The sequence below is a fragment of the Drosophila tropicalis genome, unplaced genomic scaffold (assembly GCF_018151085.1).
Source record: "Drosophila tropicalis isolate 14030-0801.00 unplaced genomic scaffold, ASM1815108v1 contig_186, whole genome shotgun sequence".
In the NCBI taxonomy this organism is placed as follows: Eukaryota; Metazoa; Arthropoda; class Insecta; order Diptera; family Drosophilidae; genus Drosophila; species Drosophila tropicalis.
The window spans coordinates 1-119,521 of NW_027172632.1; the positions used below are offsets into that span (position 1 = coordinate 1).

The 119,521-nt window shown below is 36.0% G+C and overlaps 6 protein-coding genes and 2 non-coding genes across 14 annotated transcripts; 4 read left to right on the top strand and 4 right to left on the bottom strand.

Annotated features, from left to right (window-relative positions):
* The first annotated feature begins 14,962 nt into the window (after window positions 1-14,962).
* LOC137572075 (vesicular glutamate transporter 1-like) lies at window positions 14,963-26,423 on the top strand. 5 transcript variants are annotated; one of them, XM_068283854.1, is made up of 9 exons: window positions 14,963-14,985; window positions 15,749-15,935; window positions 18,138-18,625; window positions 21,366-21,696; window positions 22,465-22,701; window positions 23,088-23,738; window positions 23,820-24,005; window positions 24,138-24,353; window positions 24,423-25,871. In XM_068283854.1, exons 3-9 carry the CDS (start codon window positions 18,576-18,578, stop codon window positions 24,639-24,641), a joined length of 1,890 nt encoding a protein of 629 aa, XP_068139955.1. In that variant the 5' UTR covers window positions 14,963-14,985; window positions 15,749-15,935; window positions 18,138-18,575; the 3' UTR covers window positions 24,642-25,871. The 5 variants fall into 5 exon arrangements, with proteins under 5 accessions (XP_068139955.1, XP_068139956.1, XP_068139957.1 ...); XM_068283855.1 differs by lacking the exon at window positions 14,963-14,985 and adding an exon at window positions 14,989-15,004; XM_068283856.1 differs by lacking the exon at window positions 14,963-14,985 and adding an exon at window positions 15,226-15,255.
* Window positions 26,424-28,562: 2,139 nt separating this feature from the next.
* Window positions 28,563-31,762, bottom strand: LOC137572073 (inactive pancreatic lipase-related protein 1-like). The gene is given in 5 exon segments (XM_068283851.1): window positions 28,563-28,668; window positions 28,733-28,901; window positions 30,062-30,755; window positions 30,757-30,803; window positions 31,744-31,762. Coding segments are annotated over 5 exon segments (1,035 nt in total).
* Window positions 31,763-36,915: 5,153 nt separating this feature from the next.
* Window positions 36,916-38,558, bottom strand: LOC137572078 (inactive pancreatic lipase-related protein 1-like). The gene is made up of 3 exons (XM_068283861.1): window positions 38,392-38,558; window positions 37,575-38,333; window positions 36,916-37,003 (listed from the first exon to the last, which is right to left on the bottom strand). Exons 1-3 carry the CDS (start codon window positions 38,556-38,558, stop codon window positions 36,916-36,918), a joined length of 1,014 nt encoding a protein of 337 aa, XP_068139962.1.
* Window positions 38,559-39,309: 751 nt separating this feature from the next.
* Window positions 39,310-42,030, bottom strand: LOC137572079 (pancreatic triacylglycerol lipase-like). Its single transcript, XM_068283863.1, has 4 exons — window positions 41,933-42,030; window positions 41,563-41,837; window positions 40,349-40,445; window positions 39,310-40,294 (listed from the first exon to the last, which is right to left on the bottom strand). The coding sequence occupies exons 1-4, from the start codon at window positions 42,028-42,030 to the stop codon at window positions 39,310-39,312; spliced, it is 1,455 nt and encodes a 484-aa protein (XP_068139964.1).
* Window positions 42,031-42,366: 336 nt separating this feature from the next.
* On the top strand, window positions 42,367-45,161 carry LOC137572074 (glycerate kinase-like). Its single transcript, XM_068283852.1, has 3 exons — window positions 42,367-42,512; window positions 42,618-43,631; window positions 43,694-45,161. The coding sequence occupies exons 1-3, from the start codon at window positions 42,393-42,395 to the stop codon at window positions 44,024-44,026; spliced, it is 1,467 nt and encodes a 488-aa protein (XP_068139953.1). The 5' UTR covers window positions 42,367-42,392; the 3' UTR covers window positions 44,027-45,161.
* Window positions 45,162-51,384: 6,223 nt separating this feature from the next.
* LOC137572076 (protein decapentaplegic-like) lies at window positions 51,385-94,473 on the top strand. Of its 3 annotated transcripts, none has more exons than XM_068283859.1 (3): window positions 51,385-51,464; window positions 88,818-89,753; window positions 91,027-94,473. In XM_068283859.1, exons 2-3 carry the CDS (start codon window positions 88,832-88,834, stop codon window positions 91,929-91,931), a joined length of 1,827 nt encoding a protein of 608 aa, XP_068139960.1. In that variant the 5' UTR covers window positions 51,385-51,464; window positions 88,818-88,831; the 3' UTR covers window positions 91,932-94,473. The 3 variants fall into 3 exon arrangements, with proteins under 3 accessions (XP_068139960.1, XP_068139959.1, XP_068139961.1); XM_068283858.1 differs by lacking the exon at window positions 51,385-51,464 and adding an exon at window positions 84,748-85,717; XM_068283860.1 differs by lacking the exon at window positions 51,385-51,464 and adding an exon at window positions 88,579-88,638.
* A 695-nt stretch (window positions 94,474-95,168) lies between these two features.
* On the bottom strand, window positions 95,169-95,268 carry TRNAY-GUA (transfer RNA tyrosine (anticodon GUA)). The gene is made up of 2 exons: window positions 95,232-95,268; window positions 95,169-95,204 (listed from the first exon to the last, which is right to left on the bottom strand). It is a non-coding gene; the product is annotated as a tRNA-Tyr (tRNA).
* Window positions 95,269-98,076: 2,808 nt separating this feature from the next.
* Window positions 98,077-98,174, top strand: TRNAY-GUA (transfer RNA tyrosine (anticodon GUA)). The gene is made up of 2 exons: window positions 98,077-98,113; window positions 98,139-98,174. It is a non-coding gene; the product is annotated as a tRNA-Tyr (tRNA).
* The last annotated feature ends 21,347 nt before the right edge of the window (window positions 98,175-119,521 follow it).

A 119,521-nucleotide genomic window follows, 5' to 3' on the forward strand; every position in this document is an offset into this window, starting at 1 on the left:
GGTCTCGACGCACACAAAAATTTGTGTGTCTCGAGTTTTATGACGGGTCATAAACGACCTTTTTGGGTCGAGCGAGCGATCGTCGTCGAACTTTTAGGCAGAGGGACGGCCAAGTCCCGAATTTTGCGGGGAGGGGAAAAAGGGACGCGATCTCGAGCTCGCAACTTTTAGGCAGAGGACGGGCCAAAAACCGAATTTTGCGGGGAGGGGAAAAAGGGACGTGCGGGTTGTCCTTTGTCGAGTCGAGATGTAATGCTTGTGTACACTGACAAAAAATTTTATTTCAAATCATTTAATTTTTTTCTAGCTTCCCCCAATACAGGTTATTAAAATTATTGGAAAGTCAGGGATAAAGTAGACATTCTGAAAATTTGGCATTTCCTGGGGTTTTTAATTTTTTACCCCTTTGCTGCGGGTACATATATACCTGCTTTTGGGTAAAAAGAAAAACCCACCGGATATGCTTGCAGGTGTCCTGTGGTCAGGTATTTTCCGCTAAGCGGTTGGGGAATTTTGGCGTCCTAAATACCTGTTAGGGAAGTCCGGTACCTAGGCAAATTAATTTTTATCAATGGGTATATTTTACCATAACAAAAATTGCGCGATTCAGTTTAAACTAATCCTCCTTAACGTCGTGTTGTCCTCAAGTTGTTTTAATCAGTGTTTTTTTTTTCTTTTGAGTGTTTTTAAGCCAAGTAAATAATATTAAAAGGTCCCGCAAGTGTAGTGTTTAAAAAAGTATTGAGTGAAGTGTGTGCAACTAAAGATATAGTGTGTGAATTAGGAACCAGTCTTTTTAAAGACTTTTTGTATCTGTTTTATTAGAATGGACCTAAATAATATAAGTGAACTGGAGAAGGCGTATTTTTTACGGTAAATAAAAAAATTCAGGCATTACAATGTCTTTTATGTAAGTTAGTTATGCCGCAAAAAAAATTGTTCAACATAAAACGGCATTATTTAAAAAGACACATGGACAGCTATAGGTTACTGGATACCACAGAAAGAATAGATTTAATATCGAGATTGAAGATATCACTTTCCCCTGATGCAGATAATGGACAATCCGGTAATATGAGTGAAAGTCTTTTGCGCGCATCTTATATTGCAAGCTATAATATTGCGAAAGCGCAAAAGCCTTTGCAGGATGGTGAGTTTTTTGAAAACCACCTGTATTGAAATGTTAAAGTGTTTTGATGCTAAGGGTGCCGAAATGAGTCAAATAATATCAAAAGTTCCACTTTCTCGTCGAACAGTCACTAGACGAATACATTGTATTAGCAATCAATTGCAGGAAAGGTTAACAGACAAAATAAAAAACTGTGCATTCTTTTCATTGGCCATCGACGAAAGTTGTGATGTTAACGACATAGCACAGTTGGTAATTTTTGTAAAATATGTTGACGACTCCTTTAAAGTTACCGAGGATATTTTGAATTTGGTACCTTTATATTCAACAACCACTGGCGCGGATATATTCCGAGCAATAGATATTTCAATAAGCGGAATTGTCGGATTTGAAAAATTGGCCTCAATATGCACAGATGGAGCTCGGAGTATGCGGGGTGATATAAAGGGACTTAAAGGGCAGTTCAAAAAAGGAGTCTAAATGTTCCATTTTATCATTGTTTGATTCACCAGGAGGCTTTATGCGCAAAAACATTGGAACTGAATGAAGCCATGTCTACAGTTATACAGATTATAAACAAAATTAGAGGAGGACATAACGCATTGACTCATCGAAAATTTCGAAGCCTCATGCTTGAGCTCAAAGCACAATATAAAGACCTCACCATGTTTACGGAGGTTCGTTGGCTCAGCAAGGGAAAATGCCTTGATAGATTTTTTTTTCCCTGCGAAAAGAAATACACATATTTCTGAAAGAAAGTGTGCGAAACTCGGAGTCTTTGCAGGCAAAGCTGGAGGATCTAGTATTTCTATCTGACGTAGCGTTCCTAACTGATTTTACGAGGTTATTAAATGTTTTAAATGTACAACTGCAAACACCAAAGCAGTCGCTGGTTTCCATGATATCGTTGATTGATGGATTTAAGAGGAAAATGGTTGTATTGGAAAACGACTTAAGTAAAAATTGCTTAAATCATTTTCCAAGCTGCTTGGAGCTCTCAGTCCAATGTCCTTTCTTAAACTTTCAGAAGTATTGTGCAAATATACAGCGGATGCAAGTAGAATTTGATGCACGATTTACGGACTTTCACGAAATCAGAAAATTAATTAATATATTTTTAAATGCTAAAAGTGTTAATATCGAAGAAGAAAGTCCCTTGTTTCAGTTAGAGTTGTGTGACTTACAAAGTGATAACGAATTACTTGCGATCAAGGACTCAGGTGTAGAATTTTGGAAAAAAAGTTTCAAGTGATAAATACCCCACGTTAAAAAGGTCAATGCTTCAACTAGAATCTAGTTTTGCAAGTACGTATATATGTGAAGCTGCATTTTCCCATATCAAACATATAAAAAAATTCGTATAGGTCCAAACTTACGAGTAGAACTCTGTTGGACTTATTGCGAACAGCGTTAAGTAATGAAGAAATAAATTATGACAAATTGATAGATGATGCACAGGAGTGAAATTTCGTTGAAATTGAAAATAATAAAATAAAAATAAATTTTTTTGTCAGTGTACACAAGCATTACATCTCGACTCGACAAAGGACAACCCGCACGTCCGTTTTTCTCCCTCCCCGCAAAATTCGGTTTTTGGCCGTCCCTCTGCCTAAAAGTTGCGAGCTCGAGATCGCGTCCCTTTTTCCCCCTCCCCGTAAAATTCGGTACTTGGCCGTCCCTCTGCCTAAAAGTTGCGAGCTCGAGATCGCGTCCCTTTTTCCCCCTCCCCGCAAAATTCGGTTTTTGGCCGTCCCTCTGCCTAAAAGTTGCGAGCTCGAGATCGCGACCTTTTTCCCCCTCCCCGCAAAATTCGCGACTTGGCCGTCCCTCTGTCTAAAAGTTGCGAGCTCGAGATCGCGTCCCTTTTTCCCCCTCCCCGCAAAATTCGGGACTTGGCCGTCCCTCTGCCTAAAAGTTCGACGACGATCGCTCGCTCGACCCAAAAAAGGTCGTTTATGACCCGTCATAAAACTCGAGACACACAAATTTTTGTGTGCGTCGAGACCAAAAAATGACCTTTTTCTCTGCCCAGCCTCTGCCGGTAAAGAGCCACGGGAGCCAAAAGAGCCACTACGTGCCCACCCTTGTTTTAAAGGATAAGCATTTAATTATATTAAACTTTATAAAACTAATGAAACTTGGACATTGTTTCATTAGACATTAGAAATATAAATAATTAAAAGTAAAATAGGTCCACTTGGCAAATTTATACATTGTTTAAACTCTTGTACGAATTTTATAATTTATTTATTATTTTTTTTTAGGAAAAATAGCAAGTTTTATTACCCTTGATTAGTTAGATTAGTAATTTCAATCATCTTTAGTCTGCCTTACTCTAGATAAATCATTTTCCACTAAGCAGAAAATGCGTTTATTATAATTATGACAAAGTTTAAAAAGTAATTGCAACTACAATCACTAGATTAAGTACAAAAATTGTTGTATAAAATTACTTCAAAACAATTACAATACTTGATCTTGGTTCAACTTTTTTTTCACCAAATTTAAACTCTTAAATATAAGTAAGTGCTGAATGTATTTAAAAAAATATATCCTTGAAAGAATCTAAGGAAACAAACAGCATTATTTCAATAACTTTCAGATTTTTTATCAATAATAATTAATAATAATAAGTAACAAAATCACAAGTGACGAAAATGAGACGATTTCTACCCCTTAATAAGCCAAAGCTTGATGGATATGTAACAAAATTTAGGACTAATAAAATGACTATTATAAAGTTTAACATAATTTTAGCAGTTTTGAATTTGCTAGGTTAGCTAAGAGCATGAAATTAGTGGCATACTGATTCTAAATGCGATTGCCGTTCAGCCAGTTACGTCAAGATTTTTCGAAAAATTTTAAAACCATTTTGAAATTATAGTGGGAAATTAGGCAAAACAAAAATTCATTTTATTTTTGGAATATTCTCTGCCTAACAAATTTTCATCGTTTCGCAATATGAAGTACATTTTGTACTAAAAATATAGTTTTAGTAAATAAAAACTGGGTTTTAGCCGGCTTGAGCTCAACAAATCTTACTAATTTATAAGATTTTAATCATAGGCAGCACAAAAGGTGAGCAGGTTGTCAGACGTGTAGCTATTTCCGGAACCACTAAGTTCTACCATCAACAGACTTCGCAAAAGAATCCACATTTATAATGCCCATACCATATCTTCAATGCCAAAAGTAATTGGGAATTCAAACCACATGAAGCGACAAAAAGAACGACAAAGCTTGCAACTGCAGACTTCACATTTTTGAAGTGCATATACTTTGGGGGCCATCAGAATTAGTGTATGATGATATATGATAATATATATAGACGTACAGTCTTGATTATTGCTTTGAAATCTGATAGGATTATAAAATCATTTTGGTAATTTATGGCAAATATATAGTTTAGTATAGAAATGTATGAATTGTACTAGACTAGACTACTTTACTTTAGTTTTAGACTTTATAGACAAGTTAATAAACTTACTAACAATCCGTCTCGATATTATGCTTACACTTTAGCCAAATTCAACAATAAACTCGACGGAAACCTAAATAATAGAACTTTTAAGTGCATTATAACTAATTTTGTAAGAAAAACATTAAAATATTTTGATATCGTTTCGTTAAAAAATTCAAACTTAGTTTCTTCAAATTTTGTTGGTGTATTTCACATTTTGCATAAATGGCATCACATTAAAAGGATTTGTGTTGGCACGTGCCTGACTGCCTATTTGAAAGTGGTTGGAAACTGGAGACGAAGGAGCAAGAAAATCGAAGTGTCAATTGAAACAAGAGAGCGGCATAAAAATGGAATAGCAAAACAAAAAGAAATGGGGAAAAAAAGTGAAATTAGCATTTATTTTCAAAGAACGTGTTTATTTAGCTATTTATTCAATTTTAATTTAAACTTTTCGTTTTTTTTTTTTTTATCTTTTGCGTCTCGTGTTTTCTTTTTTTGTTTTGGTCTTTGCGCCTCCCTCTCAATCAGTCGCGGCAATAGATGCGATTACATTTAATTGAATATCTCAGACGAATGTATTATATTACGCGTAGTAATAAAAAATAGGGAAAAGGAAAAGAAAACTGAACGAAAATACGTGACAAAAGTATTCAAATTTCAGTTTAGAGATATATTTGGCTTGTTAGGACAATATGCCCATAAATTGCTTGTGTGTGTGTGTGTGTATCATGAATTATTCAGTTTTTTTTTTCTAAGGCTAACAAGCCACAAGAAAGTTATCATAAAAATCTAGACAGAAATTACCTGTTGATGTCGAAGCAAATGTTAGTTGAACCCTCAATTACAGAGTCTCAGGGGTGAAATTGAACACACATAGATATAAGCACACACACAGATACACACAGAGGTGAAGGATTCCCCAAGGAAGTATCAAAATTTGATTAAGTTACAAGTTGGTTGGGAAAACTCTCACCCAGCACTTTAAATCAATTTGCCATTTTATAAATCTTCATTTCGCACCTGAGACGTGATCCTGGCGTGCGCCACAGGTGGCCAGAAACCCAAAAGCGTGATAGACCAGGAGCCCAAGTAGAAGGCAGAAGCTTATTGTTAAGCTCTTGGCTGAAAACGTGACTGCCTGTTGCGGTGCTGGATTTGCACATTTATTTTTATAACATTTTTGCTTAGTTTTTATTTGCATGTTGATTCTCCCATTTCAATTAGCTAAAATGTTCATGTTAATGTTCACACCATTTGTCTGATTGTTTTTCTCACCAGGACAAACTGACCAACGAATATGTTTGTAAAGGGGACCCTTTCTATTTCTTTTTTTTTAATTTCTGTAATGCTTTTTGGGTGATCTTTCAATGGCCCCCAAAGTGCACTCGAGACATCATCTCCTGTTGAGTCTAAACCAAGGCAACTGGAGCAACTGAGAGCTTTTAAGAAAATTATACAATTGCATTATGTCGCCGCATTGACCACACCAATGTGTTTCCTCTCTTTGCCCTCTAAAGTGCTTGACAATAAAAACTGATGTGCACACACTCCGCATTCAATTTCTATTTGTGCTTCTTGTAGAGAGGAAAAAAAGTTTAAATTTCTGCTCATATATCAAATGCACATCAAAAAGCAAAATAGAAAGGGAAACGCGGGCGGCGTTGCCAAAATGCGCAATCCAGAGTTTGAGACTTGTGTATTACAAATCGCCCAACGGGCGGGCGGGCATTCGAATGAAGGACGATTGTCAATGCTTTGCCTATTTTTTAGACGGTGGGTGGCATAATTTATGGTCGCTCGTCCCCCTACACCCCCAACTCACACACTACCAACCGATCCCCTTTTCAACTCATCTTCGTAAACTGAGTTTTTCAGTTCTTTACTGCGGTTATTAAAATGCTCAATGCTCTTACCCATACTCCGTAGTTCTCTCCAGTCAGTCCTTTCATACCGTGTGTTCAACTCGCATTGTCAGACAAGAGGGAAAAAGTGTAGCATACTCGCCGGCGCCGCCTAATGGCAACTGAAGTAGCAGTAGCATTAAGTGTACAGTGGTACTCACTGGACTGCTTCTTATACTATTTGTATTATGGATATTGACAAACATTTTGGATAACTAGTTATACCTGGCCAATTATTAAGGTAGGATAAGATAGATCCATGAAAATTTGACACTAACATTATACAGAATGTTCGAATTCTCCTTTTGAATAGAGTTTTGAAACTGTTTTAAACTAACCTTATGCGTAAGAAAACCAAAGTGCCTATTTAATTATACAAACTAAACAGCGTTATATTTTTCCTAAAAGTTATGTATATTTATACGAATTGAATGCTTCCGACAATGCCTTCTAGAGCGGTATAAAAATCAGTAAAAAATTATTTTTTAAAACACATTTTATGCGTTGTTATATGCCTTTTTTGCTCCACTGTCGGTTGTGGATTCTCAGCTTCCATTTCTGCCTGATAATCAATAAAATGTTTTGGCATTTACTTTCATTGTTTGCTGTTGCAACGCCCATTCAGCCACGCCCCCTTATGCACAGAAGCTCTATTTGCATATTTCGAGAATCGTTTTTGAATGGCACAAACCGCCAGGAAGAAGGCAGAGCAAAGCAAGACAACGCATATTGCGGACTTTATGTCATTGTTGTTGCCTCTGCTGCTGCTGCTGTTGTTGTTGTTGTCGTCGTCGTCTTCATCCTGGCTTGGCATACTCAAGTCCTTTTTACCGGGCGTGCCTGGTGAATTGTTTTACTGTCGACGTTCATTTGGGTTGATAGCCCCACGCAACTGACGACAGCGACATGAAAGTCGCTTAATCTACTTAAATGTCTTTGAATTTGAAATTTCTTGCCGGTCTCAGCAAAAACACAACCCCTCAAAAGTGGGAGATAGAGAGAGAGAGAGAGAAAGAGAGAGCGTTATTAACATGGATTTATGGTATATCGTTGGGCGACTTAAAGCCGCTATTAGCGCACAATGATGCAAACAAGTTGCCAGCTCAACTAACACACATATCCCAAACAAATCAAAATGCAAGGCAACAAAGCAGAAAAATGTTAAATGAAAACTGCACCACCAAAACCAGCATCACCAGGGACCGAACAACCACCAAGCCCATCCTCCGCAAAAGTAAGTAAGTTAAGGTAGCAGATCTAGCAGATAATTTCAATTAAAAATGCCTTTGAAAAGGCATTTTGTAGTCGTTGTGGCAACCATGCCAAACAAAGGCTACCTTTCGCATCTCATTGATGTCCTTGTTGTTGTCCTCGATGCCGTATCAGCAGTTTAAAATCAGTTGAGGAGCTCTCCGCAGCCTGGGAGGATGGAAAGGCGGTGAGTGTGAGTGCAGCTTAATTGAGTTTCGCTTTGACGGCAACCGCATAAAAGGCAGCAACTTTTAAGTCTTCGTCATTTACTGCAATTAAAGGCCATGGCCAAAGCCAAAGAAATTTAATATTCCCCTAATGATCACAAAGTCTACGCACACGCTCACAGGTACCAAAAAAAAAAAAAAAAAAAGAACAAAAGAGCAGAAAATTTATATATATATATTTTTGTGGTTTCTTGACACAGTTGACCAACAAAGTTGACAAGTTTTGTCAAAAGTTTTTATTAAATTAGTGAAAATTTCATCCATATATTGTTTTATATTGATGGAAAACTTGTCAGACTTTTTTTCGAGGCTGTTTTTTTCCTGTGCTGGGAAAATGTGGACAAATATAGTTCAACAGGTCCACCAGAAGGACTTGAAAAACTTTTAGCCTGTTTTTGCTGTGAAGCCATTCATTTTATTATATAACTACGACATTTTTTATATTGACAGAGATGACTTGGATTATAATGAAAAACTCTACTACTCTAAGGAAGAAAAATACAATTAGCCTGACAATTTTTTCTGACATAGTCTTTGACTTGACATCAAAAATTTCTGAGAGTAAATATCTCAAACGAATTTTGATAACTTCTCCTTTGGTACTCTAAGCAGTGGGAAAGAGCTTCATAACTTCAAATATGTCAAACAATCTCAAAGGTAAGCCAAAATCCAAATTTTAAATCATGTACTTGGTATGGAAATATGAATATGTACAACTGTTATCTAACTATAACACTAATAGATGTAAAAAAAAAAAAAAAAAACAGGGATAAGTTTGTAGTACCTGGAGAATTCAATCTCATACAAAGGATGTGACGATTTTTAAGGTTACTAAGGATTTCAGTTCATCTGAAATGTCTAAACTAATAACAAGTTGTCTTTTAAATTCTTGTAAGCAATGAATTATCTTCATAATACCCATATCTACCGACTTCTTTGTCATTAATACACTGTGTCTTTTGTCTAATATTTCATTCTCAAGTTCCTCTTAATTAATATATACCTGCAAAAACTATAAAATTTAATAATCTCGTTTATTGGGTAGCCTGAAAAATGGTCTTTGGCTATGTCATTTTTATATTTCTTTTGATTTTTCATCATTGACCAATGTTGCGTATAGGCAACATCTAACTAAGAAACTTTGAAATTTTACTCAATCTATAATTGAACCAAGACTAAATCATATGTACTTTCCTCTTCTTTACATTTAGTATCACCAAATTTTATTATACTATGAAAAGGCTAATTATTTATGTATAAATAGTTGCATGTGTCAATATATATTTATAAACAATTGTCGTTTAAGTTTCTTCACGTTTGCAAATTATTTTATAATAAAAATGTTTGACCAACCTTGATTAAGATTGTTCCATCTGCTTAAATCTGCCTTTTTTAGACTTTAAATCCGCTCTTCGCCACAAACCCCCTCCCATCACAATGGACACAGATTTGAAATTTTTTATGTCCTGTTTTGGGGTGGACTACATAAGTATTATATGCCTGTATGTATATCCTCGTATCTTTGTCATCATCATAAAGTTATCAACTTGATGATGTTGTTGTTGTCGTCGTTCCGATGACGTAGCAAACAAATTTTCCCAGTTAACAATGGGCACATTGCTTCTCTGCACGCTTGTCGGGGAGTCATTTTGTCAGGGCGTCGCTTCTGTCTGTCTCTCAGTCACTCTTGGTGATGCTTGATGGCAGCATAATTGATGCACTCGAGCGTAAGTGATTAGATTCATTATGATGCCGCCTGGCAGTCAGTCAGAAGGAGACTGAAGAGAGAGAGAGAGATTGCCACTGGCACTTGCCTGTCCTGGTCTGAGGGTAGTCAGTCGAATATATCAGGTGTCCATTTAGAAATTTCCAAAATACTCATAAATTTAAAGTTTCGATTAACAAAAAAAATAAAGTATCTTTGCGCTTTTGTTAAATGAGGTGTGACAATATTTTTATTGCCCTTCATCTAAGCGAAATCTACAATGTATATGGAAGGTATATTGTTTTTTTCCCCCAGACTTTGTGGTGGGGTGGGGGGTTGGTAGAGGTAAAAGCCAACGTATGCCACCATTAATCAAGACATTCTATGAATTTTCAGTATATTAAAAGACATATAGGAATCCCCTCCCGCCACCATCCACGAAATAAAAGGCCTCTAAGCGAGGCACACGCCGGGCGCAAAAGCATTCATTTCCGGTGTGTCGCCGCTGGCTACGATTTGTTGATAGGCTAAGGGGGTGTTGGCTGGGAGATGGGGAATGGACAAGAACAAAACGTGTGTGCATTCTAGCTTAAAATAAAGTTGCAGCTACATCGTCGAGTCGTCGCTTTTAGCTTTTGTTGTTGGCACTTTGGCTTTTGTGTCGTTTTTCATTGTGCGGAAAGGAAGTGCACACATAAATATATACATATACATCACTTTTTATATGAATATTGTCCTTAATGGAACACACATTTTCCCTGATGATGACGATGATGATGATGATGATGCAAGTGCTGCTTTAAAAGTATATATTCTAATTAAAACTAAAGAAAGATAAAGAAATCTCAACTAGTACAAACTTTTTCAATCTAGTTAAAGTTTCTACATTTATGCAGAAAGACATTTTCAAATGTTCACCCTCGTTTCGAATGGAGGCTAACCCGGAAGAGCGTTTTCTTCATATTTATCTGAGACGCTTCCAGCTATTTGCACACAAACAAAAATAAATATTAAATCTCCGCCAAACTGAGAAAAACGAAATCGAAATCATTTCGCATTCCCCTTCTGCTCAGTTGGTTTCATTTTACATGACACGCTTATCGACAAGCGCAGCATTTAGTTCTATGATTGAGTGGGTGGACGTGTGGATTGACAGGCATGAGTCTGCTAAATCAACAGATACTGGAACCCACAGACCTTTCTTCCCCCAACACAAGGCAAACCGTGATTCTTACACACACACATACACCCTCGTGCTTGTGGGCAAGTTTCTAGAATAATTCGTATTGAAAGATTTCTTAAATTTTCGACATAAAAAGTAGCAAAACAAAATATTTTGGTTTAAAGTCTTTTGGTAATTAGAAACTCTAACCGGGAAACCCTTTTCGCTGTCACTAATCTCGTTCTCTCTCCAGTTTCTATTTTTTTTTTGTCCAGGACATAAATCATACAACGAAAAGCCATACATCACCACGGGGAATCCCCCAGAAGCAAAAGATGACAAAAGTTATTTTGTAATTAGTGCAGAGACAGAGCCAGAGACAACAAGAGCAACAACAACATGGCAGCAACATTTTGATGACGCTGAAATTGAAGTCGACTTTTAGGCGAAGCTGCACTAATTACCGCTGACGTACGCTCAATCCGCATCCAGTCGTGGGGGGGTCTGTCAACTCAAGTTTGACACTTTTTTTTAACGCAATTTATGAAGGGGCGGGTACTGAACGCCTACGCTATGCACAGTGATTCAAAATAGGCAAGTTTTTGAATAGGATATTTGAGAAAAGGTTTATGGAACACTATATAAAAACTGCAAACTTTTAAACTTAAAATTAGTATCAGATAATACTATTCCATAAAGAATTTGCAATTCAGTTTCTTTGAAGGTTTTATAAATTTAGAATCTTATCATCTGAATAGCGATTAGTTATTTGTTAGAAGAAATATTATTCATTATTAAGCAGGCAAGAAAAACTGGATATGTGGTTATAAATATTCACATATCAAATACTGGCACCATTTTTTTAGATTTTAAAATTTAAGAATCTTTAAAATCTATTTTCAACTAGATTTTTAGGCACTCTGTTTCACTGTGCCATGCGAAACTTTAACGTTGCGACACTCGAGCCGCTGCTAAAAGTCGATTTTTCCCCACTTAGTTTTTGAGTTTTATGAGCGCAATTCGATTATTCTTCATTTGTGTCAATCAAAGTGCCTGGCCAAGCCAACTCTCCTAATCGTTTTGTTTAACTAGTAAGAAATTTCTTGGCATCTTGCTTATTCCTTATATTTTTGTGGAAATTTAATACTATTTTGTTGCTGTGTTGCTTATGCTCTGTCGCCGTCTCGTCTACGGCGTTGTCTGCCTCTGCAAAAGTATCTTTTCTTTTTTTTTTTTTTGGATTTTGTTGCTAGAGTTTATCGTGTATCTTTGTCTATGGCATACGGCAAATCCTTTGCGTCTAAGGATATGATGGCTACTGCTTTGTTGATTTTCATTTCAATTCACAGTTCCCTTTCTCGTTTTTTCTTCTCTTTTTTGCCTTTCTCTGCTGTTTCTTTCTCTCTATGGTTCTGCTGTTTACTTCCGGAACTTTATTATAGCTTTTGGCTGGGCTGCAACTGTTTGTATATTTACTTTATGCTTATAAGGGTCGTGTATTAGCCAAACGTTGTCAGGACAGAGGGAGAATAGAACGGAACAGGAAAAACCGAATATTTCTATGAGCCATGAGTTTTTATGGATTATGAGTTGAATAGATTTTGCCAGTATTGAGAGATTGTGAGAAACGAAGCAGTTGAATATACATTAATGATTGGAACTTTCGACTGGGACTTACAGATAAATTTAATAACAATGAAATGTAATTTTTAATAATAGTCAAATTATTATATAATTTCAGTTTATGCAGTTTATAACGTTCTACTGCCTTCATCTCAATCTGGTGCAAGGATACAAAATTGCCGAAGCAACTTTTAAAAGCATCTAAGAAAAAGGTGTGGTCATTCGGCACTTGTGGATCTAAAGATCTCATTTTGGTAGGCTTTATTTGAATATTAAATTTAGGATTAACCGGGTCTAAATTAGTCGATTTTGCCATACTAAGCCGTACTAAAATCAAAAAGCCAAAAATATAAGCTTTTTGGGTCATAATGTAAACTAGAATATGACTTTCCAATGTGTTAGATCAACACCGTTCAATAACGACTCGCAACATTATTTTTTGTTCAATTTAACTGACTTTTACTTCTGAACCATTAAAAAAGCTATCAGTTACAACGAAACTTGTGATAATTTTAAGTGATTTGAAACACTGTGATTTGTAAAGTAAATATTTTTAGGGTTTGTTAAGTGACTTTTTGAGATTTTCAAACAGGCTCGAGGTCAATTTTTAAAGTTAATCCAATAGGAAAACTCCAAATATTGTTGGGTTTTTATATTTCCGATATGCACCGCACCGTATAACATGGAGTTTGATACTAAATAATATTAATCGCTTAAAATTTGGGACAATAACAAAAGTAAAGAGTTCTTTAGAATTTTCATGCATTTTTGGAATCAATCTTCAATTTAACATTTTCAATCTTGTCAATTTAACATTTTTCTCAGACATTTTGATAAACGAATAAAAAGTCATGTTGTATCTCAAAAAACCAACAAGTTATTTTTTAAGGTTTTTAAGCAGGTCCAAATTCTATTTTAAAAAAATCTCTACTTTCGTTATCGGATGCAGGAAAGTTTATTCTGGCAAAAACTATTGATGATCTGCTGATTAGGAATATACTTTGTAGGATGTCGTTAAGTCTTATCCCTTAAGTAAATACTTTTGGCGGAAGCCGAAATCAAAAAGATTGATGGATTGTTTTAAAGAAAAGTTTAATGTAATTATTAACTAAAGGATTAATAAAAAAATTATTTGTTGGAAATTTTCCCGCGACACCATGGAAAACAAATAAATTATCAAAAATAATTCCACCGATTAATATAAAGAAGAAATCGCTATCTAATGATTTGAAAACGTTATGTTAAACAATACCTTAAACTTAACTTAAACTAATATGTAGTTCTTTAACTTGACATATTCCGATTTTTACACAGATTTTTTTTCAGACAATACGTTCTTGGTAAAATTTGAGAATTTTTTGAACATGAAAAAGACAGTAATTAAAATCAGGTTGAAATCTTCTAGTTAACTTTTATAACAATTATTTTATTGGGTTATGTAGGTATATATTACTTTACACTCTGTTGAACTCAATAAGGCAATTAATCAATCATAATGGCCAAAAGCGGCTACAACGTTTTGCATTACTTTAGAGTTTCTTTGAAATGGATTGTTGCATCATTAACAATAGTCAGAAATAGTATAAGATTCATTTTGCCAATAAGTCACGTAAACTGCGAATATATCAAAAAGTCTGACAAGAGTCTCGTTTACTATATTGTATATTGGCTGGACTTCATCAATAAGATTGCTTGACTTTTTTCGTTGGTTTGAATTTGTTGGCCACAAATCGCAGTTTGGCTATTGTCTCACACCCACAACCAAACACACAGACAGGCCGCGTCACACATACAAAGCAAATATTCAAAATGGCTGACATTTTAGGCTGCCAGGCTTAGATAGATATATACAGATATATGTACATAGATATGTATGGGCAACTTGGGTTAACTGTAAGCGAGAGCAAAACAATGGAAAATGGCCTGGCAACATGTTAATAGCATTTCACGCACGACTGAGATTCACATTCCCACTGTGCTGGCTGGATGCCAACGAACATTCCCATGCTACCAGATCCACCTCCAGATTCTGCTACAATTTCCATGCCCATAGCCAAGCATTCCCATTCTCCACTTGTTTGTTATTATATACTGCGAGGAAAGTGGACGCTGATTGGTTGTTTGGTTTGGCCAGGTGGTTTTGGCCTTCTCCCCCGACCACGACAACGGGGTCTGAAGCAAAGGCATACAGCTGGATACTGTTGCCGAACAAACAACCCTCGACCAATGCCTGGAGAATAGGTTTTGGAAATTCCTGCACTCGCCCAATCCATTACCGACCCTGAGTCTGCGCAGCAGATGCCAAAGCTTTTCACCACACTTTCTGCTCCATGCGAGCGAGTGTAAGAGAGATGGCATATGGAATTATGTTGGACCCCCAGCATAATCTTGGACCACAGCCGAGGACCAGCAGCAGCACCAGCACATGGTGGGCAGACAAGAAAGGCAAATGCCATTGATGTTAGTTTCACTTCGTGCGTTGTCCTGCTGAGGCCAAAGCGAGCCTGTGAGCTGTGCGAGCTGCGTTAGTGCTAGATTATAGTGTATATATATATATATTTATATACATATATGTGAAATTACATATATTTATATATAAATATTATTTATAAAAATCATTTAATAATATTTGCGAAATTATTAACAATTTGTTAATTGTTAAAGTGTTAAACTTTCGTAATAGTTGTGATTCAAAAAATTGAGATATAATTTACCCTTGAAATGGAAAAACTGCTCAGACACATTTTCCCTTCCAATTTTCCAATGGTCGAAAATTTCCAGTGTATATAACAAAGTATTTCATATCCCTCTCTACCCCCTAACCCCACACTCCCATTTACCCCCACCCCCTCTCTGGCAATGGGTGGCGGCAAGTGAGATAGCTGCTTATATACTCGTCCTCCCAATTCATCCATCTCCATCGCACCTGACCGAGGCCAAGACAGGCGGCTTCATCATTGATCCTCATCGGAGTTTACTTCGTTGCTGATTGCAACCTGACTTGCCACACAGTCTTCAGACAGAGTTGGGTTCGGATCGCATATTCGTCGTTGTCGGAGGAGTCCATCGCCACCGCCGCCGCCGCCGGTCACGTGGGCAACTCTGTCTGAATGTTGTCGTCGTCAACGTATTTTGTTTCAATTAACTTTCATTTCAATTCATTTTCCCTTTCCTTTTCCATTTGTATTGCGGGTCGTGTGTTGCCTAAATGAAATGAGTATCTATTCCAAAAAATATATCTTAATCCACATAAAATCGGTGTCTAATCTGTGAAACTTTTTGTCTAGTCTATTGTGTTAATCGTTGATCAGTGTACCTTATTTGTGATATCATAATGCAAAACAAAAATATTTATTAAATAAACGAAAAGAAATGCTTATATAAATCAATATAATTTAAACCGAACGAGTAAACAAAGCGATTGCATAATCAAGTAACAGCCGCCAAATGGATTACGTAACACATCTGTGGCATGTAAGTTGGCACCACTGAAGGTCAATTAGATGACATCTAGGGCAATATTGGAAGAGTATGAAATGGATTAAAGCCAATAACAGAGACTACATATATCGACTATATCAATAAAAAATAACAACTTTATGTGGTGTGAAATGCTCGGCTTAAGTTTATCTGAAGATCAGACAATTCAAAGTTTTAAGTTTTCAATATTGTTCGAATACTTCTGAACATTGTTAACTTCATCGATTTGTTTTTATTAAGTCACGAATATACCAAAAATGAAAGAGCAAGGACACCAATGTAGCCTTTTCTTTTGTTACTTTTTATCCATTTTTAACATGTTATTTTTTTTTTGAATTGGATCAGGTTTGTACTCAAATATTCCAAGAAAAGTTAATTTATTTGACAGACTTAATCGGAATTTCAAAGAAACATAGTCTGTGTTATATTACCTTAACTAGGGGGTGGTCTTTAAAGTGGTCATGCGGATGGACAAACGAACGGATGGACGGACATCGACTCGGCTGCTGAGGCCGATAGAGATCGGAAATATACATATGTACTATACAGTTGGGACTTATCGGTTATTTTGGCGACTTTATCTTCTGGAAGGTAAAAATCAGGATCATGTCTCCATCTCCAATTCCACAGATATTGAAACACCATGGTCTTATTCGATTTGATATGATAAAAAGCCAATATTCAAAACATATTTGAGTTTTTAGACTTTAGTATTTTAGTATTTTAGAATTACATTAGAAGTATCTATATGCACAATTGCATACTGTTTGAAAGTTAGACTTTTCAATCCATAGGGTTTTTATGGCAAATAATATTGAATAGATTGATCTTCAATTAATTCTAATAAAACACAGGTGTCTACGAAGGGTAAAGTGGTAGGTTGAGGTCCCAGTTTTGTTTCGACCTTATAAAAAAAAGATGGCAAGGCCAAGTGTAAGGTGGAAGAACTTTTATATAGAAAATTTTTATTCTATTTAATTTTTATTAAGCAAGTAGATATGTTTTTTTAAAAAACTATTCTTATGGTAAAGGATTATACATATTATTTTACATATACTTAGTAAATATTAAATATTAAATATGTTTCAAAATGTATTCTTTTGCAATGACATCGATCGATCGCGACAATTTAAACTAAACTTGCTTAAACTAGTACTACCTCAGTCCATACTAAATATTGAGGTAAGCATGGCTAGTTTGACTAGGCTGTTTATGCTGATCAGGAATATATATACACCTAATGGAAACGCTTTCTTTTGCCTCTTGAATGTATTTTGTGACCTTTAATTCATAATTTCACCCTCTGGATGAGAGATATCAAAGAGAGTACTGTTTGTTCAAAAATGCTTACTATATTATTTGTTCTAAATATGTGAAATTTTTTAAGAATATTTATTATTTTTGGATTTCACACATCAGATTTTATAAATCTTTCAGAAATTACATAGATATCCTAGATATTCCTAAGGCTTGAACATTGTTAACTGTTTTATTTTTAAAAGATATACTTACATAAGTACCTAAACATAAAATACATTAACCTTATTTATTTTTGTTAATTTTTAAATGTTTGCAAAAATGTTCTGGAAATGTTATTATTAATCTTTCATTATTTAAGACTATCTAAAGGATTTACTTTTTGCATTTAGTAGTTCTGGTTCAACCTATTTTCATTTGAAGTATCTTTATAACATATTAAATTAGCTGATATAAATATTTAAGGAACGAATTTGGGTAAACAAATCATGTCTTGTTGGCTTTAAACTCAATATTTTTGCACTTATTTAGAAAGAATATAAAATATGTCGTCTCTTTTCAAGTCTTTACTTTCCCAGTTCGGGAATCAGAGCACACAAATTTCCCACCGACCCCATCAATTTAGTCTTCTCAAAGAAAAAAGGATTCAAATCGAATTTTCTCATATATCCCGAACACACAAGAAATGAAGCATAAAAGGCAATCAACATAACTGACAAACCAAATGAAATTTGAACAAAATATTTTTGCTGGCTCCCACTCCCTCCGTTTTGTTGTTCCCCTTCCGTCATCACGGTTAGGCAAAACAAATTTATGACTATAAGCAGCTTAAGAAACGGAAAAATTTTGTGCAATTTGTGTAACATTTTTCTTATCTGCAAACGAACACAAACACTGGGAACATATTAATAATTGACTAAATCTTTTCTACTTTTGCAGGCACTGTAAATGGGATGAGGAAGCGAAGAGAGGGGCTACCAGTGGCAACAGAAACAACAAGAACAACGAAAGTAAAACAACAATCAGAATTAAATGGCAACCAAGTGAAAATCCTCGACCATCACCCGCTGTGAATCAAAGCGAACCACACAGAATAAAGTCATAAAAATTTGCTGACTGCTTCTCTTGAAAATTAACCGACTGGCGATTCGACACGCTTACTATATTATATACATATAGAACCAAGTTAAGCCGCCGTGAAGTTGGCAACAAAATATTTATGCGCCCAAGTGATAACAAGAACAACAACAACAGCAGCGGCAACAGGAAAACCAGCAACAGCAACGTAGCCAACCTGAGAGTTTGGTCTTTTCGGGGGGTAGATCCAGGTTTGGGAGGTAGAGAACCAACAGCCGGAGCCAGATTCACAGCAACAACATGAGGAATTTGAGTGCGTTAAAAGAGAAGGCGACGGGCGTTTTTGGCGGGTGAGTGAAGTCAATGAGAGAACCAGAATGAATCCCTATTTCTTTATAAGATATGATATGGTAGTTTTCAATATATTGAAAGTTTATTAGTTTCATTTGTCTATTAAACAATTGGTTAAATATTTAAGGGTGACTATTTTCCTACCATGTTAGCCCTCTAATTTGAATCAGATATGGTTTGAATCGAATCTTCGAGTTTTAAAACTATCACAATCTGGGACACTAATAAACATTATAAATATATTACAAGATTATCTCAATGATTTTGAAGGTTTACTAAATCTCAAAACTAAAAACTGTGTACTCCGAATTCTCTAGTCTTCTTGAGAGATTTATGTATATACTCAGTCCTAGAATAGGATTTTCAGCCCATTTTTTATAAATTATTTTGGCTTTAAGTAGGGAAAGAATAACATATTCAAGAAAGCGTCACTGATTGTGTTCCATCTGTACCTCCCAGTAAATGAAACATTATACAGTTATATTGACAAACCCCACTCTCCTTTTTCAAATATCTTCATTTAAAAATTTGTTGGCGAGATAATACAAAGGGGCTATTTTTGCTGTCAGAAATGAAATATGTTTCCAATCATAAAGTACTTTATTTGGATATATTTGAAAATTTTAATTTAACGCAAGGCTGAACGACAGTTTTGGCCACTCTTCGCAGTTGGCTGAACTGGACGAAACTGGCCAGAAGAGGATAATGCTTATATCAAGTTGAGAGCGTCGCGAAACTTTGGCACGTGTCGCCGCGGTGCTTTTGCCGGGAAGTTGTAAAATTATTGGCATGCTTAACAAGTCATTAAAAGGGAGAGACTTTCCAGTGTCACTGCCACAGCCAGTGAATGCCCAAGCAGGAGTTTTTCTCTCTCTCTCTCTCTTTGTCTCTCACTCCCTTCTGCGTAGCGTTGCCTTAGGAATTCCGTGCACGTTACCAGCACGTGCCCACACGGAAGCCGTCAGAGTCGACGACACAATAAAGTCATAAGAGCATATTGAACGATGGGTATGAGATGTTGAATCTTTGGTATGCAATTTTATGGGTTTTACCGTCGGCACAGGACATTGTACGGCAGGATAACTGATTTCTCAAGGACCTTGGGCGCAAATTAGAAATTGGAACAATAGGTGTTCTGTTCAGCTCCGGCAGCAGTTTAGCTCGTTCGTTTTCATTAAGGAATGTTGCATACCAACACTACATAGCTCAGGCCAAAACGAAATTGATTTCCAACGTTGCCAGGACACCGCACACTGAGATCCCTGTAGTTGATGCTCTCCATCCAGAGGAGAGCACTTCAAGTGCGCGCGACGCGAAGAAATGATGAAATGCTTTAGCGGCAAAGCAAAAGAAAGGAGTTTGAGTTTTCTTTTATTTGCCGCTACTTTAGCTGCTCGAGTGAAAATGAAATTAGAATTGTCATTGAGAAGAGTGTGTCACTGACAAGCCACCACCAACGCCAACTTCAACGACAACGTCAACACCATAAAGTGGCAAAGCCAATGTATTCCCCCAGTTGCCAAGGCAAAACATGTGACCCATTCAAATCTAATGACAGTCTAATGGGAACGTTTTGTGGTGAAAGTTAAAGTCGAAGGAGCTGGTAAAACAGGAGTAAGAGACGCCTTGCCATGATATCTTTTTCAGTGGCGCCAGTTAGTTGTAATCTATGCGACGCCAAAAAGTCTACAAAATTTTTACACACACAAATCCAAATGCGCGAAAGTTTTCTTTCTTCATTTTTATTTTGACGTCAGACCAAGGGCAGCAAAAATCTAAAAATTTTCCCTTAAAGGTCAATGCGATCTAAACATACTCTATTTTTTTGAAGTAGTACGAGTTCAGATGACATCTTAGTTAGGTTTTGTAGAATGTCCGAACTTCTTTTGGATAAAATTGGCGTCAGACATGCCGGCATTAAAGTCGGTCAAGGCAGAGGGCGAACTTCAACAACTACATAACTAGACTTCATCTCCTTTATCCAGAAGATCCTGCGTGACCAGACGAGGGGTAGCTTTGGCGTCAGACAGTTTGAGTTATGTGACAAGCGGCGACGACTCTGGCATTTCTTGTAGGTAGTGGCTTGTTTTTTTCGCCCCTTTTTTTTTGTTTTTTTTTTTTTTTTTTTGCTGGTGGCTGCTTATTAGTTTCTATAGCATACATTTTGGGGGTAAGGTTTAGGGGGCAATTGTCTGAGATATTTATGAAGAAAAATGCCAATGTGAGGACAAAGTTATCCCATCGTTGATGTGATACTGGGTTCGGGGGATAAATATCTTGACTGTGAAGCATTCTTAACTTACGCACAGTCATCAATCAGTTGGTGACAAGCTTCTTTTTTTTTAATGGTTGGCCTGTATTTAAACCAACCAAAAAGGTCTCAATTGAGTGGTTTAGATTGTGTTACCTGTTTGGATAAACTTTGAATGTATTTTGCTATCAGCACTTAATAATATTGAATTTGATTTCGTTTACAATTGCTATTCCACCCTACCTCTCTCCCTTGTTGTCTCTAAAGAGAAAGAGAAAAGAAACAACCAAAATAACATTCAACTACCGCAATACCTTGGGGAAAAGAAACCAAAATCAGGAGGGTTGTTCTCTAACAAGCTGAAAATATTTGTGTTTTCACGCCCTCGTCGTTGACCTGTTGATATCCCTCTCCACACTATTGCATACTTTTGGTCTAATTGGCATGAATTATGTCCTTTTCTCCCCCACTCATTCTCTATTGCTTAGCCTGAAGCCAAATATGGAGAAATTCGAAATATCCCAGAGCTATCATGGAGGTCACGGTGGCTACGAGGAAATGGAAGGAGGCGACCGTGAGGGTCGCGGTCCAGGCGGTGGCCACGCATACGATGACGACGACGATCGACCCGATTCGCCAGCCTCCTTCGAAGAGATCGAACGTCCACCACTGCGAAAGATCGACAAGTACTGCAAGGCTGAGTGTCCATGTATGCCGGCACGTTACACCATTGCCACCATGGCCTGTGTGGGATTCATGATTGCCTTTGGCATGAGATGCAATATGTCGGCGGCAAAACTCAAAGGCGAACATAATGGGGTGAGTAAAATGCTCTCATTTGCACTTTCGAAGAAATTTGTACCATTTATCCTTATTGAATAGTTGTTGACACTATTCTATGTTAGGTTTTAGTGTTGAATGTTTATTCCTCGTTAGCATTCTTTTTCAAAGTCTGGTGGTTATAGAATTTGGTAGTTAATAAAATATGTAGCTATATTGACAGATTCCTTAACTTTGGTATCACTTATGACTTTGCTACTTTATTCATCAATCTATCAGTCTAGCTGTGATTATCTTGTTAAAGCAAATATACAGAACTAGCATCCTCTTCTAGAGGCTGACTAAATAGCTCCTAAGCTTTTGTGTCAAAAAAAGGGAAAACCTTAAATTAAAAGTGAGCAACTTTAAATAATTTTGAGCTAAACAATTTAAATTTGAAACCGTTTTGCAAAGCTTTAGTAACGCATTTAAGTAATCAATTGTTGAAATTTGCCTCATTTGATTACTGAAAAAGCTGCTGTCAATTAGTGGATATAATGCCATCACTCAGAAGTCACATTCAAAAGGCCACGCCTATTCCCACACACATGCACAAACACTCAAATATGTGGGTGTATACACATATAAATGAAAATTTTGCGTTTTGTACATAGCTCGTTATGAAAACCCCGCGGCAGTTTTTAATGATTGTTGCCAGCTCACTTACTCTACCATACTTGCTCATATGTTCTCCCTCTCTTTCTCTCTCTCTCTCTCTCTTATGTAAAAATCCCATTTTAATGCTGATACTTTCTCATTCATATTTAGACTGTGTTTATGAACTGGACGGTTGCCGTGGAAAGCCATGTGGACTCATCCTTCTTCTGGGGATATTTAATAACACAAATACCCGGCGGTTTCATTGCATCCAAGTTTCCAGCGAACAAAATCTTTGGCCTATCCATCGTATGTTCGGCCACTTTGCATCTGTTTGTGCCCTTCGCTATGACTTTGATGCATGGCCATGTGGTGATTTGTGTGCGCGTGCTGCAAGGACTCTTTGAGGTAAGTAACTACATACGAGTGAAAGCGAAAGATTTTTGCAAATTCGCCAAACTGAGTAAATTCAGTAAATTCGATTCATGGCCACAGATCAAAGCCAAGGATTAGGATTGCGTGATATGACACAAAGGGGATGGCTGTATGATAGAGCAAATATGTGAAATGAAAACATGTCCTAAGCCCCCCGCCGCCTTTGACTGAGAAAAGATGAGCTAGATGGGAATGGGTTTTCGGGTGGTTGGTTTAACAGAAAAAATAACAAAAGCATTTATTTTAATGCGATTTCTTTGTGTGTGAGTCTGAGTCCTTATTTTGCTACTGTTGAAGATGATTATCATGATAACAATGTTGATTTTGATGATGATGATGCTGATGGTGTCTCTTTTTAGGGTGTAACCTATCCAGCTTGTCATGGCATTTGGCGTTTCTGGGCACCACCCATGGAGCGATCTCGACTGGCGACTCTAGCCTTCTCGGGCTCATATGCCGGTGTGGTTGTTGGCTTACCTCTTTCTGGACTTTTAGCCGATGCCGTCGGATATCAAGCTCCGTTCTATGCTTACGGTGTATTTGGCATCATTTGGTATATGTTTTGGATCTGGCTATGCTTTGAGAATCCTCGAAAACATCCTGCCATCAGTATACCCGAACTGAAATACATTGAGAAATCATTGGGAGAGTCGGCTCATCCCTCAATGCCATCGCTGAAGACCACACCGTGGCGTGAGATGATGCGCTCGATGCCGGTTTATGCCATTATAGTGGCGAATTTCTGTCGTTCCTGGAATTTCTATCTACTCGTTTTGTTTCAATCGTCGTTCCTCAAACACAAGTTCGGCTTCAAGGTGGAGGAGGCTGGTTTTGTCGGCTCACTGCCCCATTTGATTATGACCACTATTGTGCCCTTTGGTGGCATGCTGGCGGATCATCTGCGTAAGAATGGCATCTTATCGACGACGAATGTGAGGAAGTTGTTCAATTGCGGTGGCTTTGGCATGGAGGGACTCTTCTTCCTGTTTGTGGCACATTCATCCACGTCGGTAAGTCTTCCATCATCATTTAATATTTACCTATTTTATTGATTTTTTCCTTACTATTGTTTGCCTTAAATGCCATTTCAGACAGGAGCCATGTTCGCTTTGACTTGTGGCGTGGCGTTTAGTGGTTTTGCCATTTCCGGCTATAATGTAAACCATTTGGATATAGCTCCACGCTATGCGAGTATATTGATGGGTTTATCCAATGGCATTGGCACACTTGCTGGCATAATAGTGCCCTATGCTTTAGATGGACTTATTCAGGCAGATGTAAGTGAATTATTATAACAAATTATCTTTGATTTTTAGTGGTAGAGTAGAGTACCAAAACAAACTTTCAAGAAAAAATGTACACATTTTCTATTCACTTTCTTTAAACTGAAATGTCCTTGCCATTTTTAGCCCCACGGATGTTGGACAACAGTATTCACTTTGGCCGCATGTGTTCATCTAATTGGTTGTACTTTCTATGGTATTTTTGCATCGGGTGAACTGCAACCTTGGGCCGAACCACCAGCCGAAGAGCAACAGGTCTGGGCACCACCAGCAGGGGCTATAACCAACACAGATCCCAGTCAGGCTGGCATGATGGGCAACTACATGAAGGAAACGTCATTTGTAAGTGTCCTTTTTTTACGATTTGAATGCATGATAAGTATATGTATATATGTGATGAAAACTTTTTAGGGTGCACCCGAGTACAATGAACAAAGCCAAATGCAGCAATCAAATGCCATTAGTTACGGCGCCACCGGACACGTGGCGAACAATCCATTTGCCGCTGGTGGTGCTATTGCCGAGGAGCCCGCTCAGCCGCCAGCCTATCAGGATAATTCCTATAACTATGACTACACGCAAGGACAACAGCAGTCCACAGAGCAAATGCCGCCCTATCAGCAACAGTAAAATCGGTAATGGAATCACTTAAGTCACTGATATATATCATAGCTTTTAGTTGACTAGTTGGAAATTGTTTTAATCGTTTAACGTTCGTTTACCCTTACATTTATTGTTTGTTCTATTGATGTGTTGTTAAAGTTTATATAAATCTAATGATATGTGTACATAATATGGGCAACTAACTAAACTAAACTAAACAAAGTAGCTAAGGATTGAAACGAATTTCGATGAAAACATAAAAAATCTAAATCATATTATTGCCACACGAACACAATGAAACTATGTACCTAACAGAGAAACTACATATACATGCAACACAGGCTAACACACACCAAACCACACCCTAACACACACACACACACAGCGAATCATATAAATCTATAGCATAATTCTAGGCATGGCTTCTGCAAATTTCTATTTACAAGCTCCCGTTCCTACAGCCTCCAATAGAATGACAAATATCTACAAATATCATTGAAGCAAACATAATCCAGACTCAAAATCATAAAAATAATAAACATATAATAATAAATGAAAACTAGATAAAATATAAATTGTTGTTAACTATGCAAAAGAACATAGCAAAAAAAAAAAAAAAAAAACAGAAACAAAAGAAAAAAATGAAAATGTAAAACTGCAAGTTTTATTACCGTTGATGATATTCTTCTGTGTAAAAACCAAAGCTCTAAATGGCTTTTATGTCTAAGAATTAGTACAATTTTAATCAACAAGCAAACAAAAACTAACTTCTATAACCTTTAAGCAATTGTTGATTATAAAAAAACATAACAACAAACAAACAGAAAACCCCAAAAGTCTTTTTGAAGATTAATACAATATGTATACATTAAAAGTTTCATCATTTAGTTAAATTATGTTCATGACAATTGAGCAAGGCATGATATAGGTACTAAAACACACATACATATATCCTAATACATAAACTCTTAATACTACAAAATACTTACATAGATATCTAACAATAAGTAGATAGCAGTAGGCGCATATATCCTCAGAATTGGTCTTCATATATGCTCTTCACTACTGACTAACTAATCAGCTAATATTCAAATACAAGCATATAACTTGAATTATATTTATTTTAATGCACAGTTTTAATACAATTTCGTTATTTATCATTTTAATGCAGAGTTTCAAGCACTTTGAAAGCACTTTTTAGTTTAAATTTTAAGAAGACATTTTATTTTCACGGCACAGTTAAGTTTAATAGTTTTTTTAGTCAAATTACTCAGGAAGTATTTATGATTTTCTTTAAAGAATGAATAAACTTCTATGAAAATGTTTATGATAGCTAAAATGGAAACTATTTCTTCGTATTTCTGCTGATTTAATAACAAAAAACATTTTAGATTTTAAAATTTAAACAGTTTAAAGCAGCAATGCTTCAATCCGTTAGTTTTCTATGTAAAATTTCAAAACTTATCGGAAAGATTGTGACTTTATCACTAAGGTCACATTTTCCAGCCTTTACTTTCTTTTATTGAGAATCAAACCAATTCGAATGGAGAGAAAGTTCATTAGTTCATTAGAAACGAATTTCTAGAATGCTTTTGAGTAAAATTATTTTCATTACTAAATACATTAGTCTTAATGTCTTAATTTATTGACATAAATATATCTAAATAGTTATTCAATTATAGAAATATATCAATGTACATACAACTATTTAAGTTTTCGTTTTTAAGTACTTTTTACTGAGTTGAATATGTTCTTAGAAAGTGATTTTTATGCACCTTAAACTTTCTGTATTATTTTGAGCACAATTTCGAATTTAAATGCACAACTTTTAATGTTTATTTATATATATTTATATTTAAATGAATTAATACTTATTTGGTTGATTTTGTTTCAACTTTTGTTAAGACGCACTTACTTTGTATGACTTCACAAATTAATGCACTTATGTAGTTACTTAATCAAGTATAATCTAAATGTATAATATATGTATTACAAAAATTTACCTAGTAAAAAGTATTCAAATATACATCTATATATAATTAATCGCATATACTACTATTATACCAAAATAAATATTAACAAATTATTCACAATTCAAATCACTATGTATGAATAAACAAATGTGAAAATTTTCTAACTAAAAGAGTCAATTCTTATACCGTAATTTGTACAGAGCAGCAAAACAAAAACAAAACAAAATTAATTATATAATCATTATATTATACTAACTATATAAATATTATTATATATACGTATTTAAATTTTAAATGTTCTATTCGAATGCGAAGAGAAGGAAAACTGCTTGTGAAAGCGACAATACCTAAATCTATAAGTTTAGTTAATATTTCCAAATGACAAAAAAAAAAAAAAAACGATTATAATTTTCTTATAATTTTGATTTTAGGCAAAAAAGAAAAATTGTTAAATTTCTTTGGCCATGGGGGCGTATGTGTAATATTAGTATAAATCTATGCGTAATGTGTAAAATATATATTTATAAATATATAAAAAAGAGAAGAGAAATCCTGATTAGAAATGATGTTTATGGAGAGATGAACATTAAAAGAGGCTCTTCGTATAAATTTATGTTTAAGTTATGGAATTTTGTTTTTAATTTTATGTTGAGAGAGATGCTCAAGCTCTCGAGGCTGTGTGGACAATAATTAACATATATTAATAAACAATATTGTTAAACCCGAAGCCACAAAATGATATTTATGAGATACATATAGAAAATCGCAACATTCATCAGTTTGTATATATACAATACAAGACATATTCTATATTACCTACCTACTATATATTAATTTAGCAAAAACAAAACAAACAAAAAAATGCCATCATTAAATGCTTTTGTGAGTAAATTTAAGTGTATATAAAACCCAAGCAACAGAAGAAGTATAATGAATAACTTTAATTAAAATAACAAAAATGAAATGTTTTATTAACAAAACCCAAGCCAAGCCCAATTCATGTTGTGTGTGCGTGTGTGACAATTAATCGAGTATATACATATGTATGTATATATATGCACATACCACAACCGATTTTCAGGCGCACAAAATATATAGCTTCGGCCATTCTATATATACATACATATATTACTATTAAAAATTATCAACATTTTGGCAAACATATAAATTTAAATGATAAAAAAAAAAACACACCCACTCAATATATATAAAATTTCAACTGTGTATATATATATATAAACATATATATATAAATGTATGTATCTATGAATCTGTACTTAAAATAAATCTTTATGTTGATTGAGAGTTATGTTGAAATATTTAGTAAAAATTAAAAAAAAAAAGAGGAAAAATTCAATCAAACATAGAAAATGAAAGAAAAACAAATTCAAATTCAATTCGTAAATTGTCTCCCCCCCTTTCTGGCAACACCCGCCCATGTTACATATACATATATGATTTTTAAATAATTCCAAACTACATACATACCTACCTACACCCATACATACATATATTTCAATGCAAAATGTAATAACTAAAACAACATAACAACAACATATATTGAATAAAATTGTATTAATTTAAGCCCCTAGAACCCACACAAATTACCGAAAAACAATAAAACAAACAATGTATTTGGAATTCAATAAAAGAACATGTTAAAATATATATACAAATATATGTATATTCGTTTCGATTCATATGTATATATGTATTTTGGACCACAAAACTTTCAGCTTACAACTTAATGATTAGATTAAGTGCGAACAAATTGACAATGGCGGCAGTTTCTAATCTAAATATTGTAGAATGTGTTAAATGTTAAAAATAAATACAAAAATTACAATAGTCAGGAAGAAGCAAAAAACTAAAATCACATTGGTGCTAAAATGTATCCTATAATTACATAGAGATAGAGAGAAAGAGAGAGCATAGTAGACACTTCCCAGAGTGAGAGATAATATGAATCTTAGAGTTATCTGCGGACTCCCTGGTACTCGCCATTGGAGCGCCCTTTGCCAGGAAAACCACGAGCAAAGGGCGGTTTGGCATTGGTGGTCACATAATAGTTGCCTCGGGCTCTAAAAAGCAAAAAAATATTAATGTTTTATATGCCAGTTGTACTTGATTAGAACATTTACTTACTTGTTTGAACAATGTTCACCCATTAGCACATACTCAGAATCCTTTGGCTCACACCAACCTATCAGGTATGTGAAGAGATTGGGACAGGGTCCAGCGTAAAAACCACGCGTTGAGGTTATCGATTCAATGAAATATGGCGTTACTTTTGTGTGATCACAGGCCAAGGTTTCTGCAAAAGAAAGGCAAAGGCAACTATATATAATGCTTTTTCAAAAACAAACTTGTATATATGATAATTATTTCAATTATGAGCTAGTAACCTCAAGAATTAAGCTCGCCAAACCAATAATATACTCAAACTTTTTACTCTGACTTTGTATTGGCCAATGTCGTTTCCCATGTTCATTGAAATAAGTTTTTCAATAATTGTTTTTAATATGTATATAGGTACACACATTGCTTCAAAGGTTAAAGCAAAAGGTAACTTTTGAAAACAAAAACTAGTCAGGGTTGGCATGGGAGTCATTGCTCGATACTTTTGAAGATTATTAACAAACATACATAGTTGGTTGTATGACCCGATTTGGCGCAGTTTTTGTGGTTTGAATTTTTCTCTTTTATTATGTTAAAACATTCCAAGACTCGTGAGTTTCAACTTGGGTCAAATGAAGCGTCTTTAAGAGCTTTTTCGGGTCTGAACATTTGGCACTGTTTTGTCTTTGAAATATCCCACTCAAAGGCAAATACTAAGTGTATCTAAATCTAGTTTCAAATCTCAGACATCTGATTGCATAATTCTGTTACAAGGCTCTTCAGTTACCATAAGTTTCACTTCCCGTTTTCGGCTTGAATAGATAATCAGGTAAAACTATACTTTTTCTACTTTAAGCCAATTTTTCACAGACACGATGATCTTGGTCTACGATGAAATATAGCAAGTACATATATAAATACTAAATATTAAATTGAATCGCTTTACTTCCTGGACATTCCGTTGAACCTATGTTACTTTTGATTTAATTTCTATAAATTTTAGTTACCAGTTAGTTGTATTCAGCTATCGTATTCTTTTTAATTTATACTTTATACTCATATAATCTCATATTATCTCATTGTTAAAAACTACTTGTCAACAAAAATTGTGGCAATCGTAACCTATCGTTCGCATTAAAAAAAGGAACTATTATTTCACAATTAATTTATAACAAATATGTCAGTTTAAATCACAAATGTTGTTAGGCAATCTACAAACCGGATAACTTTATAATTACAGCTGAACAAAATGTCTCCTGCTTATTAATTTTCAAGAAATAGGATTTGAAATCAAATGAAAATCCGCTTAGAAAAGTGTGAATTAATCTGCTTTAGGATCTCTGTTCTTCTACTTACGAAATAGTGTGGCTGATCCCACACAAGCTGGCTGCCTTGTGCCACCGTTCACATAGAAGTCCGCATGGCCACTGGAATGCCATTGACCCAATATTCCGGCACCCGTGTGCATGACATCGACAAAATGCGCATCGCTGGAATCCAAGTCTCTGGAGTTGTTGGTGCCTGCATAGAAGAATATAGTTGGATCCAGAGCTGTGATTCTGCCCAGTCTACCCTCCTCTGGCTTTAGGTAGTTGGCCACCAATCCGGCTATGTGAGCACCCACACTGTAGCCAATGAAATGCAGATCATCTGGTTGAACACCACGCGGATGTCTGGCCAAATACTTGACCAGTTGTGATATGCAAAGACTGCCAAATCTGGGTGCCCATTCCATTTGACTTAGACAGGGTTCTTTCACAGCATCACTGTAATCCACAATTATGATATTATATTCGCCCACGCTGAAGTAAGCTTCTCGCAAATCGGGACTAGGACTCAACATGCGACCACCGCCAAAGCCATGGATAATGATTTTCGTTGGATGTCGTGGATTGAAATGTGTGTAGTATAATGCATTCGGATCCAAGACATTGAGGAATTCACCTTCCTCCTGTGTGCGACGCGTGTAGAGATAGAATTGTATCTTTGGATGGGGACATCGATAGGGCTTTTGTAGGCAAGATTCTGTTACATAGACCTGGGTTTGATTTTTGTCCGGCTGCCACAGCAGCAGCCACAACTCCAGCATTTTGACCAGCTAAAGGAAAGAAAAGAAAAGAAATTTTTTAGTTTTTGTCTTTTTGTTTTTAAATATATTTTAAAGTTGAGAAACAAGTTTGGTTTGTGGCTAGTATTAAGCTTAATTGCATAAGCCACTACTGGCGCCGACGACGACGACGACGACGACGACATTGAATACTTGCAATTTGGCACGCTGCAAATGTCATGCGATTGCATTTCTTGTTGCAGCAACTGCACATGCCGAAAACAACAACAAAACCAACAATTGCAACACAATTTGTGGGGCGAAAAAGTAAAAGTCCACAAGACCAAAAACCAAAAACGGAAGTGTGTTTCTACCGTCTCCGTCATCCGTTCCCCCATCTTCACCCCCCACAATGACTGCGGTGTCTACTTCTATTGTAGTAGTTGTTGTTGTTGTTGTTATGATATAACAAGAGCCACGACTTTATATAGCCTCTTGTCAGTTTAATATATTCGTATGATTCACGAGGGTCATAAGGAAAACCCATATGTGATGGGACTCTTAAACAGTTTTATAGTTTTGTGGTTTGCTAACTCGGAGAAGGAACTAGTTAGTGGTGGTGAGGGTTAACGAGGTTTTCTAGTTAATTAGGTTTAAATTAGATGCCTACAGTTTGAACCACAACTCAGAAATTGAAGGGATGCAATTCACACAGTCATTCATTCATAGTCGATATCCACGATTGACCACAAATGGAACATTAGAGCGATATTTTTGGCAGTTCTAGAAACAAATACTAAGTATATAGTACCCATTTTATAGAAGAAACGACAAAATCTGTTTATTCTAAACTTTTTTTTAAGTTAATTATGTAGATTATGAAGTGTTGTCCGAGATAAATATTAATAAATTTATTCGAAAGAAAAAAAATGTTTGTTTTCAAATCAATCGGAGTTTAGGTCCCAGGATAGTTTTGGGATTTAGTTTTCACCTAAGTCATAGGTGGTCATAGGATCATAGTTGTTAGTGCTTATAAAAGATAGTTAGGTTTGTATCCTAAGCTGATAATAAAAAAATAATAATATTTTCAATCAATATTTAAATTGAACTTGTAGCAATTTTAAAAAATTTGTGTTTTTTATGTGTTTCTATATGCAATTTCACTTCTTTAAAGGCAGACAAAACATTTATTTGATTTTAAATTGCATTCTTTTCGGAAAGTATAAAAATATAAAAAATAAGGAGGTACTTAAAAATTTAAAAAAAATAAAATATTTTAAATATGTACAATATTAAATATTTAAGCACACAATCATTACGGCTCAGATGACCCACTCGTTTTTCATTTTACTCAATATAATCGTTAATAGTTAAATAAATATATGCCAAAACTAATTATTGTCTACAAATATTTGGCCAATAACTTGGCCAAGAGTTCAAACAGAGTTGTTAAGTCGGAATCTTAATGTACAGAGTAAAACTTTTGATGTTGGGAACAGAAACATGAGAATTTTGCCATCGATTAACAGAGTTTAAATTTAATACAAGTTTTTGTGTCCACAGCTGTAGTAATTAATAACTTTTTTGACCAGAATATATTTCAGCCAGAACTAGTTCCATTCGGGCCAGTTTCAATGGGCATACCTCAAATAATTGTGTGTGAGTCGCTGGCAATGCACTTTGAATATTTATGGCCAAATTATATTGGACAAGTCAAAGTTTTTGAGAATCGGCCTTCAGTCTAACAAAGTGGCAATTGGGACACTTGTCTGTGCGGTTAACCGAAAGTAGATACTACCTGGTTAAGCAATCGCTCCGATAGTTGATCACATTTACCTTATATAGTTTGGCAACAACAACAACAACAGCAGCCAGATATAGATACAGATGCAGAGATATAAAATGCAATAAATAATTTTATACCATTGGCACAGTGAACAAACGAACGATATATCTATATAAAGTGGACATTTTTCTTGGCTTTGTAACAATTTCTCTTGGGCCGTCATAAATGGTTAGACAGATGAACAAATTGTTCAAATCATGCAACATGCAACAAGCCATTGTTTTACCCAACCACTGCGATCCCTCCCCGCTTCTCTTTTTGTTACCCGTTTTCCTATTTTTACTCCCACCTCCCCCAACTCTTTCAATTAGCAATGGGCTGTGGCCGTGTTCATGCTTCAATTGCTACCAAGTTGGATACTTTTTTTTTGCTTTTTGTTTTTGTGGCTTTTTGTTTGGTTTGCACAATCGCTTATCTCCTCTTCAACGTTTCGGCTTGTTGTAAAAAGTTATGTAAACCCAACATCAACTACTTACGCATGCCAATTGAATGTCGTTGCTCTGCTATAGTTTTGTTTTTGGGAAAATTTTCGGTTCATTTCGAAATGGTAGAAATCTACATAAAATCGAATCGAAATTGCAATTCAAGTTAGGCCGGAAAAGTCATCGAAATGGTAACAAAACAAAAAAAAAAAAAACGAAAAAAATGAAGGTGAAAAACTTAAAAAGGAAACAGTCAAAATGCGGAAGAGTTTCCAGCTCATGCTCATCATTTTGGCCACTAAGTGAAAGAGTCTCGAATTGGGTTTTTTGGCTTGCTCTTTTTGTGTGTTTTTTTTTTTTTTTTGTTGAGGGGCTTTAAGGTTTTCATTTTTACTTTCATGCAAACTCTCTCAGTCAACTGACCATGATACTTGTGTGTTTGTTTTTACACACAAATTCGTGTTGAATGTGTTTGTTTGTTTATTATTTGCTTTTTCTAAGGTTTTTGTTTTGTTTTGTTTTGTTTTGTGGAAAACTGTTAGCACTGAGTCATGTCTATTTGGCTGATTATTAAGCGGCTATTGGCCAATTGGCTTAAAATCGAGATATTCAGTTTTGTGTGTCATGAGAAACTGTTATATAACTGGGTAATAACTAAATTAATGGCCAAATATTTGATGTGCTATAAATGTCAGCAGCTAACACTTTGTTATGCCAATAAATTAAGACTCTTATTAGAGGTTTAAAAGCAGATTGAAGGAGTCATTTAGTGCAAGTTGTAAAGTCAATCGAAATAATGTTTAAAAACTATTCATTAAATTTTGTTTTTGGGAAAGTGAGTCTATCTTTTTATAGTTTAAAAATGTCTTTTTCTGTCCTTTTGTCTTTATTTTTATCAATTCGAATAATTTGTTTTTAAGAAATGAAATATAAGTGATTGGATCCGATTGTTTTGATTTCTATTTCTAGGTACCAACTCTATTTGTAACTTACATTGGAAATTGTGACATTGTAAAAATCTTTTCATTTAAGCTAAATTAAATTCTTCAGTTTAAAAGGTAAAGCAAGTTCTTTTTGATGGGTAAACAATTTAAAACTAATCTCAAAGACCTTTAAACTTTACAGAAAATGTTTAAAATCTTTCAATCTACATGAGGTTACTACAATTCTTAGGAATTATATTTCAAATAACAATTTGTGTCTCTTTTGAATGTTAAAAACTTTACATTCAATTTAATTTATAACATAAAGTTTTGCCTTCATAATTTAACCCTCAAAATCCATATAAATACTTGACTTTGCCCTTTACAATGCCATTGCCTATGACTGTCTGAACGCCCTCGTCCCCGGCCCTGTCCCTATTTCTAAAGATTAAAGCTCTTTCGGCAATGACACGCACTTTTGCCCAACTGCATACGCCCCATTAGCCAGTTGCCAGCCCCCACCAAATGAAACTATAATTTTTCTACATTGCTGATGACACCTTTTGGCTAATCAAGTTAACAATGTTGAGACGGTAATTATTGCAAAATCAAATAGAGTCAAGAAATCTGAGGGGAAAAGAAAACAAGCAACCAGGCAAGAGTGTCAAGGGTGGGCAAGGGCAATGAGCATTATGAGGCCCCCCATAAAAATTGAAATATCTGTATAAAATATGAGTAATTAAGCACTTAATGCAGTTCAACGGTAGCTTAGCCAATTAATTAACTGGGTTAGCAATGGCAACGGCCACAAGCACAACTGTAATAATTACAAAATGTCAATGACAAAGCGAAACTTTGCAAAAGATACAAGCAACAATATGCATATGTATGGGTTTGCTTGTAAATTATTGTTATTGGATGAGCCAAAAAATATGCATAAAAAAAACACACACACACAAAAAGAAAAGAAATCTAATAGCTTGAATTTATATCGTTTTTATACGAACTTGTATGCCCTTAAAGAAACATTTATTTTCTTTATTTAATAATATGTTTAAAATATTTATTTATTTATGGATTCCACTTTTGTACTAAGTGTAGAATATTTTATGAAATATTACTATAATTTTGTTAGTTTTCCATTTTGGAAAATAATTTTATATGCACATAAAGCAAAGACGAAATTACACTCCAAATCTTGGACAAATAAGTTTCTAAAGGCGCCTAAGAACTCTTTAGGATTGCTTGTTATCTTCCTTTAACATCTTTAAAGAAACTATTAAATTTTCTGTTATATTCATTTAAAGACTTGAAAAAGCAATCAAGTTTATCTCCCTGTCAATTTATTTGCTTAAATTATTTAAAAAAAAGCTTCTAAAGTTGAATTGAATCAATGAAAATTCTGATGGATCTTTGATAGACTTTTTTTAGCAATCAAGATAAAAAATAAACTATAGAGGTTTCGGATGAGAGTCCAGAAATTACTGAACAAAGATCAGACCTTAGTCTGATCTTATGTTAAACATAAGAATGGAATTGCCTCTTCCCAAAACCCATATACCCTTCATTTGCAGTGTATAAAAGGCGAATCACAAAGAGAAAAAAAGACAAAACAATACAAATATGGCCCATAAGTGGCTGATTTTTGATTTGTTCAAGTGACTATTGAAAACATTTGTCCACTGGCAAATCGTCAAAAGTCTCATCTGCTTCTCTCACTTAGGCAAGGTCGAATTTGGTTGGAGAAAACATTGTGCAACATCGTAAAAATTGGGGAAAAATTTATGTAGACGCAAATTTAAAATGTCATCAGTAAGAGCCGCGCCTCAGTTACAACAAAAGTGACAACCACAACAACAACAACAACAAAAGTAAAACAGCAGAAGCAGCCGCAGCAATAACAATAACTGAAATTCCCAAAAGAAAGGCAAAAAAATATGAGTGAAAAAAGATAATATAAGTCATTCAAGCATAGCCAAAAAAAAATAAAACGAAAAAACTAAAAAGGTGCCAACCGGCCAGGGCGAAAGTAAAAGTTTAACTACAACAATTTTGGTTTCTTGTATTGGGGTATTTTTTTAGCACAACTTCAACCAGAAATACAAACCGGCAAAATCGCAGTAAAACCAGAGTAAAATGCTTAATCCGAGTACGTGCAGCTGGGTTAACATTGTTTCACTTTAATTTGTTGGTAATGCCTACAATTTTTTCTTTATTATTATTTTTTTTTTTTTGTTATTTAATTTCGATTGTATAACTTAGAAATTTGAAAATATTTCAGTTCACTTTGGGTCAAGGTCTGAGTTGTTGTTTCTCTTGCAAGTATTCAATATATTCAATGGTTAGATACCAGCTTAAGAGCTGGTCATTGGACTCGATTTCGGTGTTTAATGCACAACAACAACAAGTTGATAATGTACAAGTAGTCGCGGCATAATTCCGGCTTTACACTGTAGCAACACGACAAGCAGAGAAAAACGGAAAAAAAAAATACAACTGATACAATTTCAATAGATATATATGTAGATAAATTTTATTTTTTTTATTGTATTGGGAAGCACGCGCCGCGTTGTGGAAGTGATAAGTGCGTGGAGTGTAAGCGTTGTGATGGCTTAAAACGCTGGCAAGCAACTGAATTCGTTCGAGTTTGTGTCTTAAGTCTTTCGTTTTCTTTCTCAAAAATTTTATAAAAAAGCTCACTCTCCCTCTTTTTGGCAATTTCGCTCTCGCTCTCACTCGTTCTCTGTCTCTCACTCTTTGGGTAAAAAAGCTTTTGTTTAAGGTTTCTATTATTATTCGACTACAGTGAAACCTCGATATAACGAATCTGAGGGGGATCGCAAAATTATTCGTTATATCTATTGATTCGCTATAGGTACTGAAATGTAAAACCTTAGTCCTTTCAAGGGACTTAACAAAAAAATTCGTTATATTGGGTTTTTCGTTATAACGAAGTTCGTTATATCGAGGTTTCACTGTATATCCATTTCTATATCCACAAGTGGACCCTTGGCAAAGGGTGATTTTTCATGAGTTATAAGAAAATAGGAACCAGAGGCCCTGGAAAAACAATAAAAAGAGGAATATAAATATGAGTTAGTATAATTTAGGAGTATTTAAAGACCTTTTTGTTATTTTCACAGACGTCTCACTAAAATTTTATGAATTTGTATTCCTACTTCTTCTGTAATCAGTAATTTATATTTTGAACTTAAATTAAGGCAAGTTAAGTATCTCCATTAAAAGTTAATCTTCTATCGTAAAAAATTTTTGAAAATATTTAATACTTCATTGGGTTTGTTAGTCTGAATAGGTCTATATTCATTGTGACTTTAAAACTGTTAACCAAAATATAAAACTGTTCTTGTTAAATATTCTAAATCGCTATGAACTTGAAGAATTAGAAAATTAGGCAAAATTTGGTTATTTCTTTATATTCGAGTTTGAAATAAATGTCAAATTGGTTGTTACTTGAGTAATTGAGTAACAAGTTTTTTACTCTTACAAAGGCAACTAATCTTTTTCTTCAGTCTTTCAGTTTTACTTTCAATCAATTCTTCTAGTAATAGCTTTAAACTAATCTGATTCCTGTCTTAATAATATATTCTGTCTCTTATTTATAGTGTCATACTTCTCTGAGACAAAGTAGCCCATTTGCATGTTGGGCATATTGGTGTAGTGATTGCAACGCTGTGTAAAGAAGTCAAACCATCCGCCGCATTGTTGGGCCCAGAAACCGCGTTCGGTCATTATGGATTCGCCATAGTATATGGCCGAACGATAATGATTGCAATTGTAGAAGCGCCACTGAGTTACGTAAGAGCAGCCGCGTTGATTGAATTGATCCAAATTGGGATAAAAATCGGCATGACCCATTGGCGGCAGCAGGGAGAAGAAAAAAGGATCAGTATGAATGATATCCACAAAGTCGGCATCACTGCGATCGAGCTTATGTTCGTCTGAGCTGAACATGAAACCAGGACCAGCTGGATCTAGGCCGGTGATTCGCGGCAATGGTTCATTCACATAGTTGGCAGTCATGCCGGCTACCTGGGCTCCCAGGCTAAAGCCAATCAAGTGAATGTCGCTACGTTTATATATGCCCTTTGTCCATAGATTATTAATCAGTTGACCCAGACACTTGGACACAATGGGAGCATTTTGCACAGCCCAAGGATAATAGCAGGGAAAACGCACCAGCTGACCGTAGTCTACGGAAATGACATGAACCGGTTGACTCTGCAGCAGAATATCACGCACTTCCAGATTAGGTGTAAGACTCCGATTACCAATGAATCCATGTATGAGGATCTTGAGCGGTAAGCGGGGCTCGAAGATCTCCGGCAAGGGATTAACTGGATCCACTTGGATGGGCTGATCGCGAGATTGACTAAACAGAGAGGTTAAGCCTAAGCCTACATGTGGCCACATCACTTGATCTTACTTACTTGGTGTAAAGCCAAAAGGTAATATGCGGATTGGGACACCTTTGCTCGGCAAAAATGCATAAATCAGGCAACAAGCCACGCAATTCCGGTTCGGCTCTAACAAATCCCCGTATTACTACCGAGATCAGGAGTAAAATTATTAAATTTATCATCCGATATTCGCACATTGCAAAAGTCTAAATGGTTTTGCTCTATGAATCTAACGCAAATTCTATTAAATTCGTTTGGCATGACAATGAAAATCGCATGGAAAAAGGGGGGACCCATATGAAACGAAGTGATAAGCAGAAGTCAAGGTTCATCGGGGATGGTTTTACAGTGGGTCAAGGTCAGACAATATAACTTCCAGCATTGCATACGGGCTTAGAGCTTTGATATTAGAAGTTGACATTGAAATGTTGACGATGAACTTGTACAGCAAAATGGACGCAAAAAATATATAAACTAGAATTTTTTAATTAGAGTTTAGTTTTCAACAAAAAAAAATTTAGCAAAAATTTCTATCTTCTATTTTAGACGTAAGCCTGAAGAGAAGCTCAGATGGGCATTATTGAGAATATAATTTAGTGCTTAAGAAGTAAAAATTATAAGAGGATTATAAATTAAAATTATTAACAATTCTTTCGTTTTTGCCACTTTGTCATCTGTGCAATAAAATGTTTTATTTTCGTATGAAAAAACAATATTTTTTTTAAAGTTAAAGGACGAATTAAGTCGAAAGTATTTTTCATTTTAATCGATTATAAAAAGTAATTTAATAAATATATAATGATTGTAATTAGGAATATTACTTTTATTATTTATATTTTTGGCAAGAATATGCAAATGATAAATTATATTTAAATATTTACTAACTTTTTAATAAAAATTAACTTAATTTCTAAAGTCAATGACAAATGTAAAGTAAGTATTTAGCTATTAAAGTAATTCATCTTCGTAAGTTTCATCCAAAAACAGTTTTTTCTCCAGCTCAATGTCATTTTCACTTAAATCAACTATTTTATCCTCCACCTCCGGCTCGAAATCATGATCGATTTCATTGTGGACCGCGCTTAACTTAAACTTGGCCAAAAATTTACTATTATCGACATCTTCAGTTTTACCCAAGGCGTAGGGACTTTTAGAATCGGTTTTTAGGAAATATGAGCCTTGTATTCCTTTTTCAACATGATAGCCCATCTGAGCTTGAGAACCTTGCGTGGGGCACAAGCCAATGAGATAAATCAACCAGCTGGAACAGCGACGTCCCCAGAAACCTTTGGTGGAATTGATTGATTCCGCATAGTAGATGGGAGCACGTTCATGATTGCAACTTGATGGATCACTGGGATTGTCCTCCATACAACCGGGTTGAGTTAGTCCCAAGTTAGGATAGAAGTCGACATGGCCCATGGAACGCAACATGCCGCGAGCAAAAACATCGGTATGAATGACATCCACAAATTCAGCATCTTCAGCATCCAAGCGTCTCGAATTGCTGCCAGTTATGAATAATGGTTTAGCTGGATCTAAGCCAGTAATGTGTTTTAGTTTCCTTCTCACATAATTTGCCGTCTGGCCAGCCACTTGGGATCCAAGACTGAAGCCTATGATGTGGATCTGACTATTCTCGACTATACCCTGATCAACCAAATTGTTAATAAGCTGAGCCAAACATTGGCTAACCAATGGAGCATTTCTCACAGCCTGTACATAGCATGGATACCGAACCAGAGGACCATAATCAATGGAAATTACATAAACATCTTCATTATCCAGTAAAACTGGACGTATATATGAGCTGGGAGCAAAGTCTCTGTATCCAGTATACCCATGTACAAGAATTTTCAGTGGACGTGTTGGCTTAAAGTGCCATGGATTCAATTCTAGCGGATTAAGCAGAATAGGTTTGTCCGCTGTTTCTCTACAAGTTAAAGCAAATAAGTTAATGCCACGATCAATGAAATTATCAACTTACTTCGAGTAGAGCCAAAAGGTTATATTCTCATTGGGACAATTTGTATTATTAACCACAAAGCATGCAGGATCAAATAAACCGACAATAGGATTGGCATCTGTAAAGTAATAAAACACTACTCCAAAGATTTTAATTTTTCTGTAGTTTATAATTAGAACTTCGTTTTTAGCTTACCCGTCAATGATAGAAATAAAATTAGCTTCATCGCAACTCGAACTTCTTGTCGAAACTGTGAGCTACACAGTAAAGTGACTTCTATTTAAGGTAACTCCTTATCACATGCTCTAATCTAATTAAGGCTTAGAGCTTCGCATGCCACGACATATATACATACATATGTAAGCACCCACACACACACCCCTACGTTGCTAATTTCATTTCGCTATGGTGTCAAAAAAAGAGAACGAAAGTTGTCGATATCGAAGTGGATTATATTGAAAGTGAAAACACAAAGATTGAATTAAGATGTTTTACAGCCATCATCGTGTTGGAAGTAAAATACATTTTTAAAGCTAATCTCAGTTTTAAATATCGTGTCTCTCGATTCAATCCATTTTGCACTACTTTAAAAATTTAATTATGCCAAGTTTAAATATCCGTTAGAAGCAGATGGCGCTTGAGAGCCATGTTAACAGCGCCAGAGTTCAAATTTTAACTGTTGACAGTGAAAAAAAAAGTATTCGTACAATCTTCAAAATCAAAACCAAAGATTTTCTTCAGGGGCTATAAGTTGAGTGCATATAATTCAGCATCTCAAGAGTAAATGCATATTTTACTTATGTACATAATTATGTGTGATCTGGCAATCTTAAATACTTTTCAATTCATGTTCTTGTTCTATTTGTAAAAGTGTTATTATTATTTATTTATTTACTTTAGCACTCCGCTTACAAACATATTTAGAAAAAAAGAGGTATATTTGGGAAGATTGTTATTTAAAAACTAATAGGGAGCCTCCATCCAAAGAACAATTTAGACAAAAGTCCATAATAAATATTATGATAAACCACAGCACTTATCTTAACTTAGACATTGATATTAATTTCACAAGTAATTAAATTAATCGACATTACAGTCGCAAGTAGTAAAATAAATATCAGAACTTACAAATTTCCTTAGGCTTTAACATATATCAAAGTTAGGCATTGGTACCATCTGATTCAATTGATTATCGTTTACATTATAGTACGATCTATTTTTATTATCCCAAAGACCTGGAACTTGGGCAAAATCGTCATCGAAAATATAGATTTTGGGAATATTGAATACATCATCCACAGATTTATAGGAAGTCTCCACATCCTTAAATAGGTGGTGAAATAGGTCGTCACTTTGAAGCTGATTGTTGGCCCATTGCTCGGCAATGCGTTTAGTACACTTTGATAAGCACTTGGGATGGTCCTGGTAGTCAAACCAAAAGTCCTTATTGCTATCCTTTGAAGTTGTGGCAACTGCTGGAGTCTTGAACACCTTCCTATCTGTGAAACCACTGCAATTGGTTTGGGTGACTTTTAGTGGAGTTGCTGTCAGGTGCTTTTGGTGAATCACATTGTCAATTTTGCTTAGGACACTCTTTTTGCAGACTGTTTCGGATTTCCATTTTGCATGGTAATCCGTTTCTTTGCTGACATGGCCGGCAGTCCAACCCCAATGTTTTCATTGTCCACCCAAATGTTGGCCATTGTAATTTATTATTATTATTCAAAGTTGCAAAACATATGCGACCAAAGCAACGATGCAATCTGAGTTTCTTCACGATTTAATGCAAGTGCGGAAATTAAACAGTACCACTTTTATTATATTTAAATACAATGATTATTTTGGTGGCAAAGGCCTACTTGACTCCTGTATAGTTTAGTGTTGGATAACGTCGATTCGAAGAAAATGCTAGGTTTGAAAGTAGGTGTTGGAAACTATTGGCGCTAATCATCGATATACACCGATAACACTATCGATATATATTCAAAAAATCTAGTATTTTTTCTTAGAATCACTAACGAATTGTAAACAGTAAACAGAACACCATCAATTGCATACTTACATAATGTCAAAAAATTGCATTTTTCAGCAATTGCAGCAAATTTTTAAGCAAGCGGTGGAAGCTGTTCATCCGGAAAAGATTTTTGCAAACTTCAACAACTTTGATTTACGGCCGAACAATGGAGTAAGTTGAGTACAGCCTTTTGTAATCAAAAACGTTTAATTGCGTCTTTGCCGGTCACAGTGTTCAAAAAATATATGATTTGTGACCGTTATTTTGAAATTTTAGGCAATCAAACTGAACGGCGAGCTAGTTGATATAACTGACAAGCGATGCCACATAGTTGGCTTTGGAAAAGCTGTGCTAGGCATGGCCAACAAAGTGCATCAAGACTTGGGTAACTCCTCCTCTGGTGGAGTATTGAGTGTGCCGGTAAATACACTGAAACAGTTCCAACACCCTCTGGACGATGATAAGCTAACGATCTATGAAGGAGCACCAAATAATCTACCCGATGGGGTAGCCTTAAAGGCAGCCAAATTGATTAAAGATTTGTCCCTGAGTATGACGGCGAATGATGTGCTCTTCGTGTTCATTTCTGGAGGCGGTTCTGCCCTATTACCACTACCTAGGTCACCTTTGTCTCTGGAGGACAAAAGGGTAATAGCTGATAAGCTGATGAAACGTGGAGCAAGTATACAAGAACTAAATACCGTACGCATAGCCTGCTCCGATATCAAGGGAGGGCGCCTGGCCAAAGCAGCTGGCAATGCGGGACTTTTGGTTACCTTTGTGCTCAGTGACATTATCGGAGATCCTCTAGAGCTAATTGCTTGTGGTCCAACCATACAACCGCAGCTCAAGTCAGGCGAAGCCAACGCCGCTGATATTTTGAAGCGTTATCAAGTGTGGGAAGAACTTTCCGTGGAAAAGCAGAGGGTTTTTCAATTGGATGATAAACCAACGGAAGATGTCTTGCCTCTGCAACAAAATAAAGTTTTTGTTGTAGGCAATAATGTCATAGCAACCTCTGCAGCCAGACAAATGGCCCAGGAGCTGGGTTATGTGTCCTTTGTCCTCTCATCCACCATAGATGGTGATGTGAATGAGGTGGCTCAGGATTATCAGCTCCTGTTGCAGAGCATACAACAATACAAACAGAAAGTAATTACAGAAATCCAGCTAAGACAACGATTTTCCTTTAACCAGGCCTTCTTTGAGGGATTTAAAAATTCTTTGGAACAACACATCGCCACCAAAAAGCCACTGTTCCTTATAGCTGGTGGCGAACCTGTGATAAAGGTAAAAAAAAACATTCTACTGGATAAATTAGTGTTTGTATTAACTTCTATTGAACTTTTAAGGTTTGTGGCAATGGCTTAGGTGGTCGTAACCAGCATTTAGCCTTGCTTATGTCTCGTATCCTTCACTCTGATCAACTGTTAAAGGAATGCACCTTTCTAAGTGCCGGCACAGACGGCATTGATGGCCCCACAGACGCAGCTGGAGCTGTGGCCCATAGTTCAGTGATTGACACATATCTAAACCAATCCCAGACCACAGATGATATAGACAAAATCATTGCCAATTGTGATAGCTACAATTTCTTTAAGAATCTTTCGAATGGCGATTTTCATGTTATTACAGGTCATACGGGAACCAATGTAATGGACTTGCATTTCCTAGTCATACCCTAAAACCAAAAAGACAATAGCTGCAAATTAACTAGAGTAATTTGTTAATGGTTCTGAGAATAGCTTGAGCTATGATCTTGAACCTCTCGCAATCAACCGCAACTATGTCATAATTTCAATTGAATTTTTACGATTTTCCTGTTTGCTATGAACATATTTTGTTTTACGACTTTTTTCATTAGCATTTGTTGGTTTTTTCTTTTTTTTTGTTTTTGTTTTAAATACTTTTTTAACATTTCCTAACGATTCCAATAATTTAGTAAACTTAATGTGACAGCATAAAATGGCAATTAGTTTTGCCCATGCCATGTCTACGGCAAAGCATTCCAATTCATTCTCTTGTTATGAAATCAGCAATAATTATATTGTCTGTGTGCCTTGACTCATGTGATAAATCAATTTTTTCCTACATATGAATATACTTTTAATATGTACATATATGCGATCTATTCATAAATATGTTTAAGTAATTTTCATCTCTTTTGTTTCTGCGTCTCATAAAAAATGAAAGACAAAACAAAAACAGTAGCAAGCACCAGCAGTAGCAACAACAACAACAACAACAATAGCCAGCAATAATTGCAATTAAAAATGTAAATTTATTTTATTTAGTTTTATTTTTAGCAACTCGCGCCCAGTTGCAATTTTTACACTTTGCCTGCATAGTTTTTCTAATTGCAGCTTGTTTTGCATTGCCCTCAGATCCCCTTATCCCTTTCATCTTATTGTTTTGTTGATGTTGTTGTTGTTGCTGATACTTTAATTATTTGTTGCCGCGCATTTGGCACAATTATTAAATAATCTGATTCGTCTGTGCTATTTTCGCTTGATTAGGTTTTCCTACAAGCTTATAGCCTATATATATGTACTCATACATATTATAGAATCTATAATAACAAAAGTTGACTAAGTCAGCTTTCTGGGGAAAACGATGCATCAGAAAATTAAGTTGATAAATGGTTTAGTTATTCTAAAGAATTTAATCTCCGTTTTTCGTTTCTTTTTTTGTGTAAACTTTGCCTTAATATCCATATCAGCTTTAGGCGAAAACTAATGATCCTTTAGAAGATTCATAACATGGGGTTATTTTAAGATTAATTGAAATATTCAATGATAGACATTAAGCTTAATAAATTTTTATATACTGTGTTAGAGTAGTTCAATTTAAGTGTTAAACTTTTTATAGGTTTTTTAAACTAAAAATTAAAAGATTTTAATAAAATAATTTGTAATTTCTTAAGTCAAAACACATTGAATTGTTTATACACTCCTTTATTATTTAGAGGAGGAGTTTATTTAATTTTTTGATTATTTTATCAAGTCAATTCACCAATTTTGCGTATTTTTTGGATTGTGTGAGGAAATCCATATATATTACACATATTACATTATTCTAATTAAAGTGACTAACCATTAATTAAAGTCGTTTTCTGCCCACCACTTTGCCAGGGGGCTGGAGCCTACGCCAAGATCTCTGAGTGGCGATTGGAAGCATTTCCGCTTCCGTTTTCTTGTGGATTGCTGCTGCTATTGCTGTTTCTTCTGTTCTGTGTGCCATCAGCTTCTATATTTAACACTTATTAACCATAACCACCTCCCCTCTGCATAAAGAAAGCTATGGAATGTCGCGTCAATTTGTCTGCCTGTGCGTTTTGGCTTGGCAACCAACACAAGAACAACAATCTCAGTGACTACAACACTGGAAGCTGGTGGCAGCTGAAGCAGATGCGGCCATTGAGTGCAAGTGTCGCGTTGATTTATTAATTAAGCATTGGAGCGAGACAACCGCGACAGAGACAGAGACAGAGAGACGGGACGAGATGGCATGGGACGAATGATGGAGATGGAGACGGCCTCCAGAATTACGCGTGGCAACGGCAACAGATCTTGCTGACGATGCTAATGAAGTACTCGCTATGGAACATTTTTAATTAACAATCTCCGATTCGATCGTGATCTCGATTTTTGTGTATAGAAAATGTTGCCTAGATCTGCATGTGTGCGTGTGTGTGTGTGCGCATGTGTTGACTTATGACATCACACCCAATAAAGAGTAGGAGCAGCAGCAGCAGCAGACAAACTGACGACTTCTCATCAAACAGGCGAACCGACATTACGTATACGCAATATTGACAATTAAGCATTGCTTTTTCTTTCTTGATGTTTTTTTTTTACTCTATACATAGCAAATGTACATATGTGCACTATACTATATATAGTTTTTTGTGCTTAATTTGTCTAGACAATGCCAAAGTTCATCTACATACATAAATATCATATAGACAAAGTTCAATTAACGCTTCAGTCATTTGTTTTAGTTGAGAGCAAGCAAACAATAAGATAAAGAAATGAGAGAAAACGATAATAATTTGCATATTACTTGGAAACCAAATGTGAATCACCATCAATCACCAAATTGGAATGTCTTAATTTGAAGCATATGTCTTAAGTACTTCAGACTTTGAGGGGGTGGAAAGTGGTTTGATTTTCGGTAGTACATATCCCCATTTTAATTTTCTTGTCTTTTCTGATGGGGGGACTAAAAAAGTTCAGTGAACTTTCTTTCAAGAAATACAACGACCTTAACATTTAATACAGGGTGTTGTCCTTAATGGTTAAATATTAAAAGCAGTAAAATTATAAACAGTAGAAAGCTTAATTCGCCTTAACTTTCCTTGACTCAGTGCCGGATTAAGCCAGCGCTTCTACATATAAGTTTTCGGGGAGTTTGAGTTTAATGATCACTTTCCAATGTGACTGTTAGAGCATGATTGAGAAGGGGTCATATACGATTGGCAAAGAAAATGTTTTCTTTTTTTTCAAAATTTAAAAAAAAGATTGTTATAAATCGCAATTAAACACATTTAGTTTAAAATGACTTAATAATTTGATATATATGTACATATGTGATGTATATTTTGCTGTTGGTTCTTCTGCTGGAGCCTGTTGCTGATGTGCTTTTTGTTTTGCAACTATACATCATCATTTCTAGCGAAAATGTCAAAAAATTTAGTACTCTTTATTTTTATCCAGATTGAAAGACTTTATTTTAACTTCGAAATGAAGACTTCAATTTTTCAAATATTGCAAAAGGAAAGGAAAGAAAGGTTAAATAGAATCCTTTTATGATTATTGATGTTTTTTGTCTAGCTTGAACACATAAGTTGATAAGTACCGTGATTTAAAATTGAATTAAAATTTAAAACTTGGCAAGCTTACAAATATGCAAAGTTAATCGTTGTGTACGAATCTTTTCAGTGATAAAAAATCAGGCCTTTAACATTTTTGGTTTCAACTTAATTAGTGATTGTGGTCATACTTTATAACTAAAAACTAAGACACTACTTTAATGCCCTAATTTATTAAAATTCCTTGTTCAATATATAACTAGGCCTTATCCATGTAAAAGATATCAAAATGGCAAGTATTTTTGAATAATTTGGTTACTACGAATTTCTTTGAAAAATATTTGAAACAATATTGAAAGATAAGATAAACATCTACCGCAATTAAAAAGCTATAGATTTTTGGGGACTAACTTTAGCAAAAAGGATTCATTTAGTTCAAGGTGTAAATCTTTCAATATAAAGACAAAAATTCTAAATGGAACTATTGCTCAGAAATGGGTAAGAGATCTTTATAAACATTTTTAATAATTGCAAAGGTGTAAATTCAAGGTATGCACTTTGGAAGCATTTATATTTCGACACACACACAGACACTATTTATAAATGAAAATAAACTTAATGAAAATCCATAAAACAAAATGTGATCATTCATCATCTGCTCTTGTGATTAACCCCAAAAAGTCAGCTTAATGTCAATCTATTTTGTACTAAGTTGAGCTTGAGGCTATTAATGCATTACAAATGGGTGCGGCAGACCACAACAGCAATACCAAGAGCAATTGCAGCAGAAACATGCTGGGGACATGACCACAGACGCTGCGGTGCCATTGACCAAATGTGAGACTGAGATTGAAGGAGGGCCCCCGGGCCCCAAAAGCAAGCAAGCAAGTAACCAAGTGACGACGATCGACCTCAAGTGTAAGGCAACAATCGAGTTGCTGCTACGCTTGGCCGCAAAACAAAAAGCACATCAGCAACAGGCTCCAGCAGAAGCACCAACAGCAACAGCAACAGCAGCAAAAGCAGAAGCAGTTCAAGTTTACTCCAGAGGCTGAGGAATTCCTTGCCGCTGAAATAATTAAGCATTGCAACATTGTTTATTGTGGCTTGTTGCTTGGTTGCTGCTGATGTTGTTGTCGTTCTTGGGCTGGGGTGTTGCAGGCTCGTTTAACAAGGCAACACACAAGGTGCCTCCGCCTGTTCTGCAACTTTTTTCAGTTCTCCTATACTCAAGGAATGTGACGAATTAGAGAGGGGCATCGACAAGGGGGAAACTGGCTATTAGAAAAAATATTAGCATATTACGAAAAGAAATAGCTGATGACAGACATTAAATGCGAAAAAAATGAAAAAAAAAAAAAACTCAACTTAATTGTTACTTCCTTTTTTGGTTTATTTACGGAAACTCAAGTCAAGCTAAATGCAATTTCCTTTATATTCATGTGAAAGTGTTGCAAAAAGTTGTTGTTGTGCTTATTATAGTTGTTGTTGTTGTTGTACTTGCTGTTGCCATAGTCAATAATCTTGATTAAAAAACTATATAAATTTTCCATAACCTCAAAATGCGCGCGGGTCTATTTTTAAAGTGCGCAATCTGTGCGATGCGTACGTCTGTCCATTTGTCCATCCTGTCCAACTATCTGTCTGTCTGTCTGTTTGTCCGTCTATCTGCTGTCTGTCCATCTCACTGTCTATCGATGCCGCCGCCAGCTGTGTGCCACCAACTTCCCGCCGCTCACCTAGCCCATCATGTTACAATGTGTTGTCTGCGTTTATTGATTTATTAGAAAATTCCAATGAACAAGTTTCATAGTAATACACGACAACGAAAACAACAACAACAGCAGCAGCGGCAACAACGAACGATGAACGAACGAACGATGTTGCAGCAGCAGCAGCAACACAAACAATATACAACAAGAAAAAAAATGAACGAGAGCAAAGCCTTTGTACTTAATAATACTTACTATAAATGGCTAGAGAAGCAGCAACAATTGCTAATATGACTTAAGACCATCTTTTGGCAAAAACGTTTAATGAGACACATTGCGTATACGTAATGTGGGAAGTGAAAAGAAGAGTTATTCATATTTAGCATTGAAATTATATCTTCTTATGCAGTATGAGGTAGGAAAATACGAGATTGGATACTCTAAGACGATCTATCCATCTTAGTTCCATCTAAAAATTCACAGGATCGCTTATCAAGTTTTGATAGGGTTTTTCAAATTTATCCTTACCGTTGTCCCCAAAGGGTTAAGAACTGCAGGGACTAATGGGGAATAGTTATCTCTCAGAGATTGAAGAATATTATCAGTATAACTGGCATACAAATCTCTGACTCCTGGGAAAGACTGTTGTTCTACCTGCTGCAGGGTATCCTACAGTCGTGTTTTACAAAATTATATGCCCAAATTAGTTGTAAACCTTTTTCTGTAAAAAATTATCTCTCTTAATTTTGTTGTTGTTGAAGAAAAACCATCTGGTAACTTCATAAAAAGTGATTTGGCTTTAATTTGGATTTGTCTTAAACACTTTGAAGAGTTTTAAGAGAAGCAAAGTTAAAAGAAAATAAACAACAACAAGTGTAACAAATTTCAAAGAGATAGGGAGAGAAAGAGAGAGGGTGCGAAAAGGGAGTAGGCGGGTGATAGAGAGAGAGAGAGAGAGGTCGACCCAAAGAAAGTCCAACTCTAATCGATTGACTCTTATGTGACTCTGACTCTGAATCTGAGAGAGTTGAAATATTTATTGTAATTGTCTTCAGCTGTGCTGACTTACTTGGACTTGTTTGTTTGTTGTTGTTGTTTTTTTCTTTTTGGCTTGATTAATAATTAATCGCACACACACACACACACACACACTTATACTAGCATACAAAGAAAGAGAGATATATCAACATATACATATGCATATTTCGCCGCTTGCTTTAATTACTCAACTTAAATGGCGCTTTGAGTGGACTTAAGCAACTTGATATAGTGAGATTTTGTAATTGTATGTGTGTGTGTGTACTTGGCTATGTATGTGTGTGTGTGTGTAACGATCGACTCTCACTACTACTACGTGTTAAAAAAAAAACAAAAAAAAATAACTAACTAACTAGCTCGCCACGGTTGCTGCTATTGCTGCTGCTGCTGCTGATGTTGATGTTGCTGCTGCTGCGGCGACTTCTCAGCGACGGCTTCGTCTCCGCTCTGCTCTGTGGGACTCTTTGGGGGGCTTTTTGCTTGGCTTGGGTTTTGCTTGATTTTTTCGTTCGCTTTTGCCTTTGCCAGTTTGCCTTGCCTCGGCCGCTTTGGATGCTCATTCAGTTTTTTGCGCTCAACGCTTGTTGTACGGAACCGTTTTGTTTGTCGCCAAAAAACAAAAAAAAATAAATAAAAATTTAAAAAAATACATATACATATATCCATCTATATACATTTATTCATATTTATGTATATATAGTTTCTATATATGTATGTTTGTGTCGATGTTGTTGCTGTCGATAGTTCTTTAAACAGTTTTTTTTTTCTGTTTTTGATTTTGGACCCCTTTGCTCTCTGTTCTCTGTTGTAACATTTCGCGGTTTCTGCGGCTGTAAAACAAAAAATAATATAAACTGGGAACACAAAAAAAAAAAATAATGTAATCAAAAAAATTAACGACAAACCAACAAAAACAACAACATCAGTAACTAAGCGAGATAGCAGCAGCCTCAAGAACACACACCAAGTAAACAACAACACAGCCTCTCGAAGTCTCGGTTAGTCTCATCTCAACTTGCCTCGAGTTCCGCGATTAAAAAAAAAAAATTGATATATATACATACATACCTACATATATAAATATATGTAAAAAAAAAAATACATATATAAATATAAAAATTATCCATTTGCATGTGTCTGCGTATGCGTATATGTATATTTGTGTATCTCTCCCTCGCTCACTCTCTCTGTCTCTATCACCGTGTCTCTGTGTGTGTGTGTTTGTGTGTGTGTATGTGTGTTAGTGTGAGTGAGTAAATCGAAAAAGCCAAGAGCTAACCACAAGCCAAGCCTAAAGCTTTGTCTATCCACAATGTGAAGTTTTTTATATTCAAAGAAGTGTGTGATTTCAATCTATATAGAGAAAAGCAACAAAGTTAATATAATAATAATAAATCGAAATATATAAATGATTCCTGTGTTTCATCTAAATCATTATACATCCTGAATAAATATAATGTATGCAACGATTGCGAATTGCCAGAATTGGTTGTTGTTGCAGTTGCAGCCAAAGGATTTGTGGATTTTAGAAAGCTGCTGAAATCGGTCGTCGTAAGGCACAAGGTAAGCCACAAAATCAGCTAGTGAGTGCGTGAGTGATTGATATACATACACACATACATATGTGTGTGTGTGTGTGTGTTAGTCTGCGTTTGTGTGTGTGTGAGCGACAGTAAGAATGAAATCGATGGGTGGTGGCAACCCTAGATTTAATAATAACGCGCATACGCCATGCTGGTTTGCCATATCCAATGGAAAAACGCATTCAGCAATTTAACGCCAAAATAATCCATATTAAATGCAAGACTAATATTATTTAATGGCAAATATTAAACTAAAAGTGACTTTTTTTTCTCAAACAAGAAGAACACCATCTATTCAAAGCCTTGTTGCTAATTCTACTTAAATTTCAGTCATGGCAATTTACTTAAGTTGCTTTTGTAGTCGTGTGACAAAGGTTTTCTTCATAACTTATATTTTCTTAAACAAAAAACGAAAAGCCGACAAATTCTGTTTAAACTTTAACATTTTCCGTTACAAATCAAATATTTGCCTGACTTTTGAATAGTGAAATTTGTGATTGAACCTATCTAGTTATATGACAAATCGGTTCAATATTTATTCTTGCAACATATCTGATTAGATTGTGGTTGAAAGTTCTTACAAACTTGAAGTAAAGTTTTTTTATATGTGGTCTAGTTTATTCAAGTTTTGCTAGAAATCTAAATCACAATCTGTGAATTCGTAAACCAAGCTCTTCACTGGTACAAAAATATTGACAATTAGTAAAATAGTTAGTAGATAATAGTTACCTGCCAGTACAAATCAATGGAAAGAAATATGTGATTTAACTAATTTAATCAAATCGAAATAGTTTTCCCCCACTAGTTCTAAGGAAATGCTGACTATTCCTTTGCAAAAGTCATTAAATACTTAATATGTACTGTAATCAAATTAATTTTTTCTCAAATATAAATCTTTCATATTAATTGCATATTCATTAAGACAAATGATGAACTAAATCAACGACATTCCACACAATTCACAATTAGCGCGACAACAAGAAATCGAGAGAGAAGGGGTGAAAAAAAAACCCTTCGATCGGGAAATGTATCTGGGTACGAGTATGCATGGACAAGGTTGATAATTTATGGCGCCATTTGGTTAATTGAATAATTGCATGTGACTCGATGGGCGTGGTGGTGGTGGAGTGGAGCACAAGTCAGTCAGTTGACATCGATTACTATTGCATAAGTGTTTGGCTTAAACTGAAATCTATGGCCCTATCGGATTACATATACTTTAAACTGATTTGCATTTAAACTGAATGGCATAAACAAAGAATTTAGATACTAAATCAAATTGAAAGCGCATTTAGTTCGATTAACAATGCCCAATTGTGTTTATTAACTGCGATGCAATTTCGAAAAGGTCAAACAAAGTGTACAAAGTATATAAAAATACAGTTCTTCTATAAAAAATGCAAATGTCGACTTGTTAATACTCTTTAAATGAAGACAAATCTACTGACCTACATTTTATATACACTTTTTTTCAATAAAGTTTCAAATAGACAGTTTACAATAATTATTAAATTTCTGAAATGACAACAACCTGGCACCTCTATATAAGGCGAGGATAAACCTCTAACCCTCTTAGTCCTTAAGATCTAACGAATGAAGATATAACTTTGTGAACAATAATATATCCTTTATGCCTACAGTTAAGAGGGTATGAAAATTGTTTGCTGTGAGTTTTTTGTACAATTTTTTTCTTTCAACGAAATATTTGGCTATAGAAACTTGTTGGCTAGGTGTGAAATTGATAGCTACGAACAAAAACCTGATAAAAAAAAACAAAAAGCGAAAAAAAAAAACAAAAATACAATAATGAAATAACCGACATCGACTACGATGAGACGACTATGAAGGTCTACCACTTTCAGAAATTCGACAAAAAAAAAAAAAAGAAAACGAAACAGAAAAAAAAAACGTGAGCACGCAATCAAGCAACAAGTTGGAAGTGGCTCCATCTCCCATCTCCGTGTGTGCTGGCCTGGCAAATCACATTGCTGATAACAACAACTAAGCAATGCGGCAATAATTTGACTCCCCTTCCTTGCTTCACCTAAGTGGCTACTGGTCATCAGCATGGTGAAGGCAACTTTGCTGGCTTAGGCCAACATTTTATCAAAAGTGGTGGCATTAGCTAGCCGCTGGCTGCTGGCTGCTGGCCGCTAGTCTCCTAACCACCATCCTGCCACCCTTTCTCTGTCCCACTTCAGTGTTCCAAGATTGCATGCAAAACGAAACTGGTCACACTGGACCATAAGCGGGAGGCAGAGGAGGCAGCCTCCCAATAGTTTCACTTATTTTACACGCATTTCTTAACGATAAATAAATTCCACAAGCAGATGCGACCGAAGACGACGACGACGACGACGAAAACGACGACAAAACCAAAGCAACCTGCCTGCTCTGGTCTGGGTCTGAGCCTCAGCCTGAGCCTGGTCAGTAACAACTTTTGCTATCACGTTTCCATGCAAAAATTTCATTGGTATTTCGCTTGTACTTGAATTGCATATATGCAGGTGAAGCCGGCGTAGAGTAGGAGTAGGAGTTGCTATTGCAATTGCTGTTGCTGTTGCTTGTGTGGCAGGTGGCAACTGCAACTAATGCTCTAGCTTTGGCACTGGCTTTGGCTCTCGTGGTTGAAAGTCAGTTTTGGTCAGTTCTGCCTGGTGGCTTGGACTTTGGCTCGAGCTCGAATATTGTAGTTGGCAAATTGAAATATTTCCGCCTTTAGATGTGGCGCCTAAAAGGCAAAATGGTAACAGCCAATAGAGGCAAGGGGTGGGCTACATGCAATCAATTTAAATTAGTATTCGTTTTATAAAATCACCAAATATTAGATAAGTGGAGCAAACAAATTTGTGAAAAACGAATCATGATTGGGTAATATAATTTTATTACAATAAAATCTTTAATTTAAGTTTAATTTAAATTGATGAAGAATTGAATGTTTGAAAATATTCTATTCTACTTTCGATTTGACTCGACTAAATTTATTTTTTATTCGTAGTATGTTGAAGAAGACTAATCGAATGTATTCTTTTAATGTTGAATGTTTAATATAAATGTAATATTTTACAATTCAGACTTAGGTAACATCATAATATTTATGCGAAACTCATTTGTCATTTATTTTGTCAATCATAATTTGTCAAAATTGAAAGATGAATGAACTCGTGTCTCAAGGTGGCAGAGACAAACTATTTTATCTTTTCTTCTTTTTTTTTTTGTCATCTGCTAAGCAAACGAAAAGAAGAATAAAGAAAATCTGAAATATTGTTTAAGGTCATCTGCTTAAAACAACCTAGTTATACTGGTTTCTCGAATACAATTCTAAGTCAATGTGGCGTATACTTGATATGTGCTAATATGCAAACACATTTCTTCTGGCCTTTCACTGATAATAGCAATAATATTCATAAATTGAATACTTTGTAGATTGAATCGATATACATATATACATATGTGTAATATATATGTATAGTATAATGATTTATCACGTCTGACACTTGGGCCAAACCACTTGTCAAATGGTTAAGAATCGAACAACACCCAACGACAATCGACAAACGACAACGGCAACATGCTGTGATTTTAGATAAATTCATAACTCAAAGCCTAACTTGTCTTGCCTTCAAAGTTCAAATCACTTGGCACTCGGGTATGTCTATATGTGTGTGTGTGTGTTTGTATTTCATTTTAATTATTTATTTATGCCGTATTTTTGCGCGCCTTCATAACATACTCGTACATCGATAAGCCTCAAATGGAGAGACATCATTTAAATTTACAGTTATGCGGGCCGATTTGCTTGGGTTTGAATTGCTTTCGGTTTGTTTACATTTACTCAGAGCAGCCTGCAGCAGCAGCAGCAAACACCAACACCAACATCAACAGCAGCAACATCAACCAATATCAGCTGTGGCCCAGGGCAAAATTTTTGATTTAACGAACTTGAAATTGCTGTAAAAACAACAAGCAAAAAACAAAACAAAAAAAAAAAAAAAACGATTAAATGTTCATACATAGCTCATATCTTTTCCTCTTTCCCACAATACTTACAGTTGTTGTTGCTGTTGTAGTTGCTGCTGTTTATGTTGTTGTTGTTGGTGGTGTCGTTGTTATATTGTTCGTATTGTTGTTGTCGTTCTGGGATATCCCTAGTTTTCCATTGCCCTAATTCTGGGAATTTAGTTCACTTGATAATTGGTTTAAGAATGGGGAAAAAGAACTACTGATTAGGACTCAAGCTTAAGCAAATGAACTAAAAACAATATTTAGTAGTTATGTCAATAATAAATTATTATATTTAAACTTCATTTAAATCTATACTGAGTACTCATTTTTTATAAAACAATTCAATGGCCAAAAAGTTCGGTAAAAACTTTTGTACCTACATTTCATTCGAAAGATGTTTTCCTTGGGCTAATCGTAAGGTTTTTATTTGAACTTAAGAGTATCAGCTAAAGATCGGGTCAAAATAAAGCCCTTGATGAATATGAGAAAAATCGGACATTTCATACCGTTTTATTAATAGTAGGTATCATTAGCAAGTTTCAACTTGTTTGTGGTATGTGTCGTGGACTAACGAAATGGGAAGATATGGGGAAATCAGCAACAGAATCGCATGCTTATTCTAAAAGATATCTGAATACTTTATAATTCTTTACGGATATAAATGGTTTTAAGTGTATTGTAAACTTTTACGGGTATAATAACTGCACTCTCAACCCAAATTGACAATCTCTAACTACAAGAATATGAGTATGATATGATATTAGTTCAAAGTTTCAACATTGATTGCGTGTTCTAAGGAAGACTATGCAATGGGTCAACGATATAAATATAATATATTCGATTCAAAAAGCTATAACCAAACTATGAAAACTATATAAAAATGTATTTAAATAAGTTTCGTTTCTGTTGTAAACAAAAGGGGTGTTATGGATATCACTTATTCAGAACAAATATTTCGTTTTTTCTTTGGGGCTCTCGTGTAATGTACATTAATGACAGATTCTTCAATGACTTCTTCATTTATTATTTTCCACTAAGTTTCAACCTTCCGGCAATAATAGATAAATCCTTATTGTTCTCTGCGCAATTGATGTACAATACATTTGGCAACATCATTAAATTTCTAATTTGCTAACCAATAAATGTTTTAATGAAAACTAATTTAATTTATAATAGTTTTTTTTATGATTTTAAATGATTGATCAATAAAATATCACCCTCGATCGGTAAAGAAATTGTGTTCTTAGACATCATGAGCCACTTCTAAACTTTAAGTTCAAAATTTCTTGTCTGTGCAAATGGGTAAATAATATTTTTCAAATAGGAGATCTTAGAGGTTCGAAAAGGTATAAAGAACAAAAACTTATGGAACAATAAATAGAATATATGTATAAGTACAGGACCGTAATCTAAACTATCACAAGCTGAAACCATTTGTAATCGTATGAGAGGATATAATGAGTTATATAAAGGGCATGGCTATGCTAGTCGAAATAAAGTAGTTGCGGCTCCTATGGTTGATCTTAATCAATTAGTTGGGACAGGTGATCTTAACATTTAAATTTACACCAAGCAAAGTTTTAAAGAGCACACAGTCTAAATTGTGTTTGTAACAGCTTTAATTATTAATATTCGTGAAAAATGTTGGCTGGAATCGCCTTATATTGGCCCACAATACAGAGCCAGGATACAGGTTTACCCAGTATGGACTTTATTTCAATCCAATTGATACAAGTCGAAATATAGCTCTAATGGTTTACTGGATAGCTCAGTCAATTACAGATTTTTTAACTCTAATGCTTATAAAATCGAAAAACTTTAAAAACTTTTCCGACAGCTTAAGTGTTTCTTCGCAATAACTTTTACTTTCCTTCTAGATTACTGTGTTTATTTTGACACATTTTCTTTTGTTTTTTGTATCATATCTTCTATAATTAGCACAAATCTTGATTCTAATCACATCTATCACACACACACACACACACACATATTGGATTACAAGACTTTGAAGAAGAAAACAACAGAGAATAACACGTTTTCAGTGTAACCCTCACAGTTAGCTGGATACGCCAGTTTGAACCACTTTCGGTTGGTTGTGAAGAGTTCTAACCAGGCTCAAGATTAACTAACTTATAGTGCTAGCAAACATCATAATAACATTTAAATGAATGTAAATATGTTTGTATGTATGTATTTAGATTGATCGTAACCACAGAATTTCAAGGAAGCAGCCATAAAAAACAATGCAAACAAAGCATTAAAATTAACATTAACATTTACGACAAATGTTAAGAAAATTTCTATAATCATACTGAAGGCAATTTACATTTTTATGTAACAACTACTTGCTATAAAAATAAAATGCATTAACTATGTTACAGCACTTGACTCTTTTATTATTGTTGTAATTATCATAATTGCAATGCAAAAGAGACAGAGAGAGAGAGAGAGAGAGAGAGAGGGGGTTTACAAGACAGAGATAAATAGATAGTCTCACTTAGTTAGTCACAGTCAGAGTCAACATCCTGTGGTTTATTCACACTCCAGATAGAAGCTTTTGTCTCGCTGGCTCTTAAATGTTCCATTTTCATTGATGCAAATCGGTTATCAAGTGACAAGAAAGTACTCAGGCAGGCACGCAGACACATTTATAGATATACAGGGTGCTTACAAGGTATTTTGTATGAATTTCATTAGCGAATTGGAATAGAGATATCAATTAAACTATAAAACTTTTCAAGCAACTTATTATGACACCAAAAATATGTAATACATCCTCTTCTTCTAGGTGCACTTTGTGTTTAAAGGGAGTGATAGAAAGGCAAAAGAAGCAAATTCTGAATAGAGAACTACGTCTTGAGAAATTTTGACTGTTTTTTTTAGCAAATTTCACAAAAATAATTAGCTTTTAAGGCCCATATATGTAGATGTAGTAATAGTTTCTGTTTCAATATTAAAGACTTTTTCGGGTTAAGACATCTACAATGATAGACAAATATCTAAACCTGTTCAAGAAAGGTGAAAAGATTGAAAAAGTCATTTTTAAATTGTTAAACTGTTACTTAATAAAAAAGGTTTGCAAAGCTAGCCAATTTTAGGATTGTGAATTGAAATAAAAACGGTTTTTTTAAGATCCCAAAAAACAAAAAGGGCCCCTCAAAATATTGATATTTCTAATCTTTTAATACTTTTTTCGGTTGTGGATCGGGCAATTTCTGTCCATCTTCAAACTGATAAAACGACCTTCGGGAAAATTACTAAATTTTTAACCCTAAACTCTCATTTTATTATGGGACATCCAATGATCCGAAACTCACAAATTAGAAAAGATTAAGGAAACCTTGCATGAAAAATTTTAACAAGAAATTTTGTAGGACTCTTAGAAACTGTTGTCTTAAATACTTTTCTGACTCACCCTGTATAAATTGGTGTGTGTGACTAAGTGACACGCGTTTCGAGCATCCATTGCAGCTGCTGCTGCTGCTGCTGAAGCGGCTATCACTTCACTTGACTTCACTTTAGCAGCGGAATCAGCAGCAGCCTCGCAGTCTCTTCTCTCAGTCAAAGAAACTTTGCTTCTGATAAGCTTATGTTTCAAAAACAAAGTAAAAAAAAGGTCTTCTTTGTAATTGTTGTTGTTGCTTATGCTGATGCTGCTGCTGTGTCCAGTTGTGACACAAAGTGGGATAGAGAGCAAATGAGAGGGAGAGAAAAAACAGCACGAGGTTTGCTAAGGCGGCAACGCAACGGCGCTTGGGCTATAGCAATTTACAATAACAGCAACTACACCACACTATGCATATAATAAAAGCAACAACAACAACAGCAACATCTACTACCAGCGTCATCGACGACAACAACGACAACGACGACGACAACAACGACGACTACTCCACCAACTGGCAGCGACGTTGATTGCCACGGAATGCCGTCAAACAGGTTAAAAATGTAGGTAGAAATTCAATTAAAAATTGGTTATTTATTTATTTTAGCATGCACAGAGATCAACAAGTATCACCAAGTCTCTCCATCTCTATATCTTTCTCTTTCTCAAATCTACAAAAATTGTTAAATAAATAACCAACATAATCTAAATAATTTAATTAAGTTTTACTTAACTGTGACACGCAACATTTTTTAGTTGTCCCCTGTCAAAGAGAACTCAAATCTCGCAAAACTGTCAATCAAATTGGCGTCAAGCATGAGCCGTGCCACCATCACCAGCCACCGGCCATCAGCCATCGGCCACTAGCCAGCATCCAACAAGGCAGTTTTGAAAGTGAAAACCCCGAAAAGCTCAGCATGTGGCCCCCAGCAACAGCAGCAACAGCAGCAGTGACAGTAGTTTACTGACCAGTTAAGGAACAGGCAAAATGTTCAATCAGTTGCAGCATTTGCTTAGTTTTCTGGAAAGAAATTTGCAATAAGAAACTAATATGGCTAAAAATTTGCAAGAAAATCAATCAAATTCATATTTAATGAGTCACTTGTTGTTAGTCGACATGCTAATACCCTGTGTCACTGCAATTTTTTATGAATAGTAAAACCAAGAAAGACTGTTTAGTCAGGATATCATTAAGGGCAAATATCCAATATTTAGGGACTATGTCCTTTTTACAAGGGCATGATACACAAAAAGCTTTTACTTTAGTTTTGTTATTTTTTTAGAGATTGCAATTCTGGAGCTCTTGAAAAAGCTATACAGGCAACCTACTGACCTTTTTGTTCTGCCTTTGAAATATTCTTCTATGGAAGATTGACCTAAGGCTGTCTTTTTCAAATATAAAGTTGACATTTTTGATTTTGGGTTAATCTATTTTACTTTTAAGCCCTCAAATGATAGTAAATTATATTGGCTACCTTTGAAATAAGACAGTTCAATTCCTTCCAAGTCGGCTTACGTATGTATTTTTTGTAAATATTGAATAACAATTGGCTACAGAAAATATTTTTTAAAACACAATTCATGTGTAAACTCTAGAACTTAAATATTTAAAGCATATAGGATAGCCAATATCGGTTGGAGAACCCTTAAAGTCCACGTTTATTAATCATTAAACTTTCGAGATATTCTACGTTCCTGAAGAATTTTGATACAAACTGAAATCACAAAATCTATTACTCGCCATTTGCTCGCCCTCAAACACCATTTAAGATTATTTTATAGTTATTTTTTATATATGGTTGCGGATGTTACTTATTTTGAGATCCCTAAAAAACAAAAAAATTCTTATGAGAGTAAAGTCGAAAGTCTTAAACTATGTATTCAGAAGCATTCCCTTGTTTTCCAAACGTCACGTTTGTTTCTTTTGTCACGGTTATTTCTAACAGTTTAATGAATTATATCATTATGAATTTGAAATCTCTTATAAATAACACAATGTTAACTACAGAAATTCATATACCAAAGCAGTGCAAAGAATTTGTAAACCTTTTCTTCAAGAAGATTTTGATTATGTTATGCATCTCAAATATTTTAAAATCAATAATAAACATCTGGTTATACATATGTCAGAGAAAGTCTTATTCCATAATTTGATATCTCAGAACTTTAAAATGTTGAAATTCTGAAAAAACAAACAAATTTTTCCTACCTTTCTTCCTAAAAACATAATTTAAATAAATTTAAAATCGTTAACCAAATGCTTTTTGGTCTAACAATAAGTCGGAAGTGGAATCAATCTTCCTTTTATTTAACACATGAACTTCATTACTTTAATTAAATTAGTTAAATTTTATGGATGAAAATATTTTGTGCCAAAATTACATAGAAAAAATGTAAGGATGTCGTCCTTTACAATTAGTAAAATATGTATAAAAAGAGTTCTTGTGCAATTATTACGTTTTTATTTGAAATTAGCTACTTTGATAATCTATTACCATATTCCAGTTCAAAGCGATATCATTTTTGTGTTATTACAATTACTTATGCACATATTTGTTGGCAAAAACCGCAAACAAAAGTTAATTTTAGCCGATCTATTTATAAATATCTAGATTTTTGCGGCCCACTAACCAAACAAAACTAAACTATAATAGCAATAGCAAAACTGATCCAAGCCAAGTGTGAGAGGTGGCCATATAAATAAATACGTATACGTATGTATGTGTATGTGTGTACAGATATATATATATAAGTATTTGTATATACGTAAGCCCAGATATAGTTACGACCCCAAGCCATAAGTATGTAATTGGTAACTGGTTGCAACACAGCAAAGCAACGTCAACAGCGATTCGAGTCGAATTGAGTCGAGTCGCAACGCAGCAAAGTCGAGTTTGCTGCAGAGACAGAGTGAGAGAGTGAGAAGAGGGAAGATCTGTCTGATGGATCGTTTCAATTTGTGACCGTGACATGCATGATTAAGATACTGATGCCTTCGATTTGAAGATGAGAGCTTGATCAGATCAGGTTGCTCAGCTGGAAGTGCGCGGGGTCTGATGGGGACCTTTGCTTAATCTTAAGTTTTTTCGTTTGTTTTTTTTTAATTCGCAACTGCAAAAAGAAATTTACACTTAAATTCATTTGAACTATTTAAGTTTGAGAGAACTGCTTGCTTTCCAGGAAGTGTTCAATGTGGGGGCTAAGTAGAAAAGGTAGGTAGCCAGTCAAACAGAAAGACAGGCAGACAAATGATCTTGGGCGAGAAGCGTTCCGTTCGCCCGTTTTGCCCTGTTTGATGATATATGATGGAAAACTTTCGTTTCTGGCCTTCGCTATGAATTCATAATGGCTGTGTGTGTGTGTGTTTTGGTGTGCTATGCGTATTGTGGAAAAATCTGTGGCATGCCGCCATGGAAAATGTGTGTGAGTGTGTTATTTTTTCCACCCAACTCTCTGTGGTATGTGAATTTACGAGCATTTAGGTATGGGGATTTTTCTTTTATTTTATGCTTTTCATGCCCCCATCCCTTTCTCACTCTCTCTCTCTGTGTCTCTGTCTCTCACAATCGACCCAATAAAATGTTGGTCTAAATATGCGAAATGGTCAATTTAAAAGTACTACAATGACATGCATCTTTTGTGTTGGAAAAATTGTGAAATTCCCTCAAATTGAAGTGGGCTGAAGATGGATGGCGCCAGTTTTATCTAAATGAAGACTCATCATTATTACCTATAAGCACATTTCCACGCTGAGAGATTTAAGTAGAATCAAAACAACTCAATAAATATGTCGAAATTTTGGAAAATCGTAAAGGAAGCATGGGAAAAGTTATAGTCTTTGGTTGCCATAAAGTTTACTTTGAATTTTGCTCACGAAAATCGCATCAAGGCAGGTATTAGAAAGCAGAAAGGATTGATATCCTTAACGATTAAAGTCCTTGCCATAAAATGAAAATTCTCAATAGAACAAACTATTTGATCCAATGGGAATCGGGATTGATGCAATTGATAACAATTAAACAATTTGTTAATTATGTATTATGTTACACACCAGCAAGTTTTGGGCTTAATGTTAATCGGCTGTTTACTACACATATATTTTATTGGTCAACGTGAGAAGTTAAGTCGATTTAGCCATTTATATCTGTGCTTACTAACATCACGTCCTTAGTTAAGAGAGGGAACCTTGGTATTTAAGATTTTTTATGCCTAATTGATATAAAGTTTGCCAGTTCATCAAATTGAACCATTGGAATACATAGCTAACATAAAAACAATCTTTTGAAAAGGCTATCTTATTATAAAGAAATCTTATGGAAGAGTTTCCCATAACATGAAAAAACCTAATAAAATATTTATAAATCGAAACATATCTAAGTAATTCATTTAAGGACTTAACGATTTTAAAAAAGCCCACTTTACGAGGGTACGATTCACTACAATGAATGTGATTATCGTCAGTGTCGGATTAGCCATGCATATATCAGGATTGGAAAAAGCTATTCAAAACGAGCAAAATTTTGAAGACCTGCATTAGAAAAATATGTTATGAAAAATTCTGAAAATTCATAAAAACTCTAATCTTTGCGTATCTGTAAGTTTTCTAAATTTTATTATCAATGTCAATGAACATCAATTTATTCCAATAAAACTTGATTTTATGAAGCTCTAATTTAGTCAATTTTTGATATATTTTAAAAATTCTTCCCTTTATTTTCAAGTTAAAACAATATCTTCCAATCTGAATTAAAATCTTGGGAACAAAAGTGTGTGCCAATTTTCACAACAAGTCGTGACTTTTATCATGATTTTTTTCAAGTGTTTAAAGCCATTTAAAAAAATCTAAATTATAACTTTTTGAAATTGATTGGAAATGAACGAAAAAGTCAGTTTTTTTAGATACACAACAAATTTCTGTTTAAAAAATCGAAAAAATAAAATACATTATTATTGCCAATAATTTTTGACCAATTTTCATCCCTGTTCTAACCTTCATATTGATAAGTGATCTTCTAATTTGCATTATTAGGCAAAAACATACAAAAAATTTAGGTTTTTGACTTGCTGTAGGCACTACATTTAGTTTAGCAAAATAAAATGCTAAAAAACAAATTGAGATTCATGCAACATCTATTGAACATCAGCAAGGTAGAAACATTAATCTAAATACAGATTTTGCTTAAGTTTTCCAATCGATTCATTATTTCAAACCATTAGCATAACTTTTAAGCCCGAAAAAACAAAACTCTTTCGAAATTTTCCACTCAAGACGAATAATTTCCTTCATTAGTTTTGAAAATTTATAACAACGATTTGATTTAAGGTCATATAATTTTGGGAAAAACTCTTTCAACATTCTCCGGTTCATCAGAATAATTCACTGATAAGTTGTGCGATGCTCTATAGTTTGGGGCTCTTTCATTTCCTCGGCGAATATTTACATCAACAATTGTGCGCAATTCACGACCGTTTAATGGGCATAGAGGGGGAAACTTTTCATCCAAGGTTTAACCTTACCCAGGTAAATGAACTATTACCCATGACCACAAACTACATATGTATGGGGCGAAGGAGAAAAGTTCAAATCCAGTGATTTACCTTGGAAACTTTTATGTAACAAATTTTAATAATCAAACCATAAAAATTAAATTCGTATACATTGCTGGAGGAAAACATTTCCCAAAAAAAGAGAGACAGAGCGAAAGAGAGTGAGGTACAGAGAGAGATAGGGAACACGATGCCATAAAAACTTTCGTATAGCCAAATTCATGGATAAATTAAAATAATTGAAATACTTTGAAAAGTTAATTGCACCAGTCGAGGCGCGCTCGTTGATGCTAATGAGCAGACATAAATTTTTCTTTTTGTTTTTTGGTGAGCAGTGGAAAAACAGCAGCGCCAAAAGAAAGATGCCTTCTCTCAGATACAGATACAGATACATACATACATACTCCCAGATACATATGTACATATGATTTTCATTTTGCCGGCCGGCACAACGCGCATATGTATGCAATATGTTTTAACGTGTTTTTTTCTTCTTCTGGCTTTTGGCCTCGGAAACACGTTCATTCTCTACGTTTGGGGCCCAAATCGCCAAGAACACAGCACACAGCATCGGACCACAAATCAATTGGCAAATATTTAGACAGATTTCTGTTGGCAAAGACGTTTACAGGTGGCTGACTGGCCGAATACTGTGTAGCAAAAGTTTGCCTCATCATCATTATCATCATCATGAGTATCAGCCCAGCTGGGCGGCTTGGTCAAGGTTAGGCCAATTGTGAAGATACTCTATCTGTATCTGCATCTTTAGCTTGAATCTGTATCTGTGCTCGGCACTGCAGGACATCATCATCATCGACAGGCGTGTGCTTCTTTTAACGATTTCAACAAAAAAGAAAAAGAGGAAAAAATATTTCGATTTCTGCGCTGCTCATTAATTCGTTTCGATTAAAAATGTTTTTTCTTAATTCTTTTTTCTGCAGCCGCTTGTTGTGCATAAAAATCACAGCAAGGGATCATCTCTCTGAGAAAAGCAGCCGACTTCAATATCTCTCTCTCGCCTTTTTTTTCCCAGACTTTGTACATAAATATCAATTCAGTATACCCTGTACTTAAATAAATCTATGGTATATTCGGTAGATCGAATTCGAGCAATATACAAAACTCAATTATCTCAATTACTTTTGAAATCTTTAGCCTCAGTTTTTGTTGAACATAAATTGTATGTTGGAATTGGCCCTTATTCACAGAGAAAAAGTATCGTTAATTAGACTCAATTACTAAAAAAAATATTTGATATGAACTTTTCCTGGATAAGGTTACTTCATAGTATTTATACTTCTATTAACATAATATAACTTTGAAAAAGTAAGATATAACTTATCAAAATCATGTTTGTATGCAATGAGTTAAAAAAAGGATTCGAGGGTAAAAGAGATCGACGTTGGACATTCTTATTGAATTTTCTAAGACTATTCATGATTCTTGGGCTAAGATGGTGATTCGGAGGAGAAAATTGATGATCCTCCGTGAAAGTTATAAGGAGCTTCGCTAATGCGACTTCGATTTTATAAATATTCCTTATATCACTTCTTAAGTCTATAGCACTCATCCATAAGGATGCATCAGCTAATCCTAAGAGCCCTTTGTCGCTTCGATCTGACTCGGAGATTTCAGTACTATTCTTACGTTATTCTTATTCTAAGAACTAATTGATAACATTCGTTAAAAATTTACAGGATATCTTTTGGTTCGGTTCCCATGACTACATTTGTTTCTGCTCTGTTTCTTTTCCCCTTCTTTTTCTTTTTGGCATTTTGTCTATTGGTGGAAAAACAAGTTGCCGTTTATTCCAAGTGCCTCTGAAATTTTTATGGCCTATGTTTTCTCTGATTTTTTTTGGTTTTTGGTTTGGCTCCTTTTGTTTATGTTTTAAGTACGCTATGTGCAATTCTTTTGCCAGTTTTCAATTTGTTTATTATATGAACCGCCGCAGACTTCTTTCCTCATTTATGCCACTTGTTTCTCGCCGTTTTTTCCGCTTTTTGTTTAAATCGGCTACTTAATATAGATATATATTTACTTATTGTTGCATTGAGTTTATTTATTTCAATTTTTTCTAGTTTTTTTTTTTTGCAAACTGTGTTTGCTTTGTTTTAGTTATTTTTTAGTTAAACATATTACCTGTTTTTTTTTTTTCGTTTGTATTTGTTGTAGTCTTATTTTTGGGCTTTTTTGCTATATGTTCTCTCTCACGTAATCATTGCAAAAATTTCGCAGTGATTTCAATTGTTTTGGGAAATACTTTTTTTTTCTTGAATTTTGGTGGGTGTGTAGGTGTGTGTGTGTGTGTTTAGAGGTGAAAATTAATTGAAAGTGTATTTCTGGGAATAGAATTTGAACAATTTGTAAGTATTATATTTTGGGCAGCTAGCAAAGAAAAAAATTCTTCTGCATATTTCGATAGATGTTTTTTTTTTTTGGTGCTTTTTTCATAAAAATTAATTGTTTGTTTTCGAATTTGAGTTGCATTGATGAATTTGGCAGAGTAAACGCTTCATGAGAAATCGAAATCACTCAGCAATATAGATCTCGAGTGAAAAATAATGATTTTACATCTCGTATACATCTTAAATACAATTTCAAATCTTTGCTATCAGATGTAGAACATATGATGAATTTCAAATAAAAGAAAACTTTAAAGCAGAAACAACAGATTTGAAATGTATTCCAGAAATTGAAATAGTTGAATTAGAGAGATTTATATCTTCCATCTTCAAATAATGGTTAATGGACTTGGGAGTCCTGGTTAGTTGACTGTTTAGTAATTTCTTAGGCTATTAGAATGTTATTGTCAAGAATGAAACTCATAAATGCCTTAAGTGTTTTGAACTAGTCTTCAGTTTAAGGTATTCAATTTTAAGCTTTAATTTGTTCATTAAGCAAAACTAAAAAGAAAGTAAAGCCAAGATGTCCATCAATCTAAATATGTGTATTAGTTACCCAATCAATGGCTCAACAAATATCACGGATACGTAGCATCTGGACAAAAGTGGGAAAGCCATTGAATGCTTTCCACAAACACACAAAATGCATTTAAAAGCTCATTACCAATGTTAATAGAGAGATAGAGAGAGAGAAAGAGAGAGAGAGAGAGAGATGGGCACAACCAAATCGAAGTTCAAAATCATAATTTTTCCTTGCTAATCGTACAACTAGAAGATAGATTGAACAAGATGAAGCAGAGGCAAATACAGGAGGCAGATACTGAGGTTGAGGCTGAGGCAGGGGCAACCTAAGCAGAAGCCAAATGTTTGTTATTTTCCAAGTGCCCACACGCTCTTACATAAATTATTAACAGCTAAAAGCAAATAAATAAACAAACATTGGGGCGGCATGCTACCTCTGCCTGTGCCACAGCCGCTGCCTTGGTTTGCCCCAATCGTTGATCATCGTCGGCAGCGCTAAAGCTGTCATCATTCATACCTGACGATTGTCCGATGGGCAAAGTTCACCCTGGCCCTGGCATTGAAGATCAGCAATAACCACAATCATCATCATCATCATCTCTGCTGTGCATTACCCACTACTTAACAGCAAATCACTAAACATGTTTAAATATTTTATCTTGTCCCCAAGTTGAGTCCAGCAGCAGTCAGAAGCAACAAGCGGTAGCTGTTTGCCTGCGACATTTACCAAGCGGCAAAATGTAAAAGGCCAACTACTGTCCGGCTGACAATGAGCCAACAGTCCGAAGCCTTGACAAAAGAAATGAACTGTTTTAAAGTGAGTTGGAGTTGCTTTGCATGGCCTATCTCTCGCTTCTCCGCCACCGCAGCGGAAAACTACAAAACCCAAATTGAAAAATCATCAACCTCGCCAGAGCTCTGAATGTTCTTGTACTTGCTTACTTACTGGACTCGAGGCTCGAGTTCTGGTCAATATTTGATTTAAACATTTTTCACATTACCAGCGAGCGGTCTTGTTTTGGCATATGCTAGCAAGGGTGCTAACACCCTGTAAATAGATAACTCAAGAATTGAGTAAAGATGGATAGATCAATGGATTCCAGAATGAGGATGAATCTATATTGAAAAGCATTTTGATTCATTGCAAAACTTTGATAATGATAAGGTCGAAGTAGATCAAGGGTAACTGTTGGGTCGATACTTTTTAAAGTAAAATTAATTTCTTGTTAAGCTATGCCTTGGACCACAATCCAGCATGTTGAGTGAAATGTTAGTAACACACACTCACACACACACACACACTTGTAAAGATGCCATGTTGTTGCAGTTGTTGCCTAGGAATTGTTTGCATAGCAGTGAGTAAAGACCAGCTTTAAGATTTTAGCCGGCCTCAGTTGGTCTCTCTCTCTCGCTCTCTCTCTGTTTCTGGTCTGTGGTCCAACGTTTTGTTTGATGTCGGCCTCGTTAAGAGCCAACGAAGCCAACGAGTTAAGCCATGTTGTTGCCTCTGTTGTTTGCTCATGAACAGTTGAACGTTGTCGTTGCCTCTTTGCATTAAGTTATTTTCATTTTCAATAGGCCGTGGCTAGGCATCATCATCATCTTCACCATCATCACAACAACTGAGCTGGGAGATTCCCCAACTCCCGGTTATGAGTTCGATTCCCGAGCTCTGACTACAACGACTGTGATTCCTCCTTGGAGTGTTTTCTTTCGACGGCGGATTCGAGTGCTCTCCAAACTGTTGAACTTCACTTGTTTTCTCCAGCTATTAAGCCACTTGAGCAGGCATATTTCTCTATCCCCCTCCTCCTCCTCCTCTCTTTCACCCTTTCATTCTGTTTCTCTTGCTCAGTTTTATATGGTAGATTTCGGCACGACAACTACAACGATCGATGACGATGTCGGTCGGGGCCTTCCAGGAATTATGCAAATTTTTCATCTTTACATTTATGCCTATAAATCGCTCTAGCCGCTACTTCTGATTGCATAATTAATGAACTCTCTGCGGGTCTCTCAAGTGTCTCTGTTTTTCTCTACCAAGTTATGACATGTAACAATTTTTTGGTTTTTTGGTGGGAAAAATCCCTGATTCGTATGTGTGTGTGTGTGTGTGTATCTTTAAGATACTTGCATACTATAATTTTTGAATTTTCTCATTTTCTGTTTATTTATGTTTCGCTGTACCCCTTCGGTTCCTCTCCCCCGCTATCTCACACTCTGTTGTGCTCTGCATGCATCGCACAAAGTTGCAAAAATTGATTTGGCAAAAACACATTCAAAAACCAAACAAAACCAACAAATCAGAGCAATTATCAAAAAAGAAGAGAGAGCGAAAAAAAAGAATGTTTTGAAGGGGCCTTGCTACCTGACTAAATGAGAAATGCCCATCTAAGCTCCCCCCCCTTGGCACATCCCCTTCCAGCGTTTCAGTCGCCCGTTTTCTAATACAACACCATAAATTAGCAATTAAATGAGCCTGTGCGAACAAAATACACAAGATTTTCACAAAACAAAATATTGAAACGCAATAAGGTAGAATCCCACCCATCCCATAGAGGCAATTTTGTCGATAGTCAATTCAATGAAAGTTCTTCTTCTTCCTTTTCGGGGCAGACCACAGTTGGACAAATTGGCCCAAGGAGTTAAATTTAAAAAAATTGGCATGCGAATGATATTTCAATTAATTTCTGTACAATCATCGTGAGCCATTCAACGTGGGCATGAAATAAACACAAAAGAGACGAACCCAATCCAAACATAATAATTGGCCCATTAATATTAGATGATTGACAACTTCAAGAAAGAATAGATTTTCATCTGAGGAGGACTTTAGAAAAAGATTTTATCGGAGAGTAAGAGTTGCAAAATTTGGAAGCTAAATACATCATTTTCGTATTTACTTTGTCAACTTTTGACCCACTGTGTTAGGGCAGTTTCTGTCTAAATATCAAACCCAACGAATTAGAAGAAAAACCCATGGAAATTTTAAACTGTTTTCCTCCCACGCTTCTTTCACGATCTCTCTCTCTCTCTCTCTATTTCTATGTAATTCTTTTGGTGTCCGTCTTTCAGTGTCTCTAGAATCAATATTAAGGTAAACTTTTCGCACACAATGCTCTCTGATCCAGGGGGCACACTCTGGACTCTAAAGAGGTGACGATGCGATGGCGATGCCGATGGCTAGGGGCCTTCTTTTGGGCAATTGCGCGTTTGCGCTTTGCGATTAAACGCGCTTGTGTAAATAAACAATAAATATTAAGTGCGCTACATGCCGAGCACACAAAAGAGCAGAGGAGCAGTGCGATGTGGGGTTGGGGCTGGTTGGGGGGTGCGTTTTGGTTTGGCGCGCAATTAAATGTAGCACTTTATGCTGGGCACGATCACTTTAGGTTGCCACAATGGTGGGTGGCATGCGTGTATTATCAGCAAAAAGTCTCCTTTTGCTCTGATCTTGCCACTTCTCCTGCCCCAAGACCATCCACCCGTCTGCTTAGATGGATGCGCACGAGCGCCACTCTTCGAGCATTTTGTTGGCCATGCTCAGTTGGCCATTGCAGAGGCAGGCAACGGACAGAGGCAACATGCCGTCTTGTCTGTCTAGAGTGATCGTTCCTGGCGTCTCTCCCTCGTTCTCTCTATCTCTCTCTCTCCTATGATCCCCTCTCTGGCCTGTCGTTTGCCAGCCAGGCGTAAAGCGCAAATTGTATTGATTATGCCCAAGAGTCCGCCGTGTGGCTGCCATGCACTTTTCCTTCTGTATCTTTTCCATGCGCCGTAAATTTTCATTTGATTTGCGAAGCAATCTGTTTGTTGTGTAATAAATTAATGCACTTGGTTTAATTTCAACGCTTGGCCTGTAACTTGTCGATGTGAATGCGAGCGAGATAGAATCCGATCGAGAGTGAGACGGAGAGGGAATATCGTAAGGTGTGTAGGAGGGACAATCCAAAGTTTGGCCATAAGTGGAACAATGCAACAGACTATGAGATGTTTGGTGATCCAAAAAAAGAAACAGATGCTTGAACTGCGACAATTCAGGCACAACCGATACACTACGATGTATGTAACATTGAAAGGTCAAGTCCAGTCAAGTGAATAGACATCAAAATGTAATAGTTCAATTAAATAAACCGAAATGAACAATAATCAAACATTTCTGTTTGAATATGGATTACATACATATATAGATACAATTCTTTCCCATATGAAAAACAAATGCACAATGCAAAATGTTTCAATATGTCTGTTCAAAACTTTTGGACTCTGTTCCATGAAATCTATAACTTTTGTATGGCCAAGAGAAACAAAAACTTATTTTGGGATAATCCTATTTAAATCTTTGTCGAAATGAATTTAAAAACAACACAACAATTTCTTTATCATAAAATTTAAATAATAATTGGAAAGTCAATAAGTCGACCGACTTGAATGTACCCAGCACAAAATTATTTACACATACCTTGAAATTATTGCAAGAATCTAAGGTCTAGAATAAACCTAAAATTAAAGGTATTAGTTGTAATATTTATGAAACTTAAAAAATAAGATTTATTATTCGCCCAATTTCGATTGAGTTGAAGTGCTAATAAAATTATTATCCTCCCAGCAAATCCTTTTAATTTAAATTATTATCCTCCCAGCAAATCCTTTTTATCTAAAGTTCTTTGAACTAGAATTTACTTTCTTTGTAGAAACTTTGTTAAAACCATTCACATTTTTATAGACTTTATAAAGAAAATATATTAAAGATACTTCAATAGTGTCTAAATTTCAATCATTAAGGTGATTGGTCTAATTCCCATTAATAAAACCTTAAAATATAAATTGACAGGATATAATGAACATGAAAAATTTTCCAAAATACAAAATCTGTTTTGTAATAAAACCCTCCAGACCGATCAAATGATATAAAATTATAGAATGGAAAACATTATTCTGTGTGAAATCTCATGCCAAATGCTATTAAAATTTTGCATATTCATTGCTTATATGCATCACATCAATTGAAAACGCAGCTAAAGAGATAATTCATGGAAGTACTTATAATATATATACATATGTATGTATTAAATCAGATTAAAGCAATTCACAAATCAATAATTTCTAGAAAAGTGTTTCCAAATGTGTTTACCTTAAGTGCAAATAAATTTTTGCATCTTCCCTTCCTAGGTACTCCCAAATTTCATATGAATCTAGCGTAATAAGCTAATATTTGTAAAGCTCTCATCTGAGAATGATGAGGGGAAACAAATGTATCCCGCTGCTGTTGTGGGGGGCAAAATACCTGGAATGGCAAAAAATCGGAAAAGGTCAAGTTCTACTACAAAACTACTACAATATATGTATGTATATCTAAGTATATGTACACTTGTATACTAGTAAATATATACAAATGCCAAGAACAAATTCATTTTTTCACTGGAAAATTGCCGAAAAACGCAAAACGCGTGGCAGCAACTTGTTCTTATAAATACTTAATTGTTGATGTTGTTATTCTTCTATACACAGGTAAAATCTTGAAATCTATATATACATACATATAGATGTAAAGTGTATCTGTATCTATTATGGCTACTAAGTATATTGACTAGAGAAAGAGAACAGGTGCGATTTTGTTTTAGATTTTTTTCTTCTTTTTCTTCGTCTTTTTGGCGCTTTTTGCCTTTTGGCTTTTGATGTTGATTAATTGCAAATGCTGTTGATTGATTTTTATTGCAAATATTGATAAAAAGTTTTGTATTAATTAAGGTGAAAAACACGCGTTTTGTGTTAATTGGAAAATGGTTACTGAAACTAAACAGAACCCAGTGGCAAGTGAGCGTACTACACCGGCTATACAAACAAACACTAGAAGCACCAAGCAACCAACAACAACAACAACAACAACAACAAACAAACAGACCGTGAGATACAAAGATATAAGTTGCATTTTGTAGAATGTACAAATTAACGAAAAAAACATAGCGAGAGAGAGAGAAAAAAGTTTCGAAACAGCAACAAGAACACGATCAGGCCAACTTATAGTACAAGTATCTATATCGATACGATATATATATATATATGTATATGTACAAGCTACATTTGATTTATGCTCAACTTTGATATTTACCGCTTAATAAACAAAAAAATTAACGCAGACCCCATTTGAGATGTATCTTTGTATCGATCTCAATCGAATCGAGTCTATCTGTATCTGTATCTATTTCGATTTTCGCTTTGATTTGTACTTGACATGCGTACGTCTTTCAGCTAAGGCAATTAAACAACATCAACACCAAGTGCCAACGAGTCCATCCCGAAAGATACATACATACATACATACGTTCTTCAATTCCGGAGACCATGCATACATAGATCCCAGAGATTGCCGACTTAGCGCCATACAGTATATAAGCGTTGAAAGGGTAAGCGCTAATATTTGGTATTTGTTTGGGCGTCCACCAAAAAAATGTTTCTCTCTAAAGAGTTGAAGATGTATTTCTTCTTTTTGGATTGTTTTTTTGGTCATGTTGCCGAAGCCCACCAACGATGAGCCACTTTTTAACCGTGGTTGCATGTGAAGAAATGTATGTATATAGTATAAAGGCTTCTGTTTGCTGTATTTGATATTAGAAAGGAATATATGTATATTATAAAGAAAGATTTTAGAATCATTTGAACCTTTTATAAAATCTCAATGACGTTTATTTGAATTGTGATTATATTTTACCTATAAGAAAGTCAGAAAAGAAAGTATTTTCAGTATCATTCACTTTCATTAATGTTAAATAACCTTTAAAAAATGTATTCCCCATTTAAATTGATTAAATTTATATGCAGAATTTTGGAAAATTGTTCCATTGTTCGTTTGTTCGTTCATTCGTTCGTTTGGGTAATTAGTCAACGCAACTGAAGTAGCCAAAGGGCACATCACTCATCATTGGTATGCGGTGCGCCTTGAAGTTCAAACATTTGCGGTTGTTATATGTCAGCGCCAGGACAAGAGGAGTATAACATGGAAACAAAAAATAATACACACACACACATACATCCATGTGTACATATGTACACAGCATATAGTAAGTCGACGCCTGATAGTCTCTCTCTGACTTGAGCCAGTGATCTGTGCGAGTCTCCAGGCTAGGGCCATAAATCAATGGAGAGGCCAGAAGAAGAAACCAACATGGCAACATTCGTGGCATTGTTGTAGATGGTTTGTTGACTGGTTGGCTGGTTGGTTGGTTGGTTTGTTGGTCAGTCAATTGGCATGGCTAATGCGAATGGCAACTCATAAATTTATTAATTTTTAATTAAACTTACAACGATTTGTAATTCCAACATGGTCTAGCCATTTATGGTCACATGTTGCAACTGGTCCTCCATAGTCTGAGGAGTCAGAGTTTTCAATGAGAAGAGGCCCGGAAACAACTCATTATCCTAATTAAAACGTGCGCCATGCGCGCCCCAATGCCATATATGACCAATGCACGCGATCTGACAATCGAGAGGAGTCTCTTCAGTCCAGTCCAGTCCACTCGAGTCCTGAGTCCAAGTCAGCGGCTGCATGCGAAATTAGAAGAGATTGTGTCAGATGCGAGATGCGTGCGTGATGCGTGAGTTTTCAATGATTTCCACACACCATGCCCCATTGCCCCATCCAATCGATGGACTTGGCAATACAATCACGCTGGTATCTTCTCCAAATCCATTCTCGATTCTCATTCATACGCACTGTGGGCCGGGCCATTCACTCCCAACTCTTGTCCAGCACCAAAACGGGACATAAGACGGGGACTGGGGACCGAAGATGGTCGGGGGGAGGAGCAGTTGTTCGTTGTTCATTGTCATGCGTTGCATTTACAAGATGCCAGCTGGCAACATTTTATAGCAATTGCCCCTGCAATTGTTGTTGCCACAACATTGCGGCTGCTTCGATTTCTGACTTTGGCTGTGGCTCCAACTCTGGCTGCTGCCTCATGCAACATGTTGCATACTGATCAATTGCGGCTTCTTTGGCTTGGGTTCTGACATGAATGACTTTAACCATTTTTGGTCCTACAGTTAAATTGCTCGAGAGCACAAACATCTGTGCAAGCTCAAGGCAATTGCATTCATAATAAGGCTGGAGGAAAATAGAGAAGAATCGGGAATGAATTCCCTATGAATGAAAATCGCGTAAATACTTATGTGTAGGCCCGATCCAGTTTATAAATTGTGCAGACAAAGTTTATAAATTATTTTCAATGTCAAACAAAATGCTAATAAATAAACAAGTTACAACGTACTTTTAACCAAAAGACCTAAAAATAGACTAAAATACGTGAAAGGCTAATTCTTCTTCTAGTTCTCTACTTTGGGCCACGTTGTATCTCAATTTTGTGTGCAACCACAACAACAACAACAACTGGTAAAACAAACAAACAAAATTGCATTTTGCACAAAATTGAATTTCATTTTTGCGGTTGCACTTAATTTGGCAATCGTTGCAATAATTTTGTTTACAATTTACGAGACTTCAATGCCTTCCTTCCACACCCAGAGAAGTGTGTGCGTTTGTGTGTGTGTGTGTGTGTGTTTCTTTCCCACTTGGGTCTTTGCGTTGCGGTTTTTGGATCTGTGTTTCGAATTTATAGCGACAAGGTGACAGATTCTCTCAAACAATTTTATCATCTTGGCAACAATGTTTCCACCTCGATCTATGCATTTGCATTGAAAAATTTGTTTGGATTGTTGGAAGGTGCGTACTCGCAGATGCTTAGATGGAATATTTTACGATCATTTTGATATGATGTAGTAAAGTATCTGAAGCTATCGCATTCTACATATGCATGTATGGAAAATGTAACATAACTTTATGGTCTGGCGCATAAATAACCATATCAAATTGGCAAAGAGTTTTTGCTACTTCGATTGTTCTTCACAAGAATTAGGAGCGGTTTGAATCCAACGAATCGCATAATATGCGAGGTTTATCCATTTGCCAATCGGCCAATTTGACTTTTTAAACATTTTGTTTACGTTTTAGAAAAGTGCGCATACACACAAAACATGTAAATCTCTCCCAATTGCAATAAAATACAAGACAAACAACACTTTGTCAATCTGTTATAGAATAGAATTAAAGACAGTTTTCCAACACTGGCACATTTTTATGCTATTTAACTTTTCAACACTCTGTCAATCTATTTCATAAGATATGATATAAAAGTTTAGCAAAACTCGATGCTATAATTGACTTTGATCCTTATGTTTTATTACCAATTTGTGTTAAGTTTTACAATTGTCTTAAATAAATCAATTACTGGCTTAAGGTAAACTCAAAACACTACAGCTAACTTTGTAAAATTAACTCACAGACAGTTCTCAACACTTATTACAGCTAAATGGGCAATTCTTATACGATTTCCCAACACTCTTTGATCACTGTTTATTGATGATGGCAATACCAATTTATTCTCATAAAATTATTACACATCGAGTGAGAGCAATTAAATTAATAAACTACTTAAAAATGAAATACCAAATACATAAAAATCAACAATAAATATTAAGCAACATTTTATGTAAGTGGCGATTATTGCGCCATTACAATTAGTTTATGTGTTAACAACTAAAACATCACACTAGCAACATAGCCGCATAGCTCGACGAACCACCAACACAACCAACAACAACTGAAAATACTGAAAAGTGTGTTTACAACAACAAGAACACATCATCGAAGTCAAAGTAAATTAATGTGTTCGTTTCGATATTTGGGAAAGTTTGTATAAACAACAATTTTTACAGATTGTACCAAAAAAAAAAAAACCTTCCATTTTTGGAAGTTTAAACTTCAAAATCTAGAGTTAAATATTTATGAAATCATAAAATTTGATGTTTCCTTGCCACTTGACACTTTGCTTTAGTTTTTTGTCGAGCTCCATTTAACGGTGTTAATGATGATTTTGATGTGCAGCTAACGGATTGGAAAAATAAAACCATTTGCTGGGCGATTACATGAAGTGCCATGGCAAACGATGTATGTACCCCTGCCCTAGGTACCTAGGACCCATACCTGGCCATGCCGAAAATTCTCAATTTGTTTGTTTTATGCACGATTTGTGTTGTGTTTTACAATTGCTGTAAATAAATAGACATGCAGAGGACGGAGAGATATAGTCAGATCAAAGGCCTCCATTCAATTAGCACCCATTTCGATTATGTTGCATGCTGCAGCACTTGTTGCCACCTTTTTGTTGCAATACAATTCACACCTAATTAGTAATAAATTTGAATGCCGCTGCCGCTGCTGATGGTGCTGCAATTTTCCATCTTCAAGAATTTGTTTTTTTTTTTTTTTGGGCTCTTGGCGTGGCACCTGCAACAGCCATTCAACTTAACAGTTATGGGCAGCCATTAAGTTTTATCGATGGCGCTTGGACTTTGCTTCGGTTCTCGATTTGATTTGTGATTTGTGGCCCACTTGAAGGCCTCGAGCTTCTACCTTTGATATTTTCACACATATCCAGAGCAACCAAAAAAAAAAAAGGAACTTAGAGAAAACAAGAAAATATACATAGATAAGGGAAGGGGAAAGCCACGACTTAATTGCAATTGACTTTTAATGCCTATACCCAAGGAAGGGGCCAAGGGGGGAGGACTGCCTGCTGTGTTAATTTGAATTCAAACTGTTTCCATAAAGTGGAGTGCAAGTGGAAGCCATGTGGCTAGGGATCGATCAATAATGACGATAATAGCAAAGATTATGATGAAAATTCTCTTACTTTGACCTAACTTACATAAACTTGCAACACAATAAATACAACATCTATACACAGAGCGCCAAAAATAGTTAAGTTTGCAAGAGACTAATTCTAAAAATAAGGAGACTGAAGAGTCTTAAAACTCTCTAAAGGCTGACTTTCTTAACAATTCAATTCCCTAATAATATTAACAGTACAAGTTTCATCCATGGACATACTCAAAGTCTACTTAGCCTTTTCGAATTAAGTAGTTGAAATTGTTTTAACAATTTGTAAATTATGACAAAATGTACAAATTTCGTTCAGTGTAAAAAGCCTCCCGCAGCCTGGGTCTTACAAATTACAGAATGGCGCTAATAAAAAAAAAAAAAACCTAAAAAAATGGATAAACAGTATTATTACTTGGTCGTTATATTGTTTCTTTTGTTATTACCGATATTGGGTTTCCATCAAAAGTGCATAAATCAAGCGTTTACAAGCTGGCATATTGTCCTGGCTCAGGGCTCGGAGGACAGGCTAATGGTCAGTGAAGCAGTCACTTAGAGAGTCAGTCAGTTAGTGGTGGCATTGTTATCCACTCTATAAACAAACAAAACGCTGCCGTTGACAACAAAAGAACAAGAGACAACAAGAAGAAACATCAGGCGGCAGCATCAAATTACCACAAGATCAAGACGGCGACCCGTTTCCCTTGATTCCAGCTTCCCGCTTCTCAGATCTCTCACTGTCTCTCTCTCTCTCTCTCTATATATATATATATATCTCTTACAAAACGTTTGTCGTTTGTTGTTTGCCCAAGGATCAGCTTTCACAAAATGCAACTTAGACTTGGAGTCCCCAGTTGTAGTTGCAGTTGCAGTTGCAGCAGCAACAACAACAACAACTGTAACTGCAACAACAACTACATACAATAATAACATTTTAATTGAACAAAAGACAAGACGAAAACCAAACCAAAACAAGCATCTTGAGCCAGTCAAGCAACAATTCGAACTCATTCGATACATTGACTGGACAATTGTCCACTCTGAAGTCTGTAGTGTATTCTTCTTCCACTACTTTGTCTTCCTGTTGTCTTTCTACTGGTTCTTTTGTCAGCCTGATGGCTGAAAGACTGACTGAATGACTGACTGTCACCTTTCCATCAAATTGAAAACACGCCAACAGTGTGGCCGAGTGAAAGGCTCTCAATTTGATGTCCACGTGCCAATGCCAAGCCGCATTGTTACCAGGTTAACGCGAAGGTAATTGATTAGCTGAAACCCATGAAAGTCAATGAACAAAGGATCTCTGAAGGCTTATTATGGATGAGGAAATGCTTAGATACATGGTTAACCATGTTAGCAATACAAGGGCAAAAAAATCAAACGACTTAGCATTTGTAAACCCTAACTCCTAATTATTGCTGTATCTAAGATAATCATTTATATATAAGTAAGATATTATTATCAGAGCTAAAGAATTAGAAGTCAACTGAATATGTCAATCGAAATGAAAGCATTTCCCTTACGCTAAACTGAATGAAACTCATTTAATCAGATTCCCTTTTAATTGAGCATCTCGCTCTTGAGTTTGATTCTTGCCTAGAAATTAACTCAATTTCCTCGCCCTGTAGTTGCTTAGTTGCATATCCTTAACGTCATTCTCGTCCAGCCTCCTTTATAGGATGACAATTAACTCATGCCCCCGTTGCGACCCAGGGACAACAACGGAGGATGCAAAACCAGCTTCAAGAAACAAGAAAAAAGGATCATGATCCTGCTGAGAGGCTGCAAATGGCAAAAGGCCTGGCATGTGGTCATCATCTAGACAGCCGCCAGGCTAGAGAACTCAAGGAGTTTCGTGTGAGTGTGTGTGTGTGTGTGTTTGGTTTTTTTGGCAAAGGTTGTTATAAATGAGCCGAGAGTTGATAAATGAAGTGCAGCTGATAATGGATTTGTGTGTTGGAGTGAAAGTAGAGCCGGGCAACTGGCGCGACGACGTTGGTGAACGGGCCAAGTGAACGTCCTAGGATCAGGTCAGCATTCCAGGGCTGCAAAAAATCAAAGGAAGAACGACAGAAACGATAGCACTACAAAATTTCTGGTGGTCCGATAAGCAGAAAGGTAATTAAATGCCATTAAAAGTTGAGAGCTGTCCAAGAATCTGTATCTTCTGTTCGCTTTCCCAATGTGGCGTGGGAGAGGGAGCAGGAAGGGAGCTGAAGCAAAAGAATGAACAAAACGAAGGAGGAGCACACACAGAATGAGACAAACACATATACATACATACATGCAAACTCAACACTCGCATACACTCTCAGACACAGACAAAGATGGAACTGGGGGAGACACACACAGACGGACAGACAGACAGACAGACATACAGAGAGACAAACCAACCAACAGACAAACAGAAGGCGGCGGCTTTTGTTGGGCTCCGGCGATTAACATACAAAAGGATCTTTGGAGAGTTTACTCATCGTTGGCATTTTGGAGCCGCCTTCTTCTGCTCTCTCTATGTATGTGTATGTTGTGGTGTGTGTGTGTGTTTGTGTTTGTGTGGTTCTTTTTTTCTTCATTTTCTTCCGCCAATGGGCATGAATCACTTGGTAGTTGGAGCGCAAAGAAGGCTGGGCATTGAAGTAGCCAAAGCGACGACAGAGATTTGCTATAAAGAAGTGACGGACCATGGCTCACATTAAACGCGGACAACAAATACCCAAAATAACAAGTTGTTATCCCTTCCGGTTGGCAGGATAGAATTCTATCTGACAAATTACTGCGAAATATGATGCCCAGACAGGCGTCAAGTGAAAGAAAAAGAGAAACCGAATAGAACAGGAACAAAGGCATCGGCCATAGCCAACGACAACAGCTACTTAAGCAGCCTTGGCGCCAGCAAACCAAACCCATGCCATGACCATAAAGAAGAGCTCAAACCTATGAGCTAGACGAAAGCCACAATGTCTGGCAACGCTTAAGTTGACCAGTCTCCAGCCACCGACTCACCATCCCAGACTCAGACAACGGTCGCGACTATTCAAGACGCCAGTCAGCGAGGTAGAGAAACGCAGGAGAATGTGCCAAGTTGAGGCCAAAGAACAAGAATACAAATACATAATAACTTAAACCATGCAACTAAAACATACTTGCAATTCAAACTGATCTAGACTGGAAAAATACCCTCGAGATTATAACTGACTTATCCAAGCACTTTGAAGGCATTGAACGGTTTTTACTTAATAAACCATTTTAGAATCAAGGACACGAATGCCAATAACCGAGTATGAGGCAATCAGGCAGTGACCTCTTGAATAAAATAAATGTTTGTCAACCTAATTGCATTTATTTTACATCATTACAACAAATCACAGAAAGTCCTCCTTTGATCTCAAAGCTACAGTGAAAACTTACCCAACAGACATCTCTTTTGGGGTGGGCATTACTTTTCGCAGTCTACTTTCTACTAGGAATTGCCGTTCCCAATTTGGCATAGAAAAATTAGCTTATGGAAAAAAGTGATTCGGAATTGAGAAGTTGTGGAAAAATCAACTATCGCATCCACCAGCTGGGCAAATGGTAGATCCTTTGATTCAAAACTTAAAGAAACGTGGTGCAGCCCCAATTGGCAATTCCAAAAGATATTAAGTCCCCATACAAGTTCGATGCCAAGAAACTTGCACCATTTATTAAGAGGTACATAAAGTCAGCAGTAGTTGTATTATTTTCAAAGAATATATACTAAGTAATTAACAGATAAATAGCTAGTGTAAAGGCAAGTAAATGTCCATATTGACCAATATACCCACGAGTAACTAAAGAAATTGGCGCGCTCAAAACGTGCATCATTTTGGGCTTTGCGTGTTTGGCTATTTTAGCCAAAGCAGCTCCACCTATTGGCCACAATGAGGCAGCGTCGTCTTGGCTGGTCTGCAGCACCTGCTTCGATGGTAATAAAAATAAAAAAACAACAACCACAACAAAAGCAACAACAACGACTGCGGCATCATCATGATCGAGAGACCTTTGAGGCAGTCATGTTGGCTGCGCCTGCGCGGGTGTGCCATAGCCAAGTGAAGTCAGAGCCAAGTCATCTCCACAAACAGAAGAGAAAAAAAGGGCCAACAACAACACCAACAAGAAGGCAGTTTAAAGTGCATTTAGATGTATTTGCATTTGTATTAGTGCTACTCGCTTTGGGTCTCTGTGTGTGTGTGTGTGGGAAAGAGCCAGAGAGTGTCATTCTTATGGCCGCCTCTGACTGTTTTACCTCTTGCCAACCAATAAAATTATACTAATTCCCGACTTTTTGATTTCATTTTGTTGTTGTTAAGGATTTCGTTACCTAAACACACACACATACACACACAGAGACCCTCTAAAAAACGACGACGAAACACAACAACAATCAAACAAAGAGAAAAAAACACTGTTTCGACTCGTTTGCTCTCACTCACTCTAGTCTTGGGCTTATCCGGATCCGGCGCTGACTGGGCTGGCAGTGAGTTCCCAGAGCTCCAGGAATGCAAGATCTCTGTAAGACGAGACAGTTTGGTTTTATACCTCTTGGCTCGTGCAACTTCTCCTCAAGACAGAGTAAATTGAGTTGAGGTTGTTATTTCGAACTTGGGATCACAAAAGCAAAACGGACTAGTCCCCCTATTGGACATATTCTCCGTTTAATAGTTCTAGAAGATAGCACAAAAAATATATGTAAGTAATAGTTTAAAGCTTATCACAAAAAGGTTCAATAATTGAATTAAAGATTCTTATTGAATGGTTTTTAAAAACTATTTTTTATTTATGTGGGTTAACAGTGTAGACATGTAGTTGAAATTGTTTGTGTCATTTCCATACGATTTTCTTATACGCCATTTCCATATGTGAAAATCCTTGCGACATTTCCTAAGCTGTTCCCTAAGATCTTTTATGCCCAAGTTCATAACTTTGCACTCAAAAATTGCGTTGACGTCGACGCAGCAGCAGCAGCCGCTGTAGCGCCATCGACCAATTAACTGCGCCTTCTGTGTGCGTCTGTGTGAGCAGCGGCGTTAACGCCGCAGCAGCGTCGACGCAATGGGACTCGCACTCAATTTCAGTTTGATTGAGTGAAAGAGTAAAGGAGACTTTTTGACGTCGTGCTGGCTGGGAAACTGGCGCTAGACGAGATCATGATAATAATGATGAACAACGGAAGAATAAGATGATCATGATGATGCTGCCGATGATGATGATGAAAACTTTGAGAGAGTATCAAATGAAGGGAGAGACATTTGCTCTCAAGTCGAAGTCGAAGTCAAAGTCTCAGCCAACGCACTATGGTCCGAAATCCACATTTTGTGGCATTAATCCAAAAATTTGTTGAAACAAAATCGTATTTAAACAATTTCTAGTTGGACAGAATACTTTGAATATATCCAATATAAAAATATTTTTGTTTTTACTGCACGCATGAAATTTTAGCACACTTTTAAAGTCAGGTGTTTAGCTGTTCACTCTGTTTACTCTAATTATTGTAAATTACAGCTCAAAGTATGTATTGAATTATGTTATGATTACTTTTTCCGAGTTTTTCCGAGGTAAATTTATATTATCATCTATTTTAGAAGCAATTGTCGAAAATATCTTATTTAAAATAAAACCAAATTTGTTTATTTATAGCTTGCATTGCTTAATCAAGAAACAAAATTTTTTTTTTATTAATAACAGTTCAAAATATAATATTAAAATTTAAGTTGCTGACTTTTAATTGCTATAGTTATTTTAATCCCAAATTGATTTAAAACACATTACGTATACGCTGCGTGGGCTAGTATGGGAGGTCAATCACTCCAATTTTTTTTTTTATATTTTGTATCCTAACATGGTTATTTGTGCAAAGTTTCGACTCTGTAACTGCAGTCCTTCTAGTTAATGCCACAAAATCTGGATTTTGGACCATAGTGCAACGGCAACGACAACGACAACGACGACGATGACGACAACAACGATCCGAACTACAACTCGACGAAGACGAGTCGTCGCTCGTCGTCGTCGTCGTCGTGTGTTACTGTATCTGAGTATCTGTATCTGAATCAGGTAGACATGAAGGCGTTAGTCGTTCAACAGCGCTGATCGAGTTTATACTTACAATTTCTGCTGGCCCGGTGTTGAGAGAGAAATAAGCGGCTACGTCGAACTGGAAACCAAAGTGAAAAACTTGGCGTAACAATAACAAATGCAATAAACACAACAAAAAAGGAGAAAAAACACACACAAAACAACAAACAAAAAGAAAAATATACAAAATTACAACACAAAAAAAAAAGCTTTCAATTTAAAATCTTCTTCAATCACAAAGCGCGTGTTCCAACAACAACAACTACAAAATTTTTAAATAACAACCGAAGAAATATTGGAAATTTTTGTATCAAAAGCCATAAGTGCTGTCGTGTGTGTATTAGGTGTGCGTGTGTGTGTGTGCGACTTTTGGAATGGAATGTCAACTGACAAGTTGTAAAGGGAAACCCTGAAATTCGAACAGCCAAAAAAATATATATAAAAAAAAAATAATAATAATAAGTTGCATATCAAAATATCTAAAGCAAAGATTTAGATACATCTACATCGTCTTTATCCATGTCCAAGTGTTGTGTTTGAAATCTGCATAAACAAATCATCAAAAAGACAAGACAATTAAATTTTTGTATTCAATATTGACGACGACTTGTTTCCATTGTTGTTGGCTTGTTCGTTTACATTTCGGTTTTTTGTTTTGTTTTTGGAGAAAAACACTTTTGGAAAATATGTGGATTACTTTTGTGGTGTCAGCAGAAAGGAAAGAAGGAAATCAACGAGCCTGCTCCATAGGCTTAAAGCCCAAAGTAACCAAATTGCAAATGAAAAGAAAGTGAAATCACAACAAGGAAATAAATGTCGAGTATATCGGTTAGATACTCGTTTTTCATAGTGTGTCATGTGCCGCGGCATTCTGACAGCAGAAACCACACGAGCTAGCAAAAACCCTCGGCGCCTTGAATGCTGCAATAAAATTTTTAACAAGAACTTGATCTACTTTATCTACAATTATCGCAAGCGAAAAGCCAAACGATTCAAATATATATAAAAAAAAACTATACAAGGAAAAACCAATTCCATACACTCTGTTATCATATATACAATTCACATATACACATATATATATTTACACAAACGTGATTTAAAACGGAAGCCTCATCAAATGCCATAAACAGCTGTAAATTGTGCAAATATTCCAACTGTGTGTGTGTTGTGTGTGTGTGTGTACGCGCGCGGTTGTGCCTGTGTGCGTGTGTATGCCTCTGTGGGTATGTGTAACCCAAAGCCGCTCGATAACAAACGTCATAAATTTCAGTGGAACAGAAAGTGTCAGACCAGACAAACCAGAGCCAGAGCCACAGACATAGACCCAGAGACAGACAGACGGCGGCGGCAATCCATCAATATTATATGTAACGGCCTAAAGTCTATAATCATAAGGCTTAACAAATTAATAACTAAATCAATATATATACACACACACACACAGTGTCAGACAAATCAGTCAGTCGTTGAAAACAGACAGGCATCTGAAAAGTCTGATATAACCCATACGTATATATCACAACTTATCATTCAACCATAGGAAACTTTATAAGACTGAGGTGAGTGCGAGTTTTCGTCTTCTTCTGTTGAGTTCTTCAAATTGAACTGAACTCAACTTAAGTAATCAACATTATCCATTATCATTATCATTGTCAGGGTCTCACATTTGCATTAAGCTTATGTAAATGTGCCCCAGGCAAAAAAAAAAAAAAAAAAAAAAACAACCAGAACATATGTATAAAGAAACAACAACAAAACGAATATGAACTTGTTGTATCTGTGAGAACTGCACACAAAAGACCCCAACATAAAATGCATATTCAGGGCCACAATTTGATACCAAAGTATTTCGAGTCTGGGGAATGTGACAAATATCTTTAATGAAAATTGATCCTTTTCATATAACCCGATCGACAATCAAATAGTTGTACATATGAACAGAAAGTGGCAAAAAGTTTTAGTTTGTGTTTATTTTGTTAATGGAAAATTATTTTATCGAAAAAGGATTTTAGTTTTCCTACTAGAACTTGTTCTAATTAGAAAGGAATCACATAATATAAATATGTTAATATATCATCCCTTATTATTTTCTGTATGTTTTATATCGAAAATTCCAATTGGGGCGTGATTTTCTTCTCACACTTGAAACGAATCGTTCCATATTCCAGCTCAATCAAAATATTTCCCCACATATGTATATCATAATTTTGTATTGTCCTTGATTGAGTACGGTGTTTCTCGTTCCAAGAATCCAATGGAGAGCATTGTTGGCCTCTAAGGTTAACAATAAAAAATTTTAAAGTACCGTTCTGATAGAAGAATAAACTAAATGTTATAAAGATGGGAGTCCTTTAACAATAAAATAACAACACAAAACTGCCGGCATTACAAAGATGCCAAGGCACAACAAAAAGAAATGTCAATATCCAAGAGACATAAATTACAAAATTATGTCGAGATCTATTGTATCTAAAAGATACATCACCATTACTAAGTATGAGTGTGCTTTGTGTGTGTGTGTGCGTGTGTGTTTGGTGTGCGTTTGTGTGTGGGTGAGTGTGGTTTGTGGTGCACTTGCTGAGATTATATTTGGCATAGTTTATTATATTATAAAATCGCCAAATGGCATTAAAGATATCAATCAAATTTGTCGACTTGCAATGCATTCTTCCTTCTTTTGCTCACATATACGTTGTGGGAATTTCAGAACCTGCATTACATTCATTTTAGTTCTATGGTTAATATTGAATGGACAGAGTGCCGGGAAAAACCAATGCATTTACCATGGTCAATAGAATCGAAAGAGGAAACCCCCTGGTTACAAGCCACATAGCGCAAAGCCCGAGCCAGAGCCAGAGGCAGGGGCAGGTAGTTAGTTATATATTGTTACCAAAATAGTATGCCACACGCAACTTCGACCACAAAATTCGTGGAACATATTAAAAACAAACAAGAAAATTATGAACAAATCATAAAAGCATTCATGGCATAAATATATATTGAAATTTATAAATATTTATGAAAATTTTCCAAAAAAAAAAAAAAATTATGAAAAATTTCATTCACCCTTTCTTTTTCCCTCCCATCATCATCATCATCATCATCATCATCATCATCATCATCATTCCTTACTATGTATTTTGTTAGCCTTATCAGAGCTGTTAGATCTTTGTTCTTAGCTGACTGCCCCCATATGGCTGATGATGAGAATTTCAGGGAGAGAGAAAGACAGAGACCTCTTGGCACCCCCCAGCGTGTGCCATCTTTAACCATTTCCAAAATTCCTTTTGCACCCAAGCGCCCTGTCATATAACAAAACTATATTTTCCCTTCTTGGTTTTTGTTTTTTAGTACAAGATAAGATTTTAATCTTTATGTGAAAAACAACATGTAATTTGTTGTGTGTGCGTCTGTGTGTACGTGTGCTGCTCTCTCTCTTTCTCTCTTAGTTTCACCTTTTTTGTTCCTTTGCTGGGCTCATCTTGAGATAAAATCTATGAAATTTATTGCCTATAACCAAAATATATAGAATACTTCTAATAATTTTCATAAATTTTCTAGATAAGTTTCCTCTTACTTACGTTATGGTATTCTCTTTCTTCTCTCGTTTGTAATAAGCCGCCCTGTTTATAAATCAAAAATCAGGAAAAAGAAAAGAAAAACCCAAAACCGATAAGTCTGTACAAATTATGACGACCGAAAAGTTCTCTAATAACCAAACTGCATTGAACCCACTTTTCTCGAATTCGGGTGGGGTCGAACGGGGGGGCTGTGACGACGACGATTGTGAATGTAGAGAGGGACAGAGCGATCAACTCTGGTATATTAAATTTCTAAGCGTAGACATAAAATGAGGCATGCCGATTATGGCCCAAAAGATCGTGTGTCAAGCCAACACCAAAAAGGTGCAATGTCCGCGATTGAAATTGCAACACGGAATGGCAATTGCAATGGGAACGGTCGAGGGAGTGCAAAATGGATGTGGGAACAGAGCAGAGCGGAGTAGAGAACAGCAGAGCAGCGCACGCGCGCCAATACCCTCTTGGGTAAAAGAGTGGACAGCCATTTTTTTTATATTATTATGACGATGATGCACCTTTCACCCTCACCCTCATCCTCATCCGCAGCCTCACCCTTAACCTATGTGTGGGCCATAAAAATGGGCCAGAGTGTCTAAAAGGAAGCTGCAGCTTAGCAGAGGCCGAGGCAGAGGCAGCAGCGTAGTTTTTTGTAGTTAGTTGTTTTGTACCTGCCCTGCAGAGAAGAAGAACCCTGCTCGGGCGCCGCATTGTCAGTTGAGCGCCGCACGTCGTCAAGCGCGCAAACACACGCGCGCAGGCACACAGATCACAGCAATTGAGTGAATGACAGAGTGAGAGAGAGTGAGCGAGAGAGAAAGGGAGTGAGTGAGTGAGAGAGTGATTAATTCTACTGCTAGTTGTGTCGCTCTAACTTGAGCAATGGTCTTATAATTTTGAGTGTGAGTGGAATCTTTTCATATTATATCGAATGCACTCATCTCTCTCTCTTTGAGTGCGAATGTGTGAGACAGAGAGAGCGGAGAGAGAGTGAGAGAGGGCACGTACATGTATTGGTGGTGTTGGTGTTAACCCTTTCGACGAATGCTTAACAATTTCCTATGCTTTTGTATCGTTTCAGAGTTACAAGCGACCATGCGCGCATGGCTTCTACTCCTGGCAGTGCTGGCGACTTTTCAAACGATCGTTCAAGTTGCTAGCACCGAGGATATATCAGTTAGATTTCTAGCAGCAATAACGCCGCCATCAACAGCAACAAAAGCGATTAAATCATCTGCAACAAGAACAACAACAACAACAGCAGCAGCAACAACGACAGCATTAGCAAAAGCATTTAATCCATTTAACGAGTTACTCTACAAAAGCAGTGATAGTGATAAATATCATAATAAAATTAGTAAAAGTGACGAACAACAACAACAACAACGGCAAAAGCAAAAACAACTGCAATTTAACGAAGTGCATAAAACCAGAACAGACCAATTAGAAAATTCCAAAAATCTAAATCATAATAAACCTAATCAATTAGTTAATAAAATCAATAAAAATAAAAATCAACAAAAACAACAAAGCATAAAAATGGCTATCAAGGAGCAGCAACATCACAAATCAGCGACAGCAACACCTGCAACATCAACAACATCGCCAACAACAACAACAACAGCAACTGCTGCATCTATATTTGTGGATACGCCATATTCAATGAATATGGATGGCACTACTCTTATATTGGATAAGGAAGTGGCCGCCATCAATGTGCCAGCCAATGCTGAGGCCATCATTAGGGAGGACGAACCCTCCACATATAGCAATAAAGAAATAATTAAGGACAAAGTGAAACCAGATCCATCAACTCTAGTCGAAATCGAGAACAGTCTACTATCGCTGTTCAATATGAAGAGGCCGCCAAAAATCGATAGATCCAAAATCATCATACCGGAGGCAATGAAAAAGCTCTATGCTCAAATAATGGGACATGAAATTGATTCGGTTAATATACCAAAACCGGGTCTATTAACCAAATCAGCGAACACAGTTCGAAGTTTTACACATAAAGGTGAGTTTTTCAAAAAGAAACTGAAAAATATTAATAAAATTAGGAAAGTATAAGTCCTTTAGTCCACTTTAGTCCTTATTCATCTAAAATCCTTGATACTTTTGTTAAATTTCGATAAGAACTTAGCCACAATTTAGTTTTTTCCATACTCTCCCGAAATTTTCATAACTATTCTCTATGTAGTAGACGATTATACCTACAATATAAAGTTCCACCTGCTCATTGCCAGAAGGTTCACACAAGCGTGTAAATATGTTTCAAACACTAAAACTGAATTACACTCGACGCGTACTTTCCCCTACAAGGCGGAATGCGAATGAAGAGCAATGCGGGATTTTCCCTGAAATTCTAGTTCATCCATTTGAGGTGATTTGCATACCTGCTATCCATCATTCACGCAAGCGCTATGAAATCACGCGGAAATTCCGCAGCTTGAAATGAAAGGACAAAAGAGGTTGCAACGATGAGGGGCTGAGTCTTCAGATTGAAATTGAGCCGCCGGCTACAAAAGGACACATAACGGCCCAAAAGTGGCCGTTTTTACCTGTTAACCCAAAATGTGACCTTGAAATTTTTCATACGAATTACACCAGGAGTAGTTAGCGCATGCGCTAAATGGCTTTTATATTGTATTTGTAAAAATAACAATTATTATTAAAGCGTATTTCGCATTATTTTCCACAGGATTAGAGAGATGAACAATAAACCAAATAGCCGATGGGAAAGAGAGTGTGCGAAAGAGAGAGAGAAATGCAATAGGGGATAGAAGATGTAGATATAGATTTGGCAGGTAGCTAACCCGATAGTGTGTGCCGCAAAGTGTCTAAAGCCAAGTGTCTAAGCCGAACCAACGGTTGGCTGTCTGTTGTCTTAGTATGAGGCATAGATTTCATTTGGTCTCGGTCCATAGAAATTTACGACTCTGTTCCCTTTGTTGTTGTTATTGTCAGGATTTTCAGTGGTGGTAGTGATGACGGTGAGGTGATGGCGATGGTGATGGTGTCGGCGGCAATTCAAATTAAGATTTTTCGCCCAACCGTGCAGAAGTTGCACCTTGTGCAGGGGTGGGCCCGGGTCTTTAGCATAGGCGCCAGTCGTAAAAAGTCGGCTGGGACAAAAACAACTGGATCGGGATTGTTAACGTGTGATTTTCTACCTTTCCTTTTATATTTTGTATTTATTTTTCTTTTAAACTGCTCACCAAAAATGTTGTTTCTAACTGTGTCCTGTCTGTTTCTTTTTCTCTTTCGTTTTTGTCTTTTTTGTGTTGCAGATAGTAAAATCGACGATCGATTTCCACATCATCATCGGTTTCGGCTGCACTTCGATGTCAAGAGCATACCCGCGGAGGAGAAACTGAAGGCGGCCGAGTTGCAGCTGACGCGCGATGCCCTAAGTCCGGCATTAGCGAAATCATCAGCCAACAGGACACGCTACCAGGTGTTGGTCTATGACATCACCAGGCTGGGCATTAGGGGACAACGTGAGCCAAGCTATTTTTTGCTCGACTCGAAGACAGTGCGTCTGAATAGCACCGAAACGGTGAGTCTAGACGTACAACCGGCTGTGGATCGGTGGCTGGATACACCGCAAAAGAACCACGGCCTGCTGGTGGAGGTACGAACCATGCGATCTCTCAAGCCGGCGCCGCATCATCATGTACGCTTGCGCCGCAGTGCGGACGAAGCGCACGATCAGTGGCAACACAAGCAACCGCTGCTATTCACCTACACCGACGATGGACGCCATAAGGCGCGCTCCATACGGGATGTGAGTGGTGGCGGAGGTGGTGGTGGCGGTGGCAATGGTGGTGGTAGAAATCGTCGGCATCAGCGCAAACCGTCGAGGCGTAAGAATCACGAGGACTCATGCCGTCGGCATTCACTCTACGTGGACTTTGCCGATGTCGGCTGGAGCGATTGGATTGTGGCACCACCGGGTTATGATGCCTTCTATTGTCACGGCAAGTGCCCATTCCCGCTAGCCGATCATCTCAATTCAACAAATCATGCGGTTGTGCAAACCTTAGTCAATAATATCGATCCAGGGAAGGTACCAAAGGCGTGCTGTGTGCCCACACAGCTGGAGGGCATCTCCATGCTCTATCTCAATGACCAAAGTACAGTTGTGCTCAAGAACTATCAGGATATGACAGTGGTGGGCTGTGGTTGTCGATAAAGGCAATTGCATTCCATATCGCTTCCAAAAATTGTAAAAAACCAATAATCGCAAGAGAATCGGAGACAGAGAAAGTGTGTGAAAGAGAGAGAGAGAAAGCGAGAGAGAAAGAGCATCAAATGCTGTTTGGTTCCAAGCCGTCAATGCTTTAAACACAACGCAAACAAAATGGACTGAATATTTGAATTTTAAGTGTAAATCGTTAGACTTTAATTGTATAGATGATGCAGCCATGCCCACAGGAGCAGCCAGCCAAGGTACATCCAACCACCCACCAACCCACCCACCCAAAAACACCACAACATCCATCCGCCCACCAACAAACCGAGATACTGCGAGAGCCAGAGAGAGAAAGAGCGAGAGAGAGAGAGAGTTTCCACAGCCAGGCTTTGGTAAACCTTGAGCAGAGCCAACTGTATATAGATCCACAAACCCTAATCCAATTCCTCCGAAAGAAGCCATAGCCATCAGCAAACTAACATGAACAAATTGTATAAAAGCCTAAATATAATTACAAATCTAATGTTATTCTATATATACATATATTTATACATATATATATATATACTAAATAATTCTTAATGTGTGTTTGAAGGAAAGGAAAAACTCTTTCCTTTTTGTTTGTGTAATAAATTTTTTGTTAATACTTTTATAGGCCAAGAAAAACCCTTGTAAATGAATTAGTAAACGAAAATATAGTAACTTGAAATTATTCTGTGGGGAAAAGGGGTTTTCTCTTCCCCACCCACCACCTCCACCCTAAACACATGTAACTATCTAACACACACACACACACACACATATCGACGCAACGGTATTGAAACTTCGTTCCGAAAGTAAAACTCTTAATTATAACTGTAAAAAAATAAACAAAAACAAAGCAAAACAAAATGAAAACAGATGAAAAAAAAATAATCAAACAAAAAATGTAATTCTAAACCCATGCGTTTTTTCTTAGTCTAAGCTCGAATAAATCCGTACACGTTAATTAATCTAGGTCATAAGAGTTAACAGTTAAGCTCAGCATGTTAAAATTAAAATATATATATATATATACATATATATACACATACAGTGGTGGTCAGCGTGTAAGCCCTTTTTTTTTTTTGATTTTAAATTTGATTTTCTCGGCTCCTAAGAAACTTAATGAAGAAATTTTTTCAGTTATTTGTTGGTTATTGTATTTAGAATCTGACACGTAATTATTGTCATTCCAGCTTTCGACGTTTTTTTACAGGTGCGTTTGAAAAAAAGCTCCCCCAAAATGTTTGACAATAGTTTAGCCCGGTCATTTCAAAATCTTTAATATTATAGTTAGACATGTGTATTCTTTGAAAAAGTTGTAGATCTAGATAATCTAAGATAAACTGCATACCAAAAATTTTCATTTTAGCCCCAGTATTTATTTTGGGGCCTATCGAAATTTCGGGATTTTGTATGTAATTCTTGAGGTCTCTTTGTTTGGCGACGTTTTACGATACCAATTTAAACTTAAGTATTATTTTCTTATTCTAAGTATGAAAGTGAATTGAATTTCCCGTCAAATGATACATGTTTCATAAAAATCCGACAAAAATTAGATTGATTTCACCGCCCATACTTAAAAAAAACCAGGTAAGCAAAATTTCCCATACATGCGTGCAAAGAAAGAGACGGAGGATGTGTGGGAAATTTTGCTAGTTCTAGTCTTTTTTTTAAGTATGGGCGATGAAATCAATCTAATTTTTGTCGGATTTTTATGAAACATGTATCATTTGACGGGAAATTCAATTCACTTTCATACTTAGAATAAGAAAATAATACTTAAGTTTAAATTGGTATCGTAAAACGTCGCCAAACAAAGAGACCTCAAGAATTACATACAAAATCCCGAAATTTCGATAGGCCCCAAAATAAATACTGGGGCTAAAATGAAAATTTTTGGTATGCAGTTTATCTTAGATTACCTAGATCTACAACTTTTTCAAAGAATACACATGTCTAACTATAATATTAAAGATTTTGAAATGACCGGGCTAAACTATTGTCAAACATTTTGGGGGAGCTTTTTTTTCAAACGCACCTGTAAAAAAAACGTCGAAAGCTGGAATGACAATAATTACGTGTCAGATTCTAAATACAATAACCAACAAATAACTGAAAAAATTTCTTCATTAAGTTTCTTAGGAGCCGAGAAAATCAAATTTAAAATCAAAAAAAAAAAAAAAAGGGGCTTACACGCTGACCACCACTGTACATAGATGAAATGAAAATGAGAAACGAAAAACAAAACAAAAAAAAAACGAAAAAAAACACACACAAAAAAACAAAAACTGAAAAGCAAACAAAAAAAAGAAAAACCACGACTCGATATCGCTTCGTGCCTGATGTTGCAGAGCATGAATTGTATATGTAATTTTTTCTATAAAACATTTTTATTATTTTATTTATTTAAACAAACAAAAATACAATATTTTTGATGATGATGAATAGCTGGATTGTAGCTGCAGGATGCAAAAACAAAGATGCAAAAAAATATAAAATGAAAAAATCTATTTAAAAAAAAAAATTGATGTTTTTTAGTTTCTAATTTTTAGAAAGGGAGGCAAAAGAATGGAAATCCGAGTGTTGGACTTTCTTTGGAAGTGCTTAATTTTTATATTATTATTTAGATATTAAAGTAAAAGATATTTTATCTATCATGTCGACTCGAGACGACTCTCAATCTCAACTTTGGATATTGCAAGTCAAACGTGCTATATCTATTGTCAATCCGCCATATGATATAGTTAAACGATCGCATAAAAGTCAGTCTAAAGAGATAGAGATTCTATTTTTATAGGTAATAATCACTTAAGATAAAAAGTTTCTTTCACCGAATTACAATAATGAAAAATAACATACTAGGCCGATCGTCGAATAAGGATCATGCAATCGTATTAGGTCCCGGATCGAGAAGGTTATAGCAGCCAATGGAAATATTATTGAATAAATTTATAGATATACAACCAATAAATATTATGTAAAAATTTCGTGAAGATTTATTAAATTTTGTTCGAAATATAAGCTTTTTATTTTTTTTACTACCACTTTGTCCTCAAATACCGTACGCACCCTGTATGTGATTCATTAGTCTCCAAATATTTTTCTTCTCTTATAAAACTGCCCCACGCTGTCTACTGCAGCAATTAATACGCCAATCTTTCTCCTCAATTATGTCACTTATTTCGGAATAGTTGGAAAACAAAAAAATTTAAATCCTTCGAGCCGGATTTGAACCAGCGACCTATGGATGTCTACATAATTCAATTCATTACCAATCTACAGTCCACCGCTCTACCAACTGAGCTATCGAAGGTCTTGTCGTCACCAAGTGCCAACTTGTCAATTTAAAGCGCTTATCAAAGTAAAACAAAGAAAAAGTAAAAAAACAAAAGTTGAAACAAATTAAAACAAAAGCCAAAAGTTGCTTATCGCAGCATAAAATCCCAGTGCAATTTATTAAAACGTGTTGGGCAGATAAGAGACATATATACAGATATATATACATGTTTGTTGGTACTACCCACTAACAATAAGTAGTAACTAATTGATAAAAGACTTAAAACGAAATCAAGTACAGAGTGTCATTTCAATCAATGTGGAGGCAAGGCCAAGCGTGACCAGAAAGCTTCATATCGGGCGAAAGTAAGTACATATGTATATACATATGTATATATGTATACGTAAGTATAGCAGTTGATGTATGGGACAACAAGCAATTTGTTGCCATTAAAATGCCAATTAAACAGGCAACTCAAATCGAAATCAAACTGATAATGATCTGCATAGATCTGCCAGTATGTCTAATTTCCATTTGCCCGTTTATACTTGGACAAATTGTTGTTCCACATGGGCGTAACAAGGAGGGGTGAAATCCCATTTACAATCCAAGGAATGTACATAAAATGTAAAAGATAGACCCAAATGGATTAACGCTAAAAAGTTTAAAATAGTTTTAAGCCCCTTTTCTCCCCCCTTTACTAGGCCCATGATTTTCAAATGAAGTATGCGAAAAAATCTATTTATTCACTTACAGTTGACAAACAGCTGAGTGAACTTAGCTGATGCTGATAAGTCTGGTAAATAAATGTCAAATAGTATAGATTATTTCTATAAACTCTGTACTACAAATTTTAAGTCTTAAATTGACAAATCTTTTTACACAATAACTAACTCAAATGGGTTAAAATTTCGTGCTTGTAATTTTGTTGTAGAGTGCATTTGGTTGATAATGCTAAACAGGGAAATTCCTTAGAACTTTCAAGACTTTTGACCAGCGACCTCTTATTTCTATTAATATATATAATCAATCGGAAATATTACAGCATCAAATGCAATTCCAATATATGTGCAAAGGTAATATATAAATTTATAGTAAGCATCAATAAAAGTCTGAACAAACAGAGAGAAGTGAGAAAGAGAGAACCCAATACCACACAAGAAATTCCTTAAGATGAGTCATGTGAGAGTTTGGTTTTTTGGCTGGTTATCATGAGGTCAGTAAATTAATTTACCCATCCCTCGATTGGCAGATGCACTACAAAGTTAATTTTTCGGCTCAATTAAATGACTCATCGGGCGGTCGGATGCGCTACATAGTTATAGTAGATAGGAGTAGGAGTCAGAAGGGAAAACACTTTGCCACACACAAAGTGACTGACAAGACACACACACACACACAGTGCAGGATTTTTGCAGAAAAAAAAAACCTAACTTATTTGAAACTTGTGAAAATTTCCAAGAAATTTGGCAATTTTTTTAGTTTTTAGTTTTAGATTTTGTGCAAGTGATAACGAACGCCCACATATTGTTAATATATATTAGAGTGAAATTTTCATTCAATCCTCAGCAGGAAATTGATACCAAACATCAAGAGTCTCTACCGACAACTAAGGTCAAGATCTAGTAGATAAAAATAAAAACCAAAAATGAGGAAAAGAACTAAAAAAAAAAAACCAAGTGTTTCGAGTCATTCTTAAAAATTATGAACATTTGTTGGTCAACATACATATTTACCTGGGCAAATTACAAATAACTCGAACCAGGGAACAGGGGAACAGGGCAACAGGGCAACCTGAACCTCAACCTGGGCCCTCACCGCGGGATGCTGCTGGGCAATCATTTTCTTATCTAACAAGATCCAAGTTGGTCTTCGACTTTGAAACCTTACTCAATGGATCACACACAAATTGCCGACCCTTCACTTCACTCTTCGTTCTTCCCGTCTTTCACCCCCTCTCTCTCTCTGTATCACCATCGTCCTGATGTTGGCCCTTGCTTACTTCGGTAATTATCTGTAAGTTGTCAGTTTTTTTCGCTCCGCTGACTTCGAGCACTTCAACTCTAACCTTTTTAAATACCCTTTTGAAGGGTTATATTAACGTGTATATCCATTTTGTTTATCAAAAGAACATGACCAAAGTGGCCACATGAATTAAGAATAAGTCAGAGAATCATAAAGTTTAAGTGCAATCCAAAAAGAGTATACAAACTTCGGTTAGCCGGCTGATTTTGATGTTTTCTTTTTTTGGTCATATATATAATTTATATATATGTATATATAGATTAACTGATATTTTTCCGTCGTTTTTTACAATTTCTTGTGGCATCCTAATTGGTTTGTTAAGTATTTTCTCCCCCCTCTTCCATTGTTTTCATTCCTTACCTTTTTGGCCGTCAAAAATTGCCCCTTTAGCTTATCGGAGAACACACTTTGCCGTCCCGAACCGTCTACCGAAGCAGCAACAGTTTGTGCCTAGGCCAAGGGCCACCAGCACTTGACTGATAAGAACTACTGACTCTGGCTTAGAGACATTAACGCATGGCATGGCCGTGGCATGAGTCATTTTGGCCACAGGCATCGGGATACGGCAATGGATATACATATGTAGATGACTTCTGAGTCATCCGATGCAATCACAACCCCAAACCTCAGAGATGATCACCGTTTAGTAGTACATATTAGGTGGCCCCCTTCTTCACACTATACTTCGGTCTTTTCATCTCACCGAAATACAAAAAAAAAACAACCGAAAATCGAATTATGCATTCCACTGGTCCGATAAGTTGTCGCCCATTCACTTTTTGGCTTTTCAATCTGGTTTGGCAGCACGCTCTATATATACCTTCGATAGCTCAGTTGGTAGAGCGGTGGACTGTAGAGCGGTAAATTTACATTCAGTAGACATCCATAGGTCGCTGGTTCAAATCCGGCTCGAAGGATTTTTTATACCCTTGCAGAGGGTATTATAAAATTGGTCAGATGTTTGTAACGCACAGAAGGAGACGTTTCCGACCCCATAAAGTATATATATTCTTGATCAGCATGAGAAGCTAAGTCGATATAGCCATGTCCGTCTGTCCGTCTGTCCGTCGGTGCGTACGCGTTTTACTCAGCCATCTTAAGAGCTATCGGGATGAAATTTTTTTTGGGAGCTTTTTTTTTACCCGGGTGAGATAAAGTATGAAAATCTTTGGGATCGGACTACTATATCATATAGCTCTGGAACAAAAATTTTTGCAAAAATTGGAGTATCCCCATGAAATTTACCAATATAATAGAATTTGATATAAAATCTCAGATCCCAAAATTTGACCCTGATCGGATAAATAGAACACAAGTTACAGTCTATATAAATCGGTTCAATCGCTGCCGGCAGCTCTGCTTGCTGCCTACTACGTCACCATCTGTTAACAGAGCCCATGCATACACACACAGACGCAACGCTACATAAACTGTATGTGTATGCGTGCGTTGCTTTGCTTAGGGAATGAGGGAAGAAGAACAAATTGTACATAGTATGAAGAGTAAAATTGTTTTGTTTGTATATTAATGAATTGAGTTGCAGAAAAGAAATTTTGAACATGTGAAATTATTATTGTCAAGGACTGCAAGGGTATATAAACTTCGGCATAGCCGAATTTAACTTCTTTGATATTTTGTTTTAAATATTATACAATTATTTGACTAGACAATTAATCAAAGTCGCCTAATCAGAGCTAATATGTCAAAACATCCACACATTTGTTTAAACAGATCAAAAGCCATTATCTTTGCATTTGTAAGTTTTCTTTATAAATGTCGATATACTTTTTATACCCTTGCAGAGGGTATTATAAAATTGGTCAGATGTTTGTAACGCACAGAAGGAGACGTTTCCGACCCCATAAAGTATATATTCTTGATCAGCATGAGAAGCTAAGTCGATATAGCCATGTCCGTCTGTCCGTCTGTCCGTCTGTCCGTCGGTGCGTACGCGTTTTACTCAGCCATCTTAAGAGCTATCGGGATGAAATTTTTTTGGGAGCTTTTTTTTACCCGGGTGAGATAAAGTATGAAAATCTTTGGGATCGGACTACTATATCATATAGCTCTGGAACAAAAATTTTTGCAAAAATTGGAGTATCCCCATGAAATTTACCAATATAATAGAATTTGATATAAAATCTCAGATCCCAAAATTTGACCCTGATCGGATAAATAGAACACAAGTTACAGTCTATATAAATCGGTTCAATCGCTGCCGGCAGCTCTGCTTGCTGCCTACTACGTCATCATCAAATCAACAGAGCACATGCATACACACACAGACGCAACGCTACATAAACTGTATGTGTATGCGTGCGTTGCTTTGCTTAGGGAATGAGGGAAGAAGAAGAACAAATTGTACATAGTATGAAGAGTAAAATTGTTTTGTTTGTATATTAATGAATTGAGTTGCAGAAAACAAATTTTGAACATGTGAAATTATTATTGTCAAGGACTGCAAGGGTATATAAACTTCGGCATAGCCGAATTTAACTTCTTTGATATTTTCTCATCATCTAAACTAAATATTACCCTATCAAATAGACCTAAGTCAAAATCCAATAAACTGAGTACTAAATATGCATAACTACATTGGGATAACTTTAATCCATTTCAAATTGTTTTAGAAAGTAGATAACTATTAGCTTGAGTTTTCCTTTTCTGTAAATTTCAAACTTGAACAGCGTTTTCTCTAAAAAAATTTAAATTTATAGAAATTAGTTACTTTAACTATACTGAATTAATTACTTACATACATCTTGTTTGTTTCAATGTTTAATAAGTAAATACACTTATTTTAAATCCAGATTTTTTGAACTATAAACCTTAGAAAATAAAGACAATATATTGAATCCTTCAAATCCTTTGACTTTTCAAAAAATATGGTTTCAATCAATATGATCTTGAATATAAATTGTATTATTCTCTCACCTTTAAATCACTATCGAATATGTGTCAAAGGCCTTCGGGAATAAAAAGTGAGCTATATGTATCGAAATTGCAGTCATCAATTTGCATTCAAGTCTCCTTTTATTGCTCCATCTTTAAGGTACAATGCAAAGCAATCTCTCTGACATCTCTTTGACTCACATTCAGGTTGAGGAATTGTGGTAGCAGACGTCCTGCCGCTATATATGCTCCACAGCTACCAAACAGATGCTATCAATACATCATTTGCCTTTGTCTTGGCTGTCACAAATTCATTCACCTGTTCTCGGGCCACGACTTCATCATCATCGCCATCCATCTATCCATCCATCCATCCAAGCAAGCATCCGTCCGTTCATCCAGATACCCAAGCCAAAGCCTCAACAGCAGCAGCATCAGCCCTCGGTTCAGACAATTATACTGCGTTGATCTCCAATTAGGCTGTCGAAACTCCATTTACACGGCAACGGGCGTCCCATAAAATACATATATGAGATCGACTTGGCCTTTCATAAGCGTGTATGAATAAAGAACAGACAAAAAAAAAAAAAAACAATAACAACAACGCCACAAAAAACTTACTGAATCGTCGACTCTCGCTGAGCTGTTGTTGTCCAAGTTGTTGCAAGTCATTCTCGCATCTCCTCCTCCTCATCATCATCATCAAACAGCAACATCAAGATCGGCAAGTTAAGTAAATACAAATATGAATGAATTGCTTGCGCTTGGGTCTTTTTTTTGGTCTTTATGTTGAATCTGGATCGGGATCTTTGAGTGGTTGGTTGGTTGTTATACAGTGTATAAAACTCAAGTGTGTTTAACCTTTCAGCAAATGCAAGTTTCTGTTGTTGATTTTGAGTTTCTGTCGAAATTTCGTGTAATTTCCTCGTAATGGATGGAAGCCTTAGTTGGGGGCCTTAATTAACTAGTTCAGCGATCTTATGGTTAGACATATACACCAAAAGCCACAGGCATTTGGCATTTGCATGCCAATGCCAAACACAATGATAATGATGAAGACGATGATGATCACGATGGCATGCAGAACTTAATACCCATCGTTGTTGAACAACTTTTTCCTCATTATTGAAATTCCAATAGTTGAGAAATGAAAGGTTGCACACATACAGACATATGAGCGAATGTGACTGCTAAAATACTCTATTATCTAAGAATATTTGAAATAGTTAGAAGAAGACACAATGAAATGTTTGAAGAAGGAACTTTAAATTGAAATGAAACCTTATAATAAGTAAATAATAAAAGATTTGTCTTTGACTCCAACAAAAACATGACTAGAGATTCAACAACCAAGCAGTCTGCATCAAATTTTATGCAATACCTGTCATGCTTCTTAGTAGAGGGTATCAAGAAGAAATCTCGGCATTTTAATAACCACACACAGACATAGTCTTGGGTGTTAAAATGGGGCGCCACACCAGCTTCAGCTGCAGCCGCCACATTCAAGTGGGAAAGCGTTGTCCGCGTCGCTTTGTCTGCAGAGAGCTTCGTGGGTTGCCGTTTGCTTGCTTCTCTGGCATGCTGTATGCATGCAAAAGCCAGAAGACTTGGTGGCTACCTTAGCAGCCAAACAAGCATCAGTGGCGGCAGCAGAAGGAAAGAAAAAAAATCTTATTAAAGCGTAACTAAATGCCATGGATTAATGTCTCTAACAGGCAGCAGGTGCTGCCTATAAATGCCAGGTTTAGTGGCAGGCCTGACAGCAACAATAGCAGCAGCCGCACCACCATCAGCAGGACCCCACAATGTGAAACCGATGCCACCCTGTAACATACATACATATATGAATGTATCTGTGTTCATGTATTAGCATATAAGCTAGTCCAGCTTTCCTTAATGAGGGCAACAAGTTCGTTGCCTAAGTCTTTCGTTAGTGCACAAAAAGAGGAAAGCAAATAAAAAGGAGACAAAAAAAAAAAAAAAACGGAAGTGCCTGCTACTGCATGATATCGACAGCAAGTTACTGACAATTGTCATATTAAATGGAAAAAAACAAAACAATTAATCAGCATAAATTACAAATGCCAATGACTTTAACTATTCGAGATTAGCATATTTTATTAAATAGATATTATACATTTATTACATATGTATTTCTATATACATACGCCCTGCCCCATAACTAATTAAAAGAATTAATGATCTTTTGATACCCTTTAAACGTTGAAGAGAATGAATCCACTTTTGCGTTCAAATCGTTCAACTTTTCAAAAGAATTTGCTTTTAGCCTTAATCGAGTTGTTTCAAATCCCTGGCTTGGGGCCAAAGGATAAGATAATTGCCGGTTTTAAGATGATTTCTCACTTTCCGCTTAGGAAATTAGGGCTACTATTTCGATACTTTGAAATCAAATTTCTTATAAAACAAATTTCTAATAAAGTTCTAGCGAAAGTTTAAAGCAAAACTTTTTATTATCCTGTAGAGCATTTAAGTGTTTAATCTATATTTTTTTATTGGATTGTTTGCTCATTTCATTTGCACATTTCACTCAGATCAAGTTCCATGCACTTAATTGCATTAAATAAACAAAATAGTTTCTCATCTGCGTAATTATGAATCGAATCGAGCACCGAGGCATTGGGCCATTAATAAAGACTTAAATATTACATTTGAAATTTCAATTTCAATTTTGCAATTTTATAATTTTCTGTCCCCGCTGGTGTTAGTTTGATTTATCATTTGTTAATTGAAAAATTATACTGTTTGGTATTTGTCAGGCAGTTAGTTAAAATGTTGTCAGAGTGGATGAGAAGGGGGATTAGATGGCGGTGGTTGTGGGGAAGAAGTCTGACAGTGCCAATTTATTGAATGACCAAACCAGCAGCAAGTGTAAATTGTAAATGATACGAGTCGGGAATTTTTTTCCTAGGAATTTTGATTGAGTTGAATAAGCAATTCGCAAATGTAAGCGAATTGTGTAAGTGGTTGGACGGTCAATCGACTGGACTTCTCATCTAAAAATAGACTGACTGACTTGGCAAATAAAGCAATGCAAATATCAGCAGCAGCAGCAGCAACAGCAGCAGCAACAAACAACAATGAAACGAAAGACTTAGGCAACGAACTTGGCACTCAGTAAAATGTTTCAACTTTTCGCTTTCAGTTTCGGTTCATTGTTTGTTTTCTGTTTTTGTTTTGTTTGTATTTTGTATATTTAACGAAAATTTATAAGCTACCAAGCGAATTAATGCACATAAATAAACAAAATGTGACATTGAGCGAAAGACAAGCACTTGAAGTATTTTAATTGTCTAAATGCCAAAGTTGCTGCTGCTACTACTACGGATGATGATCATGATGATGATGATGATCAACGTAACAGCAGCAACATCTGAAAAAAGCTACTGGAACCAGTAACAATTGCAGTGTTTTATTTTTTGGGGTAAGGAGTTGACTTGCGCCTACGACAATTTATGTGTTGGTTTGAAATTTCTCACAGAAAACAAAGGAAATTCCATTTGAACTAAAGGAATGTTAAGGCGAGTGAGTGGACGACCAGTCTTGACCATTCGATTGGGCCGCCGTTGCTGACATTTTGCATTTCGTGCAACGCATTCCTTAAGGCGCATGCGTACCACACACCAAGGAAGCGGAGACGAACGCCAACAGAGACGACCGTTGGGCCAGAGCATTTGACACTGATGAGGCAAGGAACAGAACCGAACAGAGAACAGAACAGAACAGAACAGAACAGAATACAACCAAACAGAACAGAAAAGACTGGAGCTGAGTAGAGCAGATCAGAGAACAGAGAATATTGCCAGAGCCTTCAGGCTAAAGCTGTGTAGTTGAGGCAGCATCTGGCAGTCAAGGTGGTCACCCCAAATGCAACACGCAACAACAACAACAACAACAGCGGCAGTAACAGCAACAACATTTGCGGCGTGATTGTTATGGCTGTGTTGCTGTTGCCTTGTTGTTGCTTCTCCCAGTTGCATTGTAAATTCGTAAAACAATAAAGAAATAAATTACTTTCGGCCCCAACTTCAAGCTCAAGAACTCTTGTACTTAGTAGAAAGACTGGGAAAGGCAAGCAGGCCCGACACACAGGGTGGTGGTGGTGATGGTGGTGGTGCTGGAGAAGTAGGCGGTAGTGAGAAGTGTGGTGAGGTGCAGAGCAAAGAAATCGCACTGCGAACACGACAAAGCGTTGAAATCGTCGTGGCTTTTGCCTGAAACAGAAGATGGGACCAAACCAAACAACAGCAACCACACAAAAAATAAAATAAAATGGCCGTTCCCTCAAAACTGCAACCAGCCAGCCAGTGTGGCCCCGCCGAATCCCTATACATACCCACACACATATAGTTATGTACACCTACTACACACAGTCACAGCTGAAGCTAAGCAAACATAATGTCTGACATGAACTTTGCGCGCTGCTGAAATTGCAATTTTAATGCAATTCGTGAGCAGCAGCGGCATCGGCAACTGCTCTGGCACACACAGCTTCAGCCAATCGTTCAAGTCCAAGTACAATTGGACCACCCCGATGACAATGATGTTGGTGATGATGATCACGCTGATGCTGATGATGAAGATGATGATGGCAAACCGAAGAAATACATGGAGCACGAAGTATGGAGGGCTGGCCCACCATAAGAACACACCAATAACACCCGCACATGAACTGAGCGAAACGATGATCAGTCGATCTATTATCGAGGGCTGATTAAAGCAAAACTCTCATATAAATATTTCAAATCATTTGAAACACCTGTTTCGAATAAGTTTTTAACCATAACCCAACCAGTCTTTTATTAAAGAAACCAGGATATAAAATTTTTCACATTTCTTTAGCCAGTTTGAAACCAGTTTTGACTCAATTTTCAAAGTGTTTAAAAACCAATGTAAGATCAGTTTGAACCAGTTCAAAACAGTTTGAAGTCATTTTGGAACTTGTTAGGGCACGGTCTTTTGACAATTTGGAACCAGTTTTTTATTAATGATAACTTCAAGTCAATAATTTCAAAAAAAGAAGAGATCAAAATATTATTTAACATTATTAATACCTACTAATTAATATTACTGAAAGCAATTTAGGAATATTCTAAAGGAAACTTTAATGGAACTAGTTTTCATTTTACTCGAAATCCACTTAAAATTCCAAATGGTGAGAGGCATTAATGACCTATATATATTCTTAAGCTACCCTCGACCATTTATGAGCGTCCCCCTGAAGCCAAAGACCTCCAACAAAAGATACAAACAAAAAAGGGGAAAAATACACAAAAGCATTTGGCGTTGCCATCATGTCTGCCATGACAAAAGCTCAAGACTCCAGTCCCAGATCAGACCCAGAGCCGAACGACTCTGAAGAAGACCAAGTTTCAAAGGCTGAGACTGAGTTCCACTGTCATGAAATGCCAAAATGTCTAGCTGCGAGTGCTACACACGATCAAAGAAAAAAAAAAATTACAAAAAAAAGACTTTAACATCAACACAATGATTTCAATAATGAACAGTTTTTTTTTTTTTGTATACATGTATATTGCCGCAAGGGATTAATCTAGATAACAACCATCGACAATCAACCGAAAAGTGCTTCAGCACACACATACACACACACACACTCGAAAAAAGCCCCAACCAAATGAAACAAAGGCATATTGAGGCTTAAACTCGTTGGATTGCTTCATGCCACGCCTCCGCCGCCCTCCCTCATCACTAACTTGATCAATACATTTTGCGTCTTTAATGGAATTCTTATCGTGCAGCAAATTATTGTTATTAATTATTTTCCAAAAAGGGGTGCCATCGCATTGGAGGAGGGAAGGGGCAAATCCAACCAATTGCTCAAGGGTTGGGAGCGACACGCTGTCTGTGATTGTTACTGCTTTGGCATAAATAACAATAAGAAATAAAGAAAGAGCAAAAAATATACTTTATTAGTTGTCGAGTGTCGAGGGGCGCACCTTTTGTCAAATTAGAAATCGCCACATTTGCCTCAATCGTTGATGCTGCGGATTAACCTGGCTCGCAATTCTAGTTAAAACCGATAGTTTACTAATGAACAATTGAGACTATATTCATTAATAGAGATATTTCATCAGATTAAACAATTTAATTACACAATTAATTTAATCAACGGGGGAAACAAAGTTAAAGAAAAACTTTAGTTCTTCTAAAAGTTCAAATGCTAGCCTCCAAAACGTGGCAACCATTACAAATCATTAGAATTATGTATATGTATCCAATAAGTATATATGTCTATATACAATCGCAAATACATATGTATGCATATTACTTACCTGTCATAAAGGCCAACCAAACATACAGACATTTTTATTATTTGTTTTAAACACTTTTTTCATTCAGTTTTTTGCACGTAAAACGCATTGAAATATTTAAGCATGATAAATGATAATGATGAATGAGCATCATCATCCCAATAGGCATGCTGTGAGTTGTGTGAGAGCTTCGTCTTCATCCTGTAAGCGGCGGCAACTGCTGTTGGCATTTCTAATTTGTAAGCCCCAAGATGGGCAGATCAGCAGATCAGCAGCCGCCACACGCTTGGCTACTTTTTGGCACACTGCGGGAAACAAAAATAATAATAAAAAAAACCCAAGGAGAAAAGAGAGAACTCCAAATGCCGACAATGAATAGCGCACATTGTTTTTGAAGTTGGCAAAATCAATAAGGAGACAGATCAGAGGAAAGATCTGTGAGGGGCAACAACTTTGCCTTCCTATTTAAAAAGTATTCCAGAGAAAAGAAAGTCACTCCACGTCGAAGCAAAGAAAGTTGGGCGGAAATTCCATTTCGAAATGTTTGTAATGTTGTTCTAAAGATTAATATAAATATTAACTCAGTTATTAATACATAGATATTTGGAACATCTTGATTTTTTCATCATTTATTTCTGATATAGTATGTATATTACTTTAGGTCTTATTAATACAAACAACATTTTGGAAGACATTAATATCATTTTTTATTATATTACAATTTTGAATGATAGAACTTTATTAAAATGCTTCTTAAGAATCAAGAAGTTAATATTGGAGTAGAAATTTTGATATTTATAAGTAATAAACTTGGGTTTATTATATAACCTTCTTAGGCTCGTCAAGCAATTGATTTGTCTCAATTCATAATCGTGCCATACTTTGATCTTTGAAGAGAAACTAAAAACGAACAGGAAAATGTTTAATCATCCATATTGTTTCCATATAATTATATTCAAATTAGCAAGTCTATCGGCCCACGTGAGCTGCTTCGGATCCTACCCTCTAGCTCTTTGTTCTCTTTGGCATTTAAAGTTCTTTTACCTAAAACTTTGCTTGTTTAATTATTAAATGATTTACTACGTCAGGCATTTACTTTATGCCACAAAAATGTAACCACCCAAAAAGTCTTGAAGGCAAACCTGCAATAGGAAGACTTGCTGGCTACCAAAGCAAAACATTAAAACAAAAACCAACAACAACAACAACAACAATAATAACAAGAAACAGATAACAATTTACAGACATAAAACAATTTTTTGTTTGCAACTTGGCCTCGGAATGGGTCAAGATGATGATGATGATTACGTGTGTGTGGCAAGATGTTAGTGTGTGAGAGTGTGTGTGTGTGTGAATTATGGTGTGATCAGTGATCTTTCTCCTCCTTCTTTTCAAAAACAAAAACCAAAAGAAAAGAGAAGAAACAAAACCAAAAATTGATAATAATTATAATTAAGAGCCCAAAGATTTTGAACTTCAACAGAATGTAAAATAATACCCAACAACAGGAAAATCCGCAAGAAAATATAGCCATTACACAGAGCGTGCAGATCACTACAGCAAGCGAAGCAGCCCCGCCGCTCTAAGGGGATTATAAAAGGATTGTCGAAACAAGCCATTTGGCAACAGCAACAAACAACAACAACAACAACAACACAAACATTAAGAAATTAAGTAATTTCTTTTATTTGTATAACTCCACGAGTTTTACACTGGATTTTATCTGTATTCGGACCCAAAAGCTGGACACACACACATACATACATAAAAGGGTAGCGGATGCTGAGTGAAGCAACTGCTGCTGCAGCCCTCACTCCAGCAGCATCTTGAGATCCGGCATCCCGAGCCTGCCCTTGCCTGGTGTGAAATTTATTAACGATTTTTATATATGATTTTCTGTATTTCTTTGGTCTCCCCCACACCCACACTTACTTTCACCATTCCTGTTCGCTTTTTAATATATTTGTTTCGTCTTGGGAATCACATCGAAGTTATAGTCAAAGGGGTGAACATAGACACTTTTTGGAGTGAAGGAACAGCATCATTTCTAAACTTACTTATTCCCATAAAGATGAAATTATTTTTTGGATCCCGAATCACCATCTCAGATGGACCATCAAGTGGCGAGGCTAATTTGTTTGCCAGCCCAAAAGATTCACAAGAGAAAGAGAGAAGGGTAGACAAAAACAAATATATTTGAGAAGCGCTAATAAGCTGCGCCGTTTTTCCTTAGTGTGATTCCGCCAATTTTGCAGGTCAAGGACCACACACAAGCACACACTCAGACGATTCGGATCCAAGAAGATTTTGGACAAATTAATTAATTGAGTGAAATGTTTAAAGGGAAGTCGCTAATCTGACCAACCACCAAAATGACTAATAAATTCTCACAAAACTTTTTTGCCAATGTAGCTTTGCCCGAAAAGAGCCCCACAACTAAGAACTGTGTATTGGTTTTAAACAATACCTTACTGTGCAATAATAACTATTTATTTGCAGATAACTCCAGAAAGATGTTCTTCAATAACTTTTGAATGTAATATCAGGAAAAACTATCAGAATATTAAACTGGACCTCATAATGCTTTTTTCATTTGTGGATTTCAAATGTTGACAGGAATCCGCTTTTGACTAAATGTATTTCCCTTGACAAACTTCCCAAGCTTTGTCTTTGATAGTTTTCATTATTCATTATTACGTTTCCGAACCAAGGAAAAGCTAAACAAGAAAGATTATTGTAAGTGAAATCTTGTCCTCGAAGGCCCTCTAGCCCAATTATCAAAAAGCTAACGTGGATGAGCAAAAGTTTAATTTTATAGGAGGTAAAAGCTAGTTTGTTATATTGTCTGTAAAACAAAATTATTTAAGCATGGTTTATCAAAAAATGATGTATTCTAGACTCTATTACAAGGTAATGTTTGAAATAATTTTTCATTGGTTTCCATAAATTTTGGGTACCGTCATAAGAGTTTCAGAAAATTCGGAAATATCTGGGAAAATGTTTGTCAGATTTGCTTAAAATTTGTAGAAGAGGAAACAATACATTCCAAAAACGAAGAAAAAAAAAAAAATAAAATTTGACCCTTTAACATTTTTATATAATTTTAAGACTAAGATTTTGGGCCTGAAAGAAAGTCAAACTGTTTATCTATTATATGTACCCCAAATTGAGAGTGTAGCTAAAATCTATAAAAGGTTCTATAGATAGAAAAATATTATGGCCGAACTATTTTTTACATTGCTAAGTGTAGACAAAAAAGTTGTGTTGAGACTTTCCAAAAAACAAAACGCTTGACAACTTCCTATAGTTTGCCTATTTGTATTATTTTTTTATATTCCTCATAGATTTGTGATTTTTGTTATAGTTTGTTTGGTAATCAACATAACCATATTGGAGCCTCGGGCAAAGATTAAAAAGAGCAAAAAGCAATTTCCATTCGTTTCTATGCTCAGTCTGCAGCTAATTTGGGCATACCGCTGCGTATGCACCATCCGCTGAGAAACTTATTAACAACGGCAATAGGAAAAAAAATATATATACATATATAGAAATGCAAGAACACAAATAAAAAGTAAACAAAAGAAATTGAGGTGCAAATTGGCAATTAAATGAGTTATTGTATATGAAATGAGAAATTTCTCACATAAACAAGAAGGCAAAAAGAGATTTTGTGAAACGATTTTGTATTAACTCATAAAATTTGAAGTTCGTTAAGAATGCCACCACACAAGCAAGAAATACAGCGAGGACAATACAATGAACAATCGGTATTATACACAATAAACAGAACAAAAAGACTAAAAAGTGCCGACAAGGGAAAAAAACAACACGGCTTCACGTGGGGAGTGGGCAGGTGCAATACCCTATGCAAAGCAGTATTAGTGTGATAAAAACCAGAAATAATAAAGAAACTTTATAATAAAACCTGCGAAAACCCCAGAGATTAAAAAAGTCTAAGGTAAAATTTTGGGATTGGCGAGTTTATCATCTTTGGACGACCCCCTTGCGTTTGTTCTATTGATCATCTGCGTATTATTTAAGTCTTTCTTTGCGCATACTGCTTATATGTGCTTTAACTGGCTACATCATTCCCTTGGTAAAGCAGTCAATGCTGAAGCTTCTTTAGAAGAAAGGTTCTATCTAGACTTATTTTAGCTCTCCAAACTCGAAATGTGCTTCTTCGTGGCTTCTAGCACCATAAACGCCATAAACACTGTTCCTCAAGGGGTCTTTAGTGTAATCAGTTTCTTAAGCAAAATATGGACAGCTTTTAATTGCCAAAATATATAATTATTGTTGACCTAAACTTAGTTGCATTTCTATATATACCAAAACATTGTACGCAGGATATAATCCACACCGTACTTTTCCTGGAAATGATTGCTCACCATGGATCGTAGTGAGCCATAGATTTTCTAATCTCTTTGGCACCTTAAACAATATATGATGATGGAATGTAAGTATTGCATTACTGGCTTCTTTCCTTACAATAGGATCCTCCAACATTGTTTGCTATTATGCTTTTTCCCCAGTTTCTTAAATCCGCTTTGATTTCCATAGTCAAAACAACACCATGAGGATTGACTTGAGTTGATGCTTTGAAAGTAGTCATCTTATCTAATGTCTAGCCGAGAGGCTATCAGACCCCCCTCGTTAAATATCGAGAATCCCCATACCACTCTTACGGCGGTTATTTCCCTTGTAGGGTATCGAATCGAGGCTCGAACGGGTGTTCTCAAACCACAGGAACGATGAAGGGGAGCAAAAAAGGAGGAAATTAAAAATCTGTAAAAATCGAAATGAGACTAAAAAATATAAAAAAGGGCATTGTTAACTTAATTGTTGTGAGGCGTCCATTAAGCATAAATTAAAGACAGAGAGAACCATGACCATGCCTGTCTGCATATACATGCACGCTCAATATGTATTTGTGTTTCTTCTTGTATTTGTCCCTTATTCACTTCCCTCGATCAAGTGCAAACAATTTCATTTAAATTTATTAAGAGTGCTAACAAAAACAATTCTTATGCCTTTTTAATGACTTATTAGCCATTATTAGTCCCATATCGCACGTTCCTCCAAAGCCACACACACCACTGCACACACACACCCACTTAAAGCACCCTCCAGGGTGAGCTGTTCAAATTACATTTCACTAAACTTACCCTTATCCACAAATATCTGTTGCTTTTATTTCCATAGTGTCTAACCTTTCTGTGCGCTTGTTCTTTCTGCACGCTGTCCCGCGCGGGTTCGTTCGTTGACAAAAATGAAAAAATATCGTGGCCAGAAATTAAACAGCCCCATATCCCATAGGAACATTAATTCTGATGCGAAGAAGCTGCTGCTGCTAAACAAAATGGAAAGGCATACCAAGTTCTCCGTTTTGTTGTGAAAGTTGCTTTTGCTCCATGACTCCTCCAATTTTAGTCTCAGTTTGAAAGTAGAACATATATACCAAAGACTTAAACCCTCAAACTTGCTATTAGGGGCATCAAAAATGATTGACTACCAAAGCCGAAATACAGTGTAGTGATAGAGAGAGAGAGAGAGAGAGAGGGAGAAAGCGCAATGCAAAGAATGTAATATAAATTAAAATAAATGAAAAAAGATTAATGTATTTTGCCTTTAAACATTTGGCTAGTAATGCATAATTTTCAAATTAAATTCTTAGTGGGTTTGATCAGGTCAAATAATTGTCATTGGCGAGAATAAAATAAACATATCATCTTAAAATTTGAATCCAAGATCTGATATATCCCACAAGAAACTATTCGGATCTCTACTTATTTATAAAGAAAGATAGGCAAGTTCGTCAGTAGTTTAAAATGGTAAAAGTCAGTTAGTTCAAATATTTATGCTTGGGTATTTAAGCTTCTATAACATGGTACCAAAAGATTTTGTTTTATTGTGGAATACTTTAGATTATTTATTTTATTTAAATATTCAAATAAACATAACCCTATAAACTGTGTTGGTGTGTTTGGGGGTAAATTTTCTTAGAAAACCTTTTTGGAGAACGTTCCAACTTAAGAAGGTCTGCATAAATTTTCCTGGCCGTAAAAGGATAAGAATATTCAATTCTTCTCAATGTTCAGATTTGCTGAGGGCATAACTCGCAAATAACTCTCAAGCGTTTACGCACCTGTCGCGAAATAGGGTGTTCTTCCTTTGGACTTTGAGCAAAAGGTCTGAGAGCAACCGATTGGATTGTTCGTAAATAAATTTTGCTCGTAACTCAGTCGAAACCACTTTTCTGTTCTCTTTTGCTCTGCTCATTCGAGACAGTTTGCCTCTGAACGACAGAGTCAAAGGTCTTTGCACATGTACATATGTGTGTATGTCTCCAAGTTTCATTGGAGTTTATTAAGTCAATTTGCCTTTGTGAATTTCTCGATTAAAACGCAATGATTATAACTTCTTTTTTAAAATACTTTTTTAAAAATACTTAAAAAATACCGAAAGCATTCCTGTTCTAAACAAAATCAAGATCTCCAAATGCATACAGTTCTGCTTACCCAAAGATCTAAAGTGAAATTTAATATTTGCAATTTACACAACGTACCACTGTGCATCGAAAGAAGACAAAATGAGTTCAAAAGAAACCGTTCCGCGATTGGTTTTTCGGTCAATCTGCAGTTCCACTTTTGGTGAAGCTCTACTGTGTGAGCGTCGGGAATCGTTTTCTGCTCTTACGCGCTATTCACTCCAGACACCGATGCGCTGGAAATTCCGCCTCCCAGCTGATAGAGCTACAAATATGAAAATCCGAATCCCCAAAGCAACCCCGAAGGGATCTTTTATCCCAGAAGCTAAAGAAACGAAAAGGGTATGATTTTTCGGGGTTGTTCTCGCGAACAGAGCGTAAGGAAAAGGCAGGTTAGCAAATCATTTTCTGCTTCATGCAATTAGCAGTCAATTATTACTTATCAGATTTGCATGAAAATACTGAAATGATTTTCCATTTTTCTATAAATAATGTATTTGGTTTTATATAATATACCCATCTGAAATGGGCATTGCTTCTCCCTCTGAGGAACAGTGAGGATTTTCCTTCAAGCTGCTTTTAGCTCCTTTGGGTATATGGATGCAGTATATCATCGTGGTAAAAAGTCCTTGGAATGGCCATCTATGACATGTATCCACTGTCCAGCTTAAAAGAAATCCTTTTTGTTAGGAGGAATTTATGCCTCAGTCTGACCTCCCTATTTATTAACAAGTGATGCCCAGTTGGCTGGCTCTGCAATATGTTAGTTAGAGACTTCGCTAGTTTCCACAATCGTGGAGTTTATGTGGATGAAAAGAAAGTATCACAGGTAATCGGCGGTCTTTTCCCTTTAAAAGGGGTATTGATTCGAAACAAGTAAACATGAAATTAAGCCACCTCATTTTACCCTCAAGGAAGGATTAAGCACAATGTTCTACTTGTATTGGGAGATAAGGTGTAGGGTAGCTCTACCATTTAAATGCCAGCTCCATGAAGGCACCAAGAAATCGATATCAAGTTAATGTCCACATGTAGTGTTATATACAAATATACCATTCCATAATATAATATACCACAATAATATCTGCCTTAGTAGCTATACACTTACCATTGATATAATAGGATCTCAACGATTTTCAGCCTAGATAATGAACCATTGAAGTTTTACTAAAGGCAAGGAATGAATTCTCTGTTATTCATATCAAAAACCAATTAAATAGACTAGCCAATTTTAAGAACATTATTCGAGAACTTCCACATCATTTTTACATATCCTAAGTGAGTATAATATATAGGAAGATTTAATAAAGCTACAACTAAAATAGTTAAAATGAAATGAGTCTGGAAAGTTTTTTTCGTGTCGGTCAGTTCAGAAGCACCAAGAATCTCTAGAAAAGCATGAGGGAACTAATTGAACTCAGACTATCACTCGAAGAACAAAAACAATGTGACTAAGGCGTGATATGCTGCGAGGTTTTGTCTACGAGAATTACGCAACTCATGGGATCAATCAGTAGTGACGACAACAGGTGGACGGCCGGAAAGTCAATCTTTTAACTCCTGTAAAACGCTCCACAAATATTGTTGTATCTTTGCTTTGAGACCTTCATTAATTTTATTCGTGGCCGGCGCTGAGACCGCTGCATCAACGGCAGCTTTTACTCTCTCCTACGAGATGGCTAAGGCTCCTGACGTTTTGGCTGGAACTCCAGAGGAGAATATACAAGAAAAACACCGCTTTCAAGCCATGATGGAAGGAAAGCTCTGTAATATGATGCCGCCTTTAAGATCTTGCAATATCTGGAACTTTGTCTCAGAGGGTAGGTCATTTGGATAATGATGGATGGGAAATATCTAAAAAACATAACCTTTTCAAGCCTCGCTTCAAGTATCTCATACTTTTTCTCTTTCGCATGCCATCCTTTAAGATGTTTTAAGGATTATCCTTGAAGTAGCGGGAAGCAGTGATTGATAAGCAAAAAAATTCCGTATAATTTCATTTGATTGGTTACATCGCGATGAAGAGAATACTCCAGATCCTCTAAGATACTTTTTACCGAACCTTGATTTGCCGAGGGCATATGAGACACCACCAATCCAACTATATATGTACTGTGAAGGACCTGCTGACTTCTAATGTTAATTTTATGATTGTTTTCTGTTTTCAGGATTCAACTGGAGTTGCAATCAGGCCGAGCTTCCGCACCTCGACTACACAGCATCCCTAACGCTGCCGGATGGGCGCGGGTGAATGCCAATTGCATTCAAGTTCAAAAATTCTACTATGCATGGTTTACAACGTTGAAACGCTGGAAAGCGAGTGAGAGTGTTCCTGAGCTAGGAGGTGTTCCCCCCCTCAGCGCATTGAGAGTTAGATTTCCCTATCAAAATTTTCATAAAAAAATTTAAAGCGTCATGCTCTCAAAATCATCTTTGCAATCTGTTAAACAAACGAAAAATATTCAATTTAAATCTAAGATTTGCACATTTGGTTTGTGTTCTGCATCCCCATAAATAATAAGTTAAATTCATTTTTGTATTAATCTCAAAAATGTTCGAAGCGATGCTGACACTCAGTCGGCAAAGTAAAATTAAGATCGATAAAAGGAGATAAGGTAGCTGTAGTCTATATGTCAAACTCACATAAAGGGTTTGATTGAAATGTTTTTAACATTTGAATAAGTAGTGACACTTGTATTACCCACACTGTTACAATAAAATTACTATCTCATATTCCTAACAAATTCCAATCTTTTTGCAATAACAATTGTTTTCGGTAATCAGAAATAAATTATCTTCAATTACAGTTTTTTTTTAATTACAGCAGACATATTTTGTTTTCTAAATCGATGATGGTAGAAGTATAATAGAAATTTATTCTGCTCAAATCTGAAGTTCCCTAAAGTCAACGCCGCACTAATGCCTTCCAAATCAAAATGAATAGACATTTTTGGCATTCAAAATATTTATCAAACATCAAATAATACCGCATTTATTTTGCCTTAAAATAAAGTCTAAAATAGAGAATAGAAATGAATGCAACATTGTTTTGAGATCGTTAAATATCTCTACTTCCGTTAATTAATACGTTCAAATGTGATGCACGATGCTGTCATTAACAGTCATCCTCCACACCGGTAGCTCACAGAGTAATATAAGAATGACTTCATATCATAGCTCACATAAATAACTGATAACCGTTTCACATGTCGCGAGGAAATAAGTGTTCTTCCACTGAGGATACAGCAAGCGCGGGCAAGGTCTGAAGCAACCGATTGGATTGTTCATGCATCCCAAGTGCAATAACACGCTCAGGATCAAATGACATTCTCTGTTCTCTTTTTACTTCACTTTCTCATTCAAAGGACCGTTGCTCAGACGACGTTTAAAGATCTCTTGCACGGCATTATGCATGTCATTGTCTAATATCAAGTTTCATTAGGTTTTAATAAATCAATTTGCTTTATTGATTTTCAGTTAGCTTTTTAAATGATTTTCTTTTTTACTACAAAATACTTTAAAATACTTAAAAAAAATAAAACTATTCCTGTTCTAGCGATATGATTGGTCTTACAAACCATTTTCATTCAAAGAAGATCTAAAGTGGGATTAAGTGTTGCAATTTTTACACAACGGCTACCACACTGTGCATCGAAAGAAGACACAAATAGTTAAGCGAAGATATATGCGTTTGCGTTTGGTTTGCACTGAGTCACTAATCGGTCTTTTTGGGAAATTTGAGCTTTCCTCCTGTGTGAGCGTGAAAGATCGTTTCACTCTCCGCCTTGCTGTTCACTCACGAGACCCGATAAGCAAATTGCTCGACTGCAACCAGCCAAATAAGATCAGAAAGCAACCAAGGGGTCTTGCACTCAGTATACGACAAAAGAAAAAATTATGAAATTTTAAAGTTCTACATTCTCTATATTCAAGCATATCAAGAACACAGTTAAAGCAAATCTATTTACATAGCTGTAAATTAGTCCAAAAATTGTGCTCGTTCTTGCAAATATGGAAATGATTTTTGTTCCACTCTCTGGAAATGCTGCTGCGGCATTTGGTTTGCTCTATGTCTTTCATATCTACTCTGTAGCTGTTGGGCATTTAGCTGCAGAACGTGAAGGATTTCCTTCAGCAGCGCTAACATACCCTTTGGGCCTTGGATGCAGTATGTCGTGAGTACTATATGGAGTCCTTCAAGGAGATAACGCTCACATGACAGCTATGTCATCACGTCCCAAGCACAAAAATCTCATTTTTTTGGTAGGAATTCTCATCTCCAGTCTCTCCACAATCCACTGTGGTACGTGATGCCAGGTCAGTATATTGTTAATGATGAGTTCAGGACTATGCTGGTTTCCCCAATCATTGAGTTCCTAATGTTGGATCGAAAAGTCCATGTCAGCAGCGGAGATGATAAACTTTTTTTACAAAAGGGTATTGGAGTTGAAAGACCAATACATAAAAAATTAAACTCATTCCCATAAGGAAAAGTCAAAACAATGTTTTCACTTGAGCATAAGAAGACATCAAAATTGATAACTCATTTAAATAAGAAGGCTCCACATGGAAAAGCTCACCAAAAGAGAAAAGTCAAATATCAAGAGATTAATATCACTTATGGTGTTGTTTTAAAATATCTATTATAATATACTATTAATATCTTTTTTTTATTATTTAACCTTAAGTGATATAATGTGGATCAAGCAATTTTCACGAAACTCCACAAATGGACAGTTACTACAGAACTCAGATAGATTACTATTACATAACCATAAATAAATAACCAACAATTTTTTACATGGGTTAAATCGAATTCAAAAGAGCAACCATCTGTTTTTATAAATCTGCAAGTAGTATAATATGCCAGGAAAGATTTAATAAAAAAGCTACAACTAAAACATTTGTTCAAAATAGATTGGGAAGGAAATTTTCGCGGTGGTTGGAAACTCAAAATCTCCCTGAAGACATGGGGAACCAGTGAACCAGGCATATCGCTTTCAGAGAACAAAAAACAATGACTAGGCGTGATATGCTGCGGTGCTCCCTACAATTACGCAACTCTCGGGATCAAGTAGTAGTGACGACAACATGTGGACGGCCGGAATCAATCTAACTTACCTTAAACGCTTACAAATGATCTTATCGCTGGACGCTATTCCTGGGGCTCTTCGTAGCCGGCTGAGACCACTGCATCAACGGCGGCTTTTACTCTCTCCAGAAGATGGCCCAAAACCCGGCGGTTTTCAGCCAAGGCTCAGGAAGAATATACAAAAACGCGCTTGAAACTGATGGAAAATTAATTTATAGTGCCACCTGGGACTGTGCAATATGGAACTTTGTACCAAGGAGTGGAGTCCATTTGGATAATGATGGATTGAATTATCTAAAGAAAGAAGGAAGCCTCTTACAGAAACAACTACCGTATAAATATCCGCTCTCCCTCACTAGAATCGCAGTGTACAAGGATTATGTGCCGGAAGCCAATTGATTATTAAACAAGGCTTTTTCATTATAATTTTAGTGATTAGTTTACATCGCGATGAGAATACTTTCCAGATCCTCTAAAAGATACTTTCCCGAACGTTTACCGAGGGCGCATGAACCACAATCCAGCTGCTATATGCCTTTCGGCGAAGGACCTCATTGTGTATTGGTAAGTTGTTATATTTAGGATTTACTGTGAGATTTTTATTCCATTCATTTTCCTTTCAAACACATATCTTGGCTGCCCGAATGGGAAGGTGAATATAAAGTACATTGGTTAAAATTCTATACATGAACTACAACGTTGAAACAACTGGAGAAGCGTAGAGGGTAGTACAAATACGATTATTTCCCCTCATGGCTAAAGGTGGAGTTACGTCAAAATTATTAACGCAGAAAGCTAGCTACGCCTAGAAATCATAGCATCTCATTAAGAGCGATGAAAGAATATTCAAGGATGAGAAATCTGCGGGGCGCTTAGTTGTCTTACCTATCCCAATAAATAATAGAAGTTAAAATTCATTTTATATTCAGTAAAAAATGTTTGAAAGCGTGCGACCCTCAATCGTCCCATTGGTCGATAAGAGATAAGTAACAAAGTCTATGTAATAATTTATGAGTGAAATCATTTAACATTTGGACATCAATCAATTTGACTTGTGATATTTTGTTTTACGCGCAATAAATTTTCATCTCATATTCTAACAAATTCAATTTTTTGCAGTAACAATTATTTTTTGTGTCAAGAAATAAGTATCTTTGTTACGAGTTTTTAAAAATTTTATCAGGCATATTTTACACATTTTGCAGTGCAGGATAATGAAATAATAGAGGAAATTTAATTTCTCCAGATCCTGAAAATTTAAGTCCCAGCGCTTAATACCAAATGGGGGAATAGTGAACATTTTTGGCATTTAAAATATTTAATAAACATCAAATAAATACCATTTTATTTTGCCTTAAAAATAATGAGTCTAAAATATAGAGTAGAATAAAATTAGATACTAACTTTGTATTGTTTTTGAATCGATTAAATATCTCTACTTCCGTTAAGGTAATACGTTCAAATGTGATGTTGAGCTTTGCATTATATCGTAATGATCATACC

Excerpts from the sequence above, each read along its gene's own strand:
- LOC137572075 (XM_068283854.1), top strand. The coding sequence starts at position 18,576 with ATGAGGAATTTGAGTGCGTTAAAAGAGAAGGCGACGGGCGTTTTTGGC. Across the intron at positions 22,702-23,087 it reads TGCTGCAAGGACTCTTTGAG|GGTGTAACCTATCCAGCTTG; the intron begins GTAAGTAACTAC and ends GTCTCTTTTTAG. Across the intron at positions 24,354-24,422 it reads ACATGAAGGAAACGTCATTT|GGTGCACCCGAGTACAATGA; the intron begins GTAAGTGTCCTT and ends AAAACTTTTTAG.
- LOC137572078 (XM_068283861.1), bottom strand. The coding sequence starts at position 38,558 with ATGTGCGAATATCGGATGATAAATTTAATAATTTTACTCCTGATCTCG. Across the intron at positions 38,334-38,391 it reads ACCTTTTGGCTTTACACCAA|TCAATCTCGCGATCAGCCCA; the intron begins GTAAGTAAGATC and ends CTCTCTGTTTAG. Across the intron at positions 37,004-37,574 it reads GGCTACTTTGTCTCAGAGAA|GGCCTCTGGTTCCTATTTTC; the intron begins GTATGACACTAT and ends TTGTTTTTCCAG.
- LOC137572079 (XM_068283863.1), bottom strand. The coding sequence starts at position 42,030 with ATGGCCAACATTTGGGTGGACAATGAAAACATTGGGGTTGGACTGCCG. Across the intron at positions 41,838-41,932 it reads CAAAATGGAAATCCGAAACA|TGGTTTCACAGATAGGAAGG; the intron begins GTCTGCAAAAAG and ends AACCAATTGCAG. Across the intron at positions 40,295-40,348 it reads ACCTTTTGGCTCTACTCGAA|AGAAACAGCGGACAAACCTA; the intron begins GTAAGTTGATAA and ends TTTAACTTGTAG.
- LOC137572074 (XM_068283852.1), top strand. The coding sequence starts at position 42,393 with ATGTCAAAAAATTGCATTTTTCAGCAATTGCAGCAAATTTTTAAGCAA. Across the intron at positions 42,513-42,617 it reads ATTTACGGCCGAACAATGGA|GCAATCAAACTGAACGGCGA; the intron begins GTAAGTTGAGTA and ends TTGAAATTTTAG. Across the intron at positions 43,632-43,693 it reads GTGGCGAACCTGTGATAAAG|GTTTGTGGCAATGGCTTAGG; the intron begins GTAAAAAAAAAC and ends TGAACTTTTAAG.
- LOC137572076 (XM_068283859.1), top strand. The coding sequence starts at position 88,832 with ATGCGCGCATGGCTTCTACTCCTGGCAGTGCTGGCGACTTTTCAAACG. Across the intron at positions 89,754-91,026 it reads TCGAAGTTTTACACATAAAG|ATAGTAAAATCGACGATCGA; the intron begins GTGAGTTTTTCA and ends TTTGTGTTGCAG.